At 34.6% G+C, this 144,179-nt stretch overlaps 2 protein-coding genes across 2 annotated transcripts; one reads left to right on the top strand and one right to left on the bottom strand.

The window, feature by feature from the left end:
- Positions 1-40,358: 40,358 nt before the first annotated feature.
- Positions 40,359-41,971, bottom strand: LOC120634776. The gene is made up of 2 exons (XM_039905588.1): positions 41,790-41,971; positions 40,359-41,377 (listed from the first exon to the last, which is right to left on the bottom strand). Exons 1-2 carry the CDS (start codon positions 41,926-41,928, stop codon positions 40,359-40,361), a joined length of 1,158 nt encoding a protein of 385 aa, XP_039761522.1. The 5' UTR covers positions 41,929-41,971.
- A 1,888-nt stretch (positions 41,972-43,859) lies between these two features.
- Positions 43,860-127,371, top strand: LOC120624367. Its single transcript, XM_039890869.1, has 8 exons — positions 43,860-43,894; positions 106,902-107,254; positions 108,482-108,984; positions 111,141-111,242; positions 113,557-113,665; positions 116,133-116,279; positions 122,637-122,771; positions 127,244-127,371. Exons 2-8 carry the CDS (start codon positions 107,038-107,040, stop codon positions 127,369-127,371), a joined length of 1,341 nt encoding a protein of 446 aa, XP_039746803.1. The 5' UTR covers positions 43,860-43,894; positions 106,902-107,037.
- Positions 127,372-144,179: the final 16,808 nt, after the last annotated feature.

Here is a 144,179-nt window from a genome sequence, read left to right as displayed (position 1 = left end):
AGACGGTTACGTTTACGACGAAAATTTTCGATACTCTATGCTCATTAACGAGACCACATTAATGTCCCATGGAATTTGGCATTCCATTACAATGTAGAGGTAAAACCAAATATGAGAGGTTGAAATAGCGGAGATAGCGCAGTGGGTAGGAGCTCGTCTTCACTCTCAGGGGGCCGAGTTCGAATCCCAGCACGCACCTGCAACTTTCCTTAGTTATGTGAGTTTTAAGTAATTAAAAATATCTGCGACGTTGAAGGAAAACGTCGCGAGAAAACCAGCATGCCTGAGAGTTCTACATAATGTTCTCAATGCGGTATGTGGAGTCCACCTATCCGCACTTGGCCAGCGTGGTGTACTATGGCCTTAACCCCTTCTCATTATGGGAAGAGACCCGTGTTCTGTAGAGGGCTGGTGATAATAATTAATAAAAATAAATAAATATACTACAACAATACACACATCGCCATCTAGTCCCAAAGTAAGGGTAGCTTGTGTTATGGGTACTAAGATAAATGATGAATAATTTTTATGAATAATATACATAAATAAATAATAATAATAAAAATAAAAATCGTTTATTTCGTTTCTTACATTGTAAATGATACACGTTGTGAAGACCTCCTAGTAAGCATCAAAATACCTGTGTCAGAGGCCTTACTCTTCCATAGCAAAAACAAGATAAAATTAAAATAAAACGATTGAGTAGTGTGTCTTGGTGTGTATGGTGTGTTTATGTTTGTGTGTGTGCGCGCGTGAATGTGTGTTTGTGTGTGAGTGTGTGTGTACATGTTATTAAGTGCGTCTATATCCATTACATTTTAAATAGAAATAAACTGAAGAAGCGCCTCAGTTTCTTCATAAATACTTACATTTTAAATAGAAATAAACTGAAGAAGCGCCTCAGTTTCTTCATAAATACTTATAATGCCCAGACACTGAAAAACATTCATGTTCATCACACAAATATTGTCCAATTGTGGGAATCGAACCCACGGCCTTGGACCCAGAAAGCAGGGTCGCTGCCCACTGCGCCAATCGGCCGTCATCGATGGGTCATTATGATGATGATGAGGCAGTTTGTTTCCTAGTTTTTAAGTCAGGAAATTGGCGCTGGTCTTGCCTCGGAGAACACGTTGAGCTGTCGCCTCCTGTTTTTCTCGAAGTATAAGCTCTAAATATGTCTTCTACGAGAGCAAAAGCTTGCGCCTATCGCTGGGGAGTTTATAGGCTGATTAATGGTCATAATGCCTTCCGATAGCGCTCTCAATTCATTTTCAGATGTTGACTTTACAATGAACAAATTCATTGTAAAGTCAACATCTCCTGATGATGCTCCGGTTTCGGAGCGAAACGTGCGTAGAGGGTATATTGCCGAAGATCTGTTTGGTGTGGGGTATAAGGATTGAAAAAATTATAAATTACACCACACAGATTCTCCTGCTTTTCGCGGAGTATAGCAAATTAAGCTTAATTTTGATAGTAACAGTGCACTTTATTTGCGGTGTGGTAAGGACTTCGGCTTCACTTTCGGGGAGCCGATTTCTAATCCCAGCACGCACTTCTAACTTTCCTAATTTATTTGCATTTTAAGCAATTCATATATCACTTGCCTTAACGCTGAAGGAAAACATCGAGAGGATACCTACACGCCTAAGAGTTCTCCATAATATTCACAACAGCGTGCTAAGGCTACCAATCCGCACTGGGATAGCGTGGTAGGCCGGTAATGAAATTCAAAATTCATTTGACGGCCGACTGGCGCAGTGGGCAGCGACCCTGCTTTCTGAGTCCAAGGCCGTGGGTTCGATTCCCACAACTGGAAAATGTTTGTGTGATGAGCATGAAGTGTTTTTCAGTGTCTGGGTGTTTATATGTATTTTCTAAGTATTTATGTATATATAATTCATAAAAATATTCATCAGTCATCTTAGTACCCATAACACAAGCTACGCTTACTTTGGGGCTAGGTGGCGATGTGTGTATTGTCGTAGTATATTTATTTAAGTATTTAAGTAAGTATTTTAGAATAAATTTAGAATAAAATTTATTTCAAGTAGGCCTAATACAAGCACTTTTGAAACGTCAATTCTGTCTGTGTGTAGTGACTGGTTAGGAAGCCAGATTCTACCGAGAAAAAGCCAGCAGAAACTCAGCAGTTGCTCTTTTCCAATATCAACAATTTACATTTTAGTTTTTAAAATTCATTTTTCTATCTTGTGAGAGATGAAAGCGGAGATGCTTCCAAGCAACCTTGTCATTAAGAAATTCATCAATTGTATAATAACCTCGCTGTAATAAATGTGTTTTAACACAATCTTTAAACTTATGCATTGTTAGTTGATATGATGATGATGATAAAATTTTACCCGTAGAATCCATGTTCATCAATTACCGACCAAGAGCAATCCTGTCATCAAAAAGTAATTAACATCACCAGTTAAGTAGATACCTTTCGCCTCAAGTAATTCATTCCTGGAAATTAACTGAATCAAAAACGACACAATCTGAACCCCTTAATTAAGTTTATTTACATCGTCGGCTTAAAATTTAATTACAATGGTTATCACGCAAGAAATATTACAATAATTTTAGTCAAAAATTTTGATTAATTTGCATTAATCTATTTAATAATCAAGAGTTATAGTTTTTTGGGATACCTTTTCAATTATGAGTGCTTTGAAAATAAAAAGAAAAGTAAACTACATGCCAGCTATTAAAACTATATTGATTTTGTATTATACTGCGTTCAACCCGTAGAGTTTTTTATTTATTAACTGTTCTATACATAGATCTCTTAGCTAAATCAAACAATTAAGAAGTTACAGGTATATCTCGTTAAATGCGTAAGAAACTGGTATTTATATAGTATAAAAACTTTTTCAAACTATCAGTAAATTTATACTTCATTCTTCTGGCTATCACGGTTTTTACTTTGTTAAATCATCCATTGCCTTCTTAAAAACCAATGCAAGAATTTCGATGATTGAAGAAAACGTAAAATTATACTCTTAAAATTTATAATCATACTCACTAGCTTTGGCTGCTGCATCGCACCAAACTTATTTATTCAAACTCGTTTTAAAATAGTAATATAAATAAAATAATTTAAAAAAAGTTAAGTAAACAAACGAATAAAAGAAAAATTGGAAACAACGAAAGCAGAAGGATAAAAAAAGTTGCCATATCGTTTAGTTGACGGCCGATTGTCGGAGTGGGCAGCAACCCAGCTTTCTGAGTCCCGTAGGATCGATTCCCAAAACTGGAAAATGTTTGTGTGATGAACAGGAATATTCTTCAGTGTCTCGGTGTTTATATGTATTTTATAAGTATTTATGGATATTATTCATAAAAGAATATTTATCAATCATCTTAGCACCCATAACACGCTACGCTTACTTTGGAGCTAGATGGCGATGTATTTTTACTGTCGTAGTATATTTATTAATTTACTTATTTATCATACGCTGCCAGGCAGACTTAGTATTAAAACTAGACTTAACATTATAAAAATGAATACAAAATACGCACAGTTTAGTAATCGGATCATGAGAACGCAATCCACCATGACCGGTTTGTTACCAGCACACACAATACAAGCTAATGTAAATACTGAAACTAAATTCTTCAAAACACCTTTACCCACAACGGTAAATAAAAGTACTGCAACCATAGAAATACCCATGAATTACACCCACAAAGTAAATCTACCCAGAAAGCAAATTTTCTTAAACGATGTTTCTGTACTTTAAACCTTAATAGTAAGCAGCAAAGTATGAAAAAATATGATTCCTTTACCTCATACTATTATAGTACGAAGAGCGACTGTGCTTCACAATCCTAAAATGTCACTTCCTAAAAAAAAGGCAAAAACCATTTTAAAAAAAATACGTAATATCCATGTACATGCATTTACTTCTCCCGAAATGGTAAAGGTATACCACCTGAAGACTTAAAAACTCTTCTTCCTTATATACCCGAAAAGTTCAATAAAACCTTCAGTAAAAATGAAACTTCCTTTACAAAATGGAATTAATATCCGAAAGAAACGAAAAGAACGATAGAAAATCCTGGTAAAAGACTAACTCGAAAACGAGATAAACGAACGAGACGATAATAATTCTCATATCCGTCACCTTTTGCTTGCTTTGGTTCTTTAGAATTTATTAGTACAGCGGTAGAAACACGCACTTCACTTGTATTATATTTTAAAGTATTGATGTAGGTATATAAAACATAATTGTTGATATATAATTGTTGATATATAATTGTTGATGGTGGAAAAGAGCAACTGCTAAGTTACTCGCCGGCTTCTTTTCGGTAGAATCTATTTTCCGAACCGGTGGTAGACTCATTACAAACAGACAGACTTTTTCAGAATATTGAATTTGAATTTGAGTGACGTACAAATAAACTTAATAGGGACTTCATAAATTAAAACTAAGTGCGTTAATTTTAACGAAACAAAGCGGGTATTCTTACTTGAATTGCGATCATAATTTAATTCCCTACCTATTTTTTAACATAGTTTTGTCAATTTGTAGTATATTATTAAACTAGCTGATACCCGCTACTTCGTTCGCGTGGTTTTACCTTTTTTTATTTCCGCTGGAACTATCTTATTTGCCGAGATAAAAGGTAGCCTATGTTCTTTCCCTGTCAAAGGCTACATGCATGTCCCATTTTATCCAAATCTGTTTAGCCGTTTTTGCGTGATTGAGTAACAAATATCCACACTTTTACATTTTGCAATATTAGTCGGATACATACTCGTATATTAGGCCTAATTGAAATAAATGAATTTTGAATTTTAAATTTGTATTCAAGCCACAATTGTATCCCCCTATATACTCTACTTTCTTCGTAACATTTTGATACGTAGAGTTCATAACACCAAATATATATTCCGTGACACGAAACGTTTTCTTAAGGCTCTTGGCCAAATATTTACTGTTTATTTGCACGCTCTTACGACTCTATTATGCACGGAAGTATATTCAAACACTTTGCAGGGCCTTGAACCACTATAGCATTAAAATCTTTACTATACCTCGATCGTGGATCAAAGTTGATCGACATTTACATAATGGGTAATCCCAGTTGGGTTAGTCATTTGAAATTTAGAGTGGTATTTATTTTTTGTTATAGTTTAGCGTTGTTTGATCTAACACTACAATATTTGCTTACTTTGTAATAAGATCGCTTATCGTGTGATTACAAGTTAAAAGCTGATTAACTTTAGTCGCGTAGAAACCGATTGGGGGTATGACTACCATACTCCCTAAGAGGTTAGCCCGCAGCCAACTAAGACTGCCACTTACCACGTAGTAGATTAATAAAAATATAGTGTAATCTATAATTCAATTAAATTAATTAATTTTATAGAGATTTTGAGTAAAAAATGATTGTTAAGAAAATATTATCTGTTCATTAAATAAAGTAAACATCAAAGCACAGGACAAAAACTACAAGTAGGGGCCGCGTCGCGTTTTGGTAAGATAGTAAGTAAATATAAGATAGTAAGTAAATATAAGATAGTAAGAAAATATAGTTTTTGTAGTGAGTTAGTTGCGTAAGTTATATTATATATCATGGAATTCCGCAAAGTAATGCCTGCTTCTATCCAATACCGCAATAATGCAATGTATGTTCCGCCCTGGGACTGGTCGTACAAACATATAAATAGTTTGTTATAATTATTAATGAAAAAATAATAAATATAAGCTTTCCAAAATGTGCGAGTGGCTCGTACACTACATTTGATTATTATCTGTAGGTTTATTCAGTTTACAAAAATTGTTTGTTTCGTAAACAATTTATAAGAAAAAGTCTTTTAGAATATGCCGCTATAAATTTTCTGAATATTTTATAGTGCCATTTCCACGAAGCCCAGAATGAAATTAAACAGTATAGCATCAAAAATAACCTTTAAAAAGTCGGGAATTGGCGGGCGCTAGTATCATAAGTCATTCTATGGAAAACTGAGACTGCTATCCTATCCTATAGTATATCGGGAGTCAATATATCAAACGGTGGCAGGACAATAGGCATCGTTAGGGTTGCCTGAATTAAATTTTTGAAACACGACAAAAAAAAATTATAAGTCCTGGTCAAATTCATAAGCACTAATAAGTAGGTACGGTACACCTCTTAATTTAAGTTATAATATGTTTTTTACTTCATCACCATTACTGGTCCACTAAAGGGCCCGGGACTTCTCCCACAATGAGAAGGGGTTAAGGCCGTAGTCCGCAACGCTGGCCCAGTGCGGATGGTGGACACACACCTTTGAGAACTTTATGGAGAACTCTCAAGTATGCTGGTTCTCTCACTTTGTTTGTAGGTTAGCTTGCTACTATCTTAGACTGCATTATCGTCTAGAACTGTCTTCTTGTTGAAAAAAAAAATATAAGGTCAATTGACAAAATTCATTCAACTTCAATTGATAGAGCAAGCATTGTTAAACAAACAAAATATTTAAATAAGCTTGGAAATAATCATAAATTATGAATGTTATATATGAAGACGTTTGTTTCTCAGTTAATAAGTAAACAATAGGAAGTGGTGATAGCACAGTGGGTAGGACTTCGACTTCACTTTCGGGGGCGAGTTTGAATCCCAGCACGCACCAGCAACTTTGCTAAGCTATGTGCATTTAAAACAATTAAAATATCACTTGCTTCAACGGTAAAGAAAAACATCGTTAGAAAACCTGCATACCTGAGAGTTCCCAGACACCAAGAAAGCAGTTTTAGTAATGCGTTTTGTGACAGAGCTTGTCTGGGGTATTACTGCCGTTTGCGCCGTGGCTGCCGGAGTAATTTTTTTTATTAATAAAATTGACGGATCAAGCAAATGGCCACATGACGATAAGTGGAAAATCATCGCATGTTTTTACAAAGATATATAGATAGGTGTAGGTACTTACATATTTTATTATCTCAAAGAGAGATAATAAAATATGTAAGTACCTACACCCGATCATATAGTTTTCTATATCATCAAAATGCTGAATGCTGTGTACTAGTAAAACATGGCTGAGAGAAAGTAATTTATCGTGAAAGCCTACATACCACAAGAATGATGTAAACGATGCATGCGCCTTTGAATGCGCTCGCGAAACTAGGATATGTAGGCCGCATAAAAATTTTCTTGCACATTGCAGATAGACATACTTCACAAGAATTTAAACATTCCTTGAATCAATGTAGGAGTTTATTTTTGTAAGCGTTATAAAAATACTAGCTAGTTCAATGGCTAAACCTGCTTTCAACATCTTTGTACTATGTCAATGTGTGTGTAATTTTCTTTCAAACTTGTTAGAACCCTTGTTACCCCGCAACAAAAAAATAAGGATAGAAAATTAGCGGGTCTGTTCATTTCAATTTAAATACCCACTTTTGTCGGCTTGCACTGTTCTTCCTGTCCTACTACATCCCTTTTTTTTCTAAAAAACAATTTCTTTCATTACCAAATTTCATCAAAATAAGTTCTTACCTCTAGCTTTAAGAGGTATTACAAAATTGAATAAATAAACATACTACTATCGCCATCTAGCCCCAAAGTAAGAGTAGTTTATGTTATGGATACTAAGATGACTGATGAATATTCTAATGAATAATATACATAAATACTTATAATATGTAGATAAACACCCAGACAATGAAAAACATTCATGTTTATTACACAAACATTTTCCACTTGTGGGAATCGAACCCACGGCATTGGACTCAAAAAGCAGGGTCGCTGTCCTCTACGCCAATCGGCCGTAATTTGCATATTCCGTGCGGTCAACCGCGAAGTTGCAGTTGCGTAAATAATAAAAATAGAAATTTGCTTGGACAACCCTGAAACTTACCCGAAATTTCACGTTGAGGGACAAGCCTTTGTTCACAACGTCCATTGTAACTTGCGAAATTAAGATGCCCCGAAAATAATAGAATCTTCGATTGTGGGAGGGCCATCAATAATATTCTGAAACGTCATTGTTTAATACCTTACGGTGTAAAGTTATAAGGGTAAACGTTATGTTTTACGAACAAGTTGTTTTTGTATGTTATCGACATCTGTATGTCTTGTAAGTTTTCCAGAGACATCGATAATATCGACAGTATATACATTGCCATCTAGCCACAAAGGAAGCATAGCTTATTTTCGGGGTACTGTGATAACTGATGAATATTAATTAAATATATACATTAACTCAAAAAGCTACAAAGTATATAGAAAAACACCTAAGCCCTGAGAACCAATCATGTTCATCACAAAAACATTTTCAAGCTGTGGGAATCGAACAAACAGCCTTAGACTCATAAAGCATGGTCGCTGCCCACTGCTCCAAACGACTATCCAGAGATAGCAGCACTGTTTGTTTTAATTTTTCATTGCACAGTTTTGCATAAAGTACAAAGGCGGACTTCATGTATGCATTTTCTTCCCGTTTACCTGTTAGGTATTTGTAGAATATGTATTGCGTGTGCGTTGCATAGTTTTGAGATTTAATTTTATGAAGAAAAAAAAAAGAAACTTTGGCCTAAAAAAAAAAATATAATGAGAATCACAATTATTATAATTAGGATCACTGTGACACTGACGAAATTGTTTTGAAAATGGCTCAAGGGGACGCAAGTTCTAATGGTTAATATAGAATTACTATTTTACATTTAGTTCCAAGCGAGAGTCTACTAGAGTCTAGAAAGTTAGACCGGAGTAGTTGTGGTTGACAAACTATTTCTGATTTCCAATATAGCATACATTCGTGGAAATACAAGTTGTTTTAACCCATTGCTTTATTTGAAATATAAATAAATAAATAAATAAATATACAACGACAATACACACATCGCCATCTAGCCCCAAAGTAAGCGAGCTTGTGTTATGGGTACTGAGATAGATGATGAATATTTTTTTATGAATATAATACACATAAATACTTATAATATACAGATAAACTCCCAGACACTGAAAAATATTCATGTTCATCACACAAACATTTTCCAGTTGTGAGAATCGAGCCCACGATCTTCGACTCAGAAAGGCGCTGCCCACTGCGCCACTCGTCCGTCAAATATGATTTTGATTATTATACATGACAAAGCGAAACGGTGATAGCCGAGAAAGTGGGTAGGACAACTTCCCTTTCAGGCGGACGAGTTTCAATATCATCACGCCTCTGACTTTTCTAAGTTATAACGCACATAGCGTTTTAAATATCACTTGCTTCAACGGTCAAGGAAAACATCGTAAGGAATCCTGCATACCAGTGAGTTCTCCATAATGTTCTCAAAGTCCACCAATCTGCACTGGGTCAGCGTAGTGGACTGCTGTAACCCCTTCTTATTGCGGGAAGAGACCCGTGCCCTGTAGTCAGCCGGCAAAGGATTGATATGATGATGATAATGTGACAAAGTATTTAACAAAGTATTTTTGAAAAAGCTTCGCGTCTAATGTATTAGTGTCAACATAATTAATCACAGTAATGTAAGGACTCCACGCAGGTACTTTTTTATATTACGCAGAGCACTGTTCAATATGTACGCTTTTTCTTATATTTTGTTGTAGAGCTTTTATGACAGAGCTCATTCGAGGAAGTACTACCACATAGAACTACCACATTTTTTTCTCTCAATAACTTCAAAGTTTAAATATAACGTAAGCTTATAGAAATGTCCTTTTATAATATTAAGGATTACATGCATGATAAAAAAAATTGGGTATGAATAGCTCTAACTTCATAGCTAAATATTAACTCGACTGTGAGATGGTGATAACAAAAAAAACCTGGCTAAGTTTTTTGTGTGCTCTTCTTAGACCAGGACGCGTTTGGGACACTCTTAGCTTTAGTTTTAAGTTAACGAATGCAGTTATCACCATCACCTAACATTCGTGGTGACATATTAAATGTAAAGTAAAGTTCCTGAGATGAATAAAAAAAAATTGAAATTGACTATGAATTTGTTGCAATGCATTTACCATAATGTTTCTAGCCCAAACTCAGTCTTTTTATTAATGTGTCAAAAACAATGTAAACAAATCTTTCTTGAGTAGGTAGGAAGCATTAGATTTAAAAAAACCGAAACAAGCCGATACTGAATATGTATGCCAGGCACTGAAGTATAATGCGCAAATAACATTAAGGGTTTTTTATTTCACTACAAGTTAACCTTTGACTGCAATCTTACCTGCTGGTAAGATGGTAACGGGCTAACCTTTTAGGGGTATAGAAGTTTAATTAAACCCTTAACCCTAATCGGTTTCTACCCGACACTGTACCGGAATGCTAAGCCGCTAAGCCGCCCATATTTATTGGTAGAGTGGTAACTATTCATCTCCGGAGCCTCCCACAAGACCAGACAAGAAAAAAATTAAAAAATATAGCCTGCCGGGGACCGAACTGGGAACTCCTACTTAAAACCCCAGCGCTCACCGCCACGCCACGCTCACGCGAGGTCGTCAAAAGAGTGTTATAATATTTGAAACGTCTAGGCTGTCTGTTTGCAGTGACTCTACCACTGGTTCGGAAGGCAGATTCTACCGAGAAGACGCCGGCAAGAAACTCAGCATTTGCTCTTTTCCAACATCCTCTATTTACATTTTACATTTTAACATTCATTTTTCAATCTTGTAAGAGATTAAAGCGGAGCTGGATGCTACCAAGCAAGGTTGTCATTAAGAAATTCATCAATTATATAGTAACCTCGCTCTAATAAATGTGTTTTAACATATTCTTTAAACTTAAGCATTAGTTAGTCCAAAATTACCTTAGGAATCATATTATAAAAGCGTATACTCAATCCCACAAATAACTTCTGTACCTTTCGCAGACGATATGCAGATAGCTCTTATTAAGACTGTTTATATCCACTTTTTGTTTATAAAGACTTATATGTTGTCTTACAAATACTATATTATTATAAATTTATTGTGAAGTTACAGTAAGAATACATTACTTTATTCCGTTTTAATTCAGTCAATATATGTAAACAACTATGCAATCAAATCTTATGTTGAAGCAAATTAATTGAATAAAACCGAAACTAGACTATACTTAATATTTACGCCGGGTGCAGTAGGTACTCGAATGCGAAAATAACATTAGCTACTAACATAAAAGAAAATAAGAGTCCGTACCACAATAGTTTCGTTTCAGCAGTCAGTTTATTGAAGTTTCAAAAACTATGAAATGAAAGCTAGCTTCTGTCGAAGGAAACTTTTCCACAAGTTATTTTCATAAAATGTAGTTAAATTCACCTGTCCTATCCGATCTAACATTTACTGAAATCCTTTTCAAATCTGAAACACCGTGTCGTTTTAAGTGCGGTTGATGGTTTTAAAAGCTTACGGCAGTACCAATGACAGCCTACGTCAGAGTTTCCAGCTGGGATTATGTTACGATACCGTGTCGCCCTCGCGTCACACTTTAATCCTTACGGATGTACGGGTTTTATTAGCCTTGACAGAATTTTCTTTCCAATGTTACTTATTTAATAATATAAGTGTATCGAAGACCATCGATCATTTTTGACTACCTCTCTGGCACAGCGTGGAAGACTGTGCTTTTCAGTTGAAGGTACCGGGTTCGATTCCCGGCTGGACAAGTTGGTCAAAGTCAAAGTCAAAGTCAAAAATATCTTTATTCAAGTAGGCCCACAGGTGGCACTTTTGATGCTTACATAAAAACCACAAGGTAGTGAGATGATGGCGATAACCACATTCGTAAACTTCAAACGAAAGCTACGAGGGTTCCAAACGCGTCCTGGTCTAAGAAGAAGCCCACAACAAACTTAGCCGGGTGTTTTTTTTTGTTATCACCATCTCACAATGTCATTTTAAATTATTAGAAGAGCAACCTGGTTAGAGCAATAATTTACACCCAAGCTTTTTATCGTTTACGTAGTCCTTTATACTATAATAGGACTTTTCTGGAATATTATAATCTCTGAATTTTCTCTGTTCTGGTCTTGTGGGATTCTTCGGCCGTCGCTAGTTACCATCCTAGCAACAAAGATGTGCCGCTAAGCGCGCTCTGGTATTATGATGCTACTAGGAACCGATTGGGGGAGTGGGTTTTATATAACTGCTATACTCCCTAACAGGTTAGCCTGCTACCTAGTGAGATTGCAGTTTAGGGCCAACTTTTACTGGATTAAAAAAGGTCGACATTTAATTTTCTTTTATGCAAATCTTTCTTTTGTGCAAACCGCGCATTACTCAACTGGCATGCAACACGTGCTTGCTTGGAAGCTGCCTAGCCCAATTTTTTTCGTCAATTGTAACTAAAGGGATTTTTAATGGTAAAAACAACAGTATTTTTAAGCTTTAAAGATGTAGAATTTTTTTGTTCATCACACAACCATTTTTTGGTAGTGGGAAACGAACCCACGACATTGGACTCGGAGAACAAGGTCGCTACCCACTGCGCCAATCAGCGGCAATCATATATTATCAATAAATACATAGTTTCAGCTAACTGACTGAGTTTTCATATACCCAACCTAATAACTTTACACTGATTAAAAAAGTAGCGCAAGCCTGCGACGTCATTCCCATATAATCTCTGCTTTCATGTGAGGTGAGATTATATCGTCTCCAAAACGCACCGCTTTTTAGCGTAAGTGTGTGGAAAAATACTTTTAAAACTTATTAGTGTTCATTATTACCTTCTTGACTGTAAACTTTTACCTAATAATTATAGATATTCAAGAATTAAGGCATGAATACACATTTCTCCATTACCCAAAAAATCTGGATTGGGTTCGGCATTGATGTTTTTATTTTTGATAACTTGGATTCGTTCCTCGAGGTGATGTTCCTATTATGCCACCAGATCGTCAATTTACTCCGTCTTGCGAACTAAAGCAAAGTGAGTTTGCTTCTTGAAATCAATATCATCCATAATAAATTATGTGAAGTCTAGACGGACTACGTTTTATTTGAATTTTTATTGAGTTACTTATTTATAGACATTTTATATTGACCTCATCTGTTCTGAAAAGTTTTTATGCCATGATAGTTGATACAGATTATAAATTAACAACTTATTTTATTTTTTTATACCGCATAATTTATGTCGATACCGTAATCGATGTTCACACAATGCGTGCGTTAATATTATTTGGGGCATGATGACGATGTATTTCCGTTATGATAATTCAAAATTCTTAAATTATTTAGACTATAATAGGTTTAAAAAGTTATATTTGGCGTGCATCCTAGCCAAGATAGGTCTAAAAACAAACCCACTATAAATTTAGAAGGGTATTACTTTTTATGAGAACCTCACAGAGATAATTAATAATTAATTATCTCAGATTTAGAGAGCAATTCATTCTTCAAACATTGTTGTAGTTTCTATAATCCTTTATTATATTACTAGCTGTTGCCCGTGACTTCGTCTGCGTTTGATTTTATTTTTTGATGTAGCTTCAAATTTAGTTGTAGATCTTAAAAAAAATAAAGTATTCAGTATCGCTAAGCCTTAAATGAGGGGTTTGCTGCTGTCCGCTGAGGAGTTCTGTCCGCTATCTCCAACCACAGTTTGGGCAAAATTAAACACATATAACCTCTATAGTACAAAAATAATTATTTAAATCGGTTATAAGTTGTCGGAGTTATGGTGTAAAATCGTCAAACACTCATCCCCTCTCCCAAAGGAACCGAGCTTAATGTCGGGATAAAAAGTATCCTATATCATTTCTAACACTTCGAAGAATATGTGTACGAAGTTTCATGAGGATCGGTTAAGTAGCTTTTGCGTGAAAGCGTAACAAACAAACATACATTCACATTTATAATATTAGTAGGGATAGGGATACTAGCTTTTTTCTATAAAGATAAATTTTAAAATAATAAAACTTTGAACTCATTGAAAGATATTCCCAACATTTTATTCAGTTGCTTTTATAAAACAAAGCGAAAATAACCAAACAATTCCGTCTTACCAAATATGCAAAGGTACTTTTTTCGTTATTTACAGAAGCAATTGGTTGAATTTCGACCACACACGATACATTTTATATTCATTGATGATCGAAGTGAATAATCAAAATTAATAATTGTTACGTTAAATAACATCAAGTATGATTTAAATAATATCATTGTCAGCAAAACTGATATCATATTAATTTTGTCAATTTATTACGCCGTTGCATTTAATATTAACGGCTTCCAAATAATAAAATTATGCGGCTGTGGGTGAAACCTGACTGAGTGATTTTTATAACAGTTACAGCTACCGAGTATCAGGAAAACACTGTAAGTGACAATCGATTGGAAAACATTGTCTTATATCTAATTTGGTGAAGTTTTAAACTGTGGAGGTAAGTTTATCTTCCAATACGATGTTTATTTATCTCCTGTTTTCATGTATGTTTATCTTTAATTTAGTGTCTACTGAGAGGGATTCAAATGGAGTTAATAAAATGTTTACTTTCATGTCTAATGCTATTTGTATAAGCTCTCATTCTTATTTACATTTAAACTAATTAATCTGCACATATTAGGTATACCTACAGAGTTAGGTTTCGGCTGTTATCTGACGAAGGAATTATTAGAGCGACCGAAAACTAATGACTGAATAAAAAGTAAACATCTTCAGTTTTTTTTGAAGTAAAACTTCTTTAGGCGCGACTACGGAGTAACTCAGATTTTTTTCTGGCAAAACAAAATTTTTTAGGATTATTTATTACCAATATTTTCAAACGGATAAATTGTTAATAGCAAAGTGACTAAAATTTTAACAGTTTAAAAAAAATACTTAAAACTGCAAAGTTTTTTGAAAATATCTAAATATACTTGTTTATTTATTCATTTTGAAATAAATAAATTATTAATAAATTATTTTTATTGCAACCTTCTATAATATTCAATGACAAGGTTATATTGACATGTCCTGATGTAACATTCAATTTTCTATTCTCAATTATTCTTACATATTAATTAACAAATGAAATGTATTTTTAAAATGTGAAAGTGATATTAATGAATTATAAATAGAATTTAAAACGAAATAGTAAATATTAAAAAAAATAGGCGGAGTCCCGGGAACATTTTACTCCTTCATCAATAAATAATAATACAAGTTTTACTTCAATCGCGCGTAAAGGTACACGCACACACTTTTTTAAATGAAAGCCATTTGATTAATTGAAGCACACTTAATTATGCGGCAAAACATAAGCACAACTAAAATATACTAACTATACAGTCTCCTTTTTTTAGGGGAGCCTTTTAATTTAAGCACATATGGTACCGTCTGATACACAATCAATCAGTTAAGATGTTGGGTCAGCTTTCGGACCCTCAAACATCAAGTTGATGTATGAATTCGTTTAATGTTTTGGGAAGTTGGTGCGTCATCATCACTTTGTGATATTACGTATCACAGTCAATGATTAGTTTTCCTAAAATTTAGATTTTATTTTACATTTAGTCGGCTGATTAGCGCAGTGGTAGCGACCCTGCTTTCTGAGTCCGAGGCCGTGGGTTCGATTTCCACACCTGGAAAATGTTTGTGTGATGAACATTAATGTTTTTCGGTGTCTGGGTGTTTATATTTATATTATAAGTATTTATGTATATTACCTATATATAAAAATATTCATCAGTCATCTTAGTAACCATAACACAAGCTACGCTTTCTTTGGGGCTAGATGGCGATGTGTGTATTGTCGTAGTATATTTATTTATTTATTGGCCTTGTGGTGGCGTCAGATTAGAATGAAGTTGTCATAACCCACTCTTTCACATCGAGTCATTACCCGATGTGAAAGAGTACAATTACGGGGCGACTGCCCTGCCATGTTTAGTGATTCTGGGTAAACCCTACGTCTAAAGAGGCCTTTAGTCCAGCAGCGGACTTTTTTAGTCCACTGATTCACATTAGCTTTTTTTCAACAAAAAGAGGTCATGTAAAATTCGCTTAGGAAGTTATATCATTAAACCATGTCAATGTCACAACGTAAAAGTAATGGCCACACCTTATTGTTTTATTGCCTGTGCATAATAAACGTGCCGTTTTGTGACACCAGCTGGCGTGGTGGGTGACGCTCGTAATTCTTTATAATAGTCCACCACTGACAGGGCCCTCGCACCTATTGGTTTGACTCAATTCAAAAGTTTAATAATGACTCCTCCAAGGATTTAGTGACGTAATAAATTTTCTTTTATTGGCGAACTTAAGGTAAAATTTGGTTGGCGATTTTTTTTTAAATAAATTCTTTGCTGCCATCGCATAGGTATAATTATTTGTTATAATTTTTTTGTGGCGTCACCAACTGGACTTTGTACAATTAAGACAACTTTAACGACACTTCGTTAATTAAAATCTGTGAAGCCTTTAGTCTGTAGAGCGTGCCAAAGTAATAATTGATTTCGTGGCTAGTGCCACATAGTTTTTCTTGTTACTTCCACAGATAAACATTAAAAACAACACTTCATTTATTCCAATCGCCAATCCAATGGATGATCCATTCGACTGGCGATAATAAACTGTGTAAGCAATCCAAGTCGGTAGTGATCTGATTTGGGGTTTAAAGTTCAGGTCACATCTACTGGCTGCATTTGTGGAGAGTGGCTAGTATTATTGTTATTTCTGTTTTTGTTCTTATGTTTATGCTATGTCATGACCATATTGAAGTCAAAAATGTATTTATAAAACAAACATAGTCTGTCAGAAGAGCTGCCAAAAGAAATTAAAACTTTGGACAGTGGAATAATTAAGCTGGGATTAGTCAGTGAAGCGAAAGATCAAGATTTTACCCATGCAGGAAGTTAAACCGGCATATAAAACATTTTACTATATACAATCTATTTATGTACGCATGTAGCTTCGATATGTACATACACAGGCCGCTATAGTTCACTATTCACGAGCGTGTAGAAATCATCGGTGACGCGAACCCATTTTTCACCTACCAAAAATTTGCTCAACGCGGCTTGAGTAGTTTGCACATCATAAACATCTCAGTAAAAAAATATGCTTGAAATTGCGCTTAAAATATAATAGCATGGTTCAAATTGAAATTCACTTTTTCAAAGTTGATTAATATTGCATGTTTCAAATTAAAATTCACTAGTTTAAAATCGAATAATATGCATTTGTGTACAGGTTTTTCAAAGAAAAGATAAAACAAACGCAAAGAGTGAAATAGACAACACAGCTATAAAATTTTCCATTCATCTCTCTGTGAACCAGTGCACAACTCAATCGATTTCACAGTCGAACCGCTCGAGAATCTATTGTGACACGTCGTTTGCATGTTCTGTGGTTCTCAGATGAAATCGTTTATATTCCAAGTTAATGTAATAACTGCCTAAATCATTAAATTCTAATTGTTTATTTACGAAAGCTACTGTGTATAATAGTAGTTTATAAAATAACTAAGCCGTCTTTAATGTATTAAGACATTCTTATTAAATATACACACATACACACGTATACATACATGCGCACACAAACACAAACACTTCACAATTTTACATGTCAAAACCCATATGCTTAGAATAAGATGATGATGATTAAGATATCTTTACACGAATTCGAAAAAAAATGGATTGTGTTAGGTATCGTTAGAACTCTTACACTATCCAGAGTGTCATTGGCTTTACATTTCTTCTAGTTAGATATTTTTGTTTTTGTTTTCATTATATCCTATCAAAATACATAAGTCTGCTAGGAAAACCGAAATTAAAAGGAGGCAGAATCATGGATGAAAAGTAGTCTGTCAAAAAATAAATCTGAGTTTACTTAAAGTTAAAATTTGCAATTACGCATATCGTCACCCGTCTACATTTTAACTGTATGCAAAAAAAATAAGTATTTAGGTAGTCTTACTGAAAAACCCGCAAAATGATTTGTAATGTATTAGTGTTTTCTTATTAGTGTTCTCTTATTGTGTATGTTTTCTTTTGTTTAATTATTAGTGTTTTCCCGTGACTTAGTCGCTTTACAACTTTTGATAAGTGGAGACGAAACTGCCGCCACTGTCCACCTTCTAAAGGCAAGACTAGTAGACTGTAAATTTAGTTAATTTAGAATTTAGACGTATACATGGCAGAGAGGGCGGTTGGAAACCGGAAATCATGCACTAACCTGAGCAGGTCCTCGACCAAATCTTAAGCGACGAGCACGGATCATGGGCACAGTGCACTTTCACTGACAACACAAAAACACCCTGCGGGATTCGATGGGCACCACTATTCAGGGGCGGTTATGCCCAAACCGACACAATCGTCTTACGTCCTACCGCGAAGCAGCAATACCAATTCGCGTCACATCGCGTATAAAGGTTGACGTGTCGTGGGATAGTGCACGATAGATAGGAGGGTAGTTGGATAATAATTTGGACAATTGACCTTATTATTAAATCTACAAAGAAGACTATAGTTGGCTTCAATAATAAGAATAACTATTATATCATGTCAGTTTCTTTATAAAATTGAATTGCAATTTGATTATAATTCGTAGTTATTTTGTTGCACAGATAAAAATAATAATCATAATAATATTTAACTTCCCGCGAGTGTTTATGTCTCGTGGTGTCTGTGCGTATTTTAGTACAAATATCGGAGCAAGTTGATACAAACTTCAGTGTCTTTCTGAGAGACTCAGCAATCAGTCAATGAATGTTTTTTTTAAACCGCTTTTTTATGTAAGACTTCAAATTTGTATATTTAAAAGGACATTAACCAGGTTACAAGTTATAAAATAGATTCACTTAGAGGTTGCTTGCTTCATAATAACAACAAAACTATTTGGAGAAAAACAATCTGACATCACCACAAATTGTACACATAAACATTATCTTATACTTCGACAGATTGATGTCCACTGCTGGACAAAAGTGTTTTGTAGGCGTTCCAAAATCTACGATCCTGGACCGCTTGTTTTCAGCGGCTCCAAGCGACTCGTTTGGGTCGACCAACGCCTTGTTTACCGGTGTGGGATCACCATTCAAGCACCTTCAGACCCCAACTTTTAACGGCTCTCCGACTATGTGCCCCACCCATTGCCACTTCAGCTTTACGACTCGCTGAGCTATGTCGGTAACTCTAGTTCTTCAACGGATGTCCTCATTTCTGATTTGATCACGTAGTGAAACTCCTATCGTAACTCTCTCTTATGAGGCTCATAATCACGTTTTAGATCCCTTATTCGTCACTATGATGTCACGAAGTTTTCTCGAAATTTGGACCGAGATCGAGTGTTCCAGGTATATGTACTCGTCTACAATTTCGAGTGCAGAGCTCCCAACAATTACTATACAATACTGCGTTAGACATAATTTTCGTCTTGCTTATGTTGATACGACCTGTTGAGAAACTCTGCTGAGGTCATAGAACAACGAGTTGTAAAATATTGAATATTTACTATTTCAATAACGATCGAGTTAAGAAAAAGGTCGTAGAACAAAAGTTGTTAGTTTTAATGTTAACAAATACAGGCCTTGCAGCTTTCTGGTATTTTTCAGTTAACCCTGTATAGTACAATCTGAAGATGCCATATTTCTTACAGCTTAAAAACTGCTATTCCTACTCGTAGCGGCAAGCAACATTTGTTAGGAGGTTACAGTAGACTCAACCGTTTGACCAGAGATCTGCTAAAAAGAAAAACGCCATACATAGTATAGGGAACGCCTATAAAATCTCTTTCATTTCCAAGCACAAAGTACCTACAGACTTCATGGCGCTGCGGTTCAACTAAGTTTCTTATCTGCTCCTCTAAGAACATGCATTAGGGTTGATAACAATCTATTGCTTCTTGTTTTGTTTTGGTATTAGCTTGCTATTTTTGGCTTTCGGTTTGAGCATCACAGATTATTATCATAATCTTGCTCTAACTCAGCAAAAGATACACACGTTCTAAAATAGCACAGCTTTAGTTCCAGCCGATGTCTTTTTTTTATTGATGATATCAAACGATGATGCAGTCTACGATCGTGGCGGGCTAACCTGTTAGCCACTCTGGCAGTGATATTAAATCTATAACCTTAACCGTTTTCTACGTGACATCGTACCGGAGCGTTAAATCCCAAGAGACATGTCTTTGTCGACAGGGTGGTGCCTAGCCACAGCCGAAGCCTCCTACCTGACCAAACTAGAAAAAAATCATAATATAAATTCCCTAATTGTTATGTAAAAATTTACTCCAACTTAAAAACACAGAGCTCACCGCCAAGCCAGGGAGATCGTCTAATTTCTGACATCGCTTTGACAAGCATCGGATATAAATAAATAAATATACTACGCCAACACACACAACGCCATCAAGCCCTAAAGTAAGCGTAGCTTGTGTTATGGGTACTAAGATGACTGATGAATATTTTTATGAATAATATACATAAATACTTAGAATATGCATATAAACATCCAGACACTGAAAAACATTCATGCTCATTACACAAAAACAAATCCAGTAGCAGAAAGCAGGGTCGCTGCAAACTGAGCCAATCGGCCGTCCAAATAATCATTCCATTAACAAGTTCTTTAGTCCACAGCACTCTAGTCTAGACCAAGGCTTACAAAACTGGGCACCGGTAAAATTAGCAACTTCCCTGGTGCAGTGGTTTAACTACAAACCCTTTTAAGATATCTCCAGGCTGTAAAATCTCCTCACTATGTTCAGTTTTATTTTGGTATATACGATATTTCGATCGTCAATATTTGACTACTAATAAAATATATAAATATAATATACTAATATAGGTATAAACTGTACAACAGATTTTATTATTTATTTCAACTGGCTAAGTTTTTTGTGGGCTTAAAGTCAAAGTCAAAGTCAAAAATATCTTTATTCAAGTACACAGGTGGCACTTTTGATGCGTACATAAGAACCACACGGTAGTGAGATGATGGCGATAACCACATTCGTAAACTTAAAACTAAAGCTACGAGGGTTCCAAACGCGTCCTGGTCAAGAAGAAGCCCACAACAAACTTAGCCGGGTGTTTTTTTTTTTTTGTTATCACCATCTCACAATGTCATTTTAAATTATTAGAAGAGCAACCTGGTTAGAGCAATAATTTACACCCAAGCTTTTTTATCGTTTACGTTGTCCTTTATACTATAATAGGACTTTTCTATAAGCTTACGTTTAATACAAACTTTGAACTTTTTAAGAGACATCTCCAAGATGACAATTGGTAGTTTATTGTAGAATTGTATGCAATTTCCTTTAAACGAATTATGAATTTTATGTAACCTAGTATATTGCACTGTAAGTTTATTCTTACTTCTATTGTTTAAATTATTGCAGTCACATTTTTTCTTAAATTTAGAAATGTTTTTATGAACGTACATTAAATTTTCAAATATGTACTGACTATACACTGGCATTATTTTAAAATCTTTAAATTTATCTCTCAATGACTCTCTCGGACCCATTTTGTAGATAAAACGAACAGCCCTCTTCTGCAGCACGAAAATAGTGCTAATATCAGCAGCATTACCCCAAAGTAAAATTCCATATGACATAATGCTGTGAAAGTAACTAAAATATACCAGTCTCGCAGTTACTACGTCGGTCATATGGCGTATCTTCTTTACCGCATAGGCAGCAGAACTAAGCTTCTACTTAGACCGGGGATCGTTTGAAACCCTCGTAGCTTTAGTTTTAAGTTTACGAATATGGTTAGTGCCATCATATAGAACACATATTTCATGTAACGTACGCATCATAACTACTTGAATAATGACTTTTTTGACTTTGACATTGATTATTATATGCATATTCACAGTATATTAAACCTATTTATAAAGTAAAAGAATTTGTTTTTTTTTTTTAAGTTCGCTACGGACCTGAAAATAAAGGATACGGCGGTCAAAAGTCCCCCATGGTTTGCAGCAACTGTCTTCGAACACGCTACGCGGACTTTTGTTTCCGAGGACTATTGTCTGTCGTCTGCACTGGCATACGTACTATCATCTATTCTGTGCCGGCACTAAAAATAGACTGAAAATGTGTGTAATGTCACAAGAAACTTTAATGCAGAAAACATTTTTATTTCACAGCTTTTCATCGTGTGTCATGCTGCCGGAGTGACGTCCTTCCTACGTTGTTATCTTGCGTTGGTAAACGAAAAACGCACAGGCACAAATATGAGTTTACATACTGGTATGAGGTAGATTTTGGGTATTGGAATATTATTATTTACTTTCACTGTTACGCCTATATTATCCTTTTGATGTAGATCCAGTCTATTCTTGGTCTGGTGGGAGGCTTTGGTTCCTGTGCGATATCACGTAGAAACCGATTAGGGGTATGACTGAAATGAATTTTAAATTTGAATTTGACTACCATAGTAACCTTTTAGGTAGCTTATCTTAAGTATCTTAGACTGCATAATTACCTACCACCAGGTGTGATTGCAGTCAAGGGCTAACTTTTAGTGAAACTCGCTAACTAAGTCACTAATGTCTTGCTTAAGGATATCCTCAAGATAGACATTCTTTGTGACATTCTATGAACAAATGGATATATGGCATTCTTGACTACTTTGCTCTTGGGATCTCTTGAGATTGGCATGCTGAATTTTGGGCCCATATCCGCGTTTCTAAAAACTGAATCCATTGAGGAATCAGTATTCACTATATGCCGGAGAATCTTTTAAGTCACTAACTCCAGTCGATTTCCACCGGGGTTGTTATCGTATGATTCTGTAACCCGTTGGAGATACGCCCTCGAGTACACGCTCTGGAAGGCGTGTTCTTGGCGTACCTTTAGCAGTGTTTAGAGATAAACGTGTTTGCGAAGGAGGGTTTGTCTATGTGAGCATTGCTGGCCAGGTTGCGATAGTGTCCGAAAGCGTTCCCGTGACCCAGCCAGTGACTGCACCTCCCCGAGATATGTCCTATAGTTGGGAGATGCGCGTTGAGTTCTTTGCATACCTTCAACGATGTTAAGGGATATACGAGGTCTCGGAGCTGTCTATGCTGGCTAGATTGAAAGCGTCCACGTGACCCAGCCACCACTGCATCTCTGCGTAGTGCGTTGGTAGCATCAGGATTTCCGCGAGCGACAAAAAAAAGGTGAAATCATCATCATCGTCAGTCATATATCTAACGGGAATTAGAGCATTGATCAACAACACTCCAGCGTGGTTTGCGGGTTTTAAAGATTCTAATCACATTTAAGTGATTAATACTGGGACTGACAGCTTCCTTTTCTTTCCGAGAACCAGGTGTGGATGACACCGATTGCTTAGCTTCACGATTATGCTATACACGACACGATTAACTAGGCAATCTGAATCTAACAGATAAATGACCATCTATTTCTAGCATGATAAATAATATTAATATTGGCCTGTAACAAATATTACTACTTAGTTTTGAATACAGAAGAAAGTTCTTATCGATAAAATTTTTTAGACGATCGAACGTAAATTTAATTTCGCCGATTAAAAACAAAAGAATGCGAACGAGTGGGTTCTCTGAGCTACTGCAGAGTACAAAATACCTCGCAGATACCTTTAGGAGACTTAATTGAGTTGCTTTATTGAATTAGCCAACGGAAAAGCGACAGAAATATTTAATTTGCTATAAATGAAGCTAAAAGTTCGATGTTCAAATTGTTTTATGTTATTGGCATTTTATAACGTCCAGATTTTTTTCGTGTTGCAGGCTTATTGCTACTATCTATACTTATAATAAAACTGTAACTGGAAGATTTCTGTACATTTAATATATTTTGAAAATTTTGACCGGGGGATGCTTTATAATGAACACTGAGTCCAAAACAGATTTTTATTTCATTTTTGTCTGTCTGTCTGTCTGTCCGGGCATCACGTGAAAATTACTGAATGGATTTAAATTAAATTTGGTATAGTGGTAGCTGATGTACCGGGTCATACTTTTTATTCCGATAAACAATAAGTTTACTCCGGGAAATGGGATGACATTTTTTATCAATTTTAATTCATAGCTCCGTTAAATTTCGACCAATTTTTATAATTCTTTTTTTATTTCTATCACGCATTTTCTGTCTAATTTTAATGTCGATCTGATAAATATTATCGGAGATAAAGGACATAACTCTTCACAGATAACAGCAAGTCGCGTGGCATATGGGACGACAATCGAATGCATGCGTATCATCCTATTAAATACTAATATTAAAAATGCAAAAGAAATAAATTTATATAAATATTAAGTTTCATTATATACCTGCTATTCAGTTTTAAAATATTGAAATTGAACCTATCGCTTAGACGTAGCGACGGGTATAGAACAACACGTACGGCCGCGAATAACATAGTTTAGAAATAAAACAGGCCCACCTGGTAGGTAGCGCTGCAATTAGTTTCTAGGTTTTTTTCTAGGTGCAGTAGAAGTTGCGCGGGTCAGCTAGTATTATAATAAAAGCTGTTCGCGGCTGTGCGTATAATGTAGTATGTAGACGTTCATAAATATTTTTGATATTACTCGGATTTAAAAGTTTTGTTGATTTAAAGGTTTTGTACGTCACCAGGATGGAATCTATATCTGTACTATCTCAGTACTAAATAACGTTAAGATTGGTTGTGTCCAAACATAAGTAACATACATGAATATGTTACCTATATTTATCTAATAATAGCACCAAATGTAAACAAGATTAGTTTAGCTGTCCTAGCATTGAGTTACATCTTGAGGTTATAACAGAATTTTTCAGAAAACAAAGATACCTTTATATAATATCATGTCAATTTGTAGCTCTGACTACCAAAGAACCTTTGTTAGTCTGTTTGGTCTTTATTTATGGTCTAGTATACCGGTGCATCGACCTTATCGAAATATTGCAACATATGGCTTGCGTTTTTAAGAGCAACAAAGGAAGTTTAATAATCCGGACTCACACCAAGGAATGCCAGGTAATTTCTATAAAAATTATGATAACGTTTTTAACTCTCCATTAAAAATAATTATACCCAGCGTCCCATTCAGTCCACAGTAAAAATATTTTTTCGTACGTTAGTGATTGCTATAAGAATAAAAAACAAACTAAACCAATTGAACGACGTCTTTCTTGCGGTCAAATAAAAAAATAGCCAGCATCAAAGCATTTCTAATCTATAAAGCTGGTTACACGCGCATCGATTTCTTTATTACTCAAGGCATAATGAATTTTTCATTCCGTGCAAAATCTTTCGTGTGTAAAGGATAATAAAGTATCAAACTTAGGTACTGGAATTGGTTAAGTTTACTTATAAATATACAATGGCAGCTGCATGGATAAAGTTAAGCTACGTATGGCGTTAAAAAGCACAACAGTGGATAGCTTGAAGAAGATAAGGACACACAGAAACATCGCCGAACCTACGAATACTATTATAAATATATAATAATTGAAAAGAAAAGATTGATACCTTAAAGATGTGGTGCTGAAGGCATATTCTTGGAGTATCTGCGACCGAATTACGCACCAACGTCTCCGTACTACAAGAACAGGCATCGTCATTGTCTCTGGACATTGTTGCAGAGTCGGATACTTAAATTCTTCGGTGATGTCTCTCGGTGAGAAAACGATTCTATAGACTAATAGATTCAAATTCGCTTTGGGCGGCCCCTTACGTGAGTGTACGAGACTGCTTGCCAGTAGCGAAAATTTTTTGATCTTTGTTTGACTTTTTTTTTTGCTAAATTATCCCTTAAAATAGCATAACGTACCTAATAATTAAAAATATTCATTAAATAAATAGTTTTCGCGTAATATAAATAAATATACTACGACAATACTCACATCGGCATCTGACTGATGAATATTTTTATGAATTATATATACATAAATACTTAGAAAATACATATAAACACCCAGACACTGAAAAACACTTATGCTCATCACACAAACATTTTCCAGTCGTGGGAATCCCACTGCCTTGGGCTCAGAAAGCAGGGTCGCTGCCCACTGCGCCAGTCGGCCGTCGAATATGCAACAGAGTTAAGCTATTTATTAATTTTCAGCTTTCTTTTGGCGACATATATTGGCGCATGCAAGTGTAGTTATGAGTCTCATAACTTCAATATTTCCAATTAACATCATTGCCATGGCAAGAATCCGCCAATTGGCTGATCTTTAAAGTTAATTACTTCAAAGGACTTATCTGTAAAAACGGCTCAGTAAAGCCAGCCTAAAAAAACCAAAAACAATGTCACCCTTATAGTCATAAATTCCATGTAATCTTCGCCCAAATATCGCTAGAGGGAACGGTAATACAGTAGCCATCGGATAAAAGATAAAGATGGGGGAGATTAGATGAGCGGTGAGCATAGGGAATGTTTAATCTGTGCTTTCTTAGGGACAAAATCACTTCAGCTTGCGATGTTTTTTCAGCGAAATCTGGTTTTAACCACTTTATGTGTTTAGTTATTAGGGTTGTTGAAAAAATATCGTAACATCAATATTTTGTATTCGATACATCGCTTAACGATACGAGAGTTTAGCAATATATCTGTATGAAATATCAAGCATTGTAAATAAATCAAAAAAGTTATAATAAATTATATTTTCCAAACACCACAATAATTTTGTCGCTAATGACTCTGGTTAGTACTTTATGCTATGCTTTATTTAATTGCTGTCATCAAATTCATAGTACTAGTCCGGATCAGGTTTTGTGTTTTTTCATTCCGCGACTCATAAAATAAATACACTACGACAATGCACACATCGCCTAGTCCCAAAGTAAGCGTAGCTTGTGTTATGGGTACTAAGTTGACTGTTTAATATTTATATAAATAATATAGATAAATACTTATAATATACCGGTAAACTGAAAAACATTCATGTTCATCACATAAACATATTCCAAACGACCTTGAATTCGGAAAGTCGCTGCCCACTGCGCCAATCAGCCGTTAAAAAGTTACTTAATGTATGGGTGATGTTAAAGCCTGTTGGGCTTTGTTGGGGTTCGGAGGCAAGAGCCCTTTTCAAAGAATTATCGAAAAGGGTTATCGAGTTACAGTTACCTTGGCCAACGAATTAGTTTGGCCATCCAAAGGGGCAATGCTGCCAGCATCTTAGGAACTGTGCCTCGCTGCGGAAGTTTCGAGGACGTTTTAGATTTTATTTAGTTTTAAATAGTTTATTTTAGGTTATATTTATAAAACAACTATTTTAAAGAATAAATAAATACACATTTTTCAAACTTATCAAGATCGTCAGTAAACAGGTTCACGTTTACTATTTTTAAGTAACTTCTGACAATTGTCGAATAGCCTAATCTGTAAGTTTTGTTTTACTTTCTAACTTTATTTCACGTGACAAAGACAACATTTGTGAATTAGCTACCCAACACACTTTATTTAATTCCTACACAAGTTAGCCCTTAGCGGCAATCCCATCTCACCCATCAATCGTGATAATGCATTCTAAGATCTTAACGGACTAGCCTGTAAGGTTTATGTCAGTCATATTATAGCCATACTCCTAATCGGTTTCTACGCAACATCGTACCGGAACTCTAAACAAATAAATGCACCAGACAAAAAGAGGTAGCAGGATGTGGTGAATTAGGCCCTACAACTACCAACTTAACTAGCTAGCCATGCTTATTTTTGCCGCCAAGCAGTATTGCTGTGTTACGGTCAGAAGGGCGTGGTTTCCGGTATAATAGTTACAGGGGTATGGGGCTTAACACCTAAGACTCAGATCGGCTGACTCGATTGACGGACACAGGCGGCATTTAGCAGGACTTGTTCCTCCGAAGTGTTGTTCTGTTTATAGGCGATGGGTTCCTTCTTAACATCTGGTGAACCATCTGATTGGTCTGTCAATTCTTCATGATCATATCAACCTTTTACCGGCCAACTACAGGGCACGGGTCTCCTACCACAATGAGAAGGGGTCAAGGCTGTAGTTCACCACTCTAAGCCCAGTGCGGATTTGTGGCCTCCACACGCCTTTGAGAACATAATAATAAATAAATTAATATACTACGACAATACACACATCGCCGTCTAGCCCCAAAGTAAGCGTAACTTGTGTTATGGATACTAAGATAGCTGATGAATATTTTGTTATGAATATAATACACATAAATACTTATAATATACAGATAAACACCCAGACACTGAAAAAAATTCATGTTCATCACACAAACATTTTCCAGTTGTGGGAATCGAACCCACGACCTTGGACTCAGAAAGCAGGGTTGCTGCCCACTGGGCCACTCGGCCGTCAATAGAACTCTCAGTGACGTTTCCTCACGATGTTTTCCTTCACCGTCGAAGCATGTTTATTTAAATGGGAATACTTAGTACGCAGAAAGTAAGACAAACACAAAGAGGGTTTTGCTTTACTAGCTTACACAAGATTTCACTGTAAGTCACCGGTCACGTAAAAGGGTGCTCGACGTTGATATGGGTAGGATGCCCTATCGTGTTTCTTTTCTTAAAACTTTTATTCTGCCACTATATTACAGTGACATGACTTCGGGCTGGGTACGCGCTACTGGGAATTTGAAGGTGTCTACTTATTATTGCTTGTAAAACCAGTTCTCAGAATTCCTCCAGATACCTAATAACTACAAGTAAATGAATGCCATGTCTAAATAGCTACACCTAAATTTTTCTTATCCGTTTTATCATATAAATCTTTTCATTAACTTATTTGTACTGCGCAGCTTATTTTAAAAATATCATAATTAAAGCGTACGTAAATAAAGAACATCATTTCTTATTAATTAAAATAACATTAATAAAAGTTTTACATAAATTACACATTATAAACATAACTTTCTATAATATATTTGTAAATAAAAATAACCTTAAGAAACCTATGTACCACATTAAAATTACTTCTTATTATTTTACACTTTTATAATTTATTTCATTTGTAATTTATACTATCTATAGAATATTTTATAAGATTATCAAAAGCCGATCCATGCATGTGCTGGCACTAATTTAGCCCAAAGGATAAGCCTTGCAATTCTGGAAACTTGTTTTCGGGTGACCATTGCGATGGCATATATTTTTCTAAATATTGTTGCAATGATAACTGAGAAGTTATCAGGAATTATTAATCAGTATTTGTGTGTACCTTAGTGCCGGTAGCCTGGAAGAAGAGATTCTTAGTGATAAGGACGCCTTTTGCTTGTGTTATTTTTAAGTGTTATAATGTATCTTTTATTTAACACGCAACAAAGTTATTTTATAATTATATAAATGATTTTTACAGCCGAGAGCCCTAGTGGGCAGCTTAGATTAACACGACTGGAAAAATGTTTGTGTGATGATTTTTTTAGTGTATAGGTGTATCTGTGTATTATACGTATTTATGTACATTATTCATAAACAATATTTATCACTTATCCCATTACACAATACACATAACATCATCATCATCATCATCTCAACCAATTGACGTCCACTGCTGGACATAGGTCTTTTGTAGGGAGTTCCACAATGCACGGTCCTGGGCCGCTTGCCTCCAACGGCTCCCAGCTACTCGCCTGATGTCATCTGTCCACCTCGTTTGGGGCCGACCTACGCTGCGTTTACCGGTGCGGGGTCGCCATTCCAGCACCTTAAGACCCCAACGTCCATCGGTTCTCCGAGCTATGTGCCCCGCCCATTGCCACTTCAGCTTCGCAACTCGCTGAGCTATGTCGGTAACTCTAGTTCTTCTACGGATCTCCTCATTTCTGATTAGATCACGTAGAGACACTCCTAACATAGCTCTCTCCATCGCCCGCTGAGTGAGGCCCTTCTTATGAGGCCCATAACATAAGCCACTCTTATTTTGGGGCTAGATGACGATTTTTGTATTGTGGTGATATATTTATTTATTTAACTAAAAAAAAAATCTTCATTTAAAACATAGGTAATACACACTATAATGTATTAGGAATAACACTGTAAGAAAGGTTCTAAAAGTTAGGTAGGTACCTAATAAAAATAAGTTAATGAACGCATAACCAGCCAACCAGTTTTGTAAGTCTAGTGGTTTGCAAAACAAACTTCGTTGTGATATTTATTACGTATACGCTTTTGGCGGTACAAATTCGCAGTACCAGCCTGAAGTTAGTTAGGAATTTCGCGTTGTGGACTTCCGTGCCAAAGAAATCTTGTTTAACCTCAGTTATGATTACGTACGAGTACAATATATATATATATATACTACGACAATAGACTCCGCGCCGTCAATCCCTAAAGTAAGCGTAGCTTGTGTTATGGATGCTAAGATAGCTGATGAATTTAATATACATAAATACGTATAATATACAGATAAACACCCAGACACAGAAAAATCATTCATGTTCATCACACAAACATTTCCAGTAGTGGGAATCGAACCCACAGCTTTGGACGCAGAAAGTAGGGTCACTGCCCACTGCGCCGACTGGCTTTCAATGTTCGATAAAGTTCACTAGCCCATATTGCAGCAGCGTCGTGGGTCTTGGATATCTTCTAGAGTGGGATTTAAATAATAGAGCAAAATAAACAATTCGCTTTCAGTTCTTCTCTGCTTGATATGGGTCAGGCGGAAGGTAGGGCCCTCAAGGCTAAGCCTTCGTTCTCGGCGATGTATTCACAGGTACCATAGTTACCAGGGCTATTCGTTTCAAACATTTTAACAGAGAGTAGGGACAGCTCTTTAATTAATCACATATAACGTTATATGGAGAGAAAACGTTGGAAATTTCACCATTATCATTCATGCTAATTGTTTAACCTTATACCATGGTTTGATAATATGAAAAACAAAAAACTGAATTTAACATTTAAATTCCTAGAATAAGAATAAACAAGAAAGTTTTAGGCCGTAAGACACCACGTTGGCCAAGTAGGGATTGCTAGACATCACACGTCTTTGAAAACATTATGGAGGACTCTTTAGAGGCGTGCAGGTTACCTCACCATATTTTCCTATACTTTCAAAAGAAATTTATTTAAATGCCTAAAACACACGTTACTTCTGGGTACTCGATTCCCCAGAAGTTAGGCCGAAGTCCTATTTATAATTAATATACAATAATGAATAGGAAACCAACCTAATAAACAGGAAACCATGGCTATGGATAATTTTTCTTAAATTGATGGTGGCATTAAATTTAGTTGTAATTCTAAAAAAAATTAAAGTATTCACTATCGCTAAGCCTTAAATGAAGGGTTTGCTGCTGTCCGATGAGGAGTTCTGTCCTCTATCTCTAACCACAGTTTGAGCAAAATTAAACACACATTATAACCTCTTTAGTACCAAAATAATTATTTAAATCGGTTATAATTTGTCGCAGTTATGGTGTAAAATCTTCAAACACTCATCCCCTCTCCCAAAGGAACCGAGCTTATTGTCGGGATAAAAAGTATCCTATATTACTTCTAACACTTCTCTAACGTTTCACGAGGATCGGTTAAGTAGTTTTTGCGTGAAAGAGTAACAAACAAACATTGACATTTATAATATTAGTAGGGATATATATATATATATTTTTATTTGTGTAATTTTTGTTTACGTATTCGTACGTAGATATTTGAATGTAGGTTTATAATAATTTAATGTTGTTGTCCTAAACCTAAGGTTGCCTGTCAGAGATCGCTTATAGGCTGCCTTTTGTATTCTACTCCAGTCTTTGTGTTCCACTCTATTCGTACACTTACACACACACACTTTACTATTTATATTATTTCCTTTTTTTTTAAGTTACAGTTAAAGCTACATAATATTTATGTCTTAAATTCAATCTATGTATGTTCCGGGGGCTTGTTACCCTTAACATAGATAAAATCTAGCTAGGATAGCCAGTTTGTCAACTCATTATATGTGAAATAAACGATTTTATTTTCCTAGCTGAGTAGAGGTGTCCCAATAAAGAGTTTTGATAAATAAAAAATAAAATAATATTGCATCTCAGAAAAGCAAACACAAAAGTAATCTTTAAAAAACCGGCACGAAATCGTTGGTGTCTTCTATACAAAGCAAGTGCTGTGTTCACTGTCAGACCGCTCTACAATCTTAACCTAGTATTGCGAAAACACGCAGGAAACCCACTTGACACTCATCTGAAACCGAAAAAACGAAGTAAAAGAAACATATTTTGTGCAGTGTAACTTTATGAAACAGTCAACTCTCGGTTTTCACTTCTATAAAATAATTTATTATTATTGAAATTTATAACATCCAATACATGAAAGCAGCGCAATACTTACTTCGTGGAGTATTACTCTGACTCATAAAGTGACAGTAGCAATTTTTTTTATACACAGATCTAGATTTCTTAAGCATAGATCAACGGGTATATGTACATGGTCACGACGGGTCACGCAGTATACCGAAAACAGACACACACGGACAGGTGCACGGAACATCACACCACCATTCACGTCACCTGGCGTCGGTTGCTTTATTTGAGTACCGTCGCGACCACGATCCATGTAACTGGGTCGAAATATCGACAATTTCAAAATATTATCGTGGTATGTACCCGTTGAACTTTAATCTTAAGAAATGTTGATTAACCACGAAAATCTTAGTTTATAATCTTTAATTACAGATCTAGATTTTTTTTTGTATGACAAAAAGTAATTACCGTTTTATTTTCCAAAGTAGTAGACTTTTCGTGACAGAGCTCGTCCGGGAAAATTCTACTACTATGCCTATTTCTACTGCCTTTGTCTATCTGTGTCTATTCTGTGTCTGTGTGTCTGTCTGTCGTATCGTAGTAGATGAACCGATTTTGGTTTGGTTTGTTTTGTTTGAAAATGAATTAGTCGGTATTGTTCTTAGCTATGTTTAAATAAAATAGATAGCCGCCCCTCCCAACTCCTTCAACATAGGTATCAAATGAAAGGGCTTCACTAGTAGAATATTATACAGTCTATTGAAAGTCAATTTACGCATCGTGTAGCGTAGGTACTATGCTCGTGTCCGTCTTTTATCTAAAATAGGGTTGTCATAAGTAAACAATGATAATGTTTTGTATTCGTTTGTCCGGTAAAATAAAAATGCTTCTTATGATTTCATATTTTTACATGGTGATTCCTTATGATAAATACTTATGCATCCTTCAACATTATTTCGTTATTCGGTTACACGTTGTATATTAACAAAGAATACTTTTGTATTATATAGGTACGTGTTAAATTTCTCCTTCGATAAAGCTGCTTAAATCTTAGAGCCGCAACACAACGTAACACTGTATCATGCTGGAATAGTTGAACCGTAAAATCAATTGTGTAGTGCACCGGTTCAACGCTGAAGCACTGTAATATTTGTTATGTATGCCAATATGTTCATTGGTTTACGGGATAGTATTAATTGAATCAACGTTTAAACGTCCGTCTGGCGCAGTGGGCAGCGACCCTGCTTTCTGAGTCCTAGACCGTGGTTTCGATTCCCACAACTGGAAAATGTTTTTGCGATGAACATGATTGTTTTTCAGTGATGTTAAAGTAAGATGTAACGGCATTGTAAATTGGTATTTACACATTCAAAGACTCATTAACTTTTGCTTATTTTGCGCCGAAACAGCATTTACAATTCCCTAATGTCATAATGTGATGGGAGAACCAAGAAAATTCAAATGAGCTATATTTCTATAATATACATCTTTTTTTCTTCGGTGTACAATAAAAGTGTATTCATTCATTCATTCATTCATTCATACATCCTAATATTATAAATGTGAATGCAAGTTTGTTTGTTACGCTTTCGCGCGAAAATTACTTTACTGATCATCATGCAACTTTATTCTTGGAGGTATCAGAAGTAACATAGGATACTTTTTATTTAAAAAAATATGTAATTTTTACGAAAGATAAAAAAATGTTTGTCAAAAATGTCTTGTATGATTATAGGTGTAGACTATGTAGCAGTACGCTGCGCCCTAGTATTTATAGATATATATATATATATATATATAGATATATATATATATATATCCTAGGAGATGTCTAAATCTAAGATCGAAGATGTCTTAATTAAAAACTTCAGCATCTTTGATGACGAATCACGGAAACCTGTAAACATCTTAAGAAAATGCATAGTTCTATTACTAATTTTGTAATTATAAGATAAGCAGCTCAAGAAAACATATTGTTATAATTTTATTTATTTTGTTAACCTTCATTAAATTGTAATCCTACCTGATTACGACTAAGTAAACGTTCAGATTTCATATATCCATACTTAAGTTAATTATTATATTGTCAAGAAATAACATAAAATATTACAAAAACATTTCGTTTCCCAGGTCTATACCTTAACGTTACCTACCCATAACATAACCAAACTTAAGTCGCCTCTTTGATATGAAATGGGGGAATTTATATTCATTTAAATACAAAAAGGAAACATTAAATGCATAAGCATTAATCAAACACTTACTATATAGTAAATAAGCCTTGGATATATAAAAAGGTAGCTGAAAATTTTAAACTAAGATTTTCGTTATTAATGTTCTTAAATATAGTTAGTTCAACGGGTAAATACCACGAGTTGCATGGACGGTGGTCAACTAAGAATGCTCTTGTTTCGAAGCGAAATGTGCGTAGAGGTGTGCAATATAAGAATCGAAGAAGTTATATATTACACCATACAGATTCTCCTGCTTTTCGCTGCATTTGAGTAAACTAATGAAAAATGACTTTGGTAACATATTATATGTCGTATCAATTAGTTCGGTTAGAAATACTAATATTAATCGATTGCTTATAGATTCATTGTGTCCATAAGTGTGGAAGGAATAAACCGCGGGATAGAAACCGGCAAAAAGATAGATAGATAAAAAAAAAAAACAAAGCACATACAATATGATAGCGGCATTTCTACTTTTATCGAAAATCTTGTTTGGAGATGACACAGTCCCAGTGCAGGAAAGATACCAACAAACAAGATAGATAGCTTTATTGCGAGAAAACACAAAGAAACAATACAAAGGTAACTTTATACTACTTGGTAATTGATGCCAAGGCACTATCACACGCGGTGATAGCTCAGCGGGTAGGACTTCGACTTCACTTTAGGGTGGCCGAGTTCGAATCCCAGCACGCACCATTCAAATATCACTTGCTTCAACGGTGAAGGAAAACATCGTGCGGAAATCTGCATACCTGAGAGTTCTCCATAACGTTCTCGAAGGTGTGGGGAGTCCACCAATCCGTACTGGGGTAGCGTGGTGGACTACGGCCTTAACCCCTTCTCATTATGGGAGGAACGTGCCCTTTAGTGGGCCGGTGATGGGTTGATATGATTATTATATCTATCACTAAGAGTGATAATTTAAAGGCAGGTAAAAGTCACAAGACATCAGCGGTAGTTATTTATAAGTCGGGGTAATACGGGTAATACGGGTAATATTACCCCAACTTATAAATTATAATATGTGCCTTAATGTTCAATTGTATGTGAAAGGTAAATCACAGAAATAAAGTCTGCAGAGTTCTAACTCGGTCACTTCAAAAGTAGGGCTTCCGTTCCCGCCTTTGCTTATATCCCATGCATTTGCAATTATAAATGCGTATCCTCTATTAAATGCTTTTATCTTAGACCCCCGCAAAGAGGCGCCACAGCGGATTCTGAAGTAGTCCAACTGTGAAATCGATTGCGTTGTGCAGCGGTTCACACAAAAATGGATGGATGAATAATTCTCGTGTATATTCTCTCTGTAATTTTCATTTGCTTAATTTTTCTGAGCACTATAGATTGTTTAATTTTAATAATATTATACACGCAAATATTTGTATGTAGATTAATCTTTTTGAATGCATCAACGAAGTGACCGATTAATGTGATTTTTTATAGTGGTAGTAACTGCAAGTGTAGCAACTTTTTATAGCGATGAAATTTTAGGTCATATTATAAAAGATAGATCATCCTTGTATTATGTCTGTATAGTACTTAATCTTTAACATTTATTTCTTAGGTACCCAATGAGTCTTCTCGCATGGCAACTGAGCGTCAACAGTCTATCTGAGGAATAATTTGTCCCTGATCCCTGGATCCCTGATTGGCCAACCTACGAATATAAATATCTTCTAATTAAGGTAAATACCCTTTTTGAGCACTTTGTGTATGAGTGTGTACCAACTCATTGCTCCATAAAAGGATTTTCCCATTTATTGCTTAATATTGTCTGTCGGAGCTTCCGTGCATCCTGCTCATCATTAATACAGATCTTATTCACATGATTGCGTAAGTCATCTACGCGATACTCCGAATAACCTGTCCCTTTTTTGTCTCCATGAAGATTGAAAAAAACAAATATGACGCAGGATCTCAATATTAGTCTCGGGGTTATTAGAAACGTTAGCAATTTATTCCATATCTCACCAAAATAGAAGTGTTCAAAAATATTACGAATATCCGGGTAAAATGTAGCCAATATCCGTGTCAGGCGAATCAGAACAGTGGGAAATTCGATTACTCCGCCAAACATACGTTAGACAGAAATTTATTCCCCTCTTCTTATATTTCCTCATTTCGCGTCGCGTGGTGAATAGTTGGCGTTATTTTTTTATTATAATACGAATACGGGACTATTCACAAGCAAGCGCAATCAAATTTATCTAACCTGATCGTTATCATAAATTAATTCACTGCAAATTTCTAGCCGAATAACTTTCTTTATTCGAGATAAGTCGAAATATTTTATGCTGCTGATTTTAACATTTTATTCAGGCAAATAGTTACCTCCGTGAGATATGAAATATTTTTATTCGGTTTTACATTTTATCAATTTAACAAGTTAAGCGTTTAAAGTCCACATACCGGAGTATCTATATAAAATGTATACAATTTCAATTGCATATTGACATTCGAAAACGTATAAAAACTTTGGTGACTTATTTAAATAAACTTTATGATCAAACGAACTTACCTGTAAGTGAAGTTCGATCCAAATTATGCGAGCAAGCTTCATTCGACGCGATTTGGGGTTTTACTTATTGTAGCAACACTCTCTAGCTATCAGCCTTCACGTTATTCATAGTAGGGAAAAAACAATTTTTCGTATGGTATCACTATATTTTTCCCACCCTCACGTAGACATCCCTACCATCAATAATTAGTTTAAAGCAATCTATTCTAAATTAAACTTTATTTATCTTTTTTTCCTTTTTTTTTTTTTTTTTATCAGATGTATTATTTTTATCACTATACTGGGAGGGTCTTTTTTTTTTTTTTTTTACACTTAAAAATAGTTATTACCTTAGGGTGGGTCCCCCCCAAATCGCGTCGAATGAAGCTTGCTCGCATAATTTGGATCGAACTTCACTTACAGGTAAGTTCGTTTGATCATAAATTATGCTTCACAAGCTTCATTCTAGCGATTTGGGGTTTTACTTATTGTAGATGTTTATAGCTGTATTTGTAAAAATAATACATAAAACAGGTATTCTTCTTAAAATAACACATCAAAAACTTTTTAAATTGAATTTTTATTCTAATAAAGTTAACAAAAAACATTAAGTTACCTACTTTTAATTCACAGGTAGATAAAACAAAAAAAAATTAACAATCATATTAAATTTAAAATTCTTTCGTTTACCATTTAAGAAGTCTTTTTTCTTTAATAGAATGTAATAAACTCTTATTAATCTAATTATCTTAGTTACAATGGTTGCTAAGAATGGATTGAGCAAATGAGCTTTTATCGTTAACAATAACTTCCTTATTATAAAATTTAGCAAAAACTCCAGATGCTTCACTCCAACCAGCCGTTCTCCTTATAATGTCAAGATTGACTCCCAGCCTATAAGCCGACGAAGTTGATGCATGGCGAGTGCTATGGGCACTAAATATTGTAGTATCCAAGCCACTGTTAGCCAAAATAGTCTTTATCCAGCGACTTAATGTCTGCGTCGATATCTCTTTATAAGGTTTCTTGTAACTTAAAAATAATCTGTCTTGATTATTTACCCGCAAATTCTCAGTTCTATTTAAATAAGCTAAGACGCATAATGCTGGGCAGATTTCAGGCCGGGGAGTGAAGAAGGGGAGTTTTAACAAAGGTTGATGTGCATCTAACCTAGAAGTCTTTATAAAATCGGGTATTTTGATAATCACTTCACTACCCTGATTTACAAACACGTTTCTAGTCTTTATGAGAGATATCGTCTGGACACGATGAGCCGTCACCAAGGCAATAAGTGTAACAGCTTTCTTTGAAAGGTCCTCTAAGCTCAACGTATGGTTGGGCCATAACTTGCTTAAATAATTCAAAACTATATTAGGTTCCCAAGTTATATCATATTTAGGCGCGGGAGGCCGTAACCTATACACTCCCTTCATAAATCTCTTAACTCTGGTATCATCAATAGAATTTCCCATTAATAAACTTATTGCTGATTTATGAGAGTTAATAGTCCCATACTTTGCTCCCTGATCAAAAAGCTGACTTAAATAATGTATAATTTCTGGAATCGATGCAGAGCAATAGCTTAGTTCTTTATTCTCGCAATATGTTATCCAAGACCTAATACATCCATCATATTGCTTATAGGTACTGTCAGCTAAAGACGATAAGATGATATCCACAGATCTTGAGGAAAGATGTCGTTCTATTAGCGTTTTCCTGACAATCGCACGGCAATCAATTCTAGCGAGCTGTGCAGATTGTGATGAAGTCTGAAAGGAGATACGAGCAATCGCTTATCTGGATGAAAAAATACCTCCTTAGAAATTTTAATCTTTTGGTATAATGGATACCACGGTTGGGTAGGCCAATTTGGTATTACAACAATGCCCTCCGCCCTATCATCTATAATTTTACGAATCATCTTTAGTACTAATGCAAATGGAGGAAAAGCATAAAAATTAAGATGAGTCCAAGATATTGTGAAAGCATCAATTGTCCAAGCATCAGGATCCTGTTTCCAAGATACATAAGTAGAACATTTCTTATTATTTCTAGATGCGAACAAGTCTACTGTAGGTTGTCCTAGCGACAGAATGATTGCTTGAAAGGCATAGTCTGCAAGTTCCCATTCTGTCTCCTGAAATTTAATTCTAGACCTGGTATCAGCTTCCACATTATCCTTGGATTTGATATAAGATGCAAATATAAAAATTTCCCTATTTTCACACCATTGCCAAATTTGTCGTGTAATTTCTTCAAGGTGTGGATATTGTATACTACCCATTTTATTAATACATGCTATAGCAGTAGTGTTATCGATTCTCAAAAGAATCTCTGTATTAGTAATATGTTTAGCATAAACTTTTAAAGCAAAAAAAGCTGCTTTAAGCTCTAATAAATTTATGTGTTTCGTCCTTTCTGCGTTGGTCCAAAAACCATGCGATCCGTTTCCGTTACAATATGCTCCCCAACCCGTAAGAGAAGCGTCTGAGAAAATCTCAAAGGTAAAATTATGACTGCGTAGCTTAGCATAATCGGCTTTAATATGTCTCAACCACCATAACATATCTTCATTCAATCTTGCTGGAATTTGTATAATTTGATCGTACGACGAATTAGATAATAAACATAAAAATTTAAATCTTTCAAAACGCTTAGTATATAACCAAGAGTAATCTATAGCAGGGCAAGCTGATATTAAATTACCAAGAAAACTAGAATAATCCCGTAAACTACAAGTCTTTGTATTTAAGAACTTTAAAATTAATTGTTGAATTTTAGTTCTCTTTTCAAAGGGTAGCTCCAATATCATGTCTTCTGAATTAAATATATAACCTAAATATTTGCACTCCTTTGAAGGTGTTAAACAACTCTTATCATAATTTATTAGAAATCCCAGACCTTCGAGAAGGTTCTTGATAAATATAATGTTTTTAAGGCACTCCACATATGAACTGCCAAATATTATTATATCATCTAAATATATAACTGTTAATATATTATTTGACCTGCAGTATTCCATTACTGGTTTTAATATTTTTGTAAAAACGTACGGTGCTGTCGTTAAGCCAAACGGTAGGCAATTATATGCATAAAGAGTCTCATTAAATTTAAACTTTAAATATTTTCTGTGCAATCTATGAATTGGTAGTAAATAGTATGCATCCTTCAGATCCATAGAAGCCATAAAACATTTGGGAAACATTAATTTGGTGGCAGTACGGTAATCCTCTAATTTAAAATGTTCAATCTTTATAAACTTATTTAAACATTTTAAATTTAAAATAAATCTATTCTCTCCGTTTGGTTTAGGCACCAGAAAAACCGTAGAAATAAATTCCCTGTCCTCGTGATTCGATTCTGAAATGGCGTCTAATAATTTCTGTATACATTTATTAAATGCAAATAATTCCTTTTTAGATCTTACAATAGTACAAGCCCAATCACTGCGAATGGGTTGTGAAACAAAAGGAATCTTATAGCCCTTTAACCAGTCTAATATAAGCGGGTCACTAGTTATATTCCCCCATTGTTGAAAGAAATATGACAGTCGCCCCGCATAACGTACCTCGTGGTCAATGCTCAAAACCGCTGCTGTCTCTGACGCCGCGGAGGAGGTGGAGGGCTGCGGCGGTAGTGCCGCTGGCGGCCCTGAGCTGGCGCTGGAGTTGGCGCTGGCGCTGCACGGTCCTGCAGTCGTTGTTTCCCCATATAAGAACGTGCTGCTATTTTCCGATATGGGGTCCGTTGGTTTAAAGACTTTGGGACTGATGTAGTTGACGTAGCATTTTTACTCAAAAAACTTGTCTTCGGTATGACTTTTAAAATTTGTCCCGATCTATTAATACCTTGAGCTGTCTTTAACTTCTCCGACATGTTGTCACCAAAGAGATATTTTTCAGGTAATGTATCCATAACGATGTCTTTCATCTTCTGGTTTATCGAACTTAAAATAAGCATTCTTCGTCTTTTCGTTTCGAGCTGGTATACATCACATAAAATGCGACAAGCATCACTTAAAGGTCTTAATAATTTCGATTTTGTGTCGATATGTAACTTTTTGGCTGGGTCACTTATTATAGAGTCGACAGATTTACTAAGTGCTGACAATGCCAACCCGATCTGTTTTTGTTTATGAAAAATAGAAGAGTCTCGTTTTACTAAACTTTCTGCTAGTGCTACTTTTACTTCAGGATTTAGAATTGGTGGTACCAGTGTTTCTAAATTATTAGGTATAGGATATAACTTTACCAAGTCTCTTTTGATATCCTCTTTAAGCCCTCTTTTCAAAATGTCTTGCCATCTTGTGGCAATATCCTTATGGATAGGAGGTCCGAGTTCAGTAACAAGTTCGGGAACATCACCTAACAATGAAAGTATTGACCCATCCAACTCGAGGTCATTATTCCCCTCGATTTCAGAGACTGCTGAATCGGCACCGCCGATCTGCGAAACTGCTGGTATCTCAACAGCCGCCTCAGGCCGTGTTATGTCCTCCATTGATAACACGATGTCTGGACGTCGCTCGGTGACATCATCAAGAGCGTCGAACGAATCCGGTAAAGCCTGGTATAATATGTCATTCTTCGTCTGGCTGACATCTGTAAACGTCCCCACGTTTAGACTTTAACATAGGTTACAAGATCACTTCTACTGTAAAAGTAGGTAGGTAGGAAAAAATAAATAAAAAATAAAAAATAAAACCCATACTGTGCATATTATAGCATAGCATAATTATTATGAAGGAGTAAACCAATTAGCGGAGTCTCACATCATTATAACATCTACCAAATATTCCTCAATAAGATAATTATGAAGGAAGAATCCCAAAAACGGAGACTCACATCATGTATATAGTTCTTATATAGGTACTCTGGTTGCGTAAATATGAAGGAAGAATCCCAAAAAGCGGAGACTCACATCATATGTTTGGGTTATATTCGCTTTCATAGCGTAAATATGAAGGAAGTATCCCAAAAACGGAGACTCACATCATATAAAATATAAACTTACTATTATTCTCGTCACTCGAACTACTAGAAGGTAGACGCATTATACGTTTCCTCGCCGGTGTGTTCGACAATTTTTCTTCCAGTTTCCTTATCTTTCTAAGAATCTTCGCTTCCCTCGCCTCTGTCTTCCTTTTGCCCATCGTGTATTATATAGTTTCACTTTTATTTTAATACTAAAATGTAACAAATAAAATAAAAAATAACAACGTGCGAAGGCTCTGAGCACGAAAATGTTAATGATTGATGGTAGGGATGTCTACGTGAGGGTGGGAAAAATATAGTGATACCATACGAAAAATTGTTTTTTCCCTACTATGAATAACGTGAAGGCTGATAGCTAGAGAGTGTTGCTACAATAAGTAAAACCCCAAATCGCTAGAATGAAGCTTGTGAAGCATAAATGTATTTGAATCAATGCCAAATAATAGCGTGTGTTCGCAAAAAACAATAACGTTTGAACTATATATGAATTTTAAGAATTATGGCTAATTCTAATTACTAGCGATCCTTTAATATTACTGATACATTCGTTTTTAGTGAGTGGCATCAATTGAACTGCATAACAATGGGCAAAAAATGTACGAAAAGTTTACGCATTATGTTAAATTGTTTTCGAAGACATTTAAACCTCATTGCTATAAACTCGCAATACATACAGCATATAATAAAAAAATTCAGTAAAGTTTTTAAAATTACTTAAATAATAACTTTAAATGTAGATAATAAAGACTTAACATCAGATTTTTTTACTACAGTTCCTGTCTTTAAACTCTACACTAGAAACTGCTCCCTCTCTCTCTTAGCCTTTGGGGCATTTCCGTAATCGTTGTCAAATCATTAATTGATATCGTTGCACCCGATTTAGCATTAATATTTAATAACTGTACCGACTGTAGTGTGTTTCCAGACTTAATGGAACACAGTAAAATAGTTCCTTTGTTGAAATCGGGTACTGATCCTGACCGGTACTCACCCCAATAACTTTAGACCAATATCACTTTCACTATAATCTTTTAAAAACTTATTATATTATATCTAGATGTAGTGGATAGGTATTTGGTCATCCTCGGTCAGCAGAATCGGGTTAGTTATCTCTCTATTTTTCGGAGCTATAAGTGTTTCAAGCTTGCATTAACGGCGAAGGAAAACATTAGGAGGAAAACTGCATGCCTGAGAGTTGTCTGTGTTCTCAAAAGGTGTGTGCAAACTACATATTTTGAACTGACCAGCACAGTGGACTACGGTATAAACCCTTCTCATTCTGAAAGAAAATGTTATTTAATTTCTTTAAATATCGTTTTTTGTAGCTATCAGCATGCTCAAGTTCGACTCTGTGAATCGAACAGGCAAAAATCCTAAAGTACTTTCAAAACGATGAATTCTAAATACCGACCTTAAGTTAGAAAAATTTTGTTTTTCTCCTACGTAACTCGGATAGTACGTGCTGCTCTTATTATCAATAATATGACGTGATAAAAATCATTTGATAAAGCCCGTCAACCCGAATTGAATCCGCGTGAACAGTGCAAGCTCCATTTGTCTCTCTCAGGCTTGGATTTATTTCAAACGGCTTTTTAAAAATTGGTCTGGTACAAACTATGTACATTGAGTTATTCTTAAGGTATATAAAAAAGAGAGATAGAGCGCGAGAATATCGTAAAAAAATCTTTATACCACAGCTTTAGTTGAATTTTTTTATGAGTGTCAAATAAAATAAGCACTTACGTACATATAACATTTACTGGGGTATAATAAACAGTCGTGAGTGTCCGCAAATAAAGTTCCACCGACTTTATCGACGGAAGCATACGCCATAGCTTCCGTATCACTTGGCCAGTTTATAAGCTATATAGATCTCACCCTTGCGATGAAAGTATAGCTTTCTCTCTCGCACATGAACAAGCGAACCCCGACCAGTGCGTTTTGTACCCCTGTGCGCTAAGGACGTGTCGTCCCACGCGAAAATTTATGCGAAAATATTACGATGAAAATTGTCATTTGAGTTTTTTTTGTTCGTGAATTGTGGTTGAGTGTGTGTTTACTTTTACAGTTTTGTGTGGCTGTTGTGTTTTGAAAATGTGAAATGTAATTATCTGGAGGGAAAAGGTATTTTGTTTTTTTGTAATTAATTATTCATACTTAATTAAGTAGTAATATATAAATATATTTTTTTGTAAATTGTAGTGATTAGTTTTTGTGAGTTTTCTTATGTAATAAATAGTTTAAAATACGATGAAATTATTAACAGTTTTTTTCGAATTTAGGAAAATAGCATTTTGTTAAGGGTATTATCAGGATAAATTACGTAAAGTTTTAAGGAAATCGACATAAAGTGATTGTAAAAATATTTTATGTTTCAAGTATTGAAAAAGTAGGCGCTAGAATTAAAATAAGATTTTAGTTGAAGAATACCTGACCAAATTCGGTGGAGGCTTTTCTTAATCCAAGCCGCATTTGTGACCCTCGTAGCTTTAATTTTAACAGTTATTATATTTATTGTGACTCGTAGGATTAGTATTGGAAAGATATTTACGAATAATTCCAATGATCATTTCATTTGTCCTGTTTTGGGCTTATTATCAGATAATTTGGCGAGTTAGGAATATCGGAAGTTATAGGTTTTGAGATTAAAATACATAGAATAATCACGTCACTACAACAGATAAATAATTTTAATTAACAAAACTGTAAGCCTCTTTTACTTATTTACAAGAATGTTTTAATTTTTATGATAAGATTTTTAGTAGCTATAGCTTTTTAATGGATTTTGCAACTAACCAAAAACATGTTTTACTTGTTTTTTTTATTTACTACTATATATGTTATAGTGCAGTTTTGGTATTCGTAGAGATACGGCCAAAGCGGCCGCTAAAAAGCTTATAAAACTATGAATATGATTATAACCAAGAATATGGCTGACCAAGTAGGTACGTAATTTAAAAAAAAATTGACTTTTTTTACATTTGAAAATGGCTCAGCAGATATATCCACAATATTGTTTTTTTAATTGGACATAGTTTGGCAGAAAGGAACTGGACTCACAAAATTTATGATTAAGTTATAGGTAGGTATCAAATTGATCTACAAAAGGACATGAGAATTTAGCAAAAGAGCGCAAAGAATAAGCGAAGGAAACATCGTTTTTATGACTGGTAACCAAGCTAATTATTAGGCAGTTATTTTCTTTTTATTAAATAAATGTAAACACCCGAAAAGTAACTTTGAGTGGGTTGTTTGATACGGTGCTGAATAACATTTTCAAGAAATTTGCGTTTTAAACTCCCTTGCATTATCGGTTGAAATTGAAGTCAGCCGATTAATTCCTAACGAATATCCTAGGTAATTTGAGAATATCCTAGGTAATTCAAGCATGTAGGTTTCTTCATTCAGTTTTCATTCACCGTTGAAGTAAGTTATATTTTAATGAAATTAAACGCACACAACTTAGAGTTATATAGCGGTGCGTGCAGGGATTCGAACTCTGCCCCCGAAAACGACGCCTAGCCATCGCGCTATATGAGTGTGATAGGTCTAATTGTGCTCCCCAATCTCGCATTGCGTCTCTATTCAACTGGCTATCTTGGAAGGTTTGAATTGATCTTTACTTTTATCCGTGTTATTCATAGCATATATTTTTTTTTAATTTGAATTCTTTGGATTTATTTGAATTCTACATTAATGCTTATGTAGAAGACCACCGTCTCCTGAATATTTATAAGAAAAAATCTTTAAGTTTGTAGCATAAGTTTCACATATTTTTTTTATGTGGTGGTGGTTCTATTGTATCGTTTGATAATTTTATAATTTTACTTTATTTTTCCGTGTACTCCCTCTCCTTGTCAAGTTCACTACGCATCTTCTCAAACTTTTCCCGGCAAATCCGTGACGCCAATTAAGGCTATACCTGGAAATCAGCGCTGCAGTTGTCAAATACTGCAGCAGCATACTGAGGTAGCCTTTTCGGCTGAAGCACCTTTCGATAAGGCATTTAGTTTGTAAAATAGTGTAAAATTAGTTTTTATGTAATTAGAAATTAGTTTTCATTAGTTTACTTATGTGTGGAAGCTGAATAAAGTTTATAATTGTTATTTTTTTTTGAGTCTAAAGAAATATTTTATCGTCTTTTTTTCTTAATTTTCTCCGGAATTTTGTTGTTGCTTCCTATGCCCATTGACTTTAGACCATCTCTGTGAAATTTTAAGTTGTACTTTTGCTGGGGTATGTTTATGATAACGCCGCGGCTCATGGGATCGTGTTGCATCTTCAAGTTTATGGAAATATTGGGTTTGCTCTCGTTAGTTAGTTGTTAGAATGGTCTCAAAGGTACCGGTCATTAAACTGTCGATAGCTGACTTGATACTCAGAGTTCGTTACAGTAGCTTACCTATCCGCGATAGAGCAGCTTAGTGTATTCAAACTTTACCTTTCTCCTTTGAAGCTTTTAAGAAGGAGCTGAATTGTAAAACTCCTAAGTAAACTACTGCTAATTACTTGCTTAATTAGTGCTTATATATTTATATACTTAAAAAAAAAAAAAATATATATATAGTTTAGCCAACATTTATGCAACATGTAAATGAAAACTGAAATATTACTGCACAGGTACATTACAGTTACATTATTTACTGTCACTAAGACTTGTCTGTGACGCGGAAACACAAATAGTTTTTGAGTTAGCTGCCATTTTTTTTTGATAAAAATCAGATACAGCCCTAACATCACATGCGTGACTTTATAAGGTTCGTGTAAGTACTATGCACGTGTTGGTCTTTTATATTCAATATGGTTGTCAGAAGTAAACAATTAGAATGTTTTGAATTCGTTTATATGGAAAGATATGCTTCTTTTGATTTCATAGTTATCCAACCTTCAACGGTATTTCGAAACACACATTGTATAGAAACTGCCTCTTCACACATATGATGAATATCTATGACATTCTTAGTACGCAAAATAATCGCTGTCCCTTAACGTGTGCTGGAATGCACATTAAGCTATTGGTACCGGTTATATAGCACAAGGCATTTGTGATAATAATTGTTGAAGTTCACCAACTTGTATATGAGTTGTTTCGTTGGATAATACTCTTAAACAGAAAAGTCCTATTATAGTTTAAAGGACTACGTAAACGATAAAAAAGCTTGGGTGTAAATTATTGCTCTATTCAGGTTGCTCTTCTAATAATTTAAAATTACATTGTGAGATGGTGATAACAAAAGAAAATACCCGGCTAAGTTTGTTGTGGGCTTCTTCTTAGACCGGGACGCGTTTGGAACCCTCGTAGCTTTAGTTTTAAGTTTACGAATGTGGTTATCGCCATCATCTCACTACCGTGTAATTCTTATATACGCATCAATAGTGCCACATGTGGGCCTACTTGAATAAAGATATTTTTGACTTTGACTTTGACTTTGACAAACCCTTCTCAATGATGACCTTCCTGGGTTCCGGGTTCAATTTCCTGCAGGAGCAATGTGGAAATTGTTATTTCTGAACTTTCTCTGCTCTGGTATATTGGAAGGCGACAGCCGTGGCTAGATCACCCTACTGACAAAGACGGGTCGTCAAGCGATTGAGCGTTTCGGTACTATGTCGCGTAGAGTTTTTTTCTGCTATGTTTCTCATACCTTGGAGGCTCAGATTTTCTAAAATAATTAAAAGACGTTCACACTACAGTTTAGTTTTACGAATAAAGAGCTGGATATATGTTAACTCTAGGTCATTCAGGGAGGATAAAAATAAAAATAAAAAAAATAAAAAAAATACATATACTACGACAACACACAAACCGCCACCCAAACCGTAAGCGTAGCTTGTGTTATGGGTACTAAGATGACTGATGAATATTTTTATGAATTATATATACATAAATACTTAGAAAATACATATAAACACCCAGACACTGAAAAACACTTATGCTCATCACACAAACATGTTTTCCAGTGGTGGGAATCGAACCCACGGCCTTGGACTCAGAAAGCAGGGTTGCTGCCCACTGCGCCAGTCGGCCGTCTATCTTTCCCGGATATATAATCCTTAAAGTCCTGAGGGCACATAAAAGAGGTTTATAGAACACAAACTATTAATAAATAATCTACTGGCTGTGCCCACGTGTATCCTAGTATATAGCCGTAGCGTTTTTTTCTTTTGAATATCTCTATTTTAAAAGTAGTCTTTATCTTTGTGGGTGTAATCTGTCTCTGTACTAAATTATTATGTTAACAATGTTTCAGAGGTTGAGCAAAACGTAGGTAACATATCTTTATACAAATGTTATTATCAATCCCGCAGGAACCCTTTATTTGCCGGGATAAAAAGTAAAAGTCCTGTAACAAATTTCATTAAAATCGGTTCAGCAGACCTTCATAACAATCAAACAAACAGACGTACTTTCACATTTATGGTATTAGTAAGGAAATAGTTCTCCACTGAGATAAAATATGTTAGTCTCCATCGATAGAAAAACACGACAAAACAAAAATAGGAAGCATTTTTTCTTCGTTTCTATTAAAGTTTTGGGATAAAACATAAAATAATATAATGATATGTCGACCTTACTGAGAGTTTTGGTTTTCCAATTTTTTTATTCCTTATTTAACTGATAAGTTAAATAAAAATTAAAAATCTGAACTCGACGACTACTTTACATTATTTACAATCCAATCAGGTCATGTGACATATCACGATTCTTTATGGAAACCCATTGAAAATTTCGTCTTCCATCCTCGAATATCTTTATCAAATCTATATATATAAAAGAAAGATGTGTTAGTTATACCATTTATAGCTCTAGAACGGCCGGACCGACCAATTCTTATGATATTTAAATTTTTGGATTTCGCTTAGTCCGGAATAGGATAATGAGTATTAAAATATAACATTCATCAAAAAAAAAAAAGATACGCGGTACGAAGTTCGCCGCAACAGCTAGTTTGATATAAAAATGCTCCCCTTTAGTCGTAGGTGCTATCTAACGTGTAATTTAATTTTTATATTAGATCATGGTAGAATTAAAAATATATGACAAAAAAATACTATAGTTTTTTATTTAATATTCAATATTTTCTACTACATTTATTTCTACCAAGTAAAGTGTAGAAACTTCTAGATATAGATAATATTATACTTTGTACTCCATCTTATAAAGTAGCCAGGGAAATAACAGTACTCTTCTATATTTTACTTTGTTGTAGAAAATATTTATTTCTCGATAACAAAGATGGTTTTTCACAAAAAAAATCACGCTTTCTAGGGGCTAGATTAACTACTATCTGAGTTATAATAGCCAAATGTTAACTTTTATAATTTTTTATCGTGTTTTTACCTTCACTTGGAGGAATTATCAATATCAATCCATTGCCAGAGAGTCGCAGGTTCAAATTCTGTCGGTTCCGAAAATTTTACAAGCATTTTAAATTTTTAAAAATATTAACTGGTAACAAAATATTTCGTTTCCCGAACCTGGGCCGTTCTCTCACCACTTCACCATCAGCTCCTTTATTGCGACTGCCATAAATCGCTTGCTTACAAATTATATCCCATGAACAAATCGCAATACGTGAAAAACTCATTATTTTGTAGATCCGGTGGTCTTCATCATCAGTTTCGAGCAATTGGTGCTATCGACAGCGAATGCTCAAGTTACTTAAAAGAATATTCAAATCGCTATATCCCTATAATGACCTAACTCATAGTCAGTGGCGTGCAAAGGATTTTTGACCAGGGTATGCATAAAGCAGGTACATGGCATAAAATGGAAAAATTCCCCTCCAATACGGGTTATACAAAATAATTTGGGTATGCAGTGCTTTTGTGCATGTATGTAGTGCACGCCACTGCTCATAGTAATTCGGAACTGGACATATTTCACACCCCGCCGCTTCAGCTCCAAAAGCAAATTAAAATGTTATTAGAGAATGGTTGATAATAATTATATGTTTGAAAGTTTTGTTTTATTTATTATTAAATTTTTGGTTAATGTTATTATTATTGTATTTTTTTAAATTCTTAATTTTATTTAGCTTATTTTTATGTTTTTATTTTATTTTATTTTTTGTAATTATTACTTATTATTACATTCTTTTAATAGCACCGGGGAGATAAATTGGGCAAATGTAATGTCTTCACGAGGTGCGTTGCTAAATAAATAAATAAATAATATTTGAGAAGTTTTTTTAATTTCTCCAGGATCATTTGATCTTCACGTGATGAAAATGGGATCACATGGAAAGTATACTTTCAATTTCGACATCCTCTTTCTTTGTAAGTTCGCTGAAAAATATAGAAGTTTCTTTAGATTTGACATTGATATTGAAGCCTTTTTACTATTTCTGTAAAGCTAACAACTTGGTCAATACTTATTGAAATGCCAGAAAATGTAGAAAGACCTGTTTGAAAGACTGAAAAAGCATTTGTAGGTTGCTACGTGGCGTCGTTTGAAACAAACAGTTTTATCGGTGTCCGCTGGGAAATTTGATCATTCCATACCATTCGATTGGTATTTCCATGTTATTTCCCCATACATACAACCTCACAAAGGTCTCTATTTAGATTAAGATATTTAAATATAGTCTGATGGGACCGGTGTGGCTTGGAAGCTACAGCGTAAATATTTGATTATGTTAGTTAAGGAACATTAAACCAAGTCGATAAGTTCATGGTTGTATGTCACAAATAACGCTTTATTTATCCTTCAGACCTTCTAGAGCATGACGTACTGACGAGTGATAACGTTTTATACTGTAACATCAATACCAGTTGAGAGAGCAGTAGGGAGGTCGAAGGTAAACATACAGTGGACAAAGGAACTTTTTTTTACTGCGCAAGTGCATTATTGCGGGCCTTGACTACATATTTGCTAATCGCAATCATAAAGCGAATAATCTTATCATTCGGTTTTTGGTAGTTTAAAGATAAAAAGTAAAAAGCTTTTTAAATTTAGAAAAGTCAAAGTGCATGTAAAATTTCGGAACTAACACGATTAGAACCTGAGATTCTTTGGCAAACGAGCCTTGCGCTCTTTACGACTAAGCTGCGGCTCTCGTTCCACCGACGCGACGCCGAAATTAATGTATGCACTCTTTTATCAGTATTATAGCGACCGTTGCGCCATCTATTAGGAAACATTGCAGTTTCGATCTATTTCCAAATACTGTTGGTTTTGAAATTTTTTGCACTTTAGAATTTAATTATTTTTAAAAATAATTAAATTCTAAAGTGTAAAAACACAATTGAAAAAAATTATAATATTATGAAGTATTTTGATTTTTAAGCATTTATTTTATATTTGTATACTTAAAACACACTGTATACCAATATAGTGTACAATATACACTATACAGTAATGAAAAGCTAATTAAGATTAAATGCAACATTTTTTAGTTGCAGACATAGTGAAGATTATTCTACACTATTTATGCAACTAAAAAATTTTACATCTATCATCACTAGCGGCTCATTATAGGGTAAAGGTTAAGCTGTAGTTTACTTTTCTGGGCATGTGTGGATTGGTAGACTTTACGCCTTACGCGGAGAAATTGAGGAGAGCTTTCAGGCATTCAGGATTTCTCATAATGTTTTCCTTTACCGTTTACTCAAGAGATGTTCAATTGTTCACACCCTTAAACTTCGAGAATTTTAGGGTGTGTGCAACGGGTTAATTTAGGTCACTCTAAAAGCAAAAGGTGAACTCTTAACCACTAGGCTATCAGCATTTGTTATCATTATCACCTAACTCCAATGGAAAAATGGTATGGGTGCCAAACCGAAGCGCCTTTTATAGGTGTGTGTGCTTGAATGGACATATATATTGTGATTCATTTAACTTAAAAATAATGAAGTCCAATTAGTGTGAAATTTGATGCAGACGGTTGTCCGAAATATGCTCAAAATCATCTATAGGAATGCTAAGCAGAATAGGAAATTGAGAAACATAATGTACACATTTTGACGGCCGACTGGCGCAGTTGGCAGCGACCCTGCTTTCTGAGTCCAAGGCCGTGGGTTCGATTCCCACAACTGGAAAATGTTTGTGTGATGAGCATTAAGTGTTTTTCAGTGTCTGGGTGTTTATATGTATTTTCTAAGTATTTATGTATATATAATTCATAAAAATATTCATCAGTCATCCTTAGTACCCATAACACAAGCTACGCTTACTTTGGGGCTAGATGGCGATGTGTGTATTGTCGTAGTATATTTATTTATATTTATTTATTTACATACAGAAGTGGAGACTTCAATTCATTTTCCGGGGGCGTAGTTCGAATCTTTTCGAAATATTTCAAGTTACGTGCGTTTTAATCTATTAATATAGTAAATGTCAGTACCAGTTATTAACAATGCCTGCTTCATCAACCGCGAGAGAAATTATGATTTCCCTTGTGATGGAAAAAACCCGCCAGTCCAAGAAAGCTATAGAAAAATGGCAAATCAAAGAACATAGGACGTCATAAAACTTTTAACTTCTCTAAAATTTCATTTTCATTTTAGTCTCCTGATAGAAAAGAATACTTAATCTTTAATGTGATTATAAGATTTTTCTATCACTATAATCCGGCTGGCATTTCCGATGTATGTCATATAAATCAATAATAACTGTTGACATTACCTTGTACCTAATTGAGAAATATGAATTTATATTAATCTAGTAGTGCTGTAATTTGATGTAATAATATAGTTTTTATTAATAATAATATTCTTCGCTAGTAGGGCAAATATATTCAATGACAATATTTTTATAGAAAAGCAAAGCCGACCTTTTCTAAAACACATTATTATAACGGCCAAACTAGGTTTTAAAAAAATTAATGGTTCTAAAAACTGAAAAACACGCTTGGTATAAAAAACCTTTAGTTTAGTTTATTAATTTATAAAAGTGTGTTTTTTTAGTCTTTTCAAACCATAATTTTTATATACCATCAAATTTGTTAATTTTAGAGAAATCGACAAAAGGTAATAAAATAATATTAGCATAATTCCTGCCTTATCGATTTTAGATGAACTGTTGCCAAATCTTATTTGGTTAATTGAAATGGAATAATCTTATCAAATTAGTGTTTCATCGGTCTTTGATATATTAACAAAGTTTCAACGAAATCAGACCGTTGAAATAGGGTCAAAATCAAGCCCAAAAGAATCGGTTACTAACACCAAAACAAACATACATGTGAAGCTAACAAAAAGCGTGTCCCAATTCAAACTTTTGAAATTTTTATTATAAAATACTTTAGGACATAGCTTACGTTGTAAAAGTATCTAAAATAGACCAGCTTATCATGTTTCTGCTTCTTATATTCGTACGTATGGCGGTCTTTTGCAGGTAAATAAAAAAAAACAAATCTTTATTTATAAATACAAACACACACACAAATGCATACATACAGACATACAAACACACACACACCTGCAAAACAAATTTATATATGTATATATAATTTAATATAATAAACTTGTATAAGCACACATATACGTGAGTACAGGTACCTACCTACGCGACGTAAACTCACACACGCACAATCATACACTCAGTCATCGAGACAACAATTTAAGGAGAGCACTGTCGCCTGTAATACAGGTTTTTACCTAAATCAGGGACAGTAGATTTTAAATTGCACCATTACATATATTTATTACATACACACCAATATAAGATGTGTGCATTTGTTTGTATAATTATTATAATTACTTTACGTTACTTTACTTGTACATGTACCTACCTATGATAAATAAATAAATAAAATAAAATAATAAATAAAAAAATAGAAAAATAAGTGGAATATAAAAGTTAAGAAAAAATTACCAAATAAAACATTAAACTTTGATAACTTCTTGCTACTAGCGTTCGGTTTAAAGTACAGTTGTATGCGATGTTATTTTAATGTAATTGCAAATAGAAGCTTTGGTCTCAATTAACATACTTCATAATGTTTTACCTGATTAATATGAAACCCTATTAAGTAGGTTGCGAAATGTGACATTAAATTAAATTAGTTTGTAATTTCACTCACAAGTGTCAACTACCCGTGAAAATTCCTGCGAGATTTATGAGAAGGAGCCATTTCATATGCTAATTACTTTCCAACTGAAATGCAGCTCAGACTACGCTATGTAATATGTATACATTGACATATAAAAGACTGGCCGGACAGAATTTGAAAATGTTGCCATAAAAACTGAAGCTGGATTCAAGTGGAGCTAGTCATACCAGGTGTAAGCCGGAAGTGGTTGTAATTATTTCCTTAGGAAAATGCTAAGTTCTGTAGAGAAAGATTGCAGTAACCGCCACGTAGTTTAGAATATTACGAATAAAAGAGAGTACTACTATAATATATACTTGTATAGCAAAACTTTTAGAACTAGTAGAGCTTCTTGTGACAAAGAACGTTCGGGAAAGTACGATCGCTATGCTTATTTCTGCCGCTAAGCAGCATTGTTGCAAAACTGTGTTTAAGTCTGAAGGTAGCCGGTGTATTTACAGTCACATTAGGCTTAACTCCTACGTTTCAAATTGATGGACACAGGGCGGCATGTTGCAGGACGGGCTCCTTGCATGTCTTGTGAAGTATTGCTCTGTTTTAAGGTTAAGTGGTTTATCAGGTGGGATATCTGCTTGGTCCATCAATTATTTCTAAAAATAAAAAAAATAAAAAGTCAAAGTAAGCCAAATTTTACTAGTGTAATATCTCTACAAATGTATTATTAATGTACTAGCTGTTGCCTGCGGCTTCGTCTGCGTTTGATTTTGTTTTTAAAGTATTCAGTATCAGTAAGCCTTAAGGGGTTTGCTGCTGTCCGCTGATGAGTTCTGTCCTCTATCTCCAACCATACTCATCAGATCTACACAAAGTTCGGGCAAAATTCAACACATATTATAACCTTTATAGTAAAAAAATAATTATTTAAATCGATTACAATTTGTCGGAGTTACGGTGTAAAATCGTTAAACATTTTCATCCCCTCTCCCAAAGAAACCGAGCTTAATGTCGGGATAAACAGTATCCTATATTACTTCTAACACTTCCAAGAATATGTGTACAAAGTTTCATAAGGATCGGTTAAGTAGTTTTTGCGTGAAAGCGTAACAAATAAACTTACATCCGCATTTATAATATTAGTAGGGAAGTAGGGATAGGGATAGGGATAGTTAGTATTAGGGATAGGGATAGGGATAGGGATAGGAATTCGTAGCATATATATTTTGTAGCTATTAAAATTTATTTATTTATACTATTGATTATTTATTTACTAAGGGGTGATAGCTCATTGGGTAGGAGCTCGACTTCACTTACAGAAACCCGAGTTCGAATCCCAGCACACACATCTAACTTTTCTAAGTTATGTGCGTTTTTAGTAATTAAGAAGGAAAACTGAGAGTTCTACACAATGTTCTCAAAGGTGTGTGGAGTCCACGAATCTGTACTAGGCCAGCTTATGATAATAATAATAATATTTATTTATTTGCCAAATTGTACGTACATAACAAGTGCAAATTTCATTAAACAGACCCTTCACAATCGACTGTCAGACAGTGTGCAAATGTTTTTATGAATAAAAAATAAAATACATATATTTTTTTATTTTTTTTAATATAAATTACATTACAATTTAAAGACTACTTGCTTGGTGGACTACGGCCTTAACACTTCCTCATTGTGGGAGGAGATCCGTGGGCCGGCAATGGGTTGAAGTTATGTTTCTTCATTAAAGATACTGGATATCTAAAGTAACAAAAGGCGTAGGCAAAAGTTGTATACATAGGCTTGAGAAGAAAAGTTTTTTTTTTGTTCAATTCCTGAAAAGCATTTAAAAGTTCCAAGATTAAAAAAGTAAAGAAACCGAGTCTAACATTGAAGTAACACTTAAGAGATTTTCATTAAAGTAATGCGTCTTCTATCATCTTTGAACGTCTCATTCCATCATCTTACTAATATTTTCTTTATAAAAACATTTTTTTAAATCATATCTCAATCACATAGACCTTTTCAAAAGCGAAGGTATTTTTGGATAATTACTACGAAGGAATAGAATGGCGGACGAAAGTCTTTAGCGAGATAATATTCACATCGGGTTTGGTGTAAGGTTTTTTTCGTAGATTTTGATTCAGAGTTGAAGGTATCGAACCTTCAGCTATGAAGTAATATTTGTATCCTATTTGCCTGTTACTTAGTTTTGGTTTCCTCTGTACCAGTAATTGGAACTGCCAAAAGTGCACGCCTCATAATCTCATTCATTACAATAAAATTGAGATTATTTGTAAATTATAATTAAACTACATCTACTTATACCTTGAAAAGTAATAGGCTTTCATTCCTCAAAATACTGAAGCTTATTAAAAAAAACAACTCGATAAGTGAAGTATTTCGCTCGTTATCGTGGCCACAAGATACGGGATCCCCACATACAAACACACACGGACGTCCAAGACAGAACTTTTTTAAACAATTTTTTATTTAGTTTAAATAATGAATTAAAAAATATCATGAGTGTTTATATTCACTTATAAAAGCATTAAAGAATAAAAAAGTGACATTTTAAGTTGGAGAATCACTCGGTGTGCGTAAACTGACAGTAATACCCACCTCAACGCTTCGCTTATTATAGGCGTGCAAAGTTATAGTCATATATGCTTAAGGCCGAACTTGAAAAACTATTTTTAGTCTGATCATCATCATCATCATCATCATCACATCAACCCATTCCCGGCTCACTACGAAGCACGAGTCTCCTCTTCCTACAATGAGAAGGGGTAAGGCCATAGTCTACCACGCTGGCCCAGTCCAGATTGGTGGACTCCACACACCTTTGAGAACATTATGTAGAACTCTAAGGCATGCAGGTTTCCTCACGATGTTGTCTTTCACCGTTGAACCAAGAGATATTTAAATTACTTAAAACGCACATAACTTAGAAAAGTTATAGGTGTGTTAGGATTGGAACTCGGCCCCCCGAAAGTGAAGTCGAGCCAACCCAATGCGCTGTGACCGCTCCAATCTGATATCGGATAATCAATAAAGGTAAGTTCGGTTAAAAATCAGGCTTTGCAACAAATCTCCTTGTCATTACACTCACCCCTACTAATATCTCTTAAAACAGGCTTACTACCATCGGTTAAAACAGTTATAATTTTGGATATACCTATTTATAAAAGTATACTATAGTCGGAAAAATGTAATAGGCCCGTTTTGACATTTGTGCAAGACCATAGAATGTAATTTGGAACGAAACTGAAAGAAACAAAAAAATAAAAATCAATTACATACAGTGTTTTAAAAAATACGTAAATTTTTTTGGGACGTTAAATAATATGAAAGAATATATCGCGAGTATTCTTTTTGCGCTTACTTCATAGTAGCATGCAATTTATAATTGTTGCGAAACGTTCCGAAAACAGTTACGTTCTCAGTCTTTTTTTTTTTTATACTAGAGCTGTAACCATTTTTTTACTGAATATCGAAATTAAATATTGTGTAGTTATCTTTACTGCAAAGAATGAGCTTGGTTCTCAAAATGGGTTCTAAATAATGAGTCTGAGATGATGTATCTGACCAAGCGGCACATGACTGAAGCGTCCCCGCGCGCACTGCGCAGTTTTTCGTTCCTCATCTTGTAAAGTTGACTGTGCGCTCGTTTAAGTTTGATATATATTGTTTACTATTACGTTAACTATGGCTCTTCTATTTTGGACATTAATTTAAACATAGTGATTTGACTCGATTTTTGTGTTTGTTGTTATATAGTACTAACTCTGTTTCAACATGTTGAAAAGTGGACGTATAATCAACAGCCAGTCACGCGTATTGGTTGTGAAGTTAAAGGAATACTTTGAACGAACGAACAATTTACAATACATAATAATATCAATCAAGTACTGATACAAACTTGAATTGATTTATCGTGAGTATCGAGTACAGAGTCTTATGGTTCCATAACTAGTTACGTCGCGATGACAAATGTCAAAACGGGCCTATTACATTTTTACGACTATAATACCTGTCATTAAGTTACGTACGTTCCGAAAATAAGAATTATAATTCTGACTCGAAACGTCAGCAATATAATAATATTGCTTAAGGTGTTGGTTGTAAAGCCCACTGTGTCAAATCGAAAAAAATGCAAATAATATAAATATACTGCTTGCCACTTTTCATGGCTTGTTTACAAAATAGGCTAAAACTATTAATGTTGTCTTGATTTTGAATAATTTTTTTTCAAAACCATATATATACATGAATATTGACTGGTACATATGTCGCGCGGTGGGGTAAAAAATTGTTTATTACTTTGATCCTGATCAATATTCTTCTGCTGCTCACACAAACAACATTTTAAACCGCTATTAAACCGCGTATTCTGTAGCGGGTTGAGCATTTTTCATTCGGATCATCGTTCAATGGAAAACTTTCATATGGAATATTCAAAATATTTAAATAAAAGCGTTATTACTCGCATTTGTGGCCTGGGAGATATTACTATATATTTTATAAGTAACATAACTATTGCAATATATATTTTTATAAATAACATAACTATTGCTTTTAAATAATACTAGCGGACCCGCGCGACTTCGACTTCGCGTATTCGTATGGTGTCGCGGACTGTTTTATAGAACTTTAAAGAAACAACAATTCCGACAATTCTGATATACTTACACGTTTGGCGTTACTTTTTTCTCAAAAAGGACATTTTTTGCAGATTTCGGCCCCGAAACCCCATGTATACTAAATTTCATAAAAATCGTTGTAGCCGATTCCAAGATTCCAATTATATACCTATATACAAGAATTGCTCGTTTAAAGATATAAGATTTTTAATTATTTGGTATTTAATTTTGGAACACGTTTCATGTGAACAGAAATCTAAGTTATTCTGTCAATTAAGAAGATTTCGAAAAAAAAAAGAAACTTTTTACAGCTCACTGTTTTAAGTAATGTAATCGTAACGTATTTTGTATTAGCATTTTTTTATTTTTGTTTTCTGTGTTCTGCACAGTAAAATTATATTCATTCATTCAGACACTTAGGCTAAGTGTTAATGTCCCACAGCTAGGCACAGACCGCTTTTCTCGTAAGAGTTTTTTTTTATTCCATTACATGTTAACTCAAATCTTATTTAATAATATTGGAAGTTAGGAAGACAAGAATGTAGCAGTTTTATTAAACGCATTTAATAGTCTGTTAATAATAGACGACATTGTACAGGAACGCTTAATAGCTTGGTGGCAAAGGGCAAGCCTCGCAGCAGACAAAACGCTAGAAATATTAGATAGAAACAGGCGTTTCTTTGCGGAAATCCATGGAATATTATGGAAACTAAACTTAATTTTCTATACTCCGCGAAAGGCAGAAGAATCTGTATGGTGTAATTTACAATTTCTTTAATCTTTATACTCTCATTAAGTCAACATCTCCTGTTAAATAGTTGTTATTAATTATTAATTACTCATTGTTAAGTCAACATCTTCTGAGGATGCTCCGGTTTCGGAGCAAAACGTGCTTAGAGGTTACAATGCCGAAGATCGGTTTGGTGTGGAGTATAAGGATTGAAGAAATTATAAATTACACCATAGAGATTCTTCTTTCTTTTGCGGAGTATAGCAAATTAAGCTTAATTTTGATAATAAGACGCTACAAAGCTTAAAGCTTTGGTGGGTGGGTGTTGGCGAGCTAAAACGATATATATATATGTCACGGTTACTGATAATAACCAGGGCCTCATAAGATGAAGGAGCTCTCCTAAGGATGGGGATGTCAGAACCTCAGAACACTCACAATTTCTGACCTGAACAAGCGATCCCTGGTAAACATAGAAACCAAACGAGGCACTGACACTAGTTCCAAATATTTAAATATTCAACAAAATAGAAGGTAACAGTTGCATTTTAGCATCATTGTATTTAGAAATTGTGCATTTCTAAAATTCCTAAAAATATTGAATTTGGCATATAGCCAGAGGATCCTCAGTAATACAATCTGAAGCCAATAAGTGCCTTTTGTTCCTCTTATAGAAGAATAAGTGTTTATAATATTTCGGCGAAGCAACAGGCTGTGGCTTATGATATTATCACACTAATATTTTATAGTTGACATATTGTATATGTATACACACAACCAGTGGCGTGCACTACATACATTCGTAAAAGCTCTGCCTACCCTAATCTTTTGATATAAGTCGTATAGTAGGAGGATTTTCCATTTTATGCCATTTTCCTGCTTTATGCCTACCCTGGTCAAAAACTATATGTTAACAACTGCACACAAAAGTTTGTAACTTTTCAGACCGTAACTACTGATCCAATTTGACTGAAATTTGGAATGGGTTAAGATTATCTACCCGAAATTAATAAATCGGCTACTTTATACCCCGGAAAATGAATGGTTCCCACGTGAATGCAAAAACTGAATTCGAAATACATCGATAAGCTATAATTTTAGCTATAGTTTTCCAAAGCATTGTTGCTATGGCAAACTATAGCTAAAATTATAGCTTATCGAGGTGGTCCTCGGAATCAGATTTTTACTACGTACGCACCAACCGCAAAAGCGAACTTATACACATCATGAACGTCAGAAAGTCGGATATCTGGGACACGAGCGTAGGCACGAGAGATATGAGCTACAACTTATCTTAATGAGAGATTGCCAGGAGTAGAGGTGTTGCTTTAAGAAAAATGTCCTGGCTACGCAGGGAATTGCGGGTCCAGCTGAATTAGTTCACCTTGCAAAGAATAGAATATAAGAACTAAAGCCTAGTGAAAGAGGGCAGCCCTCTTTCGCTAGTCAGAGAGGAAGCTCGAGAAGAAGAATAAAACTTTGTATCTGTTGAATACAATACCCCAATTTGTAATATTTAGTTGCGGAAACTTTAGAAAAGATTTTATTCGATTTTGCAGATTAACGTTAAAAAAGTTGAATTAACCGAGTAGTTTCTATAATAATGAGAATAATTTAGCTAAAATTGTGATAATATTGAAGACTATAACCCAATTATATCAAAATTGTAGCTGGATGAAACAGATCTTTTACAGAATTTTATTATAATTACCTCGCTAAGAATACTGAGTGATCACTCCAGTCAAGAAATAGTAGTTGAACATAAGTAACATTGCACTTTTAAGAAGCCGAAGAGGGTCGCTTGTAAATAATAAAAGAAAAACTATATTTTGATAGCATATAAACACCAATATAGAAATATAGTTAATTGCAAAAACCTAAAAAAAATGTTTTTATATCACAGTTAAGGACTATGTCATTTTAAATGCCACGAGAATAAATGTTACGTATTTTACAAGGCTTGCTTTTGTCGGCGAAATTGGTAACAGCCTAACAGCGTTATAAAAAAGGCATAAAAAATGCACACATACAATGCACGAACCGCGTTTTTGAAGCCTCAATACGCACGTTTAATTCAAACAACGACAAACTGTGAATAATTGGTTCACAAAATCGACGAAGCTGAAAAATAGTGTTTTTTTCCTTTCCATCGTTGATTTAATATGTTGATTTCTATCGTTGTGGTTATATTTTGAAAGAGTGCTTCATAAGAATTGTAGGTCATAAAAACGCGAGCAGATAAATTTACTGCATTTTTGCTTATTGACGTGACAACGTCTTATAATTCGCATATAATTTGCACGAACGAAAAAACATGACGTATGCTGCGTTACCTTGCGCTGAGGCGTTCCATTCAAGGCTTGAAGTGCAAGCAAGAGCGCGGAACGATCGACAAAGAGGCACAGTCGGCCTCCGCGTTCAACATCTGTCTCTCTCTTACTTGAGTGAGCGATGCGTCCGCGTGGACAGCTTCTATACAATAATACATTTACATGTTTTCGGCAAGGATGAAGTGCAGTGAAAAGTGAATGTGGTGTCAATTGTTTATAGCAACGATAATATCTATCAAACAAATAAAATTAAAATTTTCTTTTGAAAAATGCAACCATTCCATCAGTATTTTCTTTTGACGTTGTCACTTTCAACTATCGTCAGTAAGCCGACTTTACAGACAACCAATTTTTTTTTTAAGTAACCACTTGCGCTGAACCACATGATATGTCATGTGGTGAACCACAAGGTTAGTTTAAAAAAAAAATACAAAATCGGAACAGCTATGGAATAGTTTATTAGGGTAAGTTTACAATGACAGAAAAAATGCTGCCAACACATTTAAAGTACTTATATCCTTATTTTAAGATTTCTAAATAGTTGTCATAAATTTTTAAAAAGTGATAACGTTAAGAAGTGTCTGGATACTGTTATTTTACTAATATTAAAGTATTTACTCAGCTAAAAATATACAACTTCTAATTAGTATGTCCCGACTTAAAATAAAATATTCCGTCATTTTTTTGCTTTGCCAAGCACTACCAAGTCACGAACATCTCTAACAAACTAACGTAAAAAGGAACTATTTTGTGACAGAACTGTTTTCACGGACACTTTTTTTTTATTTTGCTTCTAGTTAACCCTTAACCCAATCTCCCCTGATGGTAAGTGACGATACAGTTTGAGATTGTAGCTGTCTACGGATATTAAATTAAACTCAAATTACTTTCAATCGCAGCGTCGTACCGGAACGCTGAATCACGTCGGCGGAATGTCTTTGTCTAGTACTTGAGTACTCACACTCATCTGGTACATTATTGATCTAAGATTGAACCCCGAAACGTTTGCTTACAGGGGATGTGAATGTGTATCAATGTTGTTTATATATTACCAATCCACGCCTTCACGGGCTGTAAATATGTTCACCCAACTTAGATACCGTGATGTACAACGTTATTTCGTATCCACCGAGATACAGAATAGGCGTGCAGGTGTAATCGCAGTTAAGTACAAACTTGTCATTGGATCAAAAAGTTTCGCCTGGTCGGATCATTTGTGAAATATCTTTGAAGCATTCCTGCTACGTGCCTTTAAGCCACTTTTCACCCGAATGGCGTGTTTTTAATGATCACTTGAACCGACAAGCGTTATTCGTATCTCACTCTCAATTCTCAAGATATCTGAGCCTCGATCGATTTCTTTTCAAGACCATTATACCGTTTTAAGGATATTTAGTACTAAATAAAGTTTGCCAATGATCACTATCTTGAAAAGGTAGTGATCACTGGCAAAGTGGAAGGAAAGAGACCTCGAGGACGTAGCCCGATTCGTAGGTCGGATCAAAGCCGGACTGCTCTCGACACCAAAGTGCATACTGCTTTAAACGTTGCTAAAAGCCGAGTCAAATGACACAAAATCGTCCAGAAGGTTGTAAGTGGAAGGGGTCACGACCCTCAGCAATGAGGAACACGACGCAGACAGAGAGTACTAAATATACAATACGAGCAACGTCACTTTATATTCGTCCTATTCTTCCCCGTCATTAAAATAAGATATTGAAAAACTTTAATCCTAACATCAATACTGTCGGGGGTAATCTCTGGATCTACTGAACCGATTTTGAAAATTCTTTCACCAATATAAAGCCACATTATTTGTGAGAGCCATAGGCTGCTATATTATTCTGAAAACTGAAAAGATCTTTTGTGGTAGTCAGATTTGTAAAGTAAGTCTCGAAGGCAGGGTGCACCACAGGAAGGTGAGGTTGGCATTTTGCGAGGTTTACTGGTACTAGCCTCCCACTTACTCTCCGTTATGTTTTGATTATTTGTGTAATTGTACATAAGGAATAACCTCAAAAGCTACACACTCTTTTTTTTTTGGCGGAAATGCATTAACGCATTCCTCCCGGAAACAGGTGAGAAATTATCTAACCTGTTTCCAGAAGGGTATGTGGGACTCGCTGACACAAGGCCAGAATACCTACTAAAACCCAGCGGAACCGTCTACGCTATACAAAGACACCACAGGATAGCTTTCGCCAGTGGCGTGCACTTCATACAAGCGCAAAAGCACTGCCTACCCAAAAATTGGTAAATAACACGTATAGGAGGAGAATTTTTGGTGTTTTATGCAATGTTCCTGCTGAATGCATACCCTCGTAAGAAACCTAGTGCACGCCCATGTCTTTCGCATACTACTGTGGCATCTCTTCTTTAAACCTGTATCCGTGGCACTCCGGTTACGGAGAGCCCTTCTTTCAATTTTAACTATAGGCTTTTGCACCCTTTTCTTTAGATTTTCCCCTCCCCGTTTCCCTGCCGCTATTTACGGTGAGAGAAGAACACATTTTTTCAGATAAAGAAAGCTTAATTTAAGCTTTTTGGTACATACTTGATTCAAAAGTTATTTCATAAACAAACTGTTTGCAATTTTATCAAAACTTTCGCCTAAAGTGCACATAAAATCTTTATATGTCGACGAATGTAGGGGTCAGATGGCAATTTCGCAAAGGTCAGATGTTATTTGCGCTAGAAGCTTCAGATCTAGGTTAGAATACAAAGTAAGCTGTTAGTTTGCTGTGAGCTGTAAAAAATCTTTGCTATTTGAACAAATAATTTGAACACATTTTCTCTTTAATAACTTCTTTGAGGATTGCCTTCATTTCTTTTTTTATTTATTAAACTCTTTGCCTTATTTAAAGTACTTATACAAAGAAAGTACGTTTACTGCGCTTCGTAGCATCGAATATGGTTCATAAGTCTGGGGTTTGATGAGTGACCAAAAATAAATAAATAAATATACTACGACAATACACACATAGCCATGTAGCTCTAATATACAGAAATTCTTATAATATACAGATAAATACTCAGGCACCGAAAAACACCAAACCCACAGTCTAGGACTCAGTACTCAGTCGCTGCCCACTGCGCCAAAGGGCCGTCAAAAATGGCGTTTAGCGAAAGAAAAAAAAACCTAGAATTAATAAATTTGTTTTGTTCAGTTTCCGTTCATTTGTCCATTTGTTTGTTCAGTTATGCATAGTACCTAATCAAGTAACAGTATATATAAGAAGAAAGAAAACCTGTATACAGGTTATTGCACTGCAAATTGTTTGCCATAAATTTTATATTTTTAAATCTGTAGCATTATGCACTTTAATCACCTCAATTAAGCTACCATAAAAATGCGATTATTATTAATTATAATCGAGCGCCATCTATTGAAGCTATCCCGAAGTAAAAATTTCCATACAAAACTAATTTAATTTGTCCTCTTTTTTTTTGGAATTTTTCTAATTTCCTAAACCTAGTCCCTGTTCTGAGACAGAACTAAAACAATTATATAAATCGGTTATTAATTATAATCGAGCGCCATCTATTGAAACTATCCCGAAGTAAAAATTTCCATACAAAACTGATTGAATATTTCCTCTGTTTCTTTGGAATTTTTCTAATTTCCTAAACCTAGTCCCAGTTCTGAGACAGAACTAAAACTGTTAAAGGTCTTATATCTACACAATATGTTACTAGTCCATGACATGTTTTTTTGTTTTAAAAAATAAAATGTAGTCAGTGTCACTCGTCAATGCATTAGGTTGTTTTATTATAGGTTATGGGCCGTACGCTCATAAAAATTGCGGTATTGAATCGTTTTAACAAGGATTTTGCAGTAAAGCAAGTGTTAAAAGATTATATTCAGTGCGATTTAGATGTGAACTAACTTATCGTATTAATTATCGCAGTGTATAAGTGTAGAAACTGTTCATCAAAATGGCTACCAATTACCTTATTAATGTGCCGAAACTAAAGGGGCGCGATAATTATTCGGAGTGGTGTTTCGCTGCAGAAAATTTCTTAGTTCTCGAAGGCATGAAGCATTGTATCAAGCCAAAACCGGGAAAAGAAATAGCAAGCGCGGATGACGAAAAAACTAAAGCCAAATTGATTATGACCATCGGCCCGTCGTTGTATGTCCACGTGAAAACCGTTAAATCGTCGAAAGAATTGTGGAATAAATTACAGCAATTATTTGATGATAGTGGCTTTTCACGGAGAATAAGTCTTTTGAGAAATTTGATTTCGATCCGGCGAGAAAATTGCAGTTCGATGACGTCATATGTGACGCAGATTATCGATACAGCGCAGAAATTAAGTGGAACAGGATTTGAAATAAATGATCAATGGACAGGGTCATTGTTGTTGGCTGGATTGCCTGATCGTTTTGCTCCAATGATCATGGCAATCGAACATTCGGGAATTTCCATTACAGCAGATAATATCAAGACAAAATTATTAGACATGGAGTCGGTAGATTACAACGAGAGTGAAATGAACGGTGCTTTCGCCAGTCATTCAAATCATGCAAAGCAAAATAAGAATAATTTGTTAACGGCCAAGAACAATTATGACGTTGGAAGTATTCCGTCAAAGTCAAATACCAAGGCGGTGAAATGCTACCGGTGTAAACAAGTCGGCCATTACAAAAATCAGTGCATGAATAACGAAAATAATTCAGCAAATAATAAAAATAAAGAAAGAATGCAATCAAACGCATTTAGTGCAGTATTTTTAAGTGCGAATTTCAACAAAAATGATTGGTATATCGATTCTGGGGCAAGTGTACACCTAACAGCAAACGAAAGTTGGGTTATGAATGCCAGATATGAACAAAATAAAGGAGTTGTCGTTGCTAATAGTAAGAAGATGACAGTAATATGTTCTGGCAATGTTAAAATAACGACTTCAACTGATGATTGTGAGTACGACATCGTGATAGAAGACGTATGCTGTATACCATCTCTGACTACCAACCTACTATCAGTCAGTCAACTAATTAAAAAAGGAAACAGTGTGTCTTTCACAGATAACGGCTGTCGTGTTTACAATAAAAAACAACAGTTAGTCGCTACAGCAGTATTGGTCAATGGGGTATACAAAGTAAACCTGGTATCCCAGGAGTATTTGGCTGCACCAGCTGTGTCAGGAGTAACATGGCATCGCAGATTAGGACATGTCAACAAGGAATACTTAAATAAAATGAAAAACGCTGTCTTGGGAATGGCATTAGATGAAAAAGTAGAAATAAGCAAGGCTTCTTGTACGACATGTTGTGAAGGTAAACAGTGTCGCTTACCATTTAGAGGCAGTGGTCAGAGAAGCAGTAATTTGCTAGATTTAGTGCACACAGACATTTGTGGCCCTATGGAGACTACATCGATAGGAGGAGCAAAGTATTTCTTGTTATTTGTCGATGATTACAGTCGTATAACATTTGTTTATTTTCTGAGGCACAAAAATGAGACTTTGAAGTATTTCAAGATATTCAAAGCACAGGTGGAAAATCAAACAAAAAGAACAATAAAAGTGATAAGAAGCGATAACGGGTTAGAGTATTGCAATAAGGAATTTAAAGATTACCTAAACAGTGCTGGTATTATCCACCAGAAAAGCAACCCGTACACCCCAGAACAAAATGGTTTATGTGAAAGATTCAATCGCACAATTGTGGAAAAAGCAAGATGTCTATATAATACGGCAGTGTACCTGCAGAATCGAACTGTAGCTGCTGCGTTGGATATTAGAACGCCATATGAACTATGGACTGGCACAAAACCAGATATCAGTCACATTAGGATATTTGGTAGCACTGTCATGGTACATGTTGCGTATGAAATGGGATAAGAAATCAGTGAAATGTATTCTTACAGGATACCCAGATAACATAAAGGGATACAGAGTATACAATCCAGAATTAAGGACTGTGTTTACAAGTAGAGATGTGGTCATTATTGAGCCAGAAGTCAATTCTGAATGTATGAAAGTTCAAAACCAGAATGTTGCTTCAGTGGGGGATGAGGTTAAACCAGAACAACAAGGCCAGAAGGTAACAAGTTTTGAATCAACATCTAGTCTTGAAGATAGCTCTAACAGCGAAAATTATAATTCCTATGATGATGTAAATGATAAAACATATGTTCCACGTGATTATGAAGACTCAGAGAGTATACTTCAGTGTAAAAATGAAGATTTCATGGACAGACCCAGACGAACACGGAAACCACCAGAGAGATATGGTATGTCGAATCTTTGTGCAAGCGCTGAAACCTATGATGATGGGGCAGGTTTGACACTGAAGGAAGCTTTGAAAGGACCAGAAAAGAATCAGTGGATGTTGGCCATGCAAGAAGAACTACTGTGTTTCAAAGAAAATGATGCGTGGGAATTATGTGATAGTCCACAAGATGGTAGGGTTGTACAGTGTAAGTGGGTGCTTCGTAAAAAATATGATTGTGATAATAATGTTCGGTTTCGTGCACGTTTAGTTGCTAAAGGTTTTTTACAAATTAAAGGTATACAGACACATTTTCTCGTGTTGTGAGGCATACTACCATATCAGCAAGTTATTGATTGTCTAATGTACTTATCTAATGCAGTTGGATTTTTGAGTCAATTTAATAATTGCTATTCTACTGAACATTGTGCATATGTAAAGCGTCTATTGAGATACAAAGAATTACGGTTTGAAGTACACTACTGATAGAAATTCAATATTAGAAGGATATGTAGATGCAGATTGGGGTGCAAATGTTATAGATACTGTCTTACGCTGATGACACTGTCTTGCTTGTTGAGGGCAGTGACTGGGATTCTGTGAGGAATACTGCCCAGGCCCTTCTAGCAGTTGTTTCCAAATGGTTTGCTACAAATCTCTTAACTCTGAACATTCCGAAAACCCAATATGTTCCCTTCACACTTCGCTTAAACTCTCAGCCCAGGCAGGATTTTGTAATAAAAGCCCATAGCTGCGGATCCATTGACTCCATTGCATGTGATTGTTTACCAATAGCTCGCACAAATAGTGCTAAATATTTGGGAGTTGTAATTGATTGTACACTGAGTTGGCACCGACAAATCGACGCTACTTTATCTAGAACTCGAAAGTTAAATTTTATATTTAAACAACTGAGACGTGTATTAGACTTTCATACTCTTAAAACGGTGTACTATGCTTTGGTACAACCTATTTTTTCCTACTGTATAATGGCTTGGGGTGGAGTAGGTTCTTCCATTATACTACGACTGGAACGTGCGCAAAGGTCAATTCTGAAAATTATGTCAGGAAAACCATATTGGTTTAGCACGGAACTATTGTACAGGGATAGTTTGGTACTGACAGTAAGGCTAATTTTTATTCTAAAGATAATTTTACGGAAGCATAAATCATTACCATTCAAAATTCCTAATGCTGAAGAGACACGAAGGAAGAAAAAAGTCTGCTCATTTGAATCATATAGAACAACTCTTGCTGGTAATCAGTACTATATTCTTGGGTCTAAGTTATACAATAAAATGAACAATGCACTCAATATTTATCCACTAAAATTAAGCGTATGTAAAAAAACGGTTAAAGATTACCTTCTTAAAATGTCGTACGTTCAAACTGAGGAACTTCTTAAAACAATTTATCTATAAGGTTTCGCACATAATCACTCACTTTTTTGCATACTTTTACTACACAACCTTCATGCATACATATACATAACACCACTATACACATACTTGCATGTTATAATTATAAGTTTTACTTTTAATGTCAAACATGCACACCTACCATACTACACACATTACTTTGCATACCTTCACTACACATATCTACATATACACAGCACCACTATGAACATACCTGCATGCCATAATTATAAATTTTATTTCAAATGTCCTTTGCTAAAATTTCTCACTATTTGCTCTTTGTGTAATTTTTCCTGTATAATTGAGGAAGGCTGACTACTGAAACACAGTTTATACTAGTTCAGTAGTCAATGAACAATTGGATTGTTTTTACAATTGCACATAGGTATTTTGCGATGTAAATGTACCTACCTAATAACCATAACATATAAATATTATACATCTAATTTGTTTGTGAAGTTTTTACAATTTTGTATTTTGTAGTTGCTATGTGTATGTACAATATGTAATGAAATAAATAAATAAATAAATAAAAATAAATAAAAATAAATAGGAAGTCATATACAGGTTATTGTTTCACTTTATCTGGTTGTGTAATTTCTTGGAAAACTAATAAATAAACTACTGCAGCCTTTTCTAGTAGTGGCCGAATATATGGCTATTACAGAAGCATGTATTCAAAGATTATATTTTGTTTATACCTCCATATTGTTAGATATAGTAGGGGTGTTAAAGGTCTTATATCTACACAATATGTTACTAGTGCATGACATGTTTTTTTGTTTTAAAAAATAAAATGTAGTCAGTGTCACTCGTCAATGCATTAGGTTGTTTTATTATAAAAACAATAATGTAAATCGGTGCTGCCATATTTAGTTTTCGCAAGACACGTCCGTCAATCAAAAAAATAAATTTCTTTTATTTATTGAAGAAGAAGGAGAAGAGAAGAATATACAGATTTTATTAGCTTCTAAATTAACATTTTCATTTAAGTTTAAAAGCATTCTATAGTTTTCGATAATATGCCACTCATACACTATTCGATTTATGGAATGTATGTTATCATATCAATCTCCAATGGACAACCACAACTCAGTCCAAAAAGAGTCCTAATACAATCAGTTATTCTAAAACGGTGTCCCAATTCATTATAAATACGAGTACAAAATAATCCTATAGCTGTTTCTCCGTAACCCGATTACGCAGCTTCTGCCGTTGTTTCAGACAATATGTTTTGCATACAAAAGCCTTACATACATTAATAATTCAGGGCGAGAGAAAATGAAGTTATCCTTTTCTAGTGCCGACGATGGGTTGACTTGTTTTTGAGTGTAAAGCTGATCGTACTTTGCCGCAAAAACTGCAGGGGGCGTAAAAACCGCAGCATCTTAAGCCTGATGGTCCACTGCTGGAAGCGAGTCTCCTCTCTCATAGGAAAATTCAGGGGCGTTCATAAAATGTCAACAGCGGTTGGCAGTTATAAAACACTAGCTGTTGCCCGCGACTTCATCTGCCTTTGTTTTTTGTTTTCAAAGCATCCCGTTGGAACATTTGTGGAGATGAAAGTTGGACATGTTTTATTTGTGGAGATGAAAATATTATTTATTTGAATTAAAAATTAATATTGCGACTAATACTTTTGTTTCTACCGGCGATAGTTAGATATATTCCCACGCGGATTTTTTGTAGATAATTATAATGAGTACATGAATTTTATGAGCAAAATTTTGCTACTTTGGGTTTCATTATTGCAATTTTCTTAAGCGGTTCCTTAAAAAACCTTTTTTTTCGAAAATAAATTATAGGCTTCGTGACAGTTAAGCTTCTTTTTGGCGAAGAAATGGCTAAAATAAGTTCTTTCAAACAAACAAATATATCTTTTTTCTCTTTATAATATTATTATTAAAGTATAGATATGACTGTCTAATTTACAAAAATAAAGTTCATCGTATAAAATATAAAAAATGGTTGGTGCATTAAGAGTGATGGATATTGAGCTACAACAATAATATAATATAATAATAATCATTTATTTTTCTAAAAATCAATGTATACAGGTAACCAAAGCTTAGCTGTCTGTATATTACCTGCTTTAGTCTGCCTTAAGGATAACCTAGTCGATGCCCTGTGCAGTTGCACTCCACTGAAAGAACCCTAATATGAGCTATTTGTCTAATTATAACGCTAGGCGACCCCCTGTGCACGCCACTGAGAGAGGAGGTTATTGAGTTATCTACCTAAAGAATTCCCTAGTCGAGGCCCTGCGCAGTTGCACGTCACTGAGAGAGCCTTTATATTGAGCTGTCTGCCGAATTATTACGCTAGTCAACCCCCTGTGCACGCCACTGAGAGAGGAGGTTGTTGAGTTTTCTACCTAAAGAATTCCCTAGTGGACGCCTTGCGCAGTTGCACGTCACTGAGAGGGCCTTTATATTAAGCTGTCTGCCTAATAATTACGCTAGTCGACTCCCTGTGCACGCCACTGAGAGAGGAGATTATTGAGTTATTTAGCTAAAGGCTTCCCTAGTCGATGCCCTGTGCAGTTGCACGCCACTAAAAGAGCCATTATATTGAACTATCCGCATAATTTTTACCCTAGTTGTTGCCCTCTGCACGCCACTGAGAGAGTTATAATAGTGATACCAAGCTATAGACTGGTTAACGAAGCATTGTCCACTCGTTGACGACTCATGGTCGACTGACTAGTGGACGACTCGTTCAGGGTGAGACGTAAGTTGGAGTTAAACCAAAGTTTTGGGACGGTATTGAATTAACAAAGCGAAGCTGAACTGCATTAATGAATTATTCAAAGAAAAATTTAACATTTTGTACCTACGCTCAATTCCTCTTTTTTAGTCTTTTAGTACGTCTGATTTTTTACGAAGTCATAAAATGAAATATATGCCTAAAGAAACGTCTCCCTTGGCAAATTACCTGTAACATCGAGACCCTTTGTAATATGTTTCTTTGATCTCGTACCTCATATACATACAGGAGCATAATTTGTCGTATAAAGGTTATATTATTGTACTCATAAAGGCGCTTGTTATTCATTGTATGCTAAGTACAACCTACCTTTTGTAATAGGAGAGTTCCGATTAGAAGGATTTTTATTACAAATTGCCTCGTTGGTATCGTAGTTCGCATGGGTTACAGTATTTTTTTAAAGTGAATAAATAATTGAACTTTCGGATATGTCCCAGATATTTTCTTAAATTGATAAGCATTTTAACAAATGTGATGGTAATTATTAAGGACGGCCGACTGGCGCAGTGGGCAGCGACCCTGCTTTCTGAGTCCAAAGCCGTGGGTTCGATTCGCACTTCTGGATAATGTTTGTGTGATGATCATGAATGTTTTTCAGTGTCTGGGTGTTTATATGTACGGCCTTGTACTCAGAAAGCAGGGTCGCTGCAAACTGCGCCAATCGGCCGTCAAATGTTGACAATATGTTACAGAAAACTATGGAAAAAGTCCCAGTGGTTAGAGCTGCAGTGGTCCTTTAAATAAAAGGTCCAGATTTCGATATAAGAACTGTACGCGGCCGAAGTCGTTGGAAACCGCTTGTATAACATCATCATCATCATGACCCATTACCGGCCCACTACATGGCGCGGGACTCCTCTCAGAATGAAAATAATTTAGTCCTTAGTCAACTACTTTGGCCAAATGCAGGCTGGTAGAATTCACACGCCGTTGTGAACAGTATGGAGGTCTCACAGGTAAGCAGGTTTCCCCACGATTAAAATAAATATATCGCCAATAGTTGGGCGAAAAGTAGATATTTATTATTATACTAGCAGATTGGTTGGCGCTTATTTTTGGTTTTGAAAATCTCGCAGGGATACTTCATTGTTGCGGATGAAGTGTATCTTATAATTGTCTCCAGATACAAACTATTTCTTTGTTTGCATCCGGAGACTATACTATTTAAGAGTTCAAGCTGTGATTTTTTATTACATCCCGCGGGTTAATTTACGCTTTTTTGGCATAAATATTATCCTATAAACATCTCGAGGGTGCAAGCAAAAGCCGAATTGTATCAAGTTCGATTTAACGATTGAGCTGAGAATTTTTATTCAGGCGACGAACCTCGAGAAATTTGTATATCACGCGGTATTGCACGACTTTATACCTAACCTAATGCAAATCGAGCATTACCCGAGCACCTGCTTACAGCAAAACCAATAATATCGGATTATGCTCATTAGCGAGTATTTTTAGTGCACAGAAATACGTTGTTAGAGGTTTATATATTTTTTTTTTAAATTACATTGGGCTTGACGACAATCATGCCTTTTAGAAATCAATGATGAGGTCTAGGTTGGAGCACGCGTGCCTAGAAAAAGTCTATTCACTCTTGCCTTGAAGGTACTCAAATTATACGTGGCAGGAAACAGTTTCTGGGAGGGCGTTCCACCTCCTAGCGATACCTATAGTATATAGTAGAATAGTATATTAAATAGTAGTACGTCCAGAAACGTGGATAAAAAACGTTTCGTGCGTGTTGATAGAATATCAACAATGGATCAACAAAAATGGAATATCAGTGACGGTTTTCCACTTAGGCGGGTCAATTATATCATGTCATGTTATTTTATGTTACACTACAATAGTGGTGTGCACTTCACTTCACTTTGTAGTACAAAAGCACTGCATACCGAAATTATTTTGTATAGCTCGTATTGGAGGGGAACTTTTCTATATTATGCTATATATCTGCTTTATGAATACCCTGACCGAAGACCATGTACACGCCACTGCACTACAAGCCCTTGACCTCGTACCGGAACGTTAAATCGCTTAGCAACATGTCTTTGTCGGTATGATGGAAACTAACCACGGCCGAAGCCTCCTACTAGACGATTAATAGATAGATAGATAGATAAATAGATACATTCTTTATTGCACACAATGAAGGGATAAAGATAATATATATTCGAAACAAGAAAAATATAAATGCGCAAAGGCGGTCTTATCGCTTTAAGTGATCTCCTGCAAACAACCCTTATTAGAAGAAGAAAATGATAAACTACTTCAACTACATAATAAATAATAAATAATTAGCTAATGTGTAAATTCCATGAATTTATCTTTAACGATTAGTATTTTCTGACATTTACTCGCAGCACTGTATTCAATGGTACCTATATATAGATTTGGTTATAATATCACATTAGAAAATTTTAACTATTATTATACCTACTTGAATTGATATTAAATTGTCTTTGCTCCAGTCAGGGCTGTTCGCGATATATAACTTGTTCGTTTCCGGGGTAGTTTTTTCCCATCCACATACTACACTCTCCTCCCAGCACCTCGTGTGAAAAATCATAACGGGCCACTCCACTCATTACATACAGACACCTGCGCTCCAGCAAAGCATCCAGAGCCAAGTTGGGCTTCTTCTCAATACTTGAATATCCCATCCGGATAGTACTTACTCCTAGCTGTATATGTGTGACTTTATATATTTTCGTAAACGTAGAATGCCTAAGTGAGGTTAAAAAGCTTGTAAATATGCCGCAGTAGGTACGCGAAGACTCTGGAATGCTGGCTTAAATTTTTTCGGCCTATTTTTACCCGGAGTATACGAATATGTAAATTGGAGTTTATTTTCAACGGGGCGGGCTACAAATATTAGGCATTTCATACATAAATCTCGTAAAATATTTAGCGTCATTGCCAACATTTTGGATCATGCCTAATTGTTTGAGATCATTGTTTTGTATAACTGTCATAAGAAATTGTATGTTATTCGTTCTGCTGTTTCTTCTATGTGATCTTAGCAGCGAAACATGGTCATTTTTAAATATGGTCTCTTGGCGTTACCTGCCTATTTAATCAGGGTAGAGTTTTCATCATCATCCGATTTTTTTTTTAATTCACTACAAGTCAGCCCCTGTAGCAATCTCACGTAGTAAGTGAAGATGCAGACTAAGATGCAGACAGACTAAGATAACGGGCTGACCTGATGGTGGTGAGGCAGTTATATGAAACCTTAATCGGTTTCTACGAGACATCGAATCGCTAAATCACTTGGCCACATATCTTTGTCCTAAATTTCCCCTGCCGATGATCGAAACCTGGACATCCCATCTAAAACCACAGCGCTTGCAATATGGAATCCACCAGGGAGCATATTATGAACTTACCAATAAATAGTTGACAATTATATATTGGAAACGATTATTGAAAATTCAAATTTAATATTTCGTTATGCAAGGCGAAATAGTATTGTAAACCGATTTAGCTTTCCGTTACGATGACATTGATTGTGTAACCATTGAAATAAACAAAATTAAACATAAATAAATTATTAACAACTTTTAATCCGCACATAAACGCCTCATTCAATGAATATTAATTTCGAAAATAAATAACAATGCTCAATAAACAAAATCATTTGTGGCATTAAATTAATTAATATTAATTTTCACGGATTTAATTTACATTAATGGGAAATGAAATTTTATTTTAATTCACGTATACGTTATATTAAATGGGATACGGAATGGTGTCAGTAAATCAATTATACAACTCATTACGGTTTGGTTTAAAACGAAATTCTAAGTGGCTTATGGCACTGTAATGCGATTAAAATACCTCAGGGAATTAACATATTTGTAAACTGCGGTCTTATCCGAAACAGTTTAACAATAAAGCCTCGGTATTTCATACCCATTGTTCTGAAGTTATTAACTTTTTATGCTACATTTAAGTTATTAACTTAACTTAACTTTCAAGTTATTAACTTATTATGCTACATTAAATCTTGGCAAAATTATTACAATTATAATAATGAGGACATAGATAAATATTTCCATAAGAATATAATACATCAAATTTCAAATAAACAAAATTAAAATAAAACGAAAGAAGAAAATGAACCTTACACACATATTATGTATTTTACACACAACGTGCACACACGAACATACACACACGGACGCGCACACTCACACACCAACATATTATTATACCTGAAACACATACCTAGCTATATATTACTAAGCAAGAAGACACTGCCTCCTATAACACAGTGTAAACCATTGCAAGAGACAGGGTAAATAAATTTTTCATCCACATTTATAATCAAAATCACGATGTAGTGTCCAAAATATTATAAACTTTGATGATTAATATAAGTATTTTGGCAGAAGCATATTATTATTTTATAATTAACGGGCGTTATCATTCTTTAGAAAGACACTAATTTACTCGTATAATATTATGTAATTATTACACAATTATATTGTATTTTGATCATAATATATTATGACGTAAATCCGTACTTTTAGATCAAATAATATCATATTACACCATGTTTGTTTATGTATTTGACTGAATATGTTATTTCACCGTAGATTTTTATATCGCCATATAAGTGTTCCATAATTCTACCGCTATTCTCAATATCGTTCAATTTTATTATTAGGACATAAATAATAAAGTATTTTACTCGATTGAAATAATAAAGCTGTGACACTGCGACTATGATTTCGAGTTTACAATTATTTTTATCATACCTAGCATAGGTACTCGTAAGTTATAAAAATCGTTAGGACTAACGAAGCAATAAGGTTTACTTATTTGATAAAGAAACCTGAAAAATATATGAGTACCTATAAATCTTCTCAATATATAACCAAAAAGAGAACGGTTTGTATTACTGTAGTCTGTCAGTGTCTGTAAGTTACCTATTATATACTGTAGTACATTTAGGAAACTGACATACTAGTGAGATGACATACAATGAATATTTCCTATACTCTGAGAAAACAGGAGAATTTGTACGGTGTAATGTATAATTTCTTCAATCCTCCAAACAGATCTTCGGCAATGTAGAGTACATTGCCGAAGATCTGTTTGGAGGATCCTCCGACACCAGAGCGTACTCAGGAGAAGTTCACTTTACAATTGAAATTGACCATTGTTAAGTCAATTAATATTATTCATTGTATATCCTTGAATTCCGCAAAATAACGCCTGCTTCTATCCACACACACACACACCCACCCACCCACACAAACCCACCCACACACACCCACCCACACACACACGTTTACTGCTGCAAATAGGTATTTTTAGGGAGTTCCAAATACCACGGATTTGCGCCGCTTGGGTCCAGTTGCTGCCTGCGATTCGCCTGATCCCCCACCTGGTACCTTGGTACCCCAACGTCTATATAGGTTCTCCTAGCTATGTGCCCCGCCCGACTTAGCTTCGTGACTCTATGAGCTACGTCTCTCTTCTTCTTCTACTCCTCATTCCTAATGTTGTAAGCACGTTGTAATAGTAAATAATTTACTCTTATCATCGATACTAAAAGTTCTAGTATATCCCAAATATTTTACCAAATCCAACTTTTGCTCTTAATTTTTCTTTGGGTATTTTTCGATTATTTTTGCTGGTTAGTCGGTTTTGACACAATAAGATATTGGAAGGGTTGATGTTCCGAATAAGACAATTGAAATGGGTCCAACTGAATAAACGTCACCGAAAGTAAAATATAATATTTAATAACAAACCGTTGGAGTTTTGTTTGGGCAAATATTTACTTAGGTTTTCTTTGTGTTTATCTTGTTTCATGTCTTCCACGAAATAAAGATATATCTTCTCCCTGAAACTTTGCCATAGTAATCCGTGACCCCAGTTGACCCCAAATTGTTTTTTTTTTTGTAAACCTTATGTATTTATTCTTTATAAAAGTGTTGATACCCGACAAAAGTTTGTGAATCAAACGTTTTCACTATCATAGATGTTGTCTTTTTCCGTCAGCATAGTTATTATCCCCTCTTTCTTATTAGACTCACTAATGAACAACGACCGAGTTTACGTAGACTTTGCTTTGTGTTGCATAGCTCAAACAAGTTTATGATTGAGAGTCCTGAAAGGGTTCAAAATTAGTCGGGCATACCCCAACGAAATTCAAAATAAGTTAACTTACTTTGTTTAAACATCCCTACTAATATTATAAATGTCAATGTAAGTTTGTTTATTACGCTTTCACGCAAAAACTGCTTAACCGATCCTCATGGAACTTTGTACACATATTCTTGGAAGTGTTAGAAGTAATATAGGATACTTTTTATCCCAACATTAAGCTCGGTTCCTTTGGGGAGGGGATGAGTGTTTGACGATTTTACACCATAACTCCGACAAATTATAACCGATTTAAATAATTCTTTTAGTACTATAGAGGTTATAATATGTGTTTTATCTTGCCCAAACTGTGGTTGGAGATAGAGGACAGAACTTTTTAGATCTACAACTAAGTTTAATGCCATATCAAAAAACAAAATCAAACGCAGACGAAGTCGCGGGCAACAGCTAGTAATAATATAAATAAACTCAAGCCACTTTTAAAACATACTTATTTTATATAAAGAAAGCGCATTTATTTTAAAAACATAAAAATAAGACAACATTGTCCTTTTTTTAGATTAAACTATTGCATTAGCTAAATAAACATTAAACCTTTGTTCATTATTTTTTTTTTCTTTTTCACAAGTTCTTCTCAACTAGCCACGGCCAAAGTCTTCTGTCAGGCAAACATGATCTTTCGCAAATTATAACACATAGATCTATGAAGAGTTAATCAAAATAACGTTATTTTTAATAATAAAAAAAAACCAAGTACGTCATTGTAAAATTATAGTCTACGCTGCTGTTTGCAGTTGAAATCACATATTCGGAACCAATTAGATGTTATTGACAAATTCATTTTCACGCATCTGTCCTTGTCGCTACTGCAAAATGCTTATCTGCTATCCTGCTCACATAACGCAATCCATGAAATTCGTAGCTCAATATTCAATTGCAATTTGAGGAAAATGTCCGAGCATTTTCGTTCTACGTCCGGTTTAGGCTTGTTATCTAACTACCCTCAAATTACAAAGGACACCAACACGTACACCTTGTTAGGATAAAATCTACTTTATTGGGAACTATTAAGTGATAATTTAGCTTGGATGGTTTTAGTGCTTCAATTTTCTTCACAGTCTATCCAAGTGCCAAATACTGGTGCCTTGTCTTTGATTAAGCTCCCGAGATGTGTCCGTTTCAAGTGAAACACTTTCAATATCGTTTGTTGGCTAGCCAGTAATATCCGGTATAACTTCAATATGTACTTGCTTTATTTGTTACCTGCTTGTGCTATTTTCACATAGCTCCAAAATAATAAATAGGTATTATATTATTATGTGGAAATTTGAAATTATATGGCGTAGCAACCTTTTTACTAGCGATTATTTACCAGACCCAGCAGAAAAACCCAGATCTATTGAGTTTTAAGTACCAGATTTTTATTAAATTTAGATTTAGATTAGTACTTAATTGGCCCTAATACAAACTACGCGTCAGATTAGCTGTAGCCTTTCTTAAATAAGACGAGCGTATATCATGACAAATGTAAAATAGTGGAAAATAAAAGAAAAAAACTGTATCGTGTGATTATTACAGAGAACGATGTCGTTTCGGTATTATAGTAAATAGTAAAATATAATTATATTCATAAATTGAATGTTAGCAGAAATCCTTTATTATTTTCAAGACATTGTTCTACCATGATGGTAAATCACAATGCGGCTTTAGGTGGAACGCGCTAGAAAATGCCTATTTACTCTTGATATTGGAGAAGACGGATGCCGGAAAGGCATTCCAGACCATTGAGGTGCATATTAGAAATGAGCAAGCAATGCGCTCCAATATGTTAATGGGATTTCAAGTTGTGCAATAAAAACTTTATATATCTATCTAAACCACGGTGCAACTCCTTCTATATTCTCGCCCCCAGTAAGGTATAAGTCGTTGTCCACCCCTCGTGCAAGTGCGAATTGGTAGACAACACAGCACCTTTGAGAACATTTTCGACAACTTTCAACTTTCAGGTTTCCTCACGATGTTTTCCTTCAACGTTAAACAAATGATATTTTTATTACGTAAATAAAAAAACGTGTATAACTCTGATAACTCGAAAGGAAGGCCCAAGATCAAACCACTAGGCTATCACTGCTATACCGGCTTGCTTGTAGGCTAGGGCTTTAATAGTAAGAACATTTTGTATAAAAAGGCGTAGTACCTTTAATACAAAATTGCTGGTAGAGGCTAAAGCCTGTATTTATACAACGTGTAACCAAATTATGAAATACCGCTGAAGGGTACTGTTGTATATGTAGAATATACTGTAGAAGCATATTTATTTTTCCATACAAACGAATTCAAGACATTCAAATTGTTAACCGACACAAGCATAGTACCTACGCTACGCGACACGTACCTATAGCAGTGGCTTGCTCAAAAACTATTAGCGTTTGGGTCTCAAGGATAAGTCCCAGAGAAAGTACACAATGAACCTCTAAAGCCACTTGGTGACCTGGGCGGCCTGCTAAGCTTCTGGAATGAGCTCGGCTGGCTAGAGTGACCCAGTGGGGAGCCGTACCAGTGGCACTACGTTCAACGGAAGGTTCCGGCCGAACAAGTACGGAACAAGCCCAGGATTTTATTTACACGTTGTAGAATAATCATAAAACAATCTAGGTATTTAAATGGTATTTTTATGCGAGCACAGAAAATTTTCCTATTCTTACAAAGCGTGACATGACTGTCTAAAATACAATCATAATTCAGTAAAAATGGAGAGGTGAAATTTTTTGCATCGATGAATACGTAAATTGAATTGATGTCGGAGTTTTCAACTAAATTCTTATATTTTTTGTCAGCGCTTTTAACTTTAAGCTATTGGGTCGATTCGTATTTCGTTAATGTCTTCATTCTTAATGAATTATTAGTAGTGGTCATATATTTTCTCCTCTCATGCCTTTGTGCTCGGTAGTTAAAATGGCAATAGTAACAGTATAGGTTTAGTTGTCAGAGTTCGGCCGAGGAAGTAACCCAGCCATGCTTATTTTTGCCGCCAAGCCAGGCCAAAATCCGGTCTGAAAGTCGTTGTTACCGATACAGTGCAATTAAATGCTACTTTACACCTACGCTTCAGGTATATGGACACAGAGCGGCATCAAGTAGGACGTGTTCGTTGCATGCCCTGCGAAATGTTGCCCTGAATATTAGCTATTTACGATTATAATTAATTAAAAAAAAGTTAGTAAAGCACTTTTTATGCCCGTGCGCTTAAAATAAATTGATTTTATGTCTTAAGTACTCAAATATACAATAAAGTAACATGAAGATGAATGTTCTATTTAATGACGTTTATATTTGAACATCACGGTAAATACCTTTGTTAACGCAGGCAAAACCAATTAATGCACCAATTAATAAATGCACTTTGTTAGCTTTTTACTACGCTTTTCCACTCAAAATAGTAGAAATAATTGTTCGGTGTCATTATAAAATAATTTTACCGAAATAAAATTTGTTGAATGCATGTAAAGTAATCCAATATTAAACGCAAAACTTGCAATTAAAATGTATTTATTTGAAATCATTCATTATTTTCACGATCATAATCCGCTGCACGCCAAAGCGGATATCGAAAATAATACACATTTAATTGGTTGTAATTAAAATAAAATATTTATTAATCCCAATGTTCGGAATTGGCATAAATGAGGATTTAAATTTAGGGTACTAGCACACTTGACGCTTTTTGTTTTAAGTAACACATTTTCCTCGGCCTATTAGTACCTTATCAATAAGGTAAACGCCTGACCACGTTTTAGTCATGGGACAGATGGATGTGGAGCTTGGACCCTCCATCCACACTGTTGGAATGCCACTTGCCATATTAACAAATGCTTATGATAAAATAACTTCGACTGACAGCGAGTTACTAGGTATAGCGCCAATTTTTTAACTCCAAACTCGGACTTAGTTATTCTTGAGAGTAAAAATGTATACCCAATATTTTTTACATGTTTACCCTTAATTTGTAAACATGCTAACACATTAAATAAACGTACGTAACATCAAAAAAACGTACAGATTCCAAAAACATTGCTTTCATTTTACATTTATATCCACACACAATTCACACAATTTCACACCACTTTATAATAACAGGCCAAAGTTGCTTGTAGTAAAATATGTTCATATAAGTCTATTTCCTGTCTAGTATGTAGCAAAATATCTATGTATTTATGTGTATGTTTAAATAGTAATATGTATTTAAGTTTGTATATTGATGTATATATTGATATTTATATACATATATATGTATAAATATGTTTTTACTATATATATGTAGTATTAGTATGTATTGTATATGTAATGTATATAATTAGCACAATTTAAGTATTGCACCGTATCCCGTTTCTCTAATATGTTTCTGCAACCAAAGGTTGTCTGAAGGGGATCGCTTCAAGCGATTCTTCTTCATTAATCTTATTACCAAAGCAAGGGCTCGACCAATACATGGCGTTTAAACTTACTATCAGTTAGAAGACGCGTCATACAGCGGTGTTTTTGATCAAGAGCCTTGTGATTTGTCACGAGTAGAAAGAAAATTACTCGCCACCGTAGACGCGGGATTTATGCGTTAGTTTTACATACATACTACATACTACGACAACGCACACATCGCCATCTAGCCCCAAAGTAAGCGTAGCTTGTGTTATGTGTACTGAGCTGACTGGTGAATATTTTTATGAATAATATACATAAATAATTATAATATACATATAAACACCCAGACACTGAAAAACATTCATGCTCATCACACAACTTTTTCCAGTGGGAATCGAACCCACGACCTTGGACTCAGAAAGCAGGGTCGCTGCAAACTGCGCCAATCGGCCGTCATATATTTTGCATATCACATGAGTCTTAAAACCTACGCCTCAGGATGATAGACAGAAGGTGCCAATTTAAAGTACGTGTTCCTTGCACTGCGACGTGTGGCTCTTTTAAAGGCGATGGTAATCTATTTACCATCTGCTTGGACAAAAAGAAGTCTATATAAGTGCTTCTAATTTCGTATTGAATGTGTAAGAGCCCCAAATTTAACCCGTAAATGGCAACAAAGAAATAACATACCACATTAAGGTACGAATTAAAACAAACCCTAAGTAGCTTACAGCCGTGTAATGCGATTAAAATGTATTTACAGTATTCTAGGTACTATAGCAGATATTTCATGTAGGTACTTGGATCAACTGTGGTTTGATCCACTTACTGTGTATTATGAAACAGTTCAGAATAAATCTGAGGATTAACGAGCAAGAATGTATGTAAGTAATTTGTAAATAATTGTTATCTTTTTATTCAAATCTATATATACTATTGTTATATAGTCTTAGTAGAAGTAGCGCTTTTTGTGACCGTGCTCGTCTGGGAAGCACCGCCACGCTTATTTCAGAAATACTGCGTTCCTGTCTAAAGTGCATTGTCTTCATATTATATCGGCAATATAATAAGAAGTATATGAACCTTAACACCTACGCCTTAAGTAAGGTTCGGCAGGACGTATTCCGTGCATGCCCTGCAAAGTATTGGTCTATTTATAGACAATTATTACTATAAACGTAAAAGTTTGTCTGTTTACTTGCATATAATAAAATAAATAAAATAAATAAAAAGCCATTTATTCTACTACCAATAAATATAGAAATACATATTACATTCATTCACATAGGTAAACTACAAAACATAATTAAATTTATACATATTTTAACAAATTACATATTTTATTTCATTACATTTATTTAATAGCTAGTCTTCAATTGTTAATTGTTTTGTTGTGTTGTGGTAGAAGTCGCCTCTCTGGCGTAGGCCTCCCCCAGCTCTCTCCATTCCCTTCTTTCCTTAGCGTTTCTCATCCACAAAGGTCCACATACTCGAGTAAAAACGTCCGCCCAGCGTTTCCTTGGTCTTCCTCTTTTCCTTTTCTTATTCCGTGGCAGCCACTCTGTCAATATTTTCATCCATGAAATGGTATTTGCTCTGCAAACATGACCTGCCCATTTCCATTTTAGCAATATAACTTGCCTCAGGGCGACTTGCATATACTTACTTCAAATTTATCATAATTGGCCACTGACAGGAACTGATATCAAGTTCCATCTTGACGACCCACCTGGCGAAACGGTGAGCGTTGTGAATTTAACTAGGAGGTCTCGGGATCAATTCCCGGCTGGGGCGATTTGGGAATTTATAATTTTTGAACTTTCTCTGTTCTGGTCTGGTAGGAGGCTTTAAAGTTTGACCGTGGCTAGTTACCACCCTACCGGCAAAAACGTTGATTAAGTGTGTATTTAGTGTCCGGGTGCGATGTCGTGTAGAAACCGATTAGAGGTATGACTAATATACTCCCTGACAGTTTAGTTCACTTGCATAAACATTTATCACCAGGTGGGATTGTAGTAAAGGGCTAACTTCTAGTGGAATTAAAAAAAAACCTGAAGCATAGACAGTGGCCTGAATAGAGGGTATGCACAGCGTATGCAGATGATATGGAATGAAGAAAATCTCCAGTATGAGTTATAAAAAACTGTAGGACTCTAGCAATCTAGGACTTTAACTTGAAAATACGATTAACACAATGTTAAACCAGGATCCAATTTCCAATACATCAATAAAGGCACGGGCACAAGAGGGTGGTTCTAGGGTATACATTCCGTTTTATTTTTGGCTTGACATTCCCTTTTTAAGACTTCAAATAGAATAAAATATACATAAACTTTTCGTAAATTTTAGTATATTTTTTGGGTGGCCTCTTATCTATCCTAAAAGAGCGGTGAAGGGTTTGCGTTTCATGTGTATCATATACTACTCGAGTGGTGAATAAAATGTAGTGGAGCATGCAAAGGGTTCATTTGACATTCAATATTATTACAAAGCCAGTAGGGTTTTTTTTGCGTTTTCATTTTTGTTTGATTACCTTTATACCTTTGTAAAGTTTATACGTAATTAATATGTTTGAACAAAAAAGGTTAAGAGGTGCTTAATTCGATACGTATTTTTACACCTATTTAACCGCTCTACCTTTGCGGATTTGTGCAATTTTATCATTTAGTTGGCATTTTATCTACTCATGAATAATTTGCATTAAAATAACTTTACCTACATTTGATTTTTAGTTACCTTATTGTTTGTTACTTCTGTATACTAAACAACATATTGTTATACTGTGAACCGAAAATATGTTCAAAGGCGTAAAGTAATTCGTCAAGATAATAAATAATAAATAAATATACTACGACAGTACACAGATCACCATCTAGCTCCAAATCCCCCAATCTAGCTACTAGCGTTTTATGGGTACGAAGATGACTGATGAATATTTTTATGAATAATATACATAAATACTTATAATGGACAGATATATACACTGAAAAACATTCATGTTCATCATTACATAAATATTTTCCAGTAGTGGGAATCGAACCCACAGCCAAGGGAGTCCAACTCCCGGACAGCTGGACCGCTGCCCACTGCGCCAATCGGCCGTCAAAAATGGTTTTCTTGTACCTACTGAAAATACCAAAATGCTTCGTTCTCATGCTCTCCAAGAAAAAATACTTATAAAAACCAAAAGCCATCATACAAACCAAATTTATTTGAATAAAGGCAACTTATTTGAGTTATGAATTTCACTTTGCAATTTTAACTCAAAATATATTTAACCTGCTAAGTTACTGTATTTTTCTTCTATGATAAAGCGCCAGACGATAATAAATTCTCACTTTTTATTTCTATGTTAATGTTGTTTAGTTTATAAATAACGTTGTTCAGTTTCTATGAATCTCAATGGGTTTTATTATCATTCAATGTATTTTAAATTTGCCCGTAAATGGAATTTAAATCACTTCATTTGAAAATTGTGAAAAGGCGTAATACGATTTGAGGGTAAGAGTCTTGTATAAGCAGTTACGTTTCTGTCGACTACTACAGCATTCAGACGTTTCAATACTAAAGGAGAATAGTACGAGGTCTCGTACCGTTAATAGTGAAAAAAAATTATACAAATAATATTATTTTTTTTTGAGTAAGATTAAATTTCTGTATTCTTTAAAAAATTTGTTTTATAAATATAACCTAAAATAAACTATTTAAAACTTAATAAAATCTTAAACGTCTTTGAAACCACCGCAACGAGGCACAGTTCCTAAGATGCTGGCAGCATTACCCCTTTGGATGGCCAAACTTATTCGTTGGCCAAGGTAACTGCCCGCTCTAGGATCACCTGTAGACTCGATAACCCTTTTCGATAATTCCTTGAAAAGCACTCGTGGCGACCCTAAGGTCCCAAAGTCTCTACTCCTAAAGGCACAAAAATGTAGCTGCTATACTGTGAGTTAAACAACTTAAATGGAGAACGAGTAGTTTCTAAATTGGCCAAACTCCTGTAGGGGCGGGCTAAACCCTTCTGGCATTGCCTCCTTGTTCAGAACGTAATACCTTCGAAAATAAAGTTAAGACTTACGGTTATGGTTTAAGGCCTAGTAGACAGAAGTCAACTATAAGACCCACGCGCTGTCGGCAATATTATCGCCTCCTTGCACCGGGTGATTGTCACGTCCGTTATTGCAACTCATGTCTTCCATAAGTGTCTGAATGATTACACACTGGTTTGTTACAGCTAGATTTTTCCACGGTAAGTGCACCAGGGCATTAACCGTGCATTAAGTAATCTCTGTTATAACTTGGAGCTTGTACATTCAGACGAAGGCACTTGGTCTGCTGACCTCGAAAGCGGTCTAATTGGTAGTCCAAACGAATGCATACCATAAAGGGGCCGCTTACTTTAAGCGCTGGCGGATGTAGGTGCCACTTGATTTTCAGCGGCAGTGGAATCGGATCTGCTGAAATGAAGGTGCATTTTTGGGTATTTAAATGGGTTCCCAAGATGGCGCTCATCCACACCTCGAGCAGGTCTCTGTGGTCATTGGTAACGACAAATATAGTATTATAGCATTTATTTTTAAAGGTAGGATATTTGTTTAAAATACTTTATACCCGTGAAATAAAAATACATTCGTGGATTTTAACGATCAAAAATCGTTTGATAATTAATTTTAATAATAGGAAACAAGCTGAGCTACGTATTTTACAATTTGCACACTCTGCTTTATTAAACAATATTCCCTTTTAAGATAGAATTGTTGTTATCGTTATTAAACTTAAACTTCTTTTGGCGCGTTAGGGAAAAATTATTAAAGTTAATTTTAACGATGCGCGCGCACGCCCTTTCAATAAACTGACACCCTGAAGTTAGCTTTATGGTTTGACAGTGTACACTTTCAATTTTCAAAGTCTGCGGGCTCATTCCGGTGAATTAGTTAAATGAAACTTGGTTTTCCTATAAAATTTTCAAAAAGATAATAATCTTGTTACGCCAATGAAGTAAACTTCTAACGCGTGTACATAAGTACACACACGTAATTTTTTAAATCTTCTGTGTCCAACTTTCGTTTCCAAATTTGTAAATAATATTTACTAAAATAGTAAACGACAGAATAAACCACAACCAGCTACACATAACCGTATATTACGCATGTATCACGTATTCTGGCCGTCTAAATGATATTGGCAGATTCATTTACCCTTCTCTGTCCTTATCGAACTCTCATCCCGCCAATCAACTGTCTCTCTCACAAAATGAAGTTCATTAAATTTGAGGACCAATACTCTATTTGAAGGCGAAATTTCCAATTTGTGACCAGTTTAGGCTGATTTTAAAACTACCCCCGTTACGCATAAACGATATTACTATTTTTCAATGCTATTTTTAATGCACTTTTATTTGGTTGTTTCAGAGTTTAATTTAGTTTGTGTTATAATACTTGAATTTTGTTTACAACCGTCCAATTGTGAAACACAAGAGCTTTGAATGTGATTAAGCTTCATGTAGCGTCCGTTTCCGACCACTTTCAGTTCTGTTAATTAATTGCCGAGTGGTATGTCGCAAGAGCACTACTCAAGTATTGCTGAATATCCTTTTATTTTTCGATTTAATTAATACGTACTCCTCATTGATCATGGTCTCAATTTCATTTTTTAATTTATTCAGCACAATACGTAATGTTACATTTCAAAATAAAATTAATTATATAATGTAACGTATGTACATACAGTTTGGGTTCAGCGGTCTTTTTTAAATTAAATACTTGTATGAGTTTCAAAACATATAAGTAAGACATCGTAGGGAAACCGATTTTATTGGGGATGCCAAAAAAAAAAAAACATTTGCGGATTAAAAGCATTGCTCTATAAGGCATTTTTAAAATATTTTATTAAATTCATTTTCATAATCAGTGTTCCTAATAATTTTTGTAGACATTGCGTATGGACGTTGCTTGTGGAGTGCTTATTTTGAATAGTCTCAACTGATTGACGTCCACTGCTTTTCATAGGTCTTTCGCAGAGAGTTTTAACTCATTTGATATCGTCTGTCACAATGCTTCGTCCAGTTTCCATAATAATTGACTGTTCAATATCAATAACATGCTAACTAGTACATTCTATTTAGGGTTTGCCGCTGTTTCACTTTGGTCCCGAGCATTATTTCTAACACTGTAATTAATTGTTAAAGCCTCAGCCATATTGGAAGAGGTTGGAGGGTCTTTGAATCACTCTCATCCGTAAGGAGGTCAGTGCCCAGCACACTAATAGGCGACGTATAGTGATACTGATGAATATCATTAATTAAGAATGCAACTTCACGCTTCTATAATATCATCAAACATATATCAGTATTTAGACCTAACTAGTTTCATATGTTGTCAAAAACAGTTAAGGAACATTTTTTTTCCTTTTGAAGACTCTTTTATTTTGTTGAATATTATTATATTAGTATGTTGGTACTTAATATACAACAAACATATATATACTGTCGATCTACCTGGCGCAGCGCTTAGCGCCGTGGTTATATTTTGGAGGTCTCAGGTTCGGTTCCCGGCAGGGGAGATTTAAGTATTTAATATTTCCAATAAAAAAGAATTCATGGACGGTGTGTGTGAGGGTGTGTGTGCGCGCGGGTGTGTGTATGTGTGTGTGTGTGTGTGTTTGGGTGTATGCATGTGTGTCGGCCGCCTGTTCGTGTATTCAAGCTAGGCGTAATTCAAGAACTTATGAGAGATACATTGAGTAATGGGATTGCTATTCATTCATTTAATTAAAATATACTTCAAAATAAATATATTTCTCGCCAACAAACATATTTGGTCTATTATATACTTTTACTTGGTGCAACTTCATAAATAGGGAGCCGCTGGAGCCAAGTGGCACAATTCGCTACAAAAGACCTCTGCTAGCAGTGGACATCCATTGGTTGACAAGATGATGAGGATGACGATGATAGATTTCATTTCATATGGGACTTTTTATCCCTGAATACAGCCGGGAAATGTTCCAGAGGATTTTCCGTCTCCGTATCCTCGGGATAGAAATATTTAGAGATACTTTGTGTTCAGCGATTACTATGTTTCCCGCGGGAGTTTTGACATTCCAAAAAATATATATGAAGTTTCGGGAATCATGTAGTAGTAAATTTCACCAGAAGCTTTAATTCCTTAACCGTAAATACCAGGTCGATACCAATAAAGTATTAAGGGAATTTAAGCACACTCAAAATTTCTTTACAGATGTTGATAATACTTCAGAAACTCAAATCAATAGGAATCCTTAAAAGATATTCCACCATAAAGGAATTACTTAGAAAGTTCAAGTATCATCATCTTTATAACATTGTTTCGTAGTCGATGATTTATAGATACAAATAAATCAAATTAACGTGTACGACTAAGATTTCGGAATATTTGCCTTTTTGTCTATATGTATGGTTGTTTCTCTTTACTTCAATGTAAAAGCAGCGTGTGTCAATCAAAATAACCAGTGTTTTGCATGCGGGACGAAATGCAAGTCTCAGGTCGCATTTATTATTTAAGAATGTATTTAATCTATCACCTGTCTTTCAACCTCGACTGAATTCTAAACAGAGCATACAAACCAGAACACACAATGTAGGTAATTAACCAGTGTTTTGCAAGCGACGAAATATCCCACTCGAACCACGGTCACGCACTAATCCTTAAAAACTACCACGACCACAATGTCGTTGAGAATTGGGTTTAAACTCCTGGCAAGCAGCGGTGACGTTGTTTGGTTATCAGATACTGTCCATCCAAAAGAACCAACTGTCGCACGCTAATGCAAGTCTCAGGTCGCATTTATTATTTAAGAATGTATTTAATTTATCAACAGTCTTAAAACCTCGACTGAATTCTAAACAGAGCATACAAACAAGCACACAGAGACTCCTTGAATCTATGGTCGGATCAAAATAACAATAAAAGTACTGGCAAAGTTAAAGATAGTATCCCCTATTATATTCAAGCGGATGGTATAGGATGAGACGGGCTGAAATACAACCCATAATTTGATGAAATGGAACGATGAAAGAATTTTTTGCATCGATGAATACGTAAATTGAATTGGGATTTCCCACTAAATCCTTATACTTGTCAGCATTTTCTACATTTAGAATATTATCCCCGTGGCCTAGATTTATAGTTATATCTGGGAGTAAACCGTTAAATCTGTCTTAAATCAGGGACCGTATTTAGACAATGGAGATAAATTCTGTTTATTATTATTATTACATTTTAGTGAACTGAGTAAAATACAAAGCCCAGGTTATGAAAAGGTATGTCTCAGTTTATATTTTGCAGCTCCAATTTCATGTTAGAAATAATTCTTGAAATTGGACATACCTAATTGGATCGCGTGTACTAAGTATTTATGTACGCGTCTATAATAATTGTAGCGTTTTCGACGATTACAGGGTAGAATTAAACATGAAACTAAGATGAAAACATCTTTAAAGCAATAAGGGTTTAAGGCTTCCCGGGACACGAAACAGCCTTTTATAAAAGTCCCGGGAATTCCTGGAAATTTGCAACTTAAGAAAATAATTTATTGTTTCTTTTTAAGTTGTTTAAGACTATTTTGAAAAATTTTAATTGAGTTTACTTGAGGTGAAATGTATTGAAAAATGGTGATGGAAGTCTAATCATTGATCATAAAATTCAAGATTCACTATTAATCTATTTCAAGTAGGCTTCCTCTATAAACACTTTTGAAACGTTTGTCTGTTTGAAGTGACTTTTCCACCGGTTTAAAACGCACATTCAACTAAGAAGAAGCCAGTAAGAAACTCAGCAGTTGTCTTATGCAACATCAACAAATTACATTCTACTTTTCACATTCATTTTTATATCTTGTTAGAGATGAAAGTGGAGACGGATGCTTCCAAGCAACCTTGTACTTAGGAATTCATCATTTGTATAGTAGTCTATTTTATTGAACATATTCTTTAAACGCATGCATTGGTAGGTCCAAAATTACCTTCGGAAAAAATATATAACGTATAAATAATAATAATAATAATAATAATAAAGTTTTTATTTAAAGGCATATAAACCCATATATCAGCTTTTATATACAAAGAAATCTATAATTAAATGTATACATTAAAACTTACATCTAACTGAAAAAGTTAATAAACTTATTTCAGATGTCATAGGTTCTTATTTTATTTTTTGTTCCAGTCCCGATGAACAGACATAAATGAAAACCGAAATATATCTTTGGGCAACAGGCCTCAGAGGTACATTATGTACTGTCTCTGATAATTAATAATCCTCTATCTAATATGTATCTGTAAATCGCTCATAGTTTTGAGTAAGCTACTGCCATACTTTGTTACTGAAAAAAATAAGATACAGCCCTAACATCACATGCAATATATTATATTAGTACGCGTCGCTTAGCGTAGGTACTAAGCCCGTGTCGGTTTGTTATCTTTAATAGGGTTGCCATAAGTAAACACTCAGAATGTTTAGAATTCGTTTGTTTGAAAAAATAATATACTTCTTTTGATTTAATGATTTTACAGGATGATTTCTTGTGAAATATACTTATGCACACTTCAATAGTTTTTCGTTATTTGGTTACACGTTGTATAAGCCCAAAATTGTTAATTCTCTTAATCACAGATTTTGTTTCGTAGTAAAATAATCTAAATATAATTAATTAAACAGACTCATAATCCGGTCTTTTAAATAATCAACTAACCCATTAATCAGACTTATTTGCTGGTTTGATGAAATAAGCTTTTCAATAATCGAGAGCGTCAAGAGCTCAAATTGTTTGATAATCTGTTTCTGATTTTTGTAATAATGCCACTGGACCCGGAAAACTCTCTAACAGATCTCGTAACAGATGTCGTATTATCTGCTTTTATGCTGTAAATCTTCTATAAAAGATGTGTTATAAACACCAAAAGTCATAAAAACCATTATAATGTTACACTGAATTTCATAATACTCCTTTTTTCGATTTCTTTTTCAACAAATTTTACCGCTCGATGCGTAGTATGTGTATGAAAAAAATAACATTGTCATTCACGAGTGTTTAGCAGAAAGACGCCGTAAAAAAAATTAGGTCCCCATTTCGAATTCGAATCCCCGCCATTTTCCTTCCATATTTTTAATGTTTAATTTACAAAAATTTTTTGACAGAACCGATATTTTAAAAAGATTTTATATATATTTTTAAATTCATAATTTTTTTTTTTATTCTATAGAGAATATAAATAGTGCAGTGGTAAATATGAACATTCCACTGAGTATATGAGAATCGGAACCCTTCAACTTTAAAGAACATATTCGAGTGAATTTTTATTATTGCACTATACATAGTTAAGTACTACTACAATAAATAATAATTCTTTATTTAATACTTAGTTTATTTGTAAATACTCAGTAATAGATGATATTTGGTTACTAGCTAACTGTTTTAGAATCTTTTATATTCATATTATGTGAGTAGATAAAGTCTTGTTGATAATTAGGTATTAAAGCTCTCATGTGATACTATTATTATACTCGGCTTTACCTGGTGTGATAAACCCACATTCGTGTTTTAATACCCCTTATTATACAGTTACAACAGTTGCATAAATAACTACTCGTATTTATGGCTTTATACCTAGCTTTATACACAGAACAACTTATACGACAGCATGACGGTAGTAAGTAGTTACGTAGACATTTTTTTTTCAAGTGACTATTCATTAATCTAACAGATAGCGCTAGACTAAAGGCATCTTCAATTGTTTGAAAGTAAAAATGATCAAATAACGATCTAGTCAACCTCGACATGTCTTGTGTCTCGACGCGAAAATCCCGGGACTCGACACAGCTAAAATTATAAAACTTCAAGAAACGAGACGTCCCAGGACCTTAAGAACAATATTAGCGATTGCCTGCGACTCCGTTCGCATTTATTTTGGAGTTTTAAGAATCCCTTTATAATACAAACTACTTTTGTGCAAAACTTTCCGTCCTAGGTAGGTTAATTGTTAAGCCATGCATAGGTAACAATTTATATGCTTTTTTAATAAGTTAACTTTTATCAGCAGCTTATTCGAGATAAATATTATCCTATGGCTATTTGAAGGCTGCAAGCTACATGTGTTCTAATTGCATCAAGAACCGATGGTTCGATGTTTGTGCCGTACATAGGTAACAAAGTAATAAACATACACACTTTTATTAGTATCGATATAATGGTGAATTAATTTGCATAATTACTGGGCATTAGACTCTGATTTGATTTCATAGTAGAAGGGAGTACAAAGCCGAATTACGCTCGTCTAACATAGTTCGGTCGCCTTATGTAACGATTATTAAGGTGTTACTTAATAACGGTGATTGACTTTTACTTCAATATAAATGGATTTGGCTTGAAATGTGATTTAGTTCATTAAAACAATAGAATAACATTGAGGTTACAAACTCAAGCAAAATTCTTTCTATAATAAGAACAAACCAATTATTTCAAACAACAGTAAATCAATATGACTCCGTGACCGTCCGCTCACTTCAAACTCCGGGAAATATAAGTTCAACCTTAACGGACTGTAAGCGAATATAAAACTTGAGATAGAATTTTTCTTTTCTTTTCTTACCTTGTTATACTTAGGTCACTTCTACGGTTGTAGAGTGGTTAGCAGGTTTGATTATAGATAGCAATATTCGATTCTAAGTCGGGCCTTAACCTTTTTAGTATTGAGTTGTTGTTAGAGTTTTTCCTTTTTTTACTTTTACAACTTTATTATACCTAGGTTTATATATCATTGTTTTTTAAGTACCCATTGGGTTGCTTCGTTAAGAAATCACCAGACTAAAGGTTGACGATGTGATAATAATGTTTAAGCCTATAAACTTAAGCATCCGACAAACATTTTATTACAGCGAGGTTACTAAACTATCTTTTGGAATTCTTTAATGAAAAGGTTGTTTGGAATCACACCATTCCGCTTTCATCTCTTGCAAGACAGAATAATATAATTGTAAAAATGCTGATGTTGGGAAAGAGCAACTGCTGAGTTTCTTACAGGCTTTTTCTTGGAAAAATCTGTCTTTCGAACCTGTGGTAGTCCTTAAAACTAGACAGTCATTTAAAAAGTCCTTTTTTAGGCCAATAAATAATTAAATAAAAATCTAAATTTTTATTTATTTTTTTCAGAAATTACAATTACATAATTAAATAGTCGGATGATGATATACATTATTATGAACATTATTTAATATAAATCTACTTGCCTAGTTCTAAGATAACATTCTAGTACCACGATATGAACATGAATAACAAAAAAGTCGTTAAAACATAATTGGCTATTTTATTAGTCTTTCATTGAAGAAAAATACATAAAATAAAAAATAAACAAAATAAAAGAATACAAAAATAGGTAATAGGTATAGTAAAACCGTCATACAGTTAAATATTCCGCAAAGGACTAATAAAAACTCCTGGACACGAAACTTTATCATTTTTCTAGTTCCCGCTAGTTACGACTTTTCATATCTTGTCGTTTATTCCTAGTGACTAGTCATTTGAGGCCAAAACCTCCATAGTTGGAATCGTTGCGTTAATACAGATAGCTTGCATCCTAGAGATGAAAATGGTACCTGCGGTATTTCTAAAACACCTCAACAAACACGCCCGAAATCGCGGTCAACAACTAGTCCCTACTTATCCGGTAACCTATGTATAAACGTTTGTTTGTTTGCCCTTGGTTTTCGCCCACACTAAATAACCAATCAACTTAATTCTTAGAATAGATAAAGAGTAAAATAGGCTTCTTTTTATCCAAGGAACATATGTTTATGAAACGTAACGTATTAATAATGTAGGTAAGTATTTTAGAGTCCCTTTTCTAGTTTAAAGAAAGAATAGAAAACAAAGGCCTATAGTTTAATGAAGAAACTACACAAGTCTGCATATACAACTTCAAATGTTCTCTGAACACTTTCAAACTTGGCCTTTACGCCCGGAAATCTCATATTCCGGAAAGAGCCTTAAGCGATATGCTTTACAACCTTCGTCTACGTATCTGTAGCACTGCTCAGTTCCAACATTTAACACTTCTTCTGTCAAACTTGTATAAAGGGCGTTAAATGGAAAGTGAGAATAAGTATGTCAGAGGAAAGTTAATTTATTAATGCTTTTTTTATTTTTGTAATTCTTACTTCACAATAGAATTAAGCTTAGATAGATAGATAGAAAGTCTTTATTGCACATACAGAATAAAAAAACAAATTCAACAAAACAAAAGATAAATAAATGTATATGCGCAAAGGCGGCCTTATCGCTTGAAGCGATCTCCTCCAGACAACCTTTGGTTGATGAAGCATGTTTAGTACGGAAAACGGGATAGTGTATTACATATACTGTAGTACATTACATATACTTTACATGCTAATACTACATAATATATATATAAATACATAAATCATTACATATTTTACTACATGATGGATAGGAAATTGTCTTTTACGCGCGATTTAAAGATGTATAGAGATTTAGACTGTCTTATTTCTCTGGGTAGATCATTACAAAGGTTAACCACCTTTGCCCTAAAAGAATTGACATACACTAATGTACGACTAGCAGGAACCTGTAACTTGTTGTGGGCTTAATTACCTTCTCTGTCTGTTCAGTAAAACTTTTTTTTAAATATAAAAAGAAATATACTTACAAACATTAATACTTAAAGCCTCTATAATTTATTCGTTTTCATTTATTTTTACACTTTTTTTTTTCTTAAGCACCCGGCAAATTTGTAGGGAAACAATATCCGTTTGAGGTTATTTTTGAAGGCCTACCCCATAGTAAGTTGTAAACCTGTAATCATAGCAACACTTCGCGGGGCATGCAAGTCCTGGAAACTGCCGCCTTGTGTCTATCAACCTGAGGCGTAGGTGCTAAGCCCAATGTGTAATCACATCGGCAACCAGGCCTTTGCCGGAACACAGCATTGCTTAAATGCTGCTTGCCGGCAGAAATAAGCTAGGCGGTAATAGCAATGGTTGCTAACCTACGGTGACGAACGACGAAACGGTATTATTCACGACCTTCCTGGTTCAGTGGAGAGGGCTGTGGTTTTTAGTGGTTTGAGCTTCTGGGTTCGATATCCGGCAGGGATATTTGGGGAATTCATAATTTCTTAATTTTGACTGTTTTGCTCTTGGGTGTGAGACTTTGGCCGTAACTATTTACCACCCTACCGACAAAGATGTCCCGCATAGCAATTAAACGTTCCAGTACGATGTGGCATAGAAACCAATTAGGAGTATGGGTATTACATTAAATTACTTTATCCCCTTAACTTTACTTATCTAGTAGTAGAATAAATACGTGTGGAATTGTCAACAAAAGTTTCGAAAAGCACTATTCTTAACAGTATTTAAAGTAATACTTACTACGTTTAACAGAAACGTACGTTGGGAAGAAAATGCGTTTAATTGTCCGTAAAAAGCTCTCGGACCTGAATAAAGGAAAGGCAATCTTAGTTTTGGATTCAGGGTCACGAAAACATCGAGCAAGGTATTGTCGGAGGCTCACAGCTGATGTTTTATTCATACAAGTTAGGGTTGTGTCTTACCAAGATTTAATTTTTGTTTTGTTTTACAAACTAATAAATAAATCTTAGAAACGAATTTACATAGATTAAGTAAAAATATGTTAGAAAGTATCTCCAATCTAAGGACAATCACAGATCTTACAATAGTAGGTAGTGAACGGTAGACTTAAGAAAATTTTGACTGCCTCCAAATTCAACCATTACTCAGTTCACAGTCTACGTTCAACCGAAGTCTACTGCATATCATGCTAAAGTTACAGCTGTTCCTAACCAAAACATCGCATATTCCCACATTATGTGTGTAGAACTTCCTCATCACTCTTCGTGACACATTATATATCTACATTTACCCTCACCTAGCAACTCGTTTTATATCGTCTGTCTACCTAGTCAGATGGATCAACGCTACGTTTACCATTGCGAGGTCTGCATTCCAGTTCCTTCGGACCCCAATTGTGTATTTTATTTGCTTGTATTAATTATAATGATTATAAGGTTGATCCAAAGATTGTCTTGATAATAAATTGACTCTTTTTTTGTAAATATTAACATTTAATATAAACATTTAAGTGTAACATATATACGACATGCGTATGTCTGATAATTTAACAGCGCACACTGATACAACAGATTGCCAACGTTTTTACTTGTGCTTGGGTTTAAAAATACCACTATTCCATATTGAAACTTAGTATTACTGAAATAAATTAAAACCTGTGCTACTTCTGGATAGAATAGCTTTCTAATTGTGAAATAATTATTAAAATCGGTTCAGTGGTTTCAAAGTTTATTCAGTTACAAATAGTAGATATAGTAATATAGATTATCTGTGATAATAAACGATACGTAATATTTCTGTGCACGATTTATTGAGACTTAATATTGAGATCTACTTGGGCGCTCCACGTTGGAAAAGTTCTAGATACTCTGGTATTCAAGTATCAGTAATGAGGATTAAAAACATATATGAATAGGAAATTTATATTATTGTGTAATAAGAAGGATTTTAACTTGTGTAACCCATATAATTTTTTATTAAAAGGAGGCCGTAAAAGTATCAAGTCAACGAGGCCAACAAGAGTGGAGTGTAACGAAAGTCGAGTTGCCTGAAGGATGAATAAGAGTCTTCTAGCGTAACACACGTAAGAAACTTGACATCTTTAAGGCCCTGTGATGTTGACATGATGCATTTAATTCTGTTATAGGTCCAATTATTTTTTGGGTTTTACAATACACAATTCGCCATCCAGCCCCAAAGTAAGCGAAGCTTGTGTTATAAGTGCTAAAATTACTAAAGAATATTTTTTTTATTATAAATAATATACTTAAATACTTATAAAATATATATATAAACACCCAGACACTGTAAAACATTCCTGTTCATCACACAAACATTGTCCAGTTGTGGGAATCGTACCCACGGTCTTGGACTCAGAAAGCAGTGTCGCTGCCCATTGCGCCAATCGGCCATCAAAATTGATAACAAATATATGTTTTTTTTACTATAAGATTTGTGTACCTGTTATTATTAATTATTATATAACATCTTTTACACTGTCAGTTTTTGTGTAATTTTTTTTGTGAAAGTAACTTAAATATCTCGAACATCTATCTGCAAGAAAATATATTGAAACTACTGTAGGGAATTATAGTAACCATGACAATATATCAAACATGTTCTTAAATAATAATAGTCTTAATACTTCACTCTCGTTTTATATCAACCGTAAAAAAGCAACCTTAAAAGAATTTCATTTTAAGAATGGTGTAGGTTAATTTATTCTGACAAGTAAGACACACCCCGAATGTCCGGTGGGATTTTCTTCCTCGAAGATAAAGCGATTTAGATTTGAAAAACGCCTCGCGGCTGGTAACAAGTTTAGGCTATGAACCTCTTTTAATAAATAGATGTTTACGTCACTCAAAATCTCGTATAGCCTCGAGGCCTTTTGTGACAGCCCTGTCATAAAAGAAAGGATGACAGCGATGGAAAAAATAAATTTGCGTGCTTTCGCGTGCGTGGTACAACTTCTTTTTTGTGTTCTTCGTACAGTATGCATATTTAATGAGGCCAAGAATATGGGTAAAGCAAACATCACAACATGAAAATAAAGATTTTAATAGTATCTTCCCAGGTAGAATTTTTCATGATTTTGGCATTTTTATGAAACATTATTTTTTCGCGCTTGAATAAAAAAACCTTGCGAATGTGTGTTTGTTTGTTTACGCCCTAACTTAGCATCAAATTGACTTGATTTTTGGTTTAGATTTATTTGAAAGGACGGAGAGTACCTTAGGCTACTTCTTAATCGAGAAAAAAAAAAATTCCCACGGGATTTGTTACAAAAACGCGGGGAGGCCTTAATATTTCGGATTTCAGAATGAAAACCGGGAGATTTCCTTTCAAATTACATAATCGTCGGAAAAGGTTAAACTTTCATTGAGATCTGGAGATAACATTATAATCCTCAGCTTTTTATGTCCCACTGCTGGGCACTGGTCCTCTCTTTTATAGGAGGGAAGGTTTTGGAGCGTAGTCCCATCAAGCTGTTCTAATCCGGGTTTTTGGGCTCTAACCAAATTTTTCGCTACAAATTAGTCTACACCTGCTTGTATATTAATATGCAGTCTAAGTTTTTCAGGTAGTTCTAATAACCCCGTAACCACGATACGTTTCCACACGACATTGTATACCGGAATGTTTAAAGTGTCGTTGTCAATCACGACTAAAAATGCCAGCGATTTCCGGGAAAATTATTGCAAAAATGCAAAAAGTGCGCTTTTAGTTATGTTAGGGTAGATTAAGTTTCTTGAGGTAGTGGTAAGGTAAGATTTTTAGGTTAGATTAAGTTTTATGAGGTTATGTTTTCGTTTTGTTTTTTCTATCGTCTCTCTCAGTGAAGTAACAAGTAGATGTTAACCAGACCAGACCAAAGTCTCGAACCGGGGACCTCCCTTATTTCAAGTGATTATCAACAACATTTCATAAGTAAGGTCAAAAGCGATATATAGGAGCTTAAACTTACTGAAATGTAAGTAATCAGATTAGATATAGGTCAATTCACATATTATGTTGAATGTCATTCCAAAGGTCGTCTTAACCATTATGTCTACAATGCACCAGTAATTAGTAGACGTTGTTATTGTCAATTAGGAGTTAATCCTGTAATACGTGTTAGTATTACCAACCTCCAAGGTAATTGAATATTAATGAAATTCTTGTGAATCCGTTGAAATTCATAAGAAGTAGAGCTTTTGAGACAGCTTGTCTGGAAAAGTAATACTGCCATGCTTATAGCTCGGTAAGAAGCAGCATTGCTGTATTCCGGTCTGAACGGCGTGATTGCTGGTGTAATGTCAGGCTTGATGTCTGTCACCTACGTCTTAGTTTGAATGCTATCGGGCGGCACTTAGCTGGGCGCGTACCGTGCGTGCTCTGCGAAGTATTTCTCTGTTTATAGGTTATGGTATTCCACTAAATATCCGGCGGGCCAAGTGATTGGTCAGTTAATTGTTACCATTTAAAAAAAATAATAATTTAATTACTAGCTTCAGTCGTTTATTTAGTTTTTTTTATTTACCGAATCGGTCTGTTTTTCCGGTCAAATGAAATTCCGTCCGTCTCCCGAATACTATTTCTATTTAAAATGTTGTAAAGTTTGGTTTGGTTATAAAGCCGTGCATAGTTGGTAAAAAAGGTTTTTTTCAATCCCTTGGAATGGAGTATTTTTCACTGGAAAATTGAAAAATCTTTTTCTTTTGTCGTAGCCAAGCATCGATTTAGTATGTTACTATGTAAAACAATATGGCAGTAAAAGCAAATTGACCAAGTATATTTTATAATCCGAATAAACTGCTCCGTAGTTAGAAGTCAAATGAAACTTTCTATAGTGAACTAAATGCGGGAGTTATTAGAAACTAAGTTAATTTTGCGGTAAAAATTTATCTTTCTAGAGCCTTTGCAGATTAAAGGCTCGCGCAACTATTTAGTCGCTTTAAGCTAGTGAGCTAATTGATGCCCGATTCTTATTTTGTTATAAATATAATTTCCGTTATGTAATAGAATTATTTTATTTTTCTTCAGGAGTTAGGAGATAGGGTAAAGCATTACGTTCTCTTTCTTTTTATAGTAGGGGGAAAGTGTAAAAAAACCAGTCACATAAATACTCAACCGAGTCAGATTTTAATAGCAAATTCGTCCCACGTCTGTCTAATAGCGGAAATATAAAGAAAGGGTGATAAGCGATGTTTAGTGAACCATCAACTACTGACGATTTGGATGCGACCAAAAGGCATTGCTGATTATAAACAATGTGACCTTTAAATAATCTAGCGTGGCAGGTTAATATACAGACGCTTCATCTTGATGTTTTTGTATTATATGACACTTATGCGGAGGAATTATCTTAATCTGAAATAAAAAATGTATTAATTAATTAAAATATAAAACATTATTTTCATTTAATGTAATAAATATAATAACAAATATATATGTCAACATGTAAAATTCCTGTTTTAATAAAATAAAAATGTCAATAAACTATCAATGAGATTTTTTTAATGAGTATTTTTTTTTATTCGAGCGTATTTGTCAATAATTGTTGTTACGTACCGAACTTACGGTACTGACTTTAATAAACTTTTTTATAACGCAATAAAAAACTAAAATGTTGCACATCTACTCGTTGTTATGATCAGTTGTGATGGCACCATGGCGGTGGAACCTACTGTGGGGACGGTGCGAGAGAGTAAAATAGTGAAATAGTGAGCAGGGCAGAGTGGCGCGAAGTGAGAAATACATAGTTCTTAGCGACTGCATGAATCACAGTTTATTTGTGATTTTAGATACTTTGATATTTGCAAATCGGACTATGTTATTTCCGTAAATCGTAACCAATTTCCTTTAAAATTAAAAATAAATTAACCGTGCTTGATAATCTCCAGGTGACCTTTCTTTGCAACTTTGAGACTTTCTCATTTTCTTAAGTCACGTTTGGTGAGTTTTTCGATCTATTGATTTTTTTTACTCATCTGATCGGCTGCTCTAGACGTTTGTCCTTATGTACTGAGCCCTGGACAAACGTCTAGGTATGGTGGACTGTGGCCCTCCTTATGTTATTCTGATGCGCTCGAGTAAATCCTTAAATCCCCCTTGGGCTTCAATAATAACTTTATTAATATCATACGTCTTCTCATATTAATTATATCTTTATTCTTTATATATGGGCCATAGATGGCACTTGAATAAAGATAATTTTTTAGAAAAAAATTGAGTTGAGAACCTACTTTGTTTTTAAAACTGGTTAAAAAGGTACCAAGTGTACCTAGAGAACTCTAACAAGGCACTTAGAAATCAAACGGTTCATTACCTTCGATGAATTTTAATGCGTCCGTAACATCAAGAACCTAAATATTGCTTTTACCTTTACGTCTTATTTCAATGACCCAATTTACTGGAGGCCGAAAATCGGGAATGCTTCTAAATGCCGATCATTTTACTTTCTTCCTTTTTACCGTTCCGCAGTAAAAGTGGGAAATCTAATTTACCTTCCATTCCGTTCCCGTGACTGTCCTTTTTATTGTACCTAAGTACCTCAAGAACTGAGAAGTGGTCTACGATTCATTTGGTTCGAATTGTTTTATACTGCTCTAAGTTATATTTCCGCTTTGATAAAGACGGCTTCATTTTGGGCACAACGAAAATAAATATAAACCAGGGTTTGAAAATGGTTACCTGGACGTAGGGGTGGGTCTCACTGACCCGTTTGTTACGTACGAATTATACCATTAATTTGAATTATACCATTAATTTATTAATTTAGAAGACTATTAATAATATTTTTTCGTGTTTATTTTGTTAGGTATTTCTGTAAATAAATAAAAAGAAGATATCATGAGATATTATGACTATAATAATAGAGCGTTTAAAAAACAACAAAATCTTTCTCATCTAAATTTTTCATAAATTAAAAATTAGTTTTCATATTTTAATAGCACATTTCTTAAGAATATCCTCATCACACTCCTGATCTGACAGTTTTATATCCGAGTCAGAGTATTGTAGAATTTTAACATACGAGTACTTTACCATATATGCATTCGTTCTGCCTCTTCTCGATCCATTAAGTTACCTCCAAAAACCACAAATAAAATGTGTAAAAATAAATATTGGCAACTAAAACTATAAACATAAATAAAAAAAACTATACATAAAAGCTTTAGTAAAAAGCTACACTAATTGCGGGAATGGGTCTCACGTACCTACCTTTTTGACTTTGTGCACGTATAACTTTCAGCGCAGTCGCCTCCCGACGGTTATGTTATTTGCAATGATTAGATCGTCTCAACAGCTCCAGCTTCGGAGGAGAAAAGAACGGCAAATTGCAAGTAAATTAAAATGTGCCGGGTCTCACGTCATACCCAACCCCCATGAAATCGGTTTAAAGAGAGTAATACTGGATAGATAGCCATTCATTAACTCTACTGTATCTGCTGTGGCAATTACAATTGAGTGAGACTACAAGAGTCGTTAAAATCACAACTTTTACTATATAATTATACTGCTGGCAAAAGACTTTTCCAACTTAGTATATCGACTCAGCGTGAGCGATGATCTCTGGAACTACTGGTCCGATTTGAAAAATTATTTTAGCGTTGGATAGCCCATTTGTCGAGAAAGCCTATAGGCTATATTATCACGCTAAGACCAATGACATCAGGCGAGTAGCTGGGAGCCGTTGGAGTCAAGCGGCCCAGGACCGTGCATTGTGGAACTCCCTACAAAAGACCTATGTCCAGCAGTGGACGTCAATTGGTTGAGATGATGAAGACCAATAGCAGCATAGCGATAGAGCGAATAGAATATTTCAAAATCGGGGATTTTTTCCTTTTGAGAGCTTCCGCTGCTTGCGCTGCGATCACTAGTATACACGGTCAGTTTCGATAAATTCATGTATGACAATGATGTTCCTCTTTAAAAGTAAAAAAAAAAAATCCCCTACAACATATGTTTATCTTTTAAGGTTAACTTATACGCGGGCAAAGTCGCGAGGAACCGCTAGTGGTTAGATAAATTATAAAATAGCCTATTCGAATAGTTCTTGGATTTCATAAATGCCTTATCATTTTGATAATAAACTAAGACGATGAGTGAAATTAGCCTTTGGTGGCTTAAGCTGCTTAAGTTCCTGGGCGACCGAGCTTCGCCGTCTTTTTATACGTAAAAGCCGTTTCAATGCTACGAGAAACTAATATAGTTATACGAATATGAACTTTAGTTCTTTCAATAAAAGAATCGAATGAAATACTCGGAGTTCAACACTTTTTTTTTATTTGCTATTTATTCAAATATACTATCACAAACTCTGAAATATAAGTACATAATTATGGCATTGTATATTATTCAGGTCTAGTGCTTCAGACTTCGGCCTCCGTTCAGGGGAACTGAGCTCCGTCGATCAACTTTTCGGAGTCTTAAGCAATCCCTTTCCCTACTAATATTATAAATGTCAATATAAGTTTGTTTGTTACGCATTCACGCAAAAACTACTTAACCGATCCTCATGAAATTTTGTACACATATTCTTGGAAGTGTTAGAAGTAATATAGAATACTTTTTATCCCGACATTAAGCTCGGTGCCTTTGGGAGAGGGGACGAGTGTTTGACGATTTTACACCATAACTCCGACAAATTATAACCGATTATTTATGTACTATAGAGGTTATAATTTATGTTTAATTTTGCCCAAACTGTGGTTGAAGATAGAGGACAGAACTCCTCAGCGGACAGCAGTAAACCCCTCATTTCAGGCTTAACGATACTGAATACTTTGATTTTTTTTAGATCTACAACTAAAGTTAACGCCACATCAAAAAACATTATCAAAAGCAGACGAAGTCGCGGGCAACAGCTAGTTATAAATAAATTGTTTAAAGTGTTCAGGAAAACGTTACGAGGAAATCTTCTTGCATCAGAGTTTTTTTATTATTAGAGGCGTGTAAAGTCTACAAATCCACACTCGATCCCTAAACCCTTCTCATTCTGAGAAAAACTCCGCGTAGTGTAGTGGGTTGGTGGTGATTATATATTTATTGGTGTTTTTTCAATTAAAGAGTAAAAAAAAAGTAAATTAAACTATACCTTCATTACTAAAAGTTAATTCAAGTTAACTACCTTCTAAAATAACTTTAAGAGCAGATAAGTGAAATCCATGAATCGTGATAAAATTATCGTTGTACGATTACAAGCAAACTAAAAAAATCGCATGCTACTCGTTTCTCAGTTGTAATACCGCTTATACGAGTAACTACACTATGGCAACGACTTCGCATTTCGCAACACTCGGATATCGAAGTTTCTGATGGTGGATTTTTAATAATGTATGTAAACCTAATAATAAGTTTAATATGATGGCTAATCAAATAATATTAAATCAATATGATTTCTCTGTAAGTGAATATGTAAAATTATTCTTTAAGAGAAATAAATGATTCTTTAACCTTTTTAACGTAAAATTTAATTATTTAATTTATTGATATTAGGTACACAAAAGAGGCTATAACTAAAAGTAGATCTAAATATAATTAATAATATTAGTGATAAAAATAATTACCATCAACATCATATTATATACTCTTTTATACGAGCAAAAAAATATCAACGTCATAGCTTTAAAACAAGAGGGTTTCAAATATTTTAATTAAAATATTTGAGTTCAGTTAATTGGATTTCCACTGCATTAAGGGTGTGCTCGGATCATTAGTCAAACGTAGAACGCAAAGATTTTTTAGACCCCAATTTTTAAAAATTAATTTCGTAGAACCAGTCTGAATGAGTCGTCATCAATCGTCACAAAGTGGCCGTGGCGGTATACTGAATAGGTGCCCTGAATACCTAAATACAACCTCGTTAAACAGAGTATCGATTTAACTCAAATAGAAACTCTTCAAACTGTATTTTCATCACAGAACCACGATGACAGTTGTGATTTGTGTAATCATGTAGTCACCATATAACACATATATGGATGTAATTATCAGAGTCCATTCAAAATTCAATTTTGCTTCTTGTTATTTCATTTGTTCTGTTTTTAATAACTAAATTATACTCTTGTATAACATCTATTCACTTATAATATTTAAATAACAGATATACACATTTTGGCGGCTGGGTTGATAAACAAATACGAGTACACGAGCTTAACATATTTCCAAATTCATTAATTTCAAGTTGGCCTACCTCATTAACGATCTTCAAAGGTCAAGTCTGTTTTTTGTAGTGAGACAAGCAAGAAGCTCGGAAGTTGTTTTTTTCACATCAACATTTTGCAATTTAACAATGATAAATATGAATGAGGCCTTGTAAGAGTTGAAAGGGCGGATCGCTTCCTAGCACTGAGTATTTAAGTAATTCATACATAGTGTAGTACTGAAATAATAAATGATTATTATATAGTTTCGATATCATAATAAAGTTCTTTTTTTCTGTAATCTATTTTATGTTTAAATTTATCTCACACAAGATCTTCACATCTAAGAATGAACATTTTTATACAGAATAATTCAGATAAAATGTTGGAAGTTTTATAATACATAAGCTAAAACAGTAAAAGATTAATCTTCTTTTTGGATTGTAGAGACACTCATAATCTCGGATATAAGAGGATACGTCTATAATGATTCTCCTTGATAAATTTTCTCGTACTTATAAGTAGTTCATATTTAGCCGTATTGTTTATGTTTGCGATAAATCAAATTAATAAAATGATTTTTAAAATGTTTTTAAAGATTTTTTTCTTAACACTTTAACATCTTTACGTTTTAACAATTATGTTGAAATATTTTAATAGATTAAAGCAAAACAATATAAATAATATGTGTGCGTCTGGTTGAGTGAAATTGAAAAAGAGTAAAATTTCTTTTGTTCCAGAATGATCAAGAAAAGGACTATCTTACAATACCGGGGAAGCTAGCAAAATTCAAGCAATAATGACTATAAATTTAAGTGTGTCGAAATGTAACAAAGTTTCCCAAATGTGACGTTTACTAAATTTAGTGCCAAAACAATGTTTTGCAGTAAAGAACTTAAACTACTCTATGCAACTGTTGTTCTATTGCTTGAAGCTGAATTGTTAGTGAACACAGGTGCTATGGAGTCGAAGAGGTCTTCCATTTTGGTCACGCAAAATGCAGATGATCTTAAGTCTCTGGAATTGTGCACTACAAGAAATCAACAAAGATTAGGTAGTGTTTTTGGGAATTTTACACGACATCACAAGAAAGGTGAGGCAGTTAATACGATTTATTCTTTAAATAGTACCATTATTGTAGAAGATAATAATATAAATATTGTTCGGTTAAACAATATGTGGGTTTGAGATTGAAAGTTTAGACCAAGAAACTGTCCCTGATTCTCTTAGTTAAGTTTCTTAGTTTAGATGTGCTTATGTAGAGAACTTTTTTATTATTGAATTCAACTAAGTGATAAAATATTGATGCCAGTTGTCCTACACATATATATCTCTTAAGAATACAAGATATACAGTGCCTCCTTTTCTCTTCAACAATGATGTAGCCACTAAATTTAGTCCTGCTTACATTAGCAGGACTTTATTTAGTGGACTAAGTTCAGATACACACCAGAGTTAATGTACACCAAAATCGCACTGGCGCTATTGTACACAATCATTAAACTCAAATAAGAAGCATTAGAAAATATACATAATGTTTTAATACATTATGTATTTTTTGTTTAAATTCATAATAATATGCTTCCAATATTTCATTTGTATTTTTAGCTTCTATAATTAAAACATCATTGCCGCAAATAATAATAATGAACGAGCAAAATAACAAATATCATAGAAGAGACCGCATCAAACGAGTTTGATGCATGCTACTAGAATAAATATTATTTATTGAATAACAAGAATTCAATAAGTTATAGTTTTAATCTATAATTATTATATTAATATAACTTTTATTATAACAATCTGTCAGATAATTATATCAAAATTATTCCGCAGGCAGGCTATCTAATTAGCGTTGAAATATATAACGTATATACCAAATTAAAATAATAAATAAAGTATTTGAATAATCTTGATCTTAACGTCAAAACCTTTTCGTTTGGTTAAATGTTTAATAAGTAGAATAATCAGTGAGTTAATTTTTTTGTCAAATTTAGTTTACATGACGCTTTGTCAATGCTATGTCAACTTGTAATTGACTTACATATCAGTCCATGTTTTTGTGTGTGTGCATGTTGTTAGTGCTCTTAATAAATAAATAAATCATTGCATAATTATAATAAAGATAAATGATACAGTTAAATTAAATTTTGAATACCTGAATCTGAGATAGCGTTTAAACAATAATGTTTAAAAAAAACAGCAAATTATTGATTAAATTATTATGAAATTGTCAGATTGGAACAATTGCGTTTTATATTAAAGCGACTTTTAGTAAGTTTGATTCCATATTTTGTTTAAGTAATTTAAACTTTTTTAGGACACCGAAGAAGAACCACTACGACAACTTCGTCGACACAAACGACAATAACTTATACAACAACTGACAGCAATGAAGATTCCACAGAATCTTATACGACGAGTGCCTATAATCTTAGCACAAGTACAACATATCCTAAACTACCAAAACCACTTCGTCTGTCATCCCTTTCCTTAGATAAAGACTTCGATGATAATGTACATAATAATATAAATAATGTTATAGAAACAGTTAGAGAAATAAGCCATGAGAGGCATCATAATAAACACCATGAACGCTTACAAGATAAAGAAATTATTACGGAATTAGATGAAACATCAATATCTAAATCTTTAAATAAAGTTAAGAAATTGTACAGAGATTCTTCTGCATCGGCAGTTAATAAGTTAAGTGGAAAAGCTAAGAATGGTATATTTTTGACTGACAATTGTACTACTGTCATAGCTCAAATAGGAACTACTGCAATATTACATTGTGAAGTTAGTGACATAACGGAAAATACGGTGAGTACGTCAATATTAATGTAACAATAGTATCGTATAGATATTCATAATTTACTTTTCATTAATTTAACCGATCAATCTCCTTCGTGCCTTCTCCATCTACAAGACATTGGCGAAGTACCTTGTGCCCAGTTGGCACAGACATAAGTCATAAACAAGAATTGAATTGAGTATTAATTTGTGAACCGCGCATTTTGACGAATAACTTACATGTGTACATAGTAAACCTGAATAATATTCCCGATTTAAGTTTTATAAACCAAATATATCGAAGTCAATATTTATAGATACATAGGTAATAAAAATTATGCCATAATAATCAAACAGTTTTAATGTGGCCTTTTGACTGAATGCGAAAGAGTAATGTATTTCATAGAATGAATACGTAATATTTCACTGTGGCATCGTCTCTATACTCATCGTCTCTTACTCTACGCTTTGAATAAAGAGAGATCGTGAAAAATGATTTGTCTTTATTAAAAAAGTATCATAACGGTATAAAACCGATTGTTTGATATAAAATAAATTCAAATCAGTCGAATAGAGTCTTCGCAAAAGTGGAATACATATATACATAACATAAAATAAGTAAACATTTATCTGTGGCTATAACTTGTATGTAATTTTTAAGTTTCTAATCAGCTAGAACTTTGTTGCTATAAAATTGTTATACTCAAAATTTCATAACTAACTTTTGTTTAACAACTTAGTCGTGTTAAGTTCAATCAGATAAATGACATTACAATCAAGAGTAATTTCCAAACCCTTAATGACTTTATTTGGGAACTTTCCGCAAGTCTTGGTGAACTTTGTCATGAATTGGATTCGTTAAATTTAATTATTTTCAGCTTTATTCAAATTTTATGAACCTTACAAGTAATTTGAAAATTTTAACTTTCATGACTCCATCAAAAATTATGTTGTAAATATATTGAAAATTACATTGTGTCACCAAACGACACCAAAGCAATTTGTTAGTTTTACAGTGCAAACGTTTTGGACATCTTTTCTGCAAGGTTTACCATTCAATACCACCTTTATCATTTTACTACCGCACCGCAATGCGTTCGTTAGAGTCCGCACCGTTACCTTGTTGATATTTCAAGGAAGCGTTTTGTTTCTTTGTTTCTGATACACCACAAAGATCTGGAATGTTTCCGCTACACGGCCTCTTGTTACCCAGAATGTACCTTTATATTAAGAGTTAATAAATATAATGGCCAAAAATATGTACGACACTCTACGTATACAATACAAAGTTACAAATAACGTTATTCAGCCATTATCAACAGAAGTAAAACCATTTACGCTAAACTTTATGTTAAACATAAAATGTTTACAATGAAATGTTGAAGAGAACAATGTAGTTAAAACGCTTGATGTCAGATTTATACCGCCACTGCAGTTTTAAACTTCTATACTGCAGCGCTGGTTTTCAAGAGGAAGCTGTAGAATTATTTAAAAAAAAAGCTTATGGGTACATAAGCCTTTTTTTTAAAACGTAAAGATAATGTTTATTTAAGATTGAAGTTGTTTTTTGTATGTTTATAAATTATTAAAAAGTTGGTCAACGTTGGTTAGAAAAACAAATATTCCGTTTTTAATGCCGTCTTTAACAATATCTGTAGGTCTACTTAGTATTCGATAAATACATAATAATATGTCTTTGAATATTACATATACCTTACTCTAGTTTTTATTTTAATATTGGACATGTTTTGTATCACTAATTTCCCTCTAAGAAAACTTCTGCGAGAAGAATATAATATATGGTAATATTCCAATGGGTTAGATACGAATATAAATATCCAAATATCACTGAGGGTAAATATTATATCTGTGCGAGACCTAACCTTCAGAGATGTAGAAAAAAGGCAGAATTGTTATGTTTACTTTTTTGATATTTAAATCGTGAGCCTAATAAATAATGATTATTTACAAAGTGCGAGTTTGTAAGTAATACCAGGTTAGTATCTGGCTACATAGTGTCGGATACTGACCTGGAAGCAGCCGAGATAAAGTATTATTAAAGTAGACACATAATCTGAAGGTTCATACTTTTTGATTAGATATAGCAACTTCCTGATGAACTGTCTTCTATCTGAGTAGAAGAAACTCGCCTTGTGTACACCAGCCATAAATAATTAATCTTTTAGGTGACGTGGATCAGGAGGAAAGATTACTCACTGTTATCAGTCGGCCTTGTCACTTATAGTGCAGACAGCAGATTCTTTTCGGCCCACGGGAGACATGTCAAGGTAAGCTATTTATTACTTCGTAGAGCGGGTGGGCATTGTCTTCTACTTCTCATTAAAACCTACTGTAATAGGTTTAGATGATGCTCATTTGATTTTACCTTTTCACACACTTAATTTTATCCAGTAAAATACTACGAACATGCAGTAGTTTCTCTGTTCTGGTCTGGGTGAAAGCTTTAGCCGTGGCTAGTTACCACCCTATGGGTAACGTGCCATCAAGTGATTAAACGTTCTGGTACGGTGCCATACCATCAGGTGAGACCGCAAGGGATAACTTGGAGTGTTAAGAAAAAAATAAATAATACGAAGTACAAACGTCAATCATTTCTTTGAAGCTTCATGAAAGTAATGGACAAATTATAGGCGATTTGTTATGGTCTGTTGACGATGGTGATGATTGACTCAAACTTGGAAGATTTTTATCCTATCTCTATTATTTGAGAGTATCGTTGAAAAAATCGTTATCTGTTAAGTTTTTACTGAGCTACGAGCTAAAGCTACGTTTTACTATTAACATCGCCATAAACATATCAGAAATATTATATGTTTTAAATAAAAACTTATAATTTTCCTTCTATCGCATAACATAAAATGAAAAGTTGACCAACGCCTTATTCTCAAATTATATAGAAAAAAGCAATTCAATAAAAAAGGAAAATAAATATTGCCAAAGATAGATAAACTAAACACATCGCGTGATCACCTGGCATTTCAAAGTATGTTATGCAGAACGTGTGTATGTAAATAAGGCCCAGTGACTAGAAAGTTGATCAAATCAACGGTTTACTGACATAGTTGTCAATTTTAATAAGCGATAAAAGCGCGCAACTCCAATCCATCCTCCATAGTAAATTGCTAGTGCAATGATAAGGGCGTGTGTTACAGCGCAATTGTAAATAAAATACCATACAGTATACAAGATTAATAATAGACTAAAGAAGTCCATTTTTAATCTTGTAAACTTGCGTACAACGGGTCAAAAAAACAAAAAAAAACGGGTGAAAAAGAAACCATACGTATACAGTGGCGTGCACTTCATACATGCACAAAAGCACTGCATACCCAAATTATTGTGTATAAACTCGTATTGGTGGGGATTTTTTCTATTTTATGCCCATGTACCTGCTTTATGCATACCCTGTACGTATACCATATACAATTTGATAGAAAACGCTCAATCTATGATAAGTAACAGACACCGATTAGCGTTTGGCAAAAATTAATTCACCTAACATGCATACATTTGCATAATATTTAACTAACAGGTGTATTTTCAACGTATTTCCCCTTTGGCAACTCAATTTAGATATCCTCATTTTATATGATATGCTTATTGATCAATAATGATCAGCGTTTCAGAAACAAACGCGTGTCAAATAAAAATAATAGGTAATCATTTGCAGCGTTTTTTGCCCATTAACGAAGTTAAATTAGCTATGTGGAAAATTCTTTTTCTTTGGTTAAAGCAACCTGTATTCTATTTATGTTTTGTCATAATAATCGCATCTCAGTAAAAGCTTCAAATTCCTAGTGTAAAGAAAGTAGGAAGTAATATTTAATATTGGGGTGCGAATAACGATGTTCGGTATTTATCACTCTTGTTAACTTTATGCGAAAAGCTCTTTAATTTTTGTATTGTTTATATCTGTACGAATGATTTCAATCCACAAATCATGCACAATTAGAAAGGTCATGATGGATTATCATAAACACAGATGATGCTTTTATTTTTATACGAAGACCAAAAACTTCAAACACTGCGTCGCGTTCGCTAACTATGGGTCTAATAAGACGGGTCAGATTCATTCAGCGTGCGATAATAGGAGCTATACTCAGAGTATAAGTGATTGAATCAGGAATGAAGAGATTCTTTGAAGAACTTTTAAGAATCTCTTCATTCCATCACTTCACCGACATACCTTAACAAATCGCGAAACTGAAGTGGCAATAGGCGGGGAACATAGCTAGGAGTCCCAAGGTACTGAACTAGTGACCTAGCGTCAGTAAACGCATCGTTGACAGAACTCCGTGGATGTAGACAAAAGACATTAAACAAGTTGCAGGGAGTTGCTGGACGTTAAAGGTACAAGAGCGTGGAACTTTCTCAAAAGACTTATGACCATAAGTGGACGTCCATTGGTTAACAAGATGATGACGATGACGATTATATTTTAATAGAAACAGAAAATGCCCGTGGAGAAATCAAAGGCGTTAACAACTAACATCTTTAAATCACTACCTTTTAATAATTCAATTTTTTTGCAGGCACCTACATATTCTTGCTAACATTCGCTAACATCCTTTTTGTTTCTAGGACTGGGCGTTACACATACGCTTCGCAACGTCAGCTGACGCTGGATACTACGAGTGTCAAGTGCCAACCCATCCGCCTACTAGCATTTTTTTTAAACTAGTTCTTGTTGGTGAGTGGATTTTGACCGAACATTTGAATATTTTTTACAAACTTGTGTTTGTTATTAGAAAACGCATTCTTGGATATGCCCAACTGATAGTTAATTTTCTTTACACTGATAATTAGCCTCCTTTTACACGAATAATAGTAAAAACAACAAATCTAGGTAAAATATTAAGTGTTTTAGCCATATTGAGTTCATTTCAAAAAAAGGAACGAGTTGTTTCACGCTGCTAGGTGATAAATTCTGATGTAATTTAATACCTAAAGACGTGAAACCCATTGTATATTACGAGTGTGGATACTGGTACTTTAATATAAATTATTTAATGACCGAGTAAATTAATTCAAGGTTTAATTAGATTTCAAATACGAATGAATTATAAGAAAAGACCAAACGGTTTCCAGCCCTGGGTAAGGAGAGACACGTACCGCAATGTTAAATTAAAATCTATGGCATCACTCAATAATAAAAACGACGCTAATCAATAAATAATAACTACGTGACCGTTCTTAATGTATGTATTAAATAATCAAAAAAATACGATAAGCTTAAAAAGGATGTCTATAAATGCAAAATGTTTACCTCTTTTAAATATAGATATATTATTAAACGCGGACATAAGATACTTTTACATTATTTAGTAAAATTTTAGTTATTCTAAAATAAGAAAGAAATATTAAAACCATAAACGTTATGAAAGCTCAGAAATAAATAGAATAGAATGGAAATTCTTTATTGTATTATATTATATGCGCAAAGGCGGCTTTATCGCTTAAAGCGATCTCCTCCGGACAACCTTTTATCACATAACTTCATTAAGGCCGTAGCCGTGCTATGCCCACGTCGGAAACCTAACTGTAAAAGGCTTAAGATCTCATACCTTGTTAAGGTAGAGGCAAAGTTATTGATGAACGACCCGTGAATGAATGGAGATAGGTCGATGGTTTGAAGGAGTTAAAGAAAGCTGAAGAAAGCTTTCATTTTTCTGTTACATTCATAGTGACCAAAGCCTACAATTAATAACAGAAGCAGAAACTCAATTTCGGTCAATTTATGAGCGATGTTTTTTTATAATATTACTGGGTTTTTTTTTTTAAACTGGATGTTGCGATAAGAATTGAACACTATTGAAACACTCGTCAGTTTCTTAAATGCTGGACATAATATCAATTGATTTTTAAATGTGATCAATTCAGGTCAGGTTGTTCAGTTCAATTAGTGATAACTTTTAGCATCTTCCATCAACAATAATTTCGGGAGCAAAACTTGTAACCTATTGTTTCTATCGAAAACCAAGTCAAGAAATGAGTACTTGATACGTTGAAAGTAGGACAAACATCCTGCGTGAAAATAATGCACAAAGAGGAGGTGCCGCTCTTATTAAACGACCTATGCTAAGGCACATGTTTAGGGTCCCTTCCCTTGAGAGAAAAAGGGAGCCTTATTTAGGCCACATCGCTGTAAATCGGAAAATCATGAAATTGGGATATTTGTTATGCTTATATATTATATATTGACTTTTATTAATTTATAAAGAGGTTAGTGCTCTATGTAGATAAATAAAAGTCAAAACAATAGTAAGTCAACTCGCCCATGCATCAACGACACATTGACCACCGCCGAGGCGGAACGGTGAGCGTTGTGATTTAGGTAGAAGTCGGGTTCGATTCCCGACAGGGGAAATTTGGAATTTTAATTTCTGAATTTTCTCTGGTCTGGTCTGTTTGGAGGCTTTGACCGTGGCTAGTTTCCACCCTACCAACAAAAACGCGCCGCTAAGCGATTTAGTGTTCCGGTGTGATGTCGCGAGAAACCGATCAGGGCTATGACTACCATATCCCTTAACAGGTTAGCCCGCTACTATTTTAGACTGCATTATCACTTACCACCAGGTGAGATTGCAGTCAAGGGATAACTTGTAGTGGAATAAAAAAAAACAATATGGCGTTGTTGTTGAACAACGACCATTTTAGACTGCATCATCACTTACCAGCAGGTGAGATTGCAGTTAAGGACTAATTTGTAGTGGAATAAAAAAACAACATGGCAACGAATGGTGCGTTGTGGGGAGTGAGTAGTTCGAACTCTACCCACGATGCTTGCGCTAGGCCGGCTCGGCTTTGCTTGCGTGCCGGTACTCTCCATGAATATACAATGCAGTTGACTTATTTTACTTTTATCTACTCATTGCACATAGGTATGACTAAAATATAGTGATATTGGATTTATATATGTTATACCTACTACAATGAAACAACTAATACTTTCACATCTAGTAAACACACTGTTGTTTACTAGATGTGAAAAGAAATAATGGAATATACCTTCTAATGTATTTTTTTTATTGCAGTCTATTATTTTTTCATTTATTAATTCATACATTTTATATAACTGTACATTTTATTCGTAACTCTGTTGCTCGAGTTGAACCTGCACTTGGCCCATTTTTTTAAAGTAATGTTTTTGCCGACAGCGGCGTACGCAGAGATAATGGGCGAATCTGAAAAAATCATCCACGAAGGTTCGATGTTGAAGCTAGTGTGTGTGGTCAAGAGGTCCACAGAGCCACCCTCCTATGTTTTCTGGTACTTCGAGAACCGGATGATCAACTATGACCTGAGTAAGTACGGATTGAACAATTAATTTAGTCAATATTTTAATCCTACTAATATAATAAATGTGAAAGTTTGGATGTCTGTTACTTAATCATACAAATAAAAACGGAAAAACGGATTTGATGAAATTTGGCATCCATGTTAGCCTTTGACGCCTTTGCCATAGAAAAGAACATAGGCTACTTATTATCCCGGTTCCTGAAGTAGTTCCCGAGGGAAAATTAAAAATTTATTACGAGCTAAGCCGCGGTAAGACAGCTATCAAATTTGGTATGCATGTCACCTATGCAATGGAAAAGTTAAGTACCTACTCCGATCTATCGCCAAACTCTCAAATAGTTACCGTAGTAGGATTAAAAATTATGACCGAGCGAAGTTTTAGACACAATTCTAAAATCCACGCAGACGAAGACGCTGGCAGAAGCTAGTCAATCAATAAAGATAAACGTACTCGGACTTTTTTTTTAACCTAACAAAAGTGATTAGATGCGTAGGATCTGCTGAGTGCGCTACAAGAGAGGCTAAGGTAATAGCGCAGTAGTATTAAATACTAGATATTCTGATGGCGAGGCGAGGATAGCCCTGCAGTATCCTCACTACTTGAAATTGCTTCAAATAAGTACTTGCCTACTAAATCCATAATAACATTGTTAATTTTATTTGTTAATTAACTATTAGCTTAAACACTGCACCGATCTTGACAAAATTGCCATGGAAAATAAACGGATTTTTAAACCGTTGAAATCAACGTGCGTCCAACAGTTAAACAGTTAAACCCTTTACTCTTATCAATAGCTACAACTTCGGTGTTATAGGTTAACCCAGAGCTTACACAATATTATTATGAAAGTATCAATTTATTTGTACACACAACTAATAATAATTATGGACTACGTTTATGATCCATACCCCACTGATTTGCGATGGTACAACTTTAATTTTATATTCGATAAAAAAGCTTTGTTCAATATCTCGCTGGCTAATGCAATTTATATGTTGATGTATGCAGCATGAATAAATCATTGTTTTATAAAACATCCATATTTGCGTGAGATAATAGGAAGACAATATTTATCATCTTAATTTACAAAGGATTTGCGTCCAATATAGCTCCTGTAATATATTCCACTCGAAATAACTTCTGAGTAGTCGAATTAATATACCACAGCCTCGTCACTTAGAGGTAAGGACAGAGCCACTCCATGAATCAGCACGCCTATTTCACGTACAATTACGAGGTCACACATTGGAGTAACGCTCGAGCTGACAGTTGTTTGCTCCTCGCTCCCAAACATCTCCCAAATGATTGTTCGGAGCATGACAACGTGGGATACCGCTGCCTCTTTTTGCAAGGAGGTGATGCCCATAAAGAAGGTGACGGAGCGAGAGAGGGAATTTAAAACACCGCATTCCTCTCCAAGGAGAAGCAACTTAACCCCGGCCTCCATGAGTTGCAAACTTGCGGGTGGCGAATTTAAGGGAAACGTTAAGTAAATGACAAATCTAAAAAGGTGTCGTGCCGTGTTCAAGCGCGCTTTGCAAGGCTGCAAACGACAATAGGACTTGCCATACACGATTGGTGTGCAAAAGCCTGGCAGGAGTGGGGTACTTTTGCTTATTAGTTTATTGAGGGGCATATGGACACGGATAATTGATTGGTCTGCTTCAGGCATTTTCCTGTAAAAAAACTAAAATGCCTTAGTAACATACTGCAAGTCACTTTGTTATCAGTCCTAATAAATTCCCTGTTTAGCAAAGCAACTGTGGCATATTCAATAGTTTTTTCATCAAAATGATAATATCTCAATGCTGACGCTCGTGTCCATTTTCAATGACGTTCTGAACGATTACGTATAAGTGATGCTGGCTTTCCTTCTAATATTAAATATTAATGGAAATTATTTTCGATGTTATGAATTTCTAATTTTGACTGCCGTCTGTTTTGTTATTACCCTAAGCTCACAATAAAAGGCTCAGCAGCTTAAAGCCGCCTCATAATTAAAATAATGGACCCTAATACACGGTGCACTCTCCTGATTATAACAATTATGGGATTTTCTGTTTCCCTAGTATTTCTATAGACGTATTTCTATAGAAAATTAAAGAATTCACTGTAATCTGTACTGCACACGATTTCAAGTGATGTCTAGTTTTGCGATTAAGGTAAGGTAAAGTTGAAATAGCGTTTAACAGGTTGTGGCCCTAATTCCATATAGGAATAGCAAGCCTTGCTATTCTTTGGTGGGTGATGCTGAAATTAATGGAGAATACATTGGAATAGCTTGGAAGTTCAAAGCTCTTATTCCCTGTCTTCTGCATAAGAAAGTACCTGCTTCTCTGTATTGGGAAAATTAATATCTGATGTTGAGGATAATATAAAGGAGGAATTTGGCGGTTTTATGAAAATTAAGCTTAATTTGCCTCTATGCACGTTTTACCCCGAATTCGGGGCATCTCCGGGCAGAATGAATAATTGTTAATAATTATTCATTTTAAAGTCAACATCTCCTGAGGATGCTCGGGTTTCAGGGGAGGGTACATTGCCGTTGAGGAAATCATATAATTATTACACCATACAGATTCTCCTGCTTTTCGCAGAGTATATCAAATTAAGCTTAATTTTCATAATAAATCATTGAATTCCGCAAAGTAGCACCTGCTTCTTGCAAGAAATTGGCGACGTCTATCCTCGTTGCTCGGAGGGCATGTTTAATTATCGGTTTCGGATACATAATACATCAAAGCATTAGCAGGTGTGTGAGAGTTATTGATAAAGCCTGTTAAACCGTATTGAAGTAACGTGGTGTGTGCATGGTCCTGTGAGAGAGGACGCAGGTAAAAAAAATAAGGCCTATTATAATAAGCATAACCCTAACATAATCTACGCTCGAAGTTTTAGTTTTAAGGGATGATCACAATTTTGCTTTAGTAATCTGTTATAACGCAATCACAATCAGGTCACACCAACATGACAAACGGACCAAATAACAGAATTATTGATTGTTAATATAGCATTTCGGTAAACAGTAAACCAATTTTAATATTGCTATCTATGCGGAATTTGGTTCATATACAGTTATTAGCAGGTGATTTTGAAATGTATATTGTAGATTCCACGTAAAAAGAGCGCTAACCGTTGATCAGCCCACTGGTATTTTAAACAGGCACATGCGAATAGATGCGATCCTCATATCATTATTATGTTTTAAGTACTAATATTTTTATAATTTCATTAGGGGCAAACGAGTGCCTTACACGTCCTAGGTAGGTAAGAAAACATTGTTCAGCTTATTTTCTTTAAAGCCCTAAAAGATATACTTGTTCTCTGGCGAAAAGTACGAATATATAGATATGTGTATGTGCTAAAGTTATTGTAAAAGGTCTGAGTACGCTAACGAAGTAAATACATAAAATCCTACAGCAATACTCAATCGTTTAGTGGTACATCTTTTCGAGTAGGATATTAACTAGCCATGGTTTAAGCTTTCCATCAATCTAGATTGAACAAAGTTTTAATTATGAATTCCTGCATTTACCATTGTCTGGACTTACACCTGGGACCTTCCTCTTACAACCCACACAGTAGACACAACTCAGATGCTCTACTAAAATTCTGTAGTGAATTTGACAGTTAAACATTAGATCTATCGGCAATTTTACGTGACACGACTTATACCTACTGCTAAATTAGCCGGAATTATTGTGACAACATGTTGAACAAAATTACTGCAAATTGTATTTTGTTGTTTGGATATCTTTGATACCTACGAACAAATTGTGAATTTAATTGTTTTTTTTGTTCCGTTTGCAACGAGAGTTTAGTATCTAATGGTTCAAAGGGGCGTCAAGGTATTTATTAGTCTCCCTCTTCCCTGATTAAAACAAAAACGTTGACGTATTATTTTTAAACTGGAGCGCGTTTAGAATCGCATAGCTTTAGTGGGAACCTACTAAGTTAAAAAATGTACTTTTCACTAAATATCTCAGTGTAATACATAAAAATCAGTTTAAACGATTCAATAAATCCCTTAAATATTTCAATTTGATTAAATATAAGAATTTTTTTTTGTACTATCTAAGATGTTATAGGTATTATTGACGACTTTTGAACTAAATAATACCAATTGTTTAAGTATATTATTATATCTTGAAATATATTATAATATATCATTCAACGAAGATACATCCAAGTTTTATTACGTAGGTATAAACACGTCTACGTCTCGTAAGTCAGTTTAATCGTAGAAACGTAGCATAAATCTAATTGTAGGATAATATCCAAAGCTGCGCCTTATCTATAATTATAGTTACACCATACATAATTCCCTGTGTAACAGGCTATGATGTATTATGTATCAAATAATAACTCTGCCGTTTTCCTTCGTTAATCCAATTAAGTCTCTAAGTATAACGTTCACGTTATTTATAGAAGAGAAAATCAATAAGCCTTATAGACAATTGAATTACATTATTTAAATTATAATAATTACTCCAAATCGAGTATTTGAGATAGTTTTATAGATTGTGACCTAGTTTTCCTATTTCAATCTAGCCTTAGATAATATTAGCACAGCAATTTAGTGATACAGTGCCATTTCATGTAGCAGCAGATTTTGCATAAAACATCCTACTAATATTATAAACGTTACAGTATGTTATGATGTATGGATGTATGGATGTTAGTTACTATTTCAAGTAAAAACTTCCAATCTGATTTATCTGAAATTCAGAATGTAGATATTTTATACCTTGGATGTTACATAGCCTACTTTTAACGACCAAAAAATTCCTAGACAGCCCGTTACTTTTAGAGTATTTGAGATAGTTTTATAGATTGTGACCTAGTTTTCCTATTTCAATCTAGCCTTAGATAATATTAGCACAGCAATTTAGTGATACAGTGCCATTTCATGTAGCAGCAGATTTTGCATACAACATCCTACTAATATAATAAACGTTACAGTATGTTATGATGTATGGATGTATGGATGTTAGTTACTCTTTCAAGTAAAAACTTCCAATCGGATTTATATGAAATTCAGAATGTAGATATTTTATACCTTGGATGTTACATAGCCTACTTTTAACGACCAAAAAATTCCTAGACAGCCCGTTACTTTTAGAGTATTTGAGATAGTTTTATAGATTGTGACCTAGTTTTCCTATTTCAATCTAGCCTTAGATAATATTAGCACAGCAATTTAGTGATACAGTGCCATTTCATGTAGCAGCAGATTTTGCATAAAACATCCTACTAATATTATAAACGTTACAGTATGTTATGATGTATGGATGTATGGATGTTAGTTACTATTTCAAGTAAAAACTTCCAATCTGATTTATCTGAAATTCAGAATGTAGATATTTTATACCATAGCCTACTTTTAACGACCAAAAAATTCCTAGACAGCCCGTTACTTTTAGAGTATTTGAGATAGTTTTATAGATTGTGACCTAGTTTTCCTATTTCAATCTAGCCTTAGATAATATTAGCACAGCAATTTAGTGATACAGTGCCATTTCATGTAGCAGCAGATTTTGCATACAACATCCTACTAATATAATAAAGGTTACAGTATGTTATGATGTATGGATGTATGGATGTTAGTTACTCTTTCAAGTAAAAACTTCCAATCGGATTTATATGAAATTCAGAATGTAGATATTTTATACCTTGGATGTTACATAGCCTACTTTTAACGACCAAAAAATTCCTAGACAGCCCTTTACAGTAGGTATACAAAACCATTTTAATATTTCGAGTATGCCCACTAATTTAGAAATTGTAATCCATTATAAACGTTACAGTATGTTATGATGTTTCGATGTTTGTTACTTTTTCAAGTAAAAACTTCCAATCGGATTTATCTGAAATTCAGAATGTAGATATTTTATACCTTGGATGTTACATAGCCTACTTTTAACGACCAAAAAATCCCTAGACAGCCCTTTACAGTAGGTATACAAAACCATTTTAATATTTCGAGTATGCCCAGTAATTTAGAAATTGTAATCCATTAAAATATCCGCTATGCGCAAAGGAAACAAAACTTTCCCTTCTTAAAAAACTGTCGTCACCCTCTTCAAAAACTTTGAAATTTCAATACTAAATTCATACTAATTAATTAAAAAAGTATTTTTGTTAGTCTTATAATTTTGAGGTCACTTGAACATTACCTCTTCGTTATATTTCTATTCAAAAATCTTTAATGTATGTAACTCTATTGCACATTAAACTTTTTAAAAATGCAGCACACAACTTGATGACAGTTGCCAAGTGAAAGCCTGTTTTATATAAAGGTACCTACTGTAATATTTTTGTAATATTTCCTGTTGTTTAAAGGAATCCTTTTGTTGTTTAGATGGAGTAAGCGTCCACAACGGCCGGCAAACCAGTGAGCTAATTATCGGAAAAGCGGAGCCACGGCACGCTGGAAATTACACGTGTGTGCCGGCCAACGCGAAAGCGGCCTCAGTAACCGTGCACGTCGTTCAGAGTAAGTATTTTATGCAAGAGCGTGCCTGAGTCTGAGATTTATAAAGCGGACTAAGCTTAAGCTCCGATTTTACGTTCTAGTTATGGCAAAGACGCTATTTATTGAGCAGTACGTACTGGTTGCGCCAACTTATAATTAAGCTCATCCTATTCTCCCATATCAACCCGAAATTGAATAATTCTTTCCGTACTGTATAGGTTATTGTATCAGTTTAGTTCTTCCCCAATTTCGTTAAGATCTAATGAACATAACTGGAGAAAGAGGGAAGAACTCCTCAGTGGAAAGCAGTAGCCTCAGTAAAAATTATAGAAATTTTCTTGGTTAACCTACAAATAGCATACAAATCAACTAACAGTGCTATATCGAATATTGATCACTCTTCTTTGTTAGTGCCGGAAGCTAAGACTGGTAGAACTAAGTTATCTTCCAAACTTCGTCGAGCACCCATAGATTTACTGATTTGGATCAACGTTGCTTACCCAGAGCTGTCGACTTATACACTTATGGTTCAAATAAACCACACATTTTTTTGTATTGTAGAAGGTCCGGGACGGTCATTTGCGATTTAAGTAATTGAACTTTGTGAATAGTGGGTGATTAAATCCAATAGGATATGAATAGCCCACAATATTATTGAGAACTTTTTAGACATAGACTAAAAAATTCTGCAGTAGCAATACGCTGTGTCCTATTATTATTGCGCGGGCGAAGCCGCACGGCACAGCTAGTTTTTAAATACGAAAGCAATTTCATTTTATGAACTCAGAATACCTAACATATGGTAATGTTTGACTTTTATGCATTCATTTATCTTTAAATATACATTCATCATTAATTTAGGTACTACCGGCCCACAAGGCTCGGGTCTCCTTTTAGAACTTTTATCACCACTTTTAACTTCACCGAGATACAAAATACACTTGATTTTACGGTGAAAGAAAACGTCGTGTGGAATCAAACTTGAGCCTAAGGAAATCAATGTCCTCAATATTGTGCGAAGTTTAACAATCTGCACGTAACCTCCGTGGTGTACTACGGGCTAAAACCTTTTAATTCATTCGGAAAGCAGACCCGTGTTATGTATGTGAGCAGAACAGAAATGATAGCAGTGAGGCATTTTAAGAGAATAACTCATACTTATACAAATTTTCAAATAAATATGAATATTAGCAAGTGTAACTCATTCCTCTGTTTTATATCAATTATTTAAAAATTGAATCGAATCTTTTTTTTTGGTATTTTGTGCGCTGTGGTTTTTTATTTGGCGGTCACAGGTTCGATTACCGGCCGAGGCAATTAGGGAATTTATAATTTCAAAACCTTCGGCCGTGGCTAGTTACCACCCTACAAACGAAGACGTGCCACTAAGCTATTTAGCGTTCCAGCACGATGTATTGGTATGGATTTTAACATAACTGCCATACTACCTTATAGGTTAGCCCGCTACCATATTAGACTGCACCGTCACTTACCACTAGGTGATTGCAGTCAAGGGCCAACTTATAGTGGCATTCAAAAAAAACTGAAATTTTTATTACAGTTATATACAACGACACTAAACATAAATAACAAATAAAGTAGTCGAACAATGACTCCCTTGAGTTTCCTGAATCTGACTCTATATTGTATTTTTTGCGAATTTTATTTCATGATAGCATATCTCTCTCTCTGATTTATTACACAATTAGTGTGTTTGTATATACCAGTACCTATTCAATTATTTATTATTATTGGAGAAAATCTCTCGTGCTTTAGAGAGCATGTTAAACAATCGGCCCTGGATATAAAACAAAAGAACAAACAGTCTTTCTGACCGATTACGGACAAGGTTGACCACCTTTAGAGATCTTTTCCAACTACGCGGGAGATGTAATAGTGCATAAGTGTGTGCGGAAACACAGGTGCAAGCTCTACTCCCTCACTCTCTTTGTCCGGATGTTCGGCTCTGACTCCGCCTTACATGCTCTCCGAGGCACGGGGGTAAATCGCAGCCAATTTCCGAACAGCTGGTCGAATTTCTTGAATATCCCTTATCCCTAAGCTACATAGTACCAGAACGCTGAATCACTCGGTGGCACGTCTTTGTGGATAGGGAACTAGGGAAGCCACTGTCAAAGCCTTCCACTAGAAAAAACTCTCAACTATAGCCATATTCTTTTTTATAACGTTCATTGCTTTTATCTTAGAACTAACCATTGCCGGTATTTCTTATTCTTCTAGTAGTTTTATCGTACTTTAAATCGTTTTTCCTTCGTTAGTCCTTTTCAAATGGCATTTAAATAATGGAACGGTTAGTGTCGTCACTGGTTTCGGTTCCTTAATTAAGATTGAATTAAAGTTGTAACAGACATTCTGTCTTACATTTTACACTTAAAAAATATGTCGGTGGAAAGGATAGTTTACTAACTTTGCATTTTTCTCTCGCTCATAATAATTTAAGAGATAGTTATCTTTTATCTCGTGTTTTGGCTACTCTACAATCGTTTTTATCAATTTCAGTTTTAAACAAGAAATTTTACTAACCTTTAATTTATTTTATTCGTATTTAACATTGTTTGAGTATTGTTTAATATGTGTCCGTCTGTAAATAGGGCCGTCGCCAAGATGCATGATTTTGCAAAATGATGCCGGGCAGAAAAGTGTGAAATTGATTATTAATTACAACTGCTACAAAATTTAAGACAAGTTTTATTTGGATGAATTTATTCGAAAAAATAATAGTATTTTTTAGTAGTAGTAGACCTTTTGTGATAGAGCTCGTCCGGGGAAGTACTGTCGCCATACTTATTTCTGCCATTAAGCAAAGTTGTTACAATGTTGACGGTGTAATTGCTGGCACATGAGGCTGAACACCTACCCCTCAATTTTATGGACACAGGGCGGCATGTTGCAGAACGTGCTCTAAGCATGCCCTTTTTTTTTGTATTAATAGCGGGCAAACGAGCAAGTGGGTCACCTTTTGAAAAGTGATCACCGCCGCCCGTAAACATCTGCAGCACCAGAGGAGCCACCGATGCGTTGCCGGCTTTTAAATCCTGTGAAGTGCTGCTCTGTTTATAGGGATGGTTTACCACCTACCCTCAGGTGGGCCATCTGCTTGGTCTATCAATTATTAATAAAAAAAATTACAATTACCCTTGAGGTTAAGACATCGGCTTCACTTTCGGGGGCCGAGTTCAAAGCCGGGCAACCTCTAGCTTTTCTAAGTTACGTGTGATTTTAAGGAATTAAAATATCACTACCTCAAACGGTGAAGATAACATCGTAAAGAAACCTGAGAGTTCTCCATTATGTTCCCAAAGGCGTGACGAGTCCATCCGAACTGACTGCCTTCCCTTATCAAGGTTGGAAAAGACCCATGCTCTGTAGGGGAACGTAATAGGTTGATATGATGACTAATATGATAACGTAAAATGCTTTCATGAATGGATTAAAAATAAATATGTCATTCTGATAATGCGTAGGATTAAATGAGACGACAATGAAGCTGGCTGTAATGAGTTTACGTCATTAGCGAAAAGTATGATTAATTTACGGAGAACTTTTACTTTCATGTTACGGTTACACAATTTTAATTAGGGACCGCAAATTTGTTAGCAATGCTACGTATGACAACTTTGTTTTCGTAAGTTTTGAAAACATTACGCCCGAGGCAGAATTTAGTTTAATAATAAAATTCTTTGTTAGGCACATGTTTTCATAGCATACATGGTTTTAAATTATGTTTTGTATTATATTACAAAGTAAAAGCCTCCAGAAATCAGAAATCTGCTGTTTACCTTCGTTACTTAGAAAACATTAGATACTGCACAGCATTTGCCGTAATTTTAGAAAATAGTTACATTAGATATTTTAAACGTCATTGTCATAAATGTCAGACTATAAATGCAGTGCAGGAGAAATATCAGAACGACTTGTTTTTAGCCTTTGACTGAAATGGGATATATATACACTATAATATTTCAATGAAAGGCATATAATACAACGGGGGCAGTACTTTGACGACCTCCCTGGCGCAATGGTGAGCGTTGTGAATTTATGTAGGAGGTACCGGGTTCGATGCCCGGCAGGGGCCATTTAGAAATTTATAATTTCTGAATTTTATCTAGTCTGGTCTGGTGGGAGGCTTCGGCTGTGGCTAGTTACCACCCTACCTACAAAGACGTGCCACTAAGCGATTTAGTGTTCCGGTGCGATGACGCGTAGAAACCGATAATGACTACCATACTCCCTAAAAGGTTAACCCGCTACCATCATAGACTGCATCATCACTTACCACCACTTGAGATCGCAGTCAAGGGCGAACTTGTAGTTATATAAAAAAAAACTTCCCCCGCTGTCATGAAAAGCTCGACTACTATTTACTTCTGTAAAAATAAATTGAAAAGAATTCAACATATTTGCGATAGTTCGATGACCTTTACTGAATAATGCGTCTGAATTAAATGTGTAACACATATACTCCATTCCAGGTGAAACGCCAGCCGCAATGCAGCACGGGAATAATTCGTCAGTGGAAACACAAGTGCATTTAGCGCACTCGTTAATACTATTGTCGCTTTTCGCGCTGTTCCAACGGAATGTGAGGGGGCCCGGATAACGATATCCTCCTTGTAATAGAACTAATTGCCACTGTGTAATAAAATGAAATTAATATTTTATTGTTTCACTCCAAATGTCGTTGTCAACGGATGTTTTCCACTTGAAAATTTGATCGTGTATATAATATTCATCATCATCAACTGTCTGTCGGTGTGATATATCTTAATAGCCTCGGGGAGATGTATTGGGTAACTGTAATGTCGGGGTGTGTTGCTAAATAAATAAATAACAGTCCACTGCTGGTCTAAAAGCCTCTCCCAATGGGAGGGTTTGCCAAATTTGACGGCCGACTGGTGCAGCGAGCTTTCTGAGTCCAATGCCGTGGGTTCGATTCCCACTACTGGAAAATGCTTGTGTGTTGAACATGAATGTTTTTCAGTGTCTGGGTGTTTATCTTTATATTATAAGTATTTATGTATATTATTCATAAAAATATTCATCAGTCATCTTAGTACACAAGCTACGCTTACTTTGGGGCTAGATGGCGATGTGTGTTTGTCGTAGTATATTTATTTATTTATTTAATAATCAACACGCTGGACAGATAGCCCGGTGATCGCAGAAGATCCTAGTAGTAGCACAGAGACACACCTCCAGGGTGGTAACAACCGTATTTTGATCTACCGTGGCCACAAGGTGAGTTAAACTATATGACTGTTGATTTTTAGCATGATTCGGCCATTCCCTCACACACTGCGCAATCGAGTTTTTGTTTGTTTTCAGAAAGAAGCTTTGATGTTCAGAGTGGGAGAGAAATAATGTATTTTGCAGCAGTTACCTCTTTGACATTGGTATAATACCAACGTCAAACGTCCCAAAAGCCATTAATGTTGTGAACAGCACTACCAATTTTTTGCGTTAAATCATCAATATTCGGTGTAGAAATGAGTCTTACAAATTTTCTGTTTTTGTTATTTGTTATGAATAATATTTTGTATAATTACAAAAAACTCTGGATATATCATATAATATTTGATGAATAGACGGTAGCTAAAGATGTGTTGCACACTGCAGTTGGTATTAACACTTTTGCGCATATAAAAAAAATACACATTTATAATTAGTGTAACTTATAAAATTTGTGATACAGTACTACGTGCGCAATGACATGGTTTAAGATTATTTAAATGGGAAGCTGGTGCTATATCAGTTGTATAGATTATTATATTATTATATCTAATTTATCCTGAATTGTATAGTCTAATATAACTCCTCCTTCGCCACAAGAAACATTGTAATTAGGATAGCACAACTTTTGGATCAGTCAATTCTGTTCAGAGATATGTAAAGCCATCGATGTCACATTCATTATCGGGTAGGAATGCTGATAATTATATAAAGTTTATTATATTACTTTGTTCCTAAATCTCAAACCAACACAGATGCCAGTCATTGTTATTTTGTAATGCAAAACTTGTTAAAGCTCCCAGTGGGATATAGCCAATACGAGAACTCAACCAATATAAATAAATGTCTGTCATAGTTGTTTGCCTTTCGCCGTCGGTTCGGAACTTGGGCTCTTTGACACGGGCCCAATAAACCGACTCAAAACTAAAACCTTGGTGAGTTAGAGTTGAACAAAACACTCGAAATATCTAGGTAAATACTTCCACACTCGTCTTCGGCTATATCAACTGCCTGCAGATGTAGAGTGCGCTTAAGATTAAAGCGGTTTGTAATTTAAAAAGTATCGGATTTAGGTATTGATTCATATAAAATGCGTGTTAAATAAAATTCAGTGTATTGTATTTTTTTACCAATATTGATTATATTGGTAAAAAAATTAATAATTATTGATGTGAATAATTACATTTAATATTTAGTTACGTTTGTGTAACATAATTGATTATCATTATTGTAAATTCGTAAATTAGAAATTTATAATGAATTTGAATATCCGTAAAGTGAGGCCATTTTGACCAAATTGAATTATATTTAGCGTTCTGTTTACTCAAATCAAAGTGTTTATAGCTTGTTATTTTAAACACAATTAAATACTAATATCTACTATTATAATAACAACTAACACTATTAAAATATTAATATTAGTATTGATGTACAGTCCATAAGTGAAATAGATTATTTGTAAAACAAAACAGAATATTTGGTATTCTATTTTTGTAGTTTGAATTTAAGGCCTGATTATACGCTACGCAAGAATTAATTTGAAAAATTATTATTTCATATTAAATTATTTGAATTAATTTGACTTTTGTTTCCCGCTGGCCATGAAAACTTGTCCGATGAACATAATATTATTAACTCAAAATAACTCCAAAACAGACATGAAGAGGATAGGTTTTAAATAACTAATAATCTTAAAAAAACAGGTTTCTTTACCATCCTGTTAAGTTAGGATTACATTTTTAGTATAGTATTAGGCAAACAGTACCTCATTAGCGAAACACTTTGTTAATATTATAATCATGATTCGTGGTCTCATTGGTTTGTTTTATACTTTGTATTTTTTCTAAGTTAAAAATTATCACACATTATGAATGTAAAAATGCAAATGACGTCCGTGCCAGATGTCCGCATCAGATGCAGTAAAGAAATGCGGTTATCCGCATTTGCGGCAACTCCATCTATTTGGTGAGTGTGGATGATACGACTCGTTCTGCTAACTGATCGTTCGACATGGCTATTGAAACTTTTGTGGTTTGGTTCGTAGTGTGCGAAAACCTTTGCAGTAGTATTTACAAAAAATAATAAACATAATATTTTGATCTTATTACTTATAATAATTGAACCATCAGTACGGGTTGTCAAATGTTGATGGAAACATATCTATAAAGGCCCACTTAAAACGCCACAGCATGAAAATAGGAGCACGTTTAGCATGCATTATTATCGTAAATTGTTTAGAAAAGCATACGGTATTTAGCATTGAATTTGACATCACAAAATCATGAAATTCTTTTATCAATACGTTAAAATGATAACCACTTTCAATGTTCGAAAAATAGGTTTAAAAAGAAAGATGTTCCAATATTATATGCCTTCTATACTCATGTATACAGCAGTTTTTAATTCTTAAATAGTAAAATAAGATGGGACTATTTTGGATAATTGCAGTTTATTGTGCAAGTAAGTTGAATTTTCTGAATAGTACATGTCGGTACCAATTCTGTTGTAAAATAAAATAAATTGGCAGGTATAAAAATACTGCTATCTTTTTCCAGAAGACATAGTGTGGACTGTTAGAACAGTGGATTGTGTAAAAAGAATTGGCACCATTATCCGAGTAAAAGTTAAACTAATGTAATATTCATTTTGCAAAGCTCGCACGGTTCATACATTTACATTAACGGCCAAGTAAAAATCTTATGATTAAAAACGTCAGTAGTTCGGGATGTGTACCACTGTAGAGTACGATTCATTTTTTACTGTTTCGATACCGAAAACCATCAACGCTTGCGAGGTGTGCAATCTTGTGCTAAGGGTGCTGTTATGATATTGTAATGCGGTCATTTATATTATCGATTACGTATCAATGTTACATAAAAATATGATTAATATTCATGCTGGAAAACATCTTAAAATCGTACATTCTATTACAGTTGATAAAATAAATAAAGTATACCAAATGAGTACAATAATATTTAATGTAAATAATTGTGAAATATATGCGCATATAAGTGATACATAAGATATATGTTAATGATAAATAATTAAAGTATGTAAAATTATCTGTAATGGTTTTAAGAATAAACAAGATTTTGAATTTAACGTGCCAATTGTTGTTGTGTATTATTTTGCTCTCATATTATGCCCATGACGGCACAGAGAAAGTACAAGCGTTAAAAGTAAGTAGAAAAATATGTGTGTTGTTTTCATGTTACCGATTTCCTCAATTTGGATAGTTGGTCAACGAGTTTTTTCTTCAAATACCCAATTAGCGGCACTAGTTGCATAGGAGCTACAATACGTGGTTTAATTAAAGCTGTAAAAGATAATAATAAACCCTTAACTAGGTTAGCTTTTAAAAGCTCTGATGGCTCTTTATCCTATATCGTTTACTCTTTGTCTAGTTAGATACTCATAAATACGCGTACATCCTGCATATGCAGGATGTACGCGTAGTAAAAATTAAAATAGTGCAATCGTTCATATGAACGATTGCACTATTTTAATTTTACACTTACGACTAAGGCCACCGGCTCTAAAAAATGACGCAATGATAACCAAACCGTGAGTGGCGTGCACTTCAAACATGCATAAATGTACTACCTACCCAATTTTTTGTCTATAACTCGAAAAGGAGAGGATTTTTCCGGTTTGTGTAATATTTCTGCTTTATATTACCTTGGATAAAAACGCAGTACACGCCATTGTACTCCTTATATAGATATCATATCTGTTTACAGAAAAACAGCGAGGGGATGCTTCATATATCGATTTTAACAGTTATTTAAAAAAAAAAACCTCTTGTGCATAACTTACTCGTAGTGTAAGCATTTGAGTAAAGAACTGAGTAAGATAATCAATACTACATACATCTAATACCTATTTAAAATACCAGTAAGTGAATTTCAATCTAGCTGAAACTTGACAATTCGTATCTATTTAATAAAAAAAAATTGATAACAAAAAAATAACCAAATCGGTTCTTATTTGTCAAACAATATTTTTTCCTGATTTAGTGGGTAGTTTTGCAATTATCTAAATTATGTGCCAACTTCAAATATCACTTTCTCAACCCTTCGTTAAATATATGGCTTTTCCCGAGTTTTGGGTGTTAATGTTTGAGGAAATCTCCCAGAACTTCGCCATCAGCTTTTTTATTGTGATCAGAATATACTGCTTAGAAGCCATATTCCATACTAATCATTGTAGAGTTCATTCATTACGTGTAATATTAATTATTGTAGAGTTCCATCTAATATAAAATACTAAATATTGGACATCCATGGTCTAAAGTAAGTTAAAAAAACACATACCGTCGAACCTCCTCCTTTTTTTTAAGACGGTTGAAAATTAATAACAACAATAAATAATTGTTGTAAAGAATTTACTAGGATTTTATAATTTTAATAACGCATCAAAAAAAGGTTTTTCTCTAAAAATATTTAAATTGTTTACGCATCAGAAACGATAACACTTACTTTTTCATCAAGCTCAAGTACAGATTGTCTGCAATTATTATTATTGTAGAAAATCTGAACTTGAGGTTTTTTCACAATAGTTTATGAGTGTTCTTGGAATAACGTTTTACATTACTTGAAATCTAGTTTAATAATACATTGTCTAGCGTTCAGTTAGCATTAACTGTGACTGTTTCCACGTATAGAACTCATAGAACTATTAGATTCTTGATAAGTTTAACTGCTTTTGTTGTACGATTGATTAGTTTCAAGAAATCGACGTGTTTTATTAATTCAACGTCACAGTAATTTTCAGAAATACTTATCAATTTTGAACAAAAACCTTCTTTAATAATATTACTTGCTTGAGTGAAATGCTCGACATTTGGAATAAGAACTACTGATGTCTCTTGCAAGAATTTTATAAGAACTGCAGTCCAAGGTTCCATAATACACTTCCAATCGCTGGTCAATCGTAGTCCATTAAGTTAACACTCGGTCGCTCGCTTCATTTAGAAATTTCTTCAATTATTTCTCACAGCAAACTGAGCCGCAACGAACGCCCGTTTCTATAGTAAAGAATATTTTGGGCCTTATATTCCTCTTATATGTACTAGTAAATAGTAAACAAAAGAAATGATCCAGTAATATTTCAAAGTATCTACTCTCTAAATTACTTTGATGTTTCATAGGTATCAGGTATGAAGGGAGTTTATAAGCAATTACTCGTTATTATACACGGGTAAAACCGTAGGGCACATCTAGCAAAATGTAATGAAGCTCTTTGACTGTCAATACCTTTTAGTTCAATTTGAATATTTCTTTATAAATAACACAGAAATATTAAATGCTTCTCTAAAATCTCTGAATAACTTCGTAACAAATAAGTACATTATCAATAAACTTTTTCTCTAAGAGAAATAAGAGCTTCGGTTAAATTGAAAACTCCTCAGGGATCTTGTCCCATTTATTTGAATTCCTGGTAGTATTTATGTTTAAATAATAGAGGAGATGGGCGGAGACTTATAAATAGTAACATTTTACTTGTACGTTCTAAATTGTATCTATAAATCTATTACTATGGAATAAATAAATAAACCTCGACTACAGTAAAGATTGAGACTAGAATACAGTATATAAAACATAAAAAGCAAGCAAGCTGATTATGTAGGGCCGAAAATTATCTTAATTCACGTAGATTAAATTTTACTTCATACGCAACAGCTGGTTTTATTAAATGACAATCCCTATATTTTTAACACAAAAAAGTTATAACCACAATTTATGGAGCACAGGGCCAATTGAAAATGTACCGTTCATTTATTGCCTCCCAGTATTGGTAAATAAAATTGATTTATTTAGCACGAAATTCTAAGCGGTTCGGTCCGCTCGAACTCGGTGATTATATGATTTCATTGATTCAACGGTAGATTTCACTATCCGATTAAATTTTTGTTTGCAATTTATTTAGAATACCAATTAAAAGGTTTTAAAATTTTGTAGACTAGTCTTCGAAAGGCAATTACGTCAATGGCATAATATTGTCTCAACTTAGGTTCGCTGATGATATTGCTGATCTTTACAGCTGAAAGCTTTCAACAGCTAGAGGCAATGCTAGAAGAGCTACATACAGTGCGCACAGCCATAGGACTTAAAATGAACATCGACAAAACGAAACTTATGTGTCGGGATAACATAACCCATATTACTGTCATGGCTGCCATGTAAAGTGTGTTTCCGAATATGTATACCTCGGAGAAACAATAACCTTAAGCTAGGAGGGACAGGAAAGAATAGATAAACAGACGCATCCAACACGGGTGTGTAGCCTTAAAGAAACTCTCAGACACCCTTAATGTTCCTTCCTTCTCCATCCTTTATGCTTAAAGTGAAAAGTATTCGACAAGTAACACAGACGTGGGCCCTTTTTAAGAAGGATGCGGCTCAAACTTTTTTTGAAAAGACATGTGTAGGACCAAGTATAGCATTCATTTCGAACAATCCTGTTCTAGATGGAACTCAGGCTGAAATTAGGAATTCAAATAGTATACAAGTACCGACAACCTCTAACGATATTGTTGATATCGTTTAAGAGATCACCACTATAAATTAAATAGAGAATCGATGGAAGAACAATGAGTCTCCTAAAATAATAGAACAAAACTAACAACGAAAATTTTAGTAGAAAACAAAAGCTGTGGACTGTGGAGCTGTTACCTTCCAATGATAAACTATCACAAAGTTACGTAGGTAATTTGATAACTTCTGACATTCCAAATTGATAGTGTTTTAGTTTTGAATAGGAAATTCACGCATTTGTGAAACACGTTTTAGAAACTGGGCCGATATCACCGCACAAGTTGTTCTTCGAAATGATTGGACTGAAGGTATTGGATTGGAGGTAACAATCGATCAGGTCAGGGACAATTGTATGAAAATACAAACGATATGACCTGTATGACATTGGGCTAAAAACAACAATGTTCGATAATTTTGTATTATTTCCAATAAAATAAATTAGGTCAACATTTTGTTTGCATGTGGATTATGAACTGGCTCGTTTTTATCGTTAATGACTTTGTCCACACCAAATGCGTAAACTTGCCACGGAGATATGAATATCTCCGTCAGTCCGTCAGTATAGCTTTGGCTGAACCAAAGCTATACTGGGGCACGTTGTGGCAGTGCTCTGTGGCATTACACAAGATGCCATAAGAGTGCTGCCAGCTCTAATGGCAGTATATTGTTTTGTAACCTATCCGTGGCGAACCCGGTTGTCAAAACAACAGAGAGAAAGCAGTGCCCGTATCTTCTACAAGGCAAAACAAATCATCGTATTATATCACAAGATTACTCGCCATAGGAGTGGTCACGATCCTCAGTTATGAAGGGCCAAGGAATAAGAGAGATTATGCTGTGATGATAGATAAACTTCAAGTATTAAATTACATTAAAAAATATAGAAGAAGCTGTTTTGTTTTTTTATCAAAGAATTAACGAATGTTGGATAACCTGCCGAGGCATACTAAGCACGAAAAATATTGTTATTTAAATCCTGTGGGAATGGAATGCATAATTTTGTCAAGATCAGTGCAATGTTCGACCCGAACAAATCTACCATTCAAATAGAGATATTTTCACATTCATATCTATAAGTATGGATACTTGTAAATCTTAATCTGTATTTCTGACACATCCAAGACATTTGAAAAACCTTTCTAAAAATATTATGGTTTTGACTTATGGTGCTTAGTAGTATTTAGCATGTTCCACTGACAATTACCAGATCCTGGCTTGTATTCCTGTACTAAAAATATTGTCACCTATTAGGTTGTACTGTCAGGAAATTCTCTCCGGTGAAAATCTCGGAGCCCGGAGGATTAGCGAGTCAACCTCTGTGTCTTGGAGAGCATGTTTGGCCGTTGATTATTTTGTTCTAGTGGTTTTTAGATTAAACTAAGGATGACGAAAACACAAACTCGATCTCAAGAACCTTCTTTTCTTTGAGAAAGGAAGCCTGTGCTCAAAAGTTAGCTGAAGATAATAATAAATGTAAGTAAGTAGTGCTCTAAGCCTTTAACCCACATTAGAGTAGCGTAGCGTGAGTAGCGTGGTGTAGCGTGAGCGGGTCCAAAATCCTTTCCCATATGAGAGAGAACGCCTCTGACCAGAAGTGGGAGATTAATAGGCCGAGGATCTTTAAAACCCGCCAACTCGCATTGGAGATTCGTAAAGGATCAAAGCTCTCATATTTTGGACGTCTTATTATAATTTATTTAACACACAAAACTGATCATGACATAACATAAACATAAGAACAACTACCAATAAAAATAAAACTAGCCACTCTCCACCACATGCGTGTTTAAATGCAGCCAATAGATGTGACGGACTTCCGTTCTAGGATATTTTCCTAAAAAAACAATTAATACATAATGTACGGGAGCTATGGTGATACGCTCGACCGTAACAATAGGAAGATCTTCCTCCGGGCGGGTGATCGTGCTCGGGGACCGAGGTCCGAACATTCATTTTTGGAAGTTGTATATATAGGCATTCTTCGTGAACACTTCGCTAGCGCGATGCAGGATTTTTGTTGCGCCATCTAGTTCTGTAATGTGGAGACCGCTACACATAATATAAAAGAATATAGGTTACTATGTACTCAGTTAACGTTAAGGTTATTATGTATCTTTATTTTAGAACAGTGAAAATATTTTATAATAAATAGCCATATTCTCGTAATAGTTAGTAGTCCTTGAACTTTAAACAATGTTACGTAACATTTTCTCAGGGTCAATACAATACGATCAATTGAATACATCGGCTTGTTTTTGTTTACCTCTGCGTGGGCAGCTCAGAGATATATATTATTCAGATTTATTGATACTGTTTTACTAAATGGTTACAGTAGATAAATGTATTTTATATGCCGTACGAGTTATATCGTTATTTTTATTTTGTTTTTGTATTGAGATTTATTCTCGTCGACATATATCTAAAATAGCGGTGTGAATAAAAAGGCCCCGAATCTGCTTTCACCCATTCAGGTCTCTTATAGAGGTTTCGGTAAGCTGATATTATTGTTTTAGAACTCTAAAAATACTTATTTCATAAACGTGAAGATTATATCATTTTACTGCACTGGGATTTTTTTATTCTACTACAAATGAACCCTGCACCTTGAGTTAAATTAATCAGTCTAAGACGAAAGCGGGCTAGCCTGTTAGGTGGTATGGTAGTTATTGGAAACCTATACCCCTAATCCTTTCTACGCGGCATTGCGCCAGACCGGTAAATCATTTGGGTCTTTGTCACAAGTCTTTCACATGACCAGACTAGAGATAATTTAGATTTATTAAAAATGAGAGACCACAGCGCTCATCAACAGACAAGGGGTCGGAAAAAATCGAAGGACATGGCTTTTGGTCTGTGAAACAAAAAGTAAGTATTGGCAACTCTGTCTCTGTGTGAAGGACAGGAAATCTTTATATATCATAGTTAAGGATTCATTTCCGATGTATCGAAATTTTATCCCTATGGAAATAACTTGATCTTTCCTAAGTACATACATAATTGTTTATTGTTTATTGTTTATTGTTTATTGTTATTAGGTACACAAAACAGGTAATAACTAAAAGTAGATCTAAATATAAGTAATAACAAGTTTTGTTCTAAGCTACAACCCAAAGTATGTGTACACAACTTGGAATTAAATTAAACAGAAAGTAAAGATAAAATTAAAGTTGAAACAAAAAAGAAACACTTAAATAATAATATATATATTATTTCCCTAAAGATTATGTGGAATAGTGCTTAATAATTTGATTTTTAAAAATATTTATCCTTTTGTTAAAAATGCCAATATTATGATTACTTGATACTAAATCATTATAAAGGCGGCACATGCGAACGATGGGATTGTAAAAGGAAGTATTGTTCTTGTAGACACTTAGGGAAAATGGTTTAAAATATTTTAATCTGGGATTAACGCGAGTATTTATAGTAATGAGCGAGAGCAAGACGGAAGAATCAATTTGGGAGTTAATGAGCTTAAATAAGAAGATCAAATGCAAGTATTTTCGACGAAATTGCAAGCTTTGCATCCCAAAGTGTACAAGCCTGTCATGGTAAGTTGTAAATAATTACTGGATCTCCAATTACTTCCAGTTGATATCATAGCCAAGTGTAAAATGACACTGGGGCTGCGCAATAAACTAGTATGTTGGCCTCATTACAAACTACTCGAAATTGCAGGCTTATTAAGGGCGCAGTCTCAGTAAGTAGTTAGTGAGTGACAGTCAGGTAACGAGTGATTTTTTCTGGGATATATGTAAATTTATATCTTCAAACAACTTTATTGCATAACATAGGAAACACACACAGGAAACACTTACTTAAATATATTCATGTGCAAAACGCGGCCTAATCACTAAAAGTGATCTCTACGAGGCTACCTTAACTAACGGAATAAGGCAATGAGTGACGGGAAATCAAAATTCTATACATATAGTTAAATAGATTAACACACTAAAAATGTATATATATTCATATATTTATAAATACACATACGTGGACATATAGTAATAACTTATTTATAGTGACAAATAATGCCTTTATACGACTTTTAAAAATCGCCAGGGAGTTAGATCGTCGAATTTCATCAGGGAGTGCATTCCGCAGGGTTGCCGCTTTTACAGTTAAGGATTTATTTAATTCTTTGACTTGTGTTTCTTTTTGAACTTACGAATGATAAATTTGTTTTTTTTTAATGTTTTTATAAATTTATAAAGCAGTCGGTCTACCTGACAGTAAGTTTAAAAGCACCGCCTGTTTTTTTATACTTTTTAATGACGGATTAAGCAGACACATAAATATCTACAACTAATAAATAATAATAAAACTCTTTATATTCTATTAAAAATAAAAACAACACAGAATACAAAAAATTATTAACTAATACAGGACATACAGCGGCGTGCACTTCATACATGCACAAGAGCACTGGCTACCCTAAAACTTTTATATTACACGTAGAGGACAATTTTTCCATTTTATACCATCTTTCTTCTTTGTCTACTCTAGCCCTGTGCACGCCACCGAGGACGTAAGGGCGGCCTTATCACTGGTAGTGATCCCTTCCAGGCAACCATTTTACTAATGATAAAGCTGAGAAGGCTTTTTGTTTGCCTAATCGTGAATCTCAAACTACCAGTCGAATTTTAAAAATATCCAGAAATGTAATAAATAGGCTATTTAATACCATGCTACGACTGTTAAGAGTTGAGAGGTAGGTCGTAGGGTGAAAGTTTGTATGTGGACAAAGTCCCTGGGATCGGTAATCTAATATTACTTTAATATATACTATACGAATAGTGTAGTATATATTAGGTGCTTAGTAAAGTCGGGCCGTATGGGTTGCCTACCAGAAGAGAAATTTATAGAAGTCAATTTAAATTAATCTAGGTCGAAGCAACGGGTAGTTCTATTTCGTAATAATAAAATCTGACTGCGGACTTAGCTATCCCCGGTTTCAATTCCTGATGCCAGCCAAAAAATAGATTGGTCCTGTTTGCCAAACGTTTTCTATGCCGACACAAATATTAACGGTTATTCTTTTTTTAGGATTCCGCACTGAAATGAAATACAGTATGAAGTGAAACATGAAGTGCAAAAGTTTATAAAATAATGATTTCATTACATAATTTACTATTATGCTATTATACATTGGCTTAGGAATCTATCCTACAGTGATGTAGAAAAGATAATAAAATGATTCTTCCTACTTCAACAGATTTTTAAAAAAAGGCCCAAACTATACATAACATAACACACATGCATATACACACACAAACACACACACACTCACACACAATTGCACACACACACACACACACACACCCGCACTAAATAAGTCGCTGCATGTTTTTATTATTTTAATTGACTCTTATTCTCTTTTTTTTTTTTATTGGCATTTACTGTGTTCTACTTTTGTCTTATTGGTGCTATACATTTATTGTTGGAGGTGGGCGTTAATTGTTGCGACACAGTTTATACTACTGCAACAGTTATCGTGGCACCACGTTTATTGTGTCAATTCTGTACCCTTACCAATATTCAGAATAAATGAATAAATGAAAAATGAATAAAAAAAAAACAAAAAAAAAAAAATTGCTCGTCTTATACTAATATATAAAGCTCAAGAGTTTGTTTGTTCGTTTACGTTTGTGATCTCTAGAATTTCTTGAAAAATTCTTTCAGTGTTGGATAGCCCATTTATCGAGGTTTGCTATAGGATATATATCATCACGCTAAGACCAATTGCAGCAAAGTTTTTTCTCTTTTAAGAGCTTCTGCCTTATTTATTATAAACCTTATTACAAAGTTGTCCCCCTCTGAAAGTTCTACAAAAAAAAGCGTCCGTGAAAGCATATGTCTATATTTTAAGGTTGACATACACGCGGACGAAGTCGCGAGGTACCGCTATTATATAAATTAAAAGACATAACTTATTTGTAAAGCTTTAAGTCTTCTTGCGTGTTCTTCTTTTTTGGATGGACACTTGCCGATAACTACCTGAGAGGTTGCTACGGCGTCACCGGGGCAGTGGGGCGAGCGCGAGAGCTCGCCATGAGAAGAGCTCGACGTGTAATTTAATGATGCCTTAGAGTCAAAGATCCTGGGTTCGATTCCCGGAGAGGCTAATTTAATAATCTATTATTTCAATATAGATACATGATACATTATTCATTATATAAATATAGATACATGATACACATACGTGGTAATTATAGCTACATGTACAGGTAATCAGTTACCACTGTACCGACAACGCCATGCCGCCACACTCTGAAATTATATATATTATAAAGTGGTTAGGACTTCGTTCTCACTTTCGGGGGGCCGAGTTTGAATCCCAGCACGCACTAGTAACGCTTCTAAGTTATGTGTGTTTTATGCAATTAAATTATCACTTGCTTCAGCGGTGAAGGAAAGCATCGTGGGGAAATCTGCATGCCTTAGAGTTACATATAATGTCCTCAAAGGCGTTGGTGAGACCACCAATCCGCACTGGGCCAGCGTGGTGGACTACTGCCTAAACCCTTCTCATGTGAAGTGCGTAATGGGTCGATATGATGTATATAAATGTAAAATGTAATCTCTCTCTACTAGCCGAATTCTAAAAATATTTTTGTTCTAAATAGTCCAGCTCTAAAATTAAGATCACGCTACTACCCAAAGATAACGCATATAAAACGTAACACAAGTGTGTTATATAATATACTAACAAAACTTGTTTCATAATTTGATGGAAACGGGTATATGAGTATCTTTAAAACTCGCACGAGGATTACGAATTACCAAAAGCTTTCAAATGCATTTATAATTTTGTGTTACGTAAAAGTGTGGATTTTTACTTTTTGAGACCGCAACTAAAAGTATTATGTGATGAGACGGATTACCTAGATTTAGCGCGAGTTTTTATAGTCCTTTTTATAAAGTATTATAAATGCTCTGTGAGGATTATGTTTAATTTTTTTGTGGGCATTATTTAACAGTACAGCAAAACGTCCTGCACGGCTAGCATGGACAGAATACAATTATTTCCCCGGGGAAAGAATATTAATTTACCTTCTCCCATAGCTTTATCAACTCTCAGAGCACAAGTGGAAATTATATCCAAAGAATATACCCGATAACCTACCTATACCTTGTGTGGATACTAACTGCATCACACATCTAGGCCACCTCGTCAATAGTGAGTGCGGCTGCTACCAGTGCCGAGCAGGCGAAGATGCGTAAATATGAAAACCTAGATAGTAGCTTAATTTTTGTGCCTTTTGGAGTAGAGACTTTGGGACCGAGGGGTCCGGAGGCACGAGCTCTTTTCAAAGAATTATCGAAAAGGGTTATCAAGTCTACCGGTGATCCTAGAGCGGGCAGTTACCTTGGCCAATGAATTAGTTTGGCCATCCAAAGGGGTAATGCTGGCAGCATCATAGTAACTGTACCTCACTGCGGTGGTTTCGAAGACGTTTTAGATTTTATTTAGCTTTACATGATTTATTTTAGGTTATAAATATAAAACAAATATTTTGAAGAATAAATATTTTTTTTCGTTAAATAATATACCTATGTGTATTAATAAACGGGGGTGAAATTCTCCTATTCCATGTTCCCGTGATTTAGCAGGTGGACACGTTAATTATATCCTTGGATATATTCGGGGGATATAATTTTTATCTCACGCCCGTGCTAGCCATGCTGAGCAAAACTTCATGCTTCAGAGTATGTTGTATATTGTAATACAAGGGCGTGTGAAGTCTACGAATCTGCACTTGGCCGGTTGAATGCGATCTTTACCCTTCTCCCCTTCTTAATAAAATTTTATCGGAACGGTGTACATTTTTATGCGAGGGGTTTTTTTTTCTACTACATGTTAGCCCTTGACTGCAGCTGCAGGTGACTGATGATGAACTGATGAAGTCTAAGATTGCCCAAATTTCGTAAAGATAAGCTGTGTATCATTTATTTATCTATCTATTTACTCTAAATGTTTAGATAATTATTTTTTGCTGATGATAGACGTTGAATTAAGACTGACGTAGCGTACATCTAAATCTCCTTCAAACCTACAATGTTGGGCACTCATTCGATTGCCTTAGTTAACGTTGATTACCCAGCGGGATCGGCTGAATATTTAAATGTAAACTTTATCGTTATTTTTTTTTCTTTTGAAAAAAGAACGCATAAATTTTTTTTTCTTATATAATTTTTTTTTTATTCCACTACAGGTCGCCTTTGACTTCTATCTCACCCGGTTGTAAGTGATGATGCAGATGCAGTTGTTAGCGGCCTAAACTTTAAGGGAGTATGGTAGCTATACATCTAATCGTTTTCACTCAATCGCATCGTCGGTAGGGTGGTAGCTAGCTACGGCCAAAGCCTCCCACCAGACCAATGCAGAGAAATTTCAAAAATTATAAATTCCCAAATGCCCCTGCCGGGAATAGAACCCTGGGCCTCCTACTTAAATTCACACCGCTTACCGTTGCGCCAGAGGTGGCCCTCTGGCGCAACGGTAAGCGGTATTTTTGGCCACAAAAATATAATTAATATAATTAATCGGGCAAACGAGCAAGTCACCTGTGTTAAATGATCAACGCCGCCCATGAACATCTACAGCACCCGAGGAGCCACCAATGCATTGCCAGCTTTAAACACATTGTTTATCCGCCCCTTGAATAACCCAAAATTGTTATCGGAAAATATAAGATGGAAGATTGTTCGACAATTTGCGAGTGCGCGGTAGAAATGATCTGACATTGCGAATAGTAGAACAATACAATTCAGTCATTGATCAATATTTGTTAATAAAATAAATATGTGATTTTTTTAAATTTATTTAAGGTAATGAGTACATATTTGACAGCCGATTGGCTTAGTGGGCAGCGGCACTGCTGTCTGAGTCCAAGGCTGATGGTTCGATTCCCACAACTGGAAAATGTCTGTGTGATGAACATGTGTCTCGGTGTTTATCTGTATATTGTAAAAATATTCATAACTCATCGTGTTTGTGAAATGAACATGAATGTTTTTCAGTGTCTCGGTGTTTATCTGTATATTATAAAAATATTCATCAGTCATATTAGTACCCATAACACAAGCTATGCTCAATTTAGGGCTAGATGGCGATGTGTTCGTAGTATATTAATTAATTAATATTTTAATCAATGCTTCAAAAATTTTCACGTATCAAATAAAAAAGTCCAGTATTTTTCTACGCCTGAAATGTCATAAAAAACAAATATCAGAATTTCACTAAATTAACAATCAAACTTTAATTTGTATTTTTTTTAGTTACAAAGAGATTCCTCACACAGAAAACGTCCATTTTTGTAACGAGCACTCTTGACAGGCTGCGGTTAGGATATATAATGTACATCGCATTTGCTCTCGTTTGCTTGCTTCTGCGTCGCACCTCTGTAGATAAGACAACAATACGCACAGAACTGCCCAAACATTTGTATGACGTATTTACCATAACCGCACAGACCTTTATGACGTAAACTTTGGAATCCTGTTCAACCGGTCCTTTACATTATATCCCAATGATAAAGTGTAAATTCAAAACAGAACCATAAGTATTACTTACTAGCTCATAAGTGGAATATATTACAATGATAACATATCAAAGTGGTAATATTTCGGGGCCGCAATA

The sequence above is a fragment of the Pararge aegeria genome, chromosome 1 (genome assembly GCF_905163445.1).
Source record: "Pararge aegeria chromosome 1, ilParAegt1.1, whole genome shotgun sequence".
Classification (NCBI taxonomy): Eukaryota; Metazoa; Arthropoda; class Insecta; order Lepidoptera; family Nymphalidae; genus Pararge; species Pararge aegeria.
Note: the sequence above shows the minus strand (reverse complement) of the source record. Positions and strands in the feature narration are given on the sequence as shown.

What these genes read in the sequence shown, in the direction of transcription:
- LOC120624367 (XM_039890869.1), top strand. Translation starts at nt 107,038, where the DNA reads ATGTTTTGCAGTAAAGAACTTAAACTACTCTATGCAACTGTTGTTCTA. An exon ending in CCCACGGGAGACATGTCAAG is followed by an intron (nt 111,243 to 113,556) that starts GTAAGCTATTTA and finishes TTTTGTTTCTAG; the next exon opens with GACTGGGCGTTACACATACG. An exon ending in AACCGTGCACGTCGTTCAGA is followed by an intron (nt 122,772 to 127,243) that starts GTAAGTATTTTA and finishes ACTCCATTCCAG; the next exon opens with GTGAAACGCCAGCCGCAATG.
- LOC120634776 (XM_039905588.1), bottom strand. Translation starts at nt 41,928, where the DNA reads ATGGGCAAAAGGAAGACAGAGGCGAGGGAAGCGAAGATTCTTAGAAAG. An exon ending in TTCGAGTGACGAGAATAATA is followed by an intron (nt 41,378 to 41,789) that starts GTAAGTTTATAT and finishes GGACGTTTACAG; the next exon opens with ATGTCAGCCAGACGAAGAAT.